The 121,896-nt window shown below is 43.1% G+C and overlaps 3 protein-coding genes and 1 long non-coding RNA gene across 4 annotated transcripts in view; 1 reads left to right on the top strand and 3 right to left on the bottom strand.

Moving 5' to 3' along the window:
* Window positions 1–1,238: 1,238 nt before the first annotated feature.
* pde1ca (phosphodiesterase 1C, calmodulin-dependent a) lies at window positions 1,239–34,055 on the top strand (the record flags this gene model as incomplete). Its single annotated transcript, XM_079497441.1, has 16 exons — window positions 1,239–1,323; window positions 6,224–6,274; window positions 7,288–7,456; window positions 20,477–20,590; window positions 21,186–21,371; window positions 22,164–22,230; window positions 22,356–22,472; window positions 24,146–24,286; window positions 24,754–24,854; window positions 27,535–27,663; window positions 27,952–28,053; window positions 28,821–28,941; window positions 29,492–29,573; window positions 31,132–31,252; window positions 32,717–32,892; window positions 33,850–34,055. 16 exons carry the CDS (start codon window positions 1,239–1,241, stop codon window positions 34,053–34,055), a joined length of 1,968 nt encoding a protein of 655 aa, XP_079353567.1.
* A 14,689-nt stretch (window positions 34,056–48,744) lies between these two features.
* Window positions 48,745–63,386, bottom strand: ppp1r17 (protein phosphatase 1 regulatory subunit 17). The gene is made up of 5 exons (XM_079504061.1): window positions 62,846–63,386; window positions 61,821–61,881; window positions 53,240–53,373; window positions 51,210–51,371; window positions 48,745–48,911 (listed from the first exon to the last, which is right to left on the bottom strand). The coding sequence occupies exons 1-5, from the start codon at window positions 63,021–63,023 to the stop codon at window positions 48,838–48,840; spliced, it is 609 nt and encodes a 202-aa protein (XP_079360187.1). The 5' UTR covers window positions 63,024–63,386; the 3' UTR covers window positions 48,745–48,837.
* A 10,069-nt stretch (window positions 63,387–73,455) lies between these two features.
* Window positions 73,456–100,456, bottom strand: LOC306921153 (solute carrier family 4 member 11-like). The gene is made up of 20 exons (XM_079498264.1): window positions 100,241–100,456; window positions 94,756–94,809; window positions 93,562–93,657; window positions 93,034–93,077; window positions 92,229–92,436; window positions 90,625–90,706; window positions 89,468–89,591; window positions 88,792–89,001; window positions 86,290–86,374; window positions 85,298–85,423; window positions 84,274–84,387; window positions 83,630–83,762; window positions 82,248–82,321; window positions 80,993–81,272; window positions 80,448–80,554; window positions 79,744–79,909; window positions 78,960–79,133; window positions 77,702–77,897; window positions 76,487–76,656; window positions 73,456–74,128 (listed from the first exon to the last, which is right to left on the bottom strand). Exons 1-20 carry the CDS (start codon window positions 100,275–100,277, stop codon window positions 74,062–74,064), a joined length of 2,547 nt encoding a protein of 848 aa, XP_079354390.1. The 5' UTR covers window positions 100,278–100,456; the 3' UTR covers window positions 73,456–74,061.
* An 18,965-nt stretch (window positions 100,457–119,421) lies between these two features.
* The window catches only part of LOC306924745, a 4,639-nt gene continuing 2,164 nt past the window's right edge, over window positions 119,422–121,896 (bottom strand). The window contains exons 2-3 of the long non-coding RNA XR_013790203.1: window positions 121,151–121,305; window positions 119,422–119,639 (exon numbers count right to left, since the gene is read on the bottom strand). This is a non-coding gene — a long non-coding RNA (uncharacterized lncRNA). The remainder of the gene's footprint in view (window positions 119,640–121,150; window positions 121,306–121,896) is intronic.

Genomic DNA, 121,896 nt, shown 5'->3' with positions numbered 1-121,896 from the left:
AAGTGCATGAATGGCCATGCACTTTTGAGTGTTTGTGCAAACACAAACATTGAATGCCATTGACAATGATCGGGCAGTTTTTTTTTTTTTTACCTATGAAAGGTATAGGCCTCGTCTGTGTTAACTAAAGCCTACCCAGACAATAGCGTCACGAGGCGTCTCTTCCGGGTTTTTAAACAGCTGGTGGATGGAAATGACGGCTTCAACTTGAAGCGTTGGTAAAAAAATCACACCCATGTGAACTGAGTGGTGTAAGGTCTTATATAGCCTGATCAGCTCTGATCTGACGTAATGAAATCACACCCGGATGTGATTTCACAACTGGCTTTTTTTGTGCAGAAAAAATGAGCATGGTTGCTACGGTCATCCAGTTCACCCGGGTGTGATTTAATTACGTCAGAAATTATTTTGAACATAGCAACCATGCTCATTTTTTCCTGCACACAAAAGCCAGTTGTAGGAGTGGTTTACACCACTCAAAAACAGATACGCTTTGCCTGTGAGCGTCATTTCCATCCATCAGCTGTTTAAAACCCCGGAAGAGACGCATCCTCTAGGCTGCATCTTGGCGCTTCTGGACGCGACTGTTTGGGCGCCCTAACGCGCTCTGGCGCGGTTATAGTAGCCTATACCTTAATGGCTTTTTTTAAATGACTGACCCGAATGGGAGGGACCCATGACATTGTTACCGAGATCCGAGTAGAGTGGTCATAAAAATAGACACACGAGGACGCTAAATTGGACCCGTGGTGGGAAAATAGCCCCAACAAGCTCATAAAGTCATGAGCTTGTCTGTAATTTGTTTTAGACTTGCTAATCTGAGGCAGGCAGGCAGGCAGGCAGGCAGGCAGGCAGACAGACAGACAGACAGACAGACAGACAGACAGACAGACAGACAGACAGACAGACAGACAGACAGACAGACAGACAGACAGACAGACAGACAGACAGACAGACAGACAGACAGGAGGGCGGGAGGGGGGCTCTCCATCTCTGCAGTAAGCACCTCTCCTGGGAGAGCAGCAAGTGCCAATCTCTGTTCTCTTGTTGACAGAAAGAGAGAGAGAGAGAGAGAGGGAGAGAGAGAGGGAGAGAGAGAGAGAGAGAGAGAGAGGGAGAGAGGGAGAGAGAGAGGGAGGGAGGGAGGGAGGGAGAGAGAGAGAGAGAGAGAGGGAGAGAGAGAGGGAGGGAGGGAGGGAGGGAGAGAGGAGTCTTGTTTTGTTTGTTAAAAGGCTAAAATGACAGAGCAAGCATCTAAAAAACAAGGACTTAAAAAGTGTCGGAGTGCCACTTTCTGCATCGATGGATTCAGCTTCACCATTGGTAAGAGGAGTGTGTGTGTGTGTGTGTGTGTGTGTGTGTGTGTGTGTGTGTGTGTGTGTGTGTGTGTGTGTGTGTGTGTGTGTGTGTGTGTGTTCTATTATATTAGAATATAGATTTATGCCTGATTTATAGCGTCGTACACAGAGAAAATGTCGATCTACAAGCTGACAACTCAAGATTGAAGATCAACTATTTTCCGGCTTTTGGCTTACAGTTAGAATTAAGTATAGCAGTGACGTGTGCGTTAGAGTGTGTCCGCGGCAAAACAGACATAAATCCCTGAGAACCAAATAGACTTCAACAATTGCGGCCTCGCCCTAAAGGGCGTGCACGCATCCACCTTGTTGACGGCAGACTGCTGGGCGAGCGCTGGTGCTTTGGCATGGATCAACATGGAATGAATTCTGTACTGGCCATATAAGGAGCATGTCTTGAGTGTACAGGGTTTGATGAGGTCAGATCAATATATGAAATGTCAGAACAGGTCAGCTACATATGGAGATCTAAGGGTGGTAGCGGGGACATTCTCTTGAGTGTACAGGGTTTGATGAGGGCCGGGCCTTAATTTTCGGGCCTGTTGAGAACTCTAGTTTTCGCCGGCTGCCGGGCGCGGCTGCACTAATAACTTTGGAGCAGGCCTGTTTAGAGTTTGAATGGACAGGTATCAGTCAAAAGGGAGACATCAAAGAGGAAGGATGGATGGGGAAGGATCAACATATGGAATGTCAGAACAGGTTCTGACATATCCAGATATGGAGATCTAAGGGTTTTGAGTCATACACTGACTGACTGCCCGTTTTCATAGTAAATGCAACCTGCGTCGCAATTAACGTTATTATATCATGGTGGCATTAAATCATGCAAAGTTCATGGGAAGACCAAAGACGTATGATATGCTCTATAATGTGTAGCCTACCGTTGGAACAATAGGCTATTGAACTGATGGCATGGCACCTGGCCATTGAACTGATGGCATGGCACCTGGCCATTGAACTGATGGCATGGCACCTGGCCATTGAACTGATGACATGGCACCTGGCCATTGAACTGATGGCATGGCACCTGGCCATTGAACTGATGGCATGGCCATTGAACTGATGGCATGGCACCTGGCCATTGAACTGATGGCATGGCACCTGGCCATTGAACTGATGACATGGCAACTGGCTGCCATAGTCAACAGAAAAACAATCTGCAATGTAATGGACCAATATCCAGTTTTGGTCCCAAAATAATATTTGGTGCTTTTATCACAAAATTAATGATTGCTGTGATATTTTCAGCTGCCCCACAGCCCACACCCCTCTTTTAGCAATTGACATGAACAGTTACCGCACGCACGCACGCACGCACACACGCAGTCACACACATGAGTGGGTGCATCCTTGGGTACCTTCTACAGTTGTCAATCATGTACAGTATACTGTAGGGAGACTATGCTTTCAGGCTCACATGGAAAAGCATGAATAATGCTGCATTCACATGGGATCAGGCAAGCGGTAGACGGCAAACCGGAAGTAATTTTTTTAGTGGACGGGAGCAGAACTGTAAACGGAACAGGGCGGCACAACAGCCCGGCAGTCAGAACCGGCGACGGTAGCGGCAGACGGCATCAAAAAATATTTAATCTTTTTACCGTTCCGTGCCGTCCAGCAGGTTTTGCCGTCACCGCTTGCCTGATTCCATGTGAATGCAGCATGAAAGCTCCCCGATTATTACTTTTATTTTGTTGTGATATTTTATATTGAAACATAAAAGAAGAGTTTGTCATTTATTGTTGTACTTTAATATATTTTGATGAAAAGCATTTTTTGTTATATTTGGAAAAATATACCCAACGTTGGTGATGGTGTGATATTCAACGTTATAGTGTTCTAGGCCTATGGGGTATTTCTGGGGCGTCTTTAGCTCAACGGAAGGCAACATGGAGTCAACGGGAGGCGATGGCGACGCGTGATTGCATTGGCAAGCTTTCCCCGAGATTCCTTGCAAAGCATAGCGGACGCAAAACGGAAGAACGGAAAGGGGCCAATCAGAGGTGCGTGCCTTCAAGATTCCGCTTGACTTCCTCCTCCCGTTGCAGACAGGTCGCTCCAACAAACTGCAGCGGCCAATGAGGCATCTATATATTTTTATTATGTGTGTGTACCCCATAGCGATGACTTGATTGGCTGAGCACAAAAAGTGAGGACTGAAAATTGAGGACGCCAATTGTGATTGGCCGGAATGTGATGATGTGTGATGATAAGAGCACACCTCACTTCACACGGGTGTGATTTTTCAAAGAAAGAACGAAAGAAAGAAAGAAAGAAAGAAAGAAAGAAAGAAAGAAAGAAAGAAAAAAAGAAAGAAAGAAAGAAAGAAAGAGACACACATTAGAAGAACAATGTCAGTCAAGGGATGTGTGTTTTCACCCTAACATGGTTAAAATGGAGTTTGAAAGTACAATGGGTTTATATAGGAAGGGTCTGATAATATCAAATATCTAAATACTGCATCAAGACTTGATTCTGAACTTAAAAACTGTCTGGGGTGCACACAACAGCCTGAGTAGACAAACGATCCATTCAATGCAGGCGTATACTCTCAATGGAAATGAAAAACATTAAATAATAATAATAATAATAATAATAATAATAATAATAATAATAATAATAATAATAATAATAATAATAATAATAATAATATAAAAAAGAAATTAATTAATAAATTGCTTTCTCGCTCTCCAAAAACACGCTCCACGCTGACCTTGTCAAAACGGAGGGCGAAAGGATTGGGCAGAGTGCCAAGTTCTGCGCTGAGTGGCACTTATATGAGCTCTCTCTCTCTCTCTGTGTGTGTGTGTGTGTGTGTGTGTGTGTGTGTGTGTGTGTGTGTGTGTGTGTGTGTGTGTGTGTGTCACTGTGGGATGCCTTCTGGCATAATCAGTATCGTTCTGATTGGAGGATCGGGGTGCAGGGGGACCAATCAAAGTTGTTTTGTGAGGTGAGGATGTGTGCAGTCTAATGCCTTTTTCCTTTGTGAATGAATAACCTACTTCATGCAAGAACGGGACTACTTTTGTGTGACAAAATGTATAACACAAATTGCTGTGAGGATATTTTATTTTATTTCTTTGCTTTTTTTTATGTGAAAAGTGGTTAAGAGTGTCAGTGTGTGTGTGTGTGTGTGTGTGTGTGTGTGTGTGTGTGTGTGTGTGTGTGTGTGTGTGTGTGTGTGTGTGTGTGTGAGTGTGTGTGTGTGTGTGTGTGTGTGTGTGTGTGTGTGTGTGTGTGTGTGTGAGAGAGAGAGAGAGAGAGAGAGAGAGAGAGAGAGTGTAATTGCGGGGGGGGGGGGGGGGGGAGCTGCTTGATCATAGTCACCATGGGGACCGTTAGGGACATATGTGACATCATTCTGTGTGTGTGTGTGTGTGTGTGTGTGTGTGTGTGTGTGTGTGTGTGTGTGTGTGTGTGTGTGTGTGTGTGTGTGTGTGTGTGTGTGTGCGTGCGTGTGTGTGCATGTGTGCTTGCGTGCATGCGTGCGTGTGAGTGCGTGTGTCTATACGCGTGTGCATGTGTGTGTTTTCCAGCCTGTTGCTATTGGTACCCGAGCAGTCTGTGGAGACCTCATTACACACACACTAGGGGTCAGGGATTTTCCTGGCAGTGAGAGTGTATAGGCAACCGAGGGTTAATCAGCATTGTTGTGTTTTGGTGTTGAGGTGCTTGTGGGCAAACAATAAACATGCAGGTGTGTGTGTGTGTGTGTGTGTGTGTGTGTGTGTGTGTGTGTGTGTGTGTGTGTGTGTGTGTGTGTGTGTGTGTGTGTGTGTGTGTGTGTGTGTGTGTGTGTGTGTGTGTGACAGACAGACAGACAGACAGACAGACAGACAGACAGACAGACAGACAGACAGACAGACAGACAGACAGACAGACAGACCGTCTTTCCTGTTCTTCTGACATTGATACAGTACAGAATTAATTTCATATGTTGATCACGCCAAAGTGCCAGTGTTCGTGTGCGTGCAGCCGTGCAAGGGCGAGGTCGCTTCTCGCCCTCAGGACGTCTTACTGGTATTTCCTGTATTTTATTTAGTTCATTATGTTCAAATTCAGTGTTGACGTGTGTGTGTGACAGATGTGCAGGGGCCATTTAGCAAAATACGGAACACAATGTGTCACATATTGCTTCAATACGTAGTCTCGCGTAGCCAGACAACTATTCCAGTCTGGAACTACACCTCCCGAAATCCAAATAATGAAGCTGCTATTCACGAAAATATTTAAAATATATTTTTTTTAATTTCCTTTTCTGCTGAGCAATAAGCTATATATGCTTAGATGTTTTCTATTTATATTAGGATGAATTTGCGCGACTGTAAAGACGAAACGGAAGTGGGGAGAATGCTCCATTTCCGCTTTGTATTTTACTCATGATAGCTTTTCCATTGCTCCAGACTGTATATGACGGTAGCATTTTGGAAATTGCGAGAGGCAACAGTCTGGCAACGCGAGACTATTCAATACGGGACGCATCATTTTCAAATAAAGGGCGATTCCGTATTTCATGGGACGGGTGATAACCCTTAACCTGACTCCGCCAGATGGGGCAGCAGAGCGTACACTCAGCAGCAGCTAGAAGCTAGAAGCTGCTGCTAGAAGCTGCTAGAAGCTGCTGCTAGAAGCTAGAAGCTGCTGCTGATTGGCCAGGACGTTTTGTGGCCGGGCATCAAGTCTGCCTGAGAGTTCCCAGATGGGAGCAGGAGGGGGGAACCCAGTGTACTCTCTGCTGCCCCATCTGGCGGAGTCAGGTTAGATAACCCTAGCAATAGGTGCAACAACTTGTAGATCTGTAAATGTTTTAACCTTTTCAGGCATTAACCTCTACTCGCTGGTTGTTTATCGTTCTCTGTCTGCAGTTGCCAATGAGGCTGGTGAGAGGAATCGACGGACGCGGTCTCGCTTCACACGTAAGTTTGAACACCATCATTTCTGTCAGGCAGAAACCTCCCATCTCCATATTTGAACTTTTTTGTCTTTTCTCCATAAATTAACACCCTACTTGATCATAGGCTATCGATACAGCATACATGGACAACTGGTGGCCCGGGGGCCACTCACACTCATTTAATGTGGCCCGCAGGTTAATATCGGAATATAATATTGATAATATTGTTAAATTCCAAACATGCAAGCATGACCTGCTTTATTACTTCAGTTTATTAGTAGCTGAATGACTCATTTTAAAATGTATTGTCTTTTCTTTTAAGTCCACTATATTTGTATTTTAGTTCAGAAAGTAAACATTGAAATTAAATTAAAATAATTACTTTTCCAATTCAAAAATACCAAATATAATTCAGGACTCCAGTTCAAATATAACAAAGAATACATACTGTGGAAAAAAAGAAAAGTGAAAAAAGTACAGTACTTATTTGCTGTCCACTGCTTGGTCAAAGCATTAACCCTTCCTTAGTGTGAGGAGAGAGCCCATTGTAGCAAAGCACATCACTTAAGTAAATGCACTGCCATGTACAGGTATGCTGATCATACTGTATAGGTACCGGTAACATGCAATAGAGCTGAGTTCAAATGATTACTAGGGGGCAGATTACCGAGTTGAAACTATATGTGCATGTACAGTAACTCTCAGAGATTGCATTACAGTCAGGATTTATTTAAGTGACCAAGACCGAAGGGACTTCTTGGTCCTTTTTCTTTGATCAAAATGCACGGAAATTTCTACACGTGAACTTTGGACCTATACAGACAAAAAAACTGGGGGCATGATTCAGGCTAACTGTCATATGTTATATTGTCATATTGTCATGTTTCATATTGTCATATTGTCATGTTTCATATTGTCATATTGTCATGTTCAACGACGTTGACAATAAGGAAAAACCGCGTGGGTCGCCAGCAATACGTTTAAAGACTGAATTAAGGCCCCTCCTTTCATTCACATGCACCATTTTATGTGCAGGCTCTCAGTCCCAGAATGCACTGTGGAACGCCATCACAGTGGGCGTGGCCATGAAGGACGGAGACAATCAGCGAGGCATCCTGATCGACCAGCGCAGCCCCGAGGACATCCTGACCGACCCACTGCCTGGCCTAGACATGCCCGACGCCATGGAGAAGACTGCTAACAGGTCTGATACTGTCTGATGATTGATTGATTGATTGATTATACTACAATATTTTATATTTTTGTATGGAGGGACAGACAGTAGGCTGACAGGAAATGGGGAGAGAGATGGGGGGAAGACATGCAGTAAGGGCCGTCGGGATCGGGAGTCGAACCCGCGGCACACTGCCAGACTGGATTACCAGCCAAGGTGCCTGAACCATTGAGCCATGGCCCAGGACATTATACTACAGTTGTTGGCTGTTTTGTTTATGTGCGCCGCACCCTCATGTACATAACATATCCTTAATCCTGCTCAGTGGTTTGATCCGTTTGGGAAACCTCCGCTTGGTGAGTGGCATTTAGTTTTCACTCAACGCAACCGCAGAAAGATTGATTCATACTAAGACATGTAACGATTCACTCAACTCACAATATGATTCCAATCACGATATTAGGTACACAATATGATTATGAAAAAGGGGTTTTTGTCCAACCAAAAAACAGCAACCATGGGTGCAAAGAGGGGAACAACCACGGGCGGGACTTAAAGGGTCAATTGGCTTCCTTGATGCATTAACGAGCGTCAATGAGCTTCAGTTGGTCACTCCAGATCACTCCAAACCTACAGATGAGTGAATAGCTAGGTCAATGAAGGCATAATTTTTTTGGTGGGGGTGGGGGGGGTCGTGGGGGGGTTGTATTTATGTGATGGACTTTTAACCATGTCACTCATCCATTATTTCCACATCACTGACATGGACGCACGCACGCACGCACGCACGCCCGCACGCACGCACGCACGCACGCACGCACGCACGCACGCACGCACGCACGCACGCACGCACGCACGCACACACACACACAGGAACCAATTGAGTTGCATGGTCATTCATTTAATGAGACTGATTATATGCAGAATGTCAGGATTTGATCTAAAAACGGAGGGAGGGGAAAGGGGGACCTAATTATCATTAAGGGAACGTGTGTGTGTGTGTAACTGTGTGTGTGCGTGCGTGTGTGCGTGCGTGTTTGCACGCCATGACCTCTAGTTTGTATAAATAGAGGAGGATGCTGATTGGACATGCACGTTAAATGTCCATCAAGGCTCTTGACACAACATATTTCATGCTCTGCTGCCAGCGGTCTATCTCCATTACAGTAACGCAGTGGTTCCCAGCGGTCTATCTCCATTACAGTAACGCAGTGGTTCCCAGCGGTCTATCTCCATTACAGTAACGCAGTGGTTCCCAGCGGTCTATCTCCATTACAGTAACACAGTGGTTCTCAGCGGTCTATCTCCATTACAGTAACGCAGTGGTTCTCAGCGGTCTATCTCCATTACAGTAACGCAGTGGTTCCCAGCGGTCTATCTCCATTACAGTAACGCAGTGGTTCCCAGCGGTCTATCTCCATTACAGTAACACAGTGGTTCCCAGCGGTCTATCTCCATTACAGTAACGCAGTGGTTCTCAGCGGTCTTTCTCCATTACAGTAACGCAGTGGTTCCCAGCGGTCTATCTCCATTACAGTAACGCAGTGGTTCCCAGCGGTCTATCTCCATTACAGTAACACAGTGGTTCCCAGCGGTCTATCTCCATTACAGTAACACAGTGGTTCCCAGCGGTCTATCTCCATTACAGTAACGCAGTGGTTCCCAGCGGTCTATCTCCATTACAGTAACGCAGTGGTTCCCAGCGGTCTATCTCCATTACAGTAACGCAGTGGTTCCCAGCGGTCTATCTCCATTACAGTAACACAGTGGTTCCCAGCGGTCTTTCTCCATTACAGTAACGCAGTGGTTCCCAGCGGTCTATCTCCATTACAGTAACGCAGTGGTTCCCAGCGGTCTATCTCCATTACAGTAACACAGTGGTTCCCAGCGGTCTATCTCCATTACAGTAACACAGTGGTTCCCAGCGGTCTATCTCCATTACAGTAACGCAGTGGTTCCCAGCGGTCTTTCTCCATTACAGTAACGCAGTGGTTCCCAGCGGTCTATCTCCATTACAGTAACGCAGTGGTTCCCAGCGGTCTATCTCCATTACAGTAACGCAGTGGTTCCCAGCGGTCTATCTCCATTACAGTAACGCAGTGGTTCCCAGCGGTCTTTCTCCATTACAGTAACGCAGTGGTTCCCAGCGGTCTATCTCCATTACAGTAACACAGTGGTTCCCAGCGGTCTATCTCCATTACAGTAACGCAGTGGTTCCCAGCGGTCTATCTCCATTACAGTAACACAGTGGTTCCCAGCGGTCTATCTCCATTACAGTAACACAGTGGTTCTCAGCGGTCTATCTCCATTACAGTAACGCAGTGGTTCCCAGCGGTCTATCTCCATTACAGTAACGCAGTGGTTCCCAGCGGTCTATCTCCATTACAGTAACACAGTGGTTCCCAGCGGTCTATCTCCATTACAGTAACACAGTGGTTCTCAGCGGTCTATCTCCATTACAGTAACGCAGTGGTTCCCAGCGGTCTATCTCCATTACAGTAACGCAGTGGTTCCCAGCGGTCTATCTCCATTACAGTAACGCAGTGGTTCCCAGCGGTCTTTCTCCATTACAGTAACGCAGTGGTTCCCAGCGGTCTATCTCCATTACAGTAACGCAGTGGTTCCCAGCGGTCTATCTCCATTACAGTAACGCAGTGGTTCCCAGCGGTCTATCTCCATTACAGTAACGCAGTGGTTCCCAGCGGTCTATCTCCATTACAGTAACGCAGTGGTTCCCAGCGGTCTATCTCCATTACAGTAACGCAGTGGTTCCCAGCGGTCTATCTCCATTACAGTAACACAGTGGTTCCCAGCGGTCTATCTCCATTACAGTAACGCAGTGGTTCCCAGCGGTCTATCTCCATTACAGTAACGCAGTGGTTCCCAGCGGTCTATCTCCATTACAGTAACACAGTGGTTCCCAGCGGTCTATCTCCATTACAGTAACGCAGTGGTTCTCAGCGGTCTTTCTCCATTACAGTAACGCAGTGGTTCCCAGCGGTCTATCTCCATTACAGTAACGCAGTGGTTCCCAGCGGTCTATCTCCATTACAGTAACACAGTGGTTCCCAGCGGTCTATCTCCATTACAGTAACACAGTGGTTCCCAGCGGTCTATCTCCATTACAGTAACACAGTGGTTCCCAGCGGTCTATCTCCATTACAGTAACACAGTGGTTCCCAGCGGTCTATCTCCATTACAGTAACGCAGTGGTTCCCAGCGGTCTATCTCCATTACAGTAACGCAGTGGTTCCCAGCGGTCTATCTCCATTACAGTAACGCAGTGGTTCCCAGCGGTCTATCTCCATTACAGTAACGCAGTGGTTCCCAGCGGTCTTTCTCCATTACAGTAACGCAGTGGTTCCCAGCGGTCTATCTCCATTACAGTAACGCAGTGGTTCCCAGCGGTCTATCTCCATTACAGTAACGCAGTGGTTCCCAGCGGTCTTTCTCCATTACAGTAACGCAGTGGTTCCCAGCGGTCTATCTCCATTACAGTAACGCAGTGGTTCCCAGCGGTCTATCTCCATTACAGTAACGCAGTGGTTCCCAGCGGTCTATCTCCATTACAGTAACGCAGTGGTTCCCAGCGGTCTATCTCCATTACAGTAACGCAGTGGTTCCCAGCGGTCTATCTCCATTACAGTAACGCAGTGGTTCCCAGCGGTCTTTCTCCATTACAGTAACGCAGTGGTTCCCAGCGGTCTATCTCCATTACAGTAACGCAGTGGTTCCCAAACTGTTGTCATATCAGGGACCCCCAAATTCACACTAATTAGCCTGCCCCATTTGAAAAGATATGCCAGGGACAGATACAACTCTCTCCTTGTGAGAGTTCCAGGGGGTCCCCAGCTAAATGACAGTTTTGAACCAAAATGGACCCTTATGGGTCTGTAACTCTGAGAGTGTATACACATTTGTACACTCTCAGAGTGAAATTAACATTGATTTTACAATATAAATTGGGGGTCCCAGGGATAGAAATGCCATTAAATGGGGATGTGTAGACTAATGCATGTCAAACTGGGGGTCCTTCAAATTAAACAGGTTGAGAATCTTCTCTTATAGGGGGTCCCTGGCATATCTTTTCAAATGGGGGGTCTGTGGGCCAATTAGTGTCAATTTGGGGGTCCTTGACATGGAAAGGTTTGGGAACCCATTGCCTTAGATCCCAGTAATCACAGCGAGACCCATTTGCGAGCTTGCAGATCTGCTATTTTCAGCTATTAAATGTTTATTTTTGTCGGGGAAAAACCATTGTGCGGCAGAGCATGAAGCCAAGCACGAGAGGGGAACGTCTCATGCAGCTTCACCCAGCAGAAGGCTGTAAAAGTAAAAGGATAGATCTAACAGACCTTCGCCTCTCATTTATTATTGAAATTGTAATTGATGAACTGGCCTTGGTGTGTGTGTTGTGTGTGCGTGTGTGTGTGTGTGTGTGTGTGTGTGTGTGTGTGTGTGTGTGTGTGTGTGTGTGTGTGTGTGTGAGCGTGTTTGTCTAGATTTCTCTCTGGGTGGAAAGGGACCCTCTCTGTGGAGGGCTTCTCTGGTCATCCGTTGAAAGCAGGCCCTGTGCGGTGCAGACAGGTGACAGTGGTGTCACTTACACATCATTCATGGTCTTGACTGTGTCCAACCAGCCGATAAAGATGCATTTACCAGCGAGACTCTCTGCTCTCCTCTGCTAAATGCATGGAAAACATGCATGGCTGCATGACGTGCATGTACATGTCATCACAATAGCTTTAATGGCTTGCTAATTTTATAAGTGAAATGTTTATTTTTAATACAATTGTTTTTTTTTGTTTGTTAAAATAATTATTGTTAACATGAATCATCTTGCATTGTGTTCCACTGTTCTTGGAATTGAGAGTATGCACATGCCGACATGCGTCACTTTTCCACCGGGACACACCCCCTCATCTAGACTAGTATTATTAGTACTGTACATTTGGAGGCCATCGATATTGTCCTTTTCTTTTTGCTGAGGTTTGCGTGATCTGCGCAAAAGGACAGTTAACCCATTTTGGGCGGGAACCCCTTTTGGTGTTTTAAACTATGTTATAATTTAGCTATTGAAAAATAGCAGATCTACAAGCTCATAGCGCGCCACCGAGTGGCGCGCTATGAGCTTGTAGGTCTGCTATTTTTGAAAAATCGTGAAAATATTTATTTCAGAAAACTGGAGGATTTAGAAGGATTTTTAAAAATGTTGAGGTCAGGCCTAAATGGGTCAAATGATAAGGGACAATATCGGTGGCACCCAACTGTATGTTCCGCATTGTTCAATAAAAAAACATTTCAACCCATGTGGCCATTTTCTCAGAATGCATCTAGTACGCCCAAAAATCTACAAGCTCACAGCGCGTCGCGTTGTTCAATTGGTTTATAATCAGAGTCAGATTATCCTTATCTTTATTGCATACATGTGTCAAGTTGCACAAGCACCACCGAGATCGGAGATATTTCCCTCTCCATCTCCCTCTGTGTTACTTACAAAACATTGTTTATATACGCCTGCAATGATGCAGGTTGCAGGAGTTCCGAAAGGCAGCGCAGAAGTGCATTAATGACGATAAAGAACACCCTCGAGTGAAATATTGCAACTAACAGTTACCCTTCAAACTAAGATAATCGCAAAAAATATATATATATCGTATTTTTTTAATTACAGATCATGTGACCACAAATGTCCCAAGAAACTCACTAGCCTAGCCACCCAGTCTCCAGCGCTCTGGGAGAACAGAGCAGGCTGATTTCTTTGTTTTGATTAGGTGTTCCATACTGTCGTTTAAGCACATGCTGTTTCAACCAATCAGATTGCATGCTTCCTCGAAACGACCCGTTGTAATGCAGAATAGTGACTGCTTAAATGTGCCTGATTTGCACTGAGGGAATGTGTGCGTGTGTGAGAGCTTGTAGCGAATGAGAGTGAAGGGAGTTGACGTGCATGGTGAGACAGCTGATTTAAATGAGCAGAATTAATTACTGCTAGAGAATGAATGAAGGGTATTCCCGGGAAATATATAATAAACCTTCTGACTTCCATGTCTCAATGAACTATCGCTGCGCTGGATTTAATTTTCTAAATTGTGTTATTTGTCGAGCTGCAACAAGGATCTGTGCCATGTGATCTGGAAAGCCATGACGCCCAACACCCCACTCTTTATCCCAGTTGGGAGAGCTCTGCGCTCTCCCCCACATGAGTCCACCCCCCAGCTATTGATGCGCTGATGACACTATGCCGTGTGTATGTATAACTCATGTCTTGTTTGTTTGGCCAAAAGCCATGGAACTTGTTTACACATGTGCCTTGATGTGCCCTCAGATATTCCACCATTTTGAGCTGTTTGCTATTCGCATTTCTAGCCTAACCGTGCGGTTGGTATTTACAAAACTTAAGCAAAACGGTAGGTAGAGGGGTCAAGAAGGCCAAGCAATGATATTCACAAACATTGGCAAATTAGCAAATGATCACATTGAGTAGTAGGTGGAGCTTGGAGGATCCCTCTTCTCTCTCTCCCTATTCTACCTCTTCTACCTCTTCTCCCTCTTCTCCCTCTTCTCTCTCTCTCTCTCTCTCTCTCTCAGTGCTCAGTCTCAAACACGGCAGGTCATCCATCGCTCATCAGGAGACAGGAAAGGCGGTGGTCGGAGCCCCCACTCCTTACAGAAAGAACCGGAGGAAAACTCCTATAGTGGCTCTGTTTGACACACGCACACACACGCACGCATACGCACAAACGCACAGCACGCACGCACGCACGCACACACACACACACACATACACACACACACACACACACACACACACACACACACACACACACACGGACGGACCGTGGGAGGACCAGAGTTTCCAGGAGGAGCTGCTCCATCTGCCCGTGTAATGGACACCGGATAGCAGGCTTGAGGAAGTGCAGGAGTGGGACAGTTTATTTTCTCCTGTGGACAGACGGACGGACAGACAGACGGACAGACAGGGGCCCCCAGCCCCAACGGTGGCTCCTCAGAGGGGCGCCCCTAGCGGCCAGCTGTGTACGTGCAATGTCGTTGTGTCTGGTTGACATCTTTGACATGAATTCATCGCCCACCAAGGAAATAGAGGAGTTTGAGAACAACTCGCTGAAATACCTGCAACCGGACCAGATAGAGAAGATATGGCTGAGACTCAGAGGGCTGTGAGTATAATTGTAGTATTTAATATAGTTAGGCTATTTGATGATTGGTTGGTTTTTAAATAATAAATAGCAGTGCTGCAGTACACAACTACTTTTGACTCAAAGTATACTCACTACTTACTGGTCAAATACTCAACTGCAAGTGAAAGTTGCTCATGACGTTGTACTTGAGGTAAAGCAGTGGTTCCCAAGTAAAAATAAGAAAAGGCCGCACACACGTAGCCACGATGCTGTATATTTATTGAAAAGAAACCAACGTTTCGACCTTTCGGGCTTCTTCAGGGAATGCAGTGGTTCCCAAACATTTTCATGTCAAGGACCACCAAATTGACACTAATTAGCCTGTGGACCCCCATTTGAAAAGATATGCCAGGGACCCCCATAAGAGAAGATTTTTACGACTCTAGCAGGGATTCTCAACCCGTTTAATTTCAAGGACCCCCAGTTTGACATGCATTAGTCTACGGACCTCCATTTAATGGCATTTCTATCTCTGAGATCCCAATTTATATTGTAAAATCAATGTTCATTTTAACTCTGAGAGTGTACAGATGGAACCAAATGGACCCTTATGGTTCCATTTGGTTCCATTTGTACACTCTCTCTTTTTCTACCATCAATTAACATTTCTATTTTAATGCATTTCATTTAATGCATTGCATTTTATGTCAATGCATTGCTTTGTAGAATTTGTGATTTTTTTTTAACATTACAAAGATTATCAATCAATCAATCAATCAATCAATCAATCAATCAAATGGTACTGAAATAGCAGATGCACAATGCAGCACACCGTGACACATTGTGAGCTTGTATATTGGTAAGTGTGTTTTGTAATTTGTAAAGTAACACAGTTTTCAAATTGTAGTGTACTTAGTAGAAATGGAAATCAAGTAAAGTAAATGTACCTCAGAATTGTACTCATGTTCGCGATGACAAAAGTCGGGCGTTAATTGTCATACAAGCGATCGTGATTAATGATTTAATTGTATTTTTGGCATTTCACATTGTACATGAATGGAAATGTGTTTGCATTGTATGACCAAATAACTTAAATATAAAAGTAAATTACTGACATATTTAACAATATGCATTGTATGACCAAATAACTTAAATATAAAAGTAAATTACTGACATATTTAACAATGTTAAAATAGCGGAAAGAGCTGATCTACACGTAAGCTTGTAGATCTGCTATTTATGCTATTTTTGGAAAATGTTTGACAATGTATGAACATTTTTCAAAATGATTGTGCAAAAACAATTGCGATGCTATTTATCAAATAATAAATATACTATATATAGATCAGAGGCTATTTGATCTCCCTGCTCTTCCTCAAATAGCTGCATCCCACCGAGGCACACAGCTGTGCTCATTTGACCCTCCCACCCTCACGCGGTTGCTGAGGGCCTGCAGGGCACCGCAGAGGGCAACGTTTTCATCATGCTATGAAATAGTGTTGACTTCGTCGACTAAAACTATGACAACATTTTTCGTCGACTAACATTTTTCACTGACAATAGCTAAATAAAAACCAAGCTACGATGACTAAAAACCAAGACTAAATCTATTCATAATTCTGTCAACAAATACAATCTAGACTAAAATGTTCGGGAGAGACTAGTGGAAAAATGCTTGATTGCATGCTGAAAATGGCAGATCTACAAGCTCATGATGCGAGCTAAAGTGTTGAGTGTTAAAATTATGTTGTTTTTTTTTGTAATGTTTTTTTTTATGGCTTTCGCCTTTATTTTATATTTTTTATGGAGGGACAGACAGTAGGCTGACAGGAAATGGGGAGAGAGATGGGGGGAAGACATTAGCCAGGCTAGGGAAGACATGCAGTAAAGGCCGTCGGGATCGGGAGTCAAACCCGCGGCACACTGCCAGACTGGATTACCAGCCAAGGTGCCTGGACCACTGAGCCATGGCCCAGGCCTAAAATTATGTTTTTATGTGGCCACATTAAGTATACCTGATTTTCACTTTAGCACCACCCACCTGAACTTAAGCCTCGCCCACAGCTGTTGTTGGGGAACAGATTAGGGGAGGGGTTAGGGTTATGATGTCACTAATGTATTTCGGTTGGGCTTTTTGACTCAAAGGCTTTCATCTTTCAGGAAGAAATCAAAATGACACAGGGAAGACATATTTGAATATTTTAACCACACCTGGGGGTCGATTATTAGCTCCATAGACACATACAAAACAGATCCTGGCACTCCATCTTTAATGGTTAATTCAAGTTTATTACAGGTGTATTCCAGCTTCTTAAAGGTGTATACATGCAGTGGCCCCATGGCTACATAAGGCCTATAAACAATGTGTAATCCCTCTTCTGTCTTCCACAGGAGGAAATACAAGAAGACATCTCAAAGGTAGGACCTCCTGGACTTCTAACCCATTTCTATTATTATTATTTTTTTACTGTAGCTCTGTATGTCAATGATGGCTCTTCCTTGGTATTTCAGAATTAATTTCATGGGGGCAGTGATTGATTGGCTGCAGTAGTGATACAGCAGCATAATAGACATCAGTGTCATCTGCAACAACTCCCAACACGCTTTCCCTCCTCAGTTGCTGCATACAGTAGATAGCCCATGCCACAATAGGCCTATATCTCACAGCATTTCCCCACCCCCTTTTGGGTATTTTCACAAGCCACAAACTACCGTTTTGTAAAGGTAAGGTTTATTCTCCTTATTTGAGTTGTTATACCATTGTGTTTTCTTCATATTATTATCGGTCTTTGACATTTTAACATTAGGAAATGTACTTAGATTCTCCAGAGAAAAAAGGTGTAAATGCCTAATGTTAAATGACACCACTATCTACCGGAAGTGGGCGTGGAAAGGGGGCTGTGAGATAGGCCTATTATGTCATCTGCCTTCACATGAGTGGTCTTTAGTTCCTGTCTGGATATAATGATGCCACCTGCTGATATGATATCTCAGTGGGAGTATGGTCCTGGCCAGTAACAACAAGTTTGCTCTGGTATTGTGGCTTTAGTTACAAGAGCTTCTATTAGGATTTGAATAAGTTGCTTCTCATTCTCTGGGACAGTTGGAACACCCTATACTATAGCCACCAGTGCCTGTAACGTTGCAAACTGAGCACTTGGCGCTAAAGTCAATGTACCTATCAAACGCAATATAAACATCTAAAATTCTCATTTTTTTGTTGTATTACTGCTTGAAAGACTCCACTGACTGAAGACTGAGTTTTCATTTAACTGATGTTGCTCTTCAAATCCATTGTGTATGACATCACCATACAGTTTGCTTCCTTTGATTATTCTGGCTATACTGATGCTTCTGAAATGGCCTTCTGTTTTGCAGGCATATAGCTCCCCAAAGAATCAGGTCTTCTCCATATCTGCATTCAATTTGATGGTATATGCTGCTGCATTGTCTGAAGGAAGCCAAATCAAAAATAAGTTTTACTCTTATGTACCTACATGTACACAAGATGTAACAATGTAACAATAAAGTACAACCTTGGACCTTGAATTATGTTCGACTCAAAAATGTTTGTTTGACTCTTCTTTGTGACTATCTTTGTTGACTATCCGCAACTGTTACATAACCAACATGTTTGCGAAATATGAAGTTAGGTATTTACTTGCGTAAGCAGAGCGCGCAAGTACTGTGGTCGGCTGGATCAAAAGTGGTATGCATGGTATGCGTGATATAAATCATCCATGGACGTGGTCGTATGCTGATTCCTGGGCTCGAATTTAAGCTGGTTTCCACGTTCCATTGATAAATTAGGGCCAGAGAGAGAGAGACAGAGAGACAGAGAGAGACACAGAGAGAGAGGATGACAGACCTTCACCGGTAATGGGGAGATTAGCAGCCACCAGGCCTCCATTCTGTTCCACTTCCTCTCTTATGGGGTTCCACAGGCAAGCATACGCACGCACGCACACACACACGCACGCAGCACACACGTGCGCAGCATACACACACACACACACACACACACACTGTACACACAATTTGGACAGCAAAAAATATTTGTAGTACATTTTGCCATTTTCATCCGTCAGATCCTTGTGTTAAGAGATCAATGTGTGAATGGATGTGGTGAGTGTCCGGTGATTTTACGTTTAGCAGGTGGACGTGTTGGTGGTGCTTCTATTGTGTGGAGCGGAGTGGAGCCTCCCCACAAATCCAACATGTAGTAACTATACAGAAAACACTAAATAACTGACTAAATAAAGTGGGTTTAAAAGTGCTTCAACTGGTCAGACAAAAGAGACATCGGCATAGAAGTGATATTATACTAATTGTATCTGTTCTTGAGGTAATTTACAAAGGCTAATTTGAACTTTGGGAAATAAGTCCAAAAACATAGTTAATATCTCAAGTACAGTAGATGAGATGTCATTGTCACTGATAAACTGTACATCGGCCTTGCAGTTTATTATGAGAACAGGGTGTGTGTGTCATCAGGTAAAGAATGGAGATTCAGTCAGCCTTCCGGGAATGGTGTGGTTCATAAAAAAGTGACATTTAGTTACATTGTCGTCCTGATTCATTGTGCACCTTGTACACGACAAGACAAGACAAGACAAGACAAGACAAGACAAGACAAGACAAGACAACACAAGACAAGACTGATACTGTGTGTGTGATGTGGCCTGCCCTGGTCACTTGTTTTACTTGTTTTCGTAGACCTGGTTGTTTCTTTCTCTCGCTAAATCTTGCACCACTGGTGAATGGCTAGGGCGTTCAGGTAGCTGACAGGAGAGATGGGACATCGAGTGAGAGGAAGAACCACACTGACTGCCTAAGACATACATTTACGTCCTATCAAATCCAAGGCTCCTGTACCAGACGTCCTATGGTCTCTATAGTTAACCGTTTGCTACAGTAGTTTGCGTTTGCTGTGCATTCCGTTCGGCTCAGTGCAGTGAGCTCTCTGTCCATCGTTTGGGTTGTCTGGCTGCCCAGGCTGTTCCACTGGTTGTGCTACTCTGTAATCCTGGCAGCAGGTAGCGTGGTCTCCAAGAAGATCTATACTCCTGGACCTGAGCCGTTTCTGGTGGGCAGAGTGTTCATGGAGTGAGTGCCGATTTTCATTGTTAGCCTGCTATACCATGCTGGGCAGGCATATTCTGCGGTGGAAAAGCACAAGGCTCGTGCCATTGTACGGAGTGTACTTAGGTGAGTTCCCCACTTGGTTATTTGTCACAGAAGACTGTTGCTGGTGGTTACCTTCGCTCTCGTCTTCTGGATGTGTTCCTTGTAACTGAGGTCTAAGGTAGCCTCGGTCCCAGGCTCACTTAACTGCGAAAAAGAAGAGCCTGGTCACAACCTAAGGCAGAGAAGCTATCGAAAGGCGGGACTTCCGCCGTGTAACCCCCCCCCGGAAGTTAACGTTGTGTTCCCGAAAATGTATTCCCGCTGAAATGATCATTGGGTGGGGACTAGTAAACACAGCCGCACCGCGTGACGTAGTTATCTTACACGCAACACTTCCGCCACTTCCGCTGATAGTCTTTTCAGCGTAGGTCTTGGCCAGGGTGGGTCTAAGGTTACTCACAGGATAGACCGGGTGCTGGTAGTTTTCAAGCTTCAATCCGCCCCCAGGTTACGTTGAGCTCCCATTTAGCCTCCCTGTTTTTCAGATGGAAGCTGCAGATTTGAGTCTTCCCAGGGTTTGCACGCATGTGGTTTTACTGACATACTGTATATGAGAGTCCTTGTTCCAAGGTTGACTCAACTTCTGGGAAGGTATGCTGCCGCGTTGCCAAAACACTGCCTGGCTGCAGCGTGTTGTTCCGGTGGAACCATCTGCCTTTTAGAGATGTTAGCTATAGCAGAAACTATCTAACTATGTGCACGGACGTTGTCGTGCTTTCAGGTTGAGATGTCTGGTCAAGCAACTGGAGAGAGGAGAGGCGTCGGTGGTGGACCTGAAGAAGAATCTGGAATATGCCGCCTCTGTCCTGGAGTCTGTCTACATCGAAGAAACAAGGTAAACAGTTTATTGTGAGCCACACTATTAATTCACCCTTTGTCAACCTTCTGATTGGTCCCCCGACTGACTAACCAGCAGGCTCTTTCTGCCTTGTTCCGCCCTGTTTCCGCCTTGTTTATGTTGAATTCGCTGAAACATAATTTTTGGAAAAAACTAAAAACAAACATGATATGCCGTGCAGTCACCGTGCTGCACCTGTGATGTTCCTTTTTACTGACACCAAGTTTAAAGTAAGAATTGAACGCACAGAATATCAATATGAAGCAACTGAAAAACATGTTATTTCAATGGTAGTGGATGGAGAGAGAGGATTTTTGTCCAACCACGAAACTGCAACCAATGGGTGCGAAGAGGGGCACAACCACGGGCGAGACTTGACAAAGGGTGAATTGTATAGGCCTATTACATACTGTAGGTGCCCTTCACCCTTCTAATACAACCCCTTCAGGCAGGCCATCCACAGTGACACCATGTGGACTGGTGTGAAACAGTACTGCATGCATACAATACTGTGTAACACAATACAGTATACAATAGGTCTAGGACACAGCAGATACTGTTTCCACCACTGGTCTCCTCCCCTGCTCTGCAGGCGCCAGGCGGACACGGAGGACGAGCTGAGTGAACTGCGGTCGGACTCGGTGCCGTCGGAGGTCAGGGATTGGCTGGCGTCCACGTTCACCAGACAGATGGGGCTGATTCTGAGACGCGGCGGCCAGGACAAGCCGCGCTTCCGCAGCATCGTCCACGCCGTGCAGGCGGGCATCTTCGTCGAGAGGTGTGTGGGTGAAAAAAAAACACGTGTGTCTTCCAAAATGTCTTCTAAATCCAACATTTTATTTTTATTCAACGTTTTTAACACTTTAAAAAATGGCCCAAAATAGCAGATCTACAAGCTCTTTGTCATCTTCGTGGTGTGGGTGCGTGATTGGGTGAATTTGTCAGATTTGTTCTTCCAAAATGCCTTCTAAATCTCCTTTCTTCTTAAACCTAGAACTGTGAAGAACCTTTGTGCAAAGTCCTTATGAAATATTAAAGAAAAGTACCTCAAGTTGCCATGCATTGCTGTACCTCAACATATTTTGATGAGAAATATTTTTATGGAATAAACTATGGGTAAAATATACCCGTGTTTAGTGATGGCGTGACAAAAAAACTATGTTTATGCACCATTTACTACATTGATCGACGTGCTGAACCAACGTTATTTAATTTCCATTCCATACGAAGAAGGTTAAAAAGAGGCTCAAGTGTGTGCCAGACCCGCCCGGTCAGTTTGACGGACGTGTCCTGGCCCATGTACGTCAGTGTGTCGTTGACATGTCGTTAACCCATTTTGGGCGGGAACCCCTTTTGGTGTTAGCATTATGTTATGCTTTAGCTATTGAAAAATAGCAGATCTACAAGCTCATAGCGCGCCACCGAGTGGCGCGCTACGAGCTTGTAGGTCTGCTATTTTTGAAAAATCGTGAAAATATTTATTTCAGAAAACTGGAGGATTTAGAAGAAGTTTTTTAAATTTCGAGGTCAGGCGTAAATGGATGAATGTGTCGTTGACATGTTGTCACAGGATGTACAGACGCACGTCCAACATGGTGGGACTCAGCTACCCCCCCGATGTCATCACCGTGCTCAAGGTATTATTGCACACCACACTCTAGAAGCACTGCTTCTCAAACATTTTCATGTCCAGGACCCTATGCTAATAATCTGTGTGTGTGCGTGTGTGTGTGCGTGTGTGTGTGTGTCTTCCCTCCTATAGGACGTGGACGCATGGTCTTTTGACGTCTTCGCGCTGAACGACGCCAGTGGAGACCACGCCCTCAAATTCATCTTCTATGAGCTGCTGACCAGATATGACCTCATCAATCGCTTCAAGGTGCGCCCGCCAATTGCACAGTTACCGTGGCCAACAACACGATTGAGATTGACGGTGTCATTGAAGTACTCCAACTACGCTTCAGACTCTTAAAATGCCACATTTGTTGACCAATTTGCAACATCAATATTCTGGAGGAAACATCAGCCCAGAATAGCAGATCCACAAACTCTTGTACTGTAGATGTGCAGAATTGTTTTTGGTGAAGAAACTACTGTACACAGGAAAGAAAAGCGGTCCCCAATTGTCAGAGCCCACTCAGCTCCATTGTATGATGAAGGAACATTAAAGGACCACTTTTCAACATCTCTTCATATAATTGGTCCTAATGTTCATGATAAAACACCACAATTTTTTCCTACTCAGTCTGTGTCTCATAGGAGGGCTTTGGGCAGTTCGGACACCCGTCCACCAGTGACATCATCATTAGGCAGATTTTTAACAAGATTTGTTTTAAAATATATTTAGATTTTTATTATCGTGAGAACGATGGCTTCAACTTTTGCATTGCAACTTTTCAGGAAAAGACAGCCTGCAGTTTCTATTAGCTTGGATTCACCATCGATGATGTCACTGGTGGACGGGTTTCTGAACTGCCCACAGCCTTCCTATGAGACACAGACTGAGTAGAAAAAAATGGTGCCATGTTATCATGAACATTAGTTGGGGTCAATAATAGGAAGAGAAGTTGAAAAGTGGTGAAGTGGTCCTTTAAAATCTCTGCGATAGGCCTATGATCATTCCAATAAACAACAATGGGGAGGGGGGAGTGACAATCGAAGAACTTACCTATTACCTAAAATAATAATAACAAATTGTCAGCTAGTATAATTAATATATAATTATATAGTATTTGCGACCAAAGGTTCAAGTTAACTATGGAATCGTGCATTTCCCGTCAGGGATATATGGAGATCCCTGATGTCATCAATATTGGCCAGCAACTGTACATCTGACCTCAAACCTCAAACCATCAATCTCCATAAATGGAGCTGACCTGTTCTGACATTCCATATGTTGATCCTTTCCCATCCATCCTTCCTCTTCGATGTCTCCCTTTTGACTGATACCTGTCCATTTAAACTCTAGACGGGCCTGCCCCAAAGTTATTTGTGCAGCCATGCCCGGCAGCCAGCGAAAACTAGAGTTCTCAACAGGCATGAAAATTAAGATCTTACCCCCATGCCAAAGCACCAGCGCTCGCCCAGCAGTCTGCTGTCACCCAGGTGAATGCGTGCACGCGATCTCAAGGTCGCTTCTCGCCCTCAGGCGTCTTACTGGTATAGTTATCTGTGAGTCAAACTAAATATAATGCCTCAACTCCTAAAATGTGTGTGTGGCCGTGTGTGTGTGTCTGAGCGAGGGAGGCGTCAGTGCTTAGGGGTGGGCGATATGGAAAAATATAAAATATAAAAAACGATTATTTTTTTCATGCGTTTTTTAGGGTTATTGTTCAAGTTACTTAACAGCACAACAACACAGACTAAAGGAAAAATGAGTAACTGAACATTTAGACCAAAATACTTGGCTAACGAAAACCGTCGTTCTACAAAAGTACAAATCAAGGTATAGAAATGCAAATCATAGAAGGTGCATTCACCGTGTCACGAATATCTCTGAATATCTCTGAATATCGTATCGCCCGCCCCTAATTTAATTTGTGCTCGCTCCAGATCCCCATCTCTGCGTTGGTGTCGTTCGTGGAGGCGCTGGAGGTGGGCTACAGCAAGCACAAGAACCCCTACCACAACCTGACGCATGCCGCTGACGTCACGCAGACTGTGCACTACCTGCTGCTGAAGACTGGCATGGTGGTAAGAAGCAGGGACGTGCACACATAGACATCAGAGGTGGGGGCTTCAGCCCCTGCTCTTTTACCGGTCTGTAGAACAACTGCCCTCTCCAGACCACGAATGCAGCATTTACTACGGTGGAAGAAATGCCGCTCCTCTTCATGCCATACCGGCGGAAGGAATGCAGCATTCAGGAGAATTGCTTTTTCCCCCGAAGTCTCCTGAACTTGAACGCAGCATTTTGGGTTGAACAAATTTGTTTTCTAAATTCACGTCGCACGCCCGCATCTCTCCAGTAGATAAAGAGTGCTGGGTTGCGCCCCGAAAATAGCAGATCATAGCAGAACATAGCAGCATTTTTGTCCAAAAGTGCCCTCTTATGGGATTTCAGCCCCCTGCCTCGCTAACATTCTCTGCACGTCCCTGGTAAGAAGAGCAGTGGTGGGAAAAAAAAGTGCTCACATGTTTTCTCTCTCTCTCTCTCTCAGCACTGGATGACAGAGATAGAGATACTGGCCATGTTTTTTGCGGCAGCCGTCCATGACTTTGAGCACACAGGCACCACCAACAACTTCCACATTCAGACCAGGTATACCATCCTCTGAGTTATACAGACGGGACCATTATGACAATGTAATGTTGATTTTTGAAAACTCATAAAATGCCATGACGAATTCACCTCTTTCCAATCTTCATATAATTGATGCTCACTAATGTTCATGCCAAAAACATTTTGTTCCTATTTGGTCTCATAGGAGGGCTGTGAACACTTCAGAAACCCGCCTACCAGTGACATAATCATTAGGGAGGAGATTTAAAAATTCGTATTTAGATTTTCATTAATGTATTTGGCTTCCATTATATAGTATGCTAACTTTCCAGGAATACAAAGCTTGCAGTTTCTATTGTCTCAGACAGTCAGTGGGGAAGATGGCTGATGAGATGTTGGCGACACTAGGAGGCAACTATTACATGGTTTAATTAGTCTTTCGGCCCTATACCCAGGTCGGACGACCGGTTTGCACATCAGGAGCGCTGTGGGACTCCTAATATACTGTACTTACCCTTGAATTATTTTTGAAACCTGCTGACACTTTTGGAGTTAGCAGGTCAGATTTGACCCGTGATTAATTAACTCAACCCAAAATACCCAAAAGATTATTATTGTTTTATCCCGACTTGTTACTGTATGTATTCATATCCATGTAAACATTATTAAAAAAAATGGTTTAGGGTTTTCAATTAAAATCGTTTTCAATTATAAAAATGTTATGAGGAAGGAGGAGAGACCCGCACACTGCCACTTGCTGGTTCAAGAACTTTATTTAAAGAGTCATAATGCAACGTTTCGGCCTTTCGGCCTTCTTCAGGCATGAAGAAGGCCGAAAGGCCGAAACTGTATTGGGCTGTATTGACGGTAATAGAATGCCACCTATATAGGGGATAATGCTGGCTCCCTGCTGTCATTTCAAATGGCCAGCAGGAGGCGCTGAAAGTGTTAATAGCACTTGCAAATTGAGGACAAGTTTCTCTCTCAAACATGTAAACTTTGAATATTGACAATTGGGGCGAAATTGAGCCACACTTCTCTGCTGAGTCCACTTGATCCCATGACATAAGCCAAATTCCAATACCGCAACTTTCACACTCGCTCACTCCCCTCGCGTCCTCCACTCGCTCCTCGGCTCCGCCCCCAGCGAGGAGGAGTGGAGGAGGAGAGGATTCAATGCGAGGACAGAGTGGTGGAGTGGATTTGCCTCTAGAATCGGAATGTACTCCGCTGTCATTTCAAAGCGACGGCACATTCCGCGATCACTTATGACGTGAATCAATTCAATTCAATTCAAAGGGCTTTATTGGCATGGGAAAACATACGTTTACATTGCCAAAGCAAAAGTGGTGGAACAATACAGTGTCACACAGCTGGATCACTGGAACTCTGAACCCAGAGCCATACAGTCTACAGAATAGACAATTCATTTTTGTGCATGTAACCGAGGCCAATGTGTATGTATTGGTAACATGTGCAACAAGGCTATTTATTCCTGAAATAGTGAATAAGCCAGGATGCGCACACTTTTATATTATATGATTGTGAATGTGAAGGGAATTCCTGACCTGCCCGCAGCCCGCGTTCCTTTTTGCTCGTATAAATACCCCCCCCCCCCTCCCCTCCTCGGACAGTCCCTCCTCCGACAGTCTTTGCAAATAACGGACACTATAACAGGAATTATTATAGGTAGTCTCTCTGACTTACATATTCAGTTCAGTCCACATATAAATAAATACATATTTGTCACCGTCATTCATAGCAGTCTGTGCATTCAGGCATGCACAGAGAGAAATTAACTATAGCTTTTGAGGTGCGCACAATATAGCCTACTTTTATTATGCTTATATCACACAACGCAATAAAGCCAGTGGCTTGTTGTGGTCCTTTCACTTTCACATAGGCTATACATAGGCTACTGTATCATTCTGAAGCTCTGCTCTATTAATTCAGCGAAAATGTGTCTCTTCAACAAACAGCAAAGCTTTTTAGTTTAATGTGTGTGCGTGCATGTGTGTGTTGGGTCAGCGACAGCGTCTCATCAGCCGCAGCGGCCGGCAGCTAGTGGTCGTGGATGGGGGGGGGGGGGTGCATAGTATCGGGTTTCAAGCAGTGTTTTCTGTGCCACATGTGGAGGAGGCGGACTTATGTCACTGGAGAAGGAAAAAAACATGTACACGTGATGCGGAAATCCGCAGCGAGGAGACAACATACCCCACCGAGCCTGCACCTGATGTACACTCGCTCTATGCGGTCTCGGAGAGCCCACTCGGCTCCTCCACTCGACTCCACTCTCCTCCTCGATGGAGCACTTTAACAATCGGAACGTTAACCATTTCCGGGTCAAGCTGGAATGACCCCGAGTGATCGAGTGGGAGTGAGCGAGTGGCCGAGATTTTGGGTATTGGAATTTGGCTATAGACTTTGGCTGCCATATGAGGTTATATTCAAAAGCCATGTTTTGGGCATGAGTCAGTTTCTTGGTCTGACCCAAGGTTTCTGAGGTGATAAAAGGCTATTTTGGGGACATTGCTAATTACGGGGCCATGGATAACACGTGTCAATGATGATGATTTCAGTTTTATATTGGCTTAATTTAAGGTAGCCTAATTGCTGTTCACGCACCGCTCGATGGTGGAAAGGCAGTTTTAGCAGAAGATGAAGTGAGTACTTCCACCCGCAGGCGGTTTATGGTGTAAAACTTGTCATTGTTTTCCAGGTCGGACACGGCCATCTTGTACAACGACCGCGCCGTGCTGGAGAACCACCACATCAGCGCTGCATACCGCCTGCTGCAGGATGATGACGACATGAACATCTTCTCCAACCTGCCCAAGGACGACTGGAGGTAAGAGGGATGGCGCTATAAGAGGGTGTTCTGGAAAATTTGGGGCAGTGGTCTCATGTTTTGGAATTGGCATCCAGGGAGTGTGTGTGTGTGTGTGAGAGACAAAAAGGATAGATCAAGAGGACTAATCTATCAGAATGATAGAGCACTATTCTAAAATTGAGTTCTGTCAGAGTGGCGGACTGGAGGATTTATGAACTCTCTCTCTCTCTCTCTCTCTCTCTCTCTCTCTCTCTCTCTCTCTCTCTCTCTCTCTCTCTCTCTCTCTCTCTCTCTCATATCCTACAGAGAGCTTCGAGCTCTGGTAGTAGAGATGGTCTTGGCCACAGACATGTCTTGTCACTTCCAGCAGATCAAAGCTATGAAGAACTTCCTCCAGCAGCCTGAGGCGTGAGTATCCTGCTCACCTTTTGGGTGAATGTGTTTGGTCCGACGTACTAACAGTCCTATACAGTCATGAGTCCGTCACCCTACCCAAAGCCCAACCCTAAACCTCACAGGAAGTCACGTGTTAGTTTTAACCTGCCACGGGTTGGTTTTAACCTGCCGCCCAAGTCGGGAGCCACGGGTGAGTTTTAATCCGCAGCACGGGACATAACCGGCAGTGCTGGTCGATGTTGTTGAACTAATCCTAATAATAATACATACAATTAATATAACGCTATTCAAGGTACCCAAAGTCCCTTTACAAAACAATATAATAAAAACAGTATTATTAAAAAAATAAACTAGATAAAAAAGTTAAAAAGGTTAAAAGCTATAGGTAGAAGTAAATGTACCATATACAATGTCTAAAATAATTAACTATTTACTGCTGTTATAAAGAAAACAAAAGTAAGCTCGTCTCAGCGTCCTCTCAGCGTCCTCATTGACAATAAAAGTACATTGTGAAAGTACATTTTCGAGCTCTGCTTCTACAAACAGCAGCAGCAATTAATGCCTGTATGCCTAACAAACGTATGCACCGATACCAACAGTCAGACACACCATGAGTCAGACACCCTCCCCAAATTTGTAACCAGCAGCACGGGTGATTTGTAACCCGCAGCATGGGTGATTTGTAACCCGCAACACAGGTGATTTTTAACCTGCAGCACAGGTGATTTGTAACCCGCAGCACTTGTGATTTGCACCCCGCTGGTCACTGTGTCCTCCAGGATCGACAAGCCCAAGGCGTTGTCTCTGCTCCTGCACACCGCAGATATCAGCCACCCTGCCAAACACTGGGACCTGCACCAGCGATGGACAACCTCACTGCTGGAGGAGTTCTTCAGACAGGTATGCACGGGACCTCACAGCTGGAGGAGTTCTTTACAATTTACAAAACACAATTTAGGCATTTAGCAGACGCTCTTAAATCCAGATTCCAGAGCGACTTACAGTAAAGCAGGAACAATACATGGAAATAGTCATCAAAGAATCATAAGCAAGCTTAAAGAGCCTAATATCTGTCTAAGATTATCTGTGTAGTTTCATGTAATGCAAGACTACAGTGATTAGTAGGCCTAATGCCATCATCTGGGCGGGTGAGTCGTCAGTTGTGTAACTTTCCCAACGTTATATTAAGCTGTGTAAAATAACAGCTAAGCAGCGCGTGCGTGTGATTGCATAATCACGTTTTTCTGGACGATATACCTATCCTGCAGCACGACGTACACTGGATGGGAGGGATTTTCCAGCATGGAGTTGTCCCTGATCCTCCTCTCCGCGAATGATGGCAGCCTGTCCACCATACAGAGGCCAACAACACAGCTGGCCTCCTTCATGCTCTTATTGAGCTTGTTCATCTCTAGTTTGATCTGATCTGCTGTTGTTTTGTGATCTCTAGGGAGACAAAGAGGCGGAACTTGGCTTACCCTTCTCTCCACTGTGTGACCGCAACTCTACCATGGTGGCCCAGTCCCAGATCGGTAAGTCTACCATGGTGGCCCAGTCCCAGATCGGTAAGTCTATACGATGGTGACCCAGTCCCAGATCGGTAAGTCTACCATGGTGACCCAGTCCCAGATCGGTAAGTCTACCATGGTGACCCAGTCCCAGATCGGTAAGTCTATACGATGGTGACCCAGTCCCAGATCGGTAAGTCTATACGATGGTGACCCAGTCCCAGATCGGTAAGTCTACCATGGTGACCCAGTCCCAGATCGGTAAGTCTACCATGGTGACCCAGTCCCAGATCGGTAAGTCTATACGATGGTGACCCAGTCCCAGATCGGTAAGTCTACCATGGTGGCCCAGTCCCAGATCGGTAAGTCTACCATGGTGACCCAGTCCCAGATCGGTAAGTCTACCATGGTGACCCAGTCCCAGATCGGTAAGTCTACCATGGTGACCCAGTCCCAGATCGGTAAGTCTACCATGGTGACCCAGTCCCAGATCGGTAAGTCTACCATGGTGACCCAGTCCCAGATCGGTAAGTCGATGGTGACCCAGTCCCAGATCGGTAAGTCGATGGTGACCCAGTCCCAGATCGGTAAGTCTATACGATGGTGACCCAGTCCCAGATCGGTAAGTCTATACGATGGTGACCCAGTCCCAGATCGGTAAGTCTACCATGTTGACCCAGTCCCAGATCGGTAAGTCTACCATGGTGACCCAGTCCCAGATCGGTAAGTCTACCATGGTGACCCAGTCCCAGATCGGTAAGTCTACCATGGTGACCCAGTCCCAGATCGGTAAGTCTACCATGGTGACCCAGTCCCAGATCGGTAAGTCTACCATGGTGACCCAGTCCCAGATCGGTAAGTCTACCATGGTGACCCAATCCCAGATCGGTAAGTCGATGGTGACCCAGTCCCAGATCGGTAAGTCGATGGTGACCCAGTCCCAGATCGGTAAGTCTATACGATGGTGACCCAGTCCCAGATCGGTAAGTCTATACGATGGTGACCCAGTCCCAGATCGGTAAGTCTACCATGGTGACCCAGTCCCAGATCGGTAAGTCTATACGATGGTGACCCAGTCCCAGATCGGTAAGTCTACCATGGTGACCCAGTCCCAGATCGGTAAGTCTACCATGGTGACCCAGTCCCAGATCGGTAAGTCGATGGTGACCCAGTCCCAGATCGGTAAGTCTACCATGGTGACCCAGTCCCAGATCGGTAAGTCTACCATGGTGGCCCAGTCCCAGATCGGTAAGTCTACCATGGTGACCCAGTCCCAGATCGGTAAGTCTACCATGGTGACCCAGTCTCAGAACGATAAGCAGTAGTGGACAGTAGTAGCAATTTACTTAAGTACTGTACATTTACATATTTTTAAACACACACGCGCATGTGCGCGCACATGTTGGCGCACACACACTTTTTTATCTGTCTTGTCATTATGAGTCACAGACTGAGGGACTGCAGCCAAATGGCAATGGATTCCTGGTGTGTGAGACAGTGTTTCTCTGTGTGTGTGTTTATCTGTGTGTGTGTGTGTGTGTGCGCGTGCATGCGTGCGTGCGTGCGTGTGTTTGTTCCGCAGGGTTCATTGACTTCATTGTAGAGCCCACCTTCAGCGTTCTGACAGACATGACGGAGAAGATGGTCGCGCCTCTCATTGACGAGGCCGATCCATCTGGGCTGACTGTCCTCAGACGCTCCAGGTGACTTACAATTAACCTAAACACTAACCACTGGTGTACAGTAACTAAGTACATTTACTTAACCCATTTAGGTCTGACATCGAAATTTAAAAAATGTCTTCTAAATCCTCCAGTTTTCTGATATACCTATGTTTCTGTATCAGTGGTGCTCAATATTTCATGTCAAGGACCCCAAAAAATACATGTAATATGCCCCCCCCCCCCCCCCCCCCATCTGAAAATATGTTGTTCCATGGACCCCCAGAAGCAAAGGTTTAAGTTAAAATGTTCACTCTGTAATAATATATATTCAATAGACGCTATAGACACCCACTATAGCGCGGCACTTTGTGCCGCGCTATAGTGGGTGTCTTGAGTGTACAGGGTTTGACGGGGGCCCAGGTAAGGCCGGCCTTAATTTGCGGGCGTGTTGAGAACTCTAGTTTTCGCCGTCTACCGGGGGTGGCTGCAGCAATAGAGTTTGAATGGACACTGGTATCAGTCAAAAGGGAGACATCGAAGAGGAACAGGTCAGCCAGACAGTGGCCTTGTGGTTAGAGTGTCCGCCCTGAAACTGGGAGGTCGGGGTTTGATCCCCGGCCGGGTCATACCAATGCCTCCCTGCTTGGCACTCAGCATCAAAGGGTTGGATTGGGGGTCAAATCTACTAATCAAATGATTCCCGAGCGCGGCACACGCTGCAGCTCACCGCTCCTTGGCTGTGGCTCAACCGCTCCAAGAGATGGGTCAAATGCGGAGAACAAATTTCACTGCGGTAACGTGTGTGACAAATCGTATGACTTTGACTTTGCTCCATATCTAAGGGTTTGAGGTCAGATGTAGAATTGCTGGCCAGCTCCTATATGCAGATCTAGGTGACGATCCAGTCTTCTCCATGTATGGCTATCCAGGGTTTGATGAGGTCAGTGCCGTGATATTCATATATGGAGACGGCCATATATGGAGCGTGTCACAATGCATGAGGGACTGACGGCCATATGGTGGCGTGACGTGTCATGAGGGGTGAGGGACTGGCGGCCATATATGGTGGCGTGACATGTCACGAGGCGTGAGGGACTATTAGGTTCCCGGAAGTATTTTCTCTATGGAGAATAACGTTGGGTTTGAGGGAGTGCCGGTGTCGAGTCGGTCGGACCCACGGTTGTCCAGAACCGGCCCAAAAAGGCCTCTCTGCCCAGGGTCCATATATGGAGCTGGCCTGTTCTGACATCATAGACTGCATCTGCATAGACTCCATATTTGGGCATGCCAGACAAAAAACTCCATATATGGGCATAAAAGGGACACAGACATAATTTCTCAGTGGGGCATGCATTTCCAACTTGCATCGTTCCAAGTAGGCCAGTGCCCCACGGGCACTGCTGTATAGAGGCCCCACGGGCACCGCTCTAGTACATTTAAATTGAACAAAATGGCACTTTCATTGACTGCTGGTCTGTGTTTGTGTGTGCGTGTGTGAAGCAGTTTGAACAGCGACAGTGGTACCAGCGAGGGGAAGGGTTCCAGCGTTAAGAGCCAGGCGGGGTCGGACTCGGAGGTCAGCAGTGGTCTCCACACGGTGGACTTCAAAAGTTTCAAGAGCACCTGGGCAGACGAGGTGCACCACAACCGAGACAGATGGAAGACCCAGGCTGACAAAGGTCATCTAAAGCTCTAGCATACTTTTCTTTGCTGTTGTTGAATAAAATCCACTTTTCAACCTTTGGTCCTCACTAATATTCATTATAAAATAGCACAATTTTTTTCCAACTCGGTTCGGTCTGTGGGCAGTTCAGAAACCCGTCTTCCAGTGATATTTTTTAACGATGCGTCACAATGCGTCGCGATTTGTGAGCTTGTAGATCTGTACGGGGCATGGTGGCACAGTCGGTAGTGCTGTCGCCTCACAGCTAGAAGGTCCTGGGTTTGATTTGTGCTGGGAACGCTGTGGGCACTGGGGGCATGCTCTCTCCTCCGCGTCATCAGTGCCCATACCCGAGGCGGGGTTGGCGAAAGGGCCTTTCTGTGTGGAGTTTGCATGTTCTCCCCGTGTCCCCTAGGGGTAGGTACCCTTACAAAAAACATGCAGTAATACTGGTCTCTAAACTACCTCCCCCTGGCCACCCAGGGCGCCTGATGGAGGGGAAAGGAACTGGTCGGAATAACGTGTTCCCCTTCCAAACGCTACGGCCGGTCGGGGGAACTCTCCCCTGTCAGGTGAAAAGAAGCAGCTTGGACTCCTCATGCATATAAGGAAGCATGAGGTCAGTCTGCTGCCCCCCAGGTTGGTAGAGGAAGTGTAGCGCCCAGGATTACATTAGATAATTGACACTGGGTGAAAAAATGGGTTGCAAAATTGTGGGATGAAAATAATAATAATAATAATAATTATTATTATTATATATATATATACTGTACATTTGAAAATTGGACATTCTGCACAGTGAGTACTTTCGGTACATTGAGTACATTTTGATGTCAATACTTTTGTACTTTTACGCAAGTACATTTTGAATTCCAGACATGTACTTGTCATAGAGTAGTTCCACACTGCAGTATTGATACTTTTGCTTAAGTAAAAACAACCGAGTACTTTTTTTTTCTCCACCACTGACCAGACCTAGAGGAGAAAACCAAGAGTGAGACGGCAGCCAATCAGGTCAGTCAGGATGAGGACAGGCGGGACGACAGAGAGACTGCTGCATCCAGCGACCAATCAGAGGACAAGGAAGAGAAGACAGGACCGCAAGAGACACAGGAGGAGGAGGAGGAGGAGGAGCAGGAGGAGGAGAGGCGGGGGCAGGTAGGGGGCGCTAAGGAGTAGGGCCATGGTATAAAGCAAAATAAAATCTCAAGACTGAAAATTTAATGATGATGTTTTAGGCCGACCAGCTGAAGAAATCACTGGCTGACTTGGCTGGCTTGAGCTGGCTTTTATGACATTTCTGAGACCATTTCTGGAAGATGCTTAATTCTAAACTTGTATTCTATTGCTAGTTTGATCATTTCAAATACTCTTTCATCTTAAAATAATTTCAGTCAGGACAACTCATGAATGGATGTGTAGGGATTATTAGGCAAGATTATGATGTCAATTAGCCAGAAATCAAATGCAACCCCGACTCGCCAGCGAATCGAATACACATTTAATTCCTATCTACTTGCATCTCATTAACGTCCAATTGAAGACGTGAGTCACTTAGCCTGTCAATATGCACATAGTTTCCACTCGGAATGAAGCGATTTGAAACTATGTACAAACTGTGTATCTTATCATAAAAACGTCTATCTGAAGACGTGAGTTACGAATACCTGGTATGAATAAATACTGTGTTACAGTTCCCCCAATATAAAACAAATCAAATACACACAGACGGAATCAAAGAATAGTCCAGAGATTTGTTTAGATTGTACCAGCAAAATGAGATATTTATTATATCGAAATACTGTTACAAAATGCTTGCACCTGGTTGTGTGCAATCATTCATTCAAAAATAATACCACATAGCAAATGAACGAGCGCGTCAACAGGTATTTAGTGGAGACATGAGCTTCAGCTAAATAAACTGTTGTGCATTGAAAATATATATTTTGCCAGGCCGGTGTGAGTCCTACCTTTGATAACTCGCGCGGTGAAGCGGAGTTAGTCAATGGTAGTACACAATTAAATTCGATCTGGTCAAAATGATATTACAATTATAGCTTCGTTCTGTTTAAAACACGTAGCAAAGAATATGGATAGTATAGTTTTAGGAAGAAGAAAGAGGAAAGAGGAAAGAGGTTCTCGCGAGGAGGGCTCTATGGTTGGCGTCACTTTTAAGATTTAAATGACAAAACTACGTCAAAAGGGTAGCTAATCCTATCATTAGTTCTGAACACTATTTTGTATTAAAAGAATGTCGTTCTGGGAGCTTGAATGTTATCAAATACATCCTTGACCAACCTTTGTGATGATGGAACCTCAGCGGCGCTCGGAAACTGGATACCAGGGTTAAGTTGACAAAATTAGTTTCCAGCGCGGCACGCGAGTGTAACTTTACTCGTCCTTCTTTGGTTAAAGTATAAAGTATAGAAAAGTCGATCAAATCGTTTCATATGGAAACCCACAAGTGGTTAGCAAAACGGGACTCGCTCTAAGTCCTGATGTACGTGGTTTCCGTGGCGGTGCAGTTCTAAGAGCCCACCGGCTGAGGCAGCCGGCGTCTCGGGGAGAAGAAGCACCAAAATGAGCAACGTGTCTTGGATAAACACACGTTATATTGAAAAGGGGTCTCAAACTAAATTAGGCGTTTTTCTTTGTCTAACTCCAAAACCAGTTTTAACCAGTTTTAGTTGGAGTCAACAGAATTGTTTATACAGCTTTTACGGCCCACAGGAAGAGGGAAAGACGCTGTCCTGTGCGCCTATCACTCTCTCTCCTTATCGCTGGCCTAATCGCTAAGGAATCTTCTCTTTCAGATGTGTGCGCACACACACACACACACACACACACACACACACACACGTGCGCACCAACGCACACACATTTCCTCTCATTTGACGGACATGTTCACTCTGGTCTCAACGCAGTGGTTAGAACATAGGTAGAACAAAGAGGAGAAACAGTAATAATAACATTTGAGGACAGGTGTCCTACACATTCATTTATAGCGTTGCGTGGGTGTTTGCAGCCCAGAAAGGCAGTGTGTATGCGTGTTGTAATCCAATTCCACGCAGATCTGTTTGCGTGTTGATTTGTGAGTCTGTTTCTTGGTTGAACGGTTTCTTGCGTGCCAGCCCATCTCCTGCTTTAAGCACTAAAAAAGGCAAAAGGGGTCGCTGGGAGGTTGAGGCGTCCTGGTTGCTTAGTCAGTGTAAACATCAAACTGGTGTGTGTGTGGTGAACCAGTGATTTAGTGCCAAGAGGGATGTCACCCTCCCCCTGTTGGTTTTGGTCCTCTAAATTATACTCACTCAAGAGGAACCGGTTTGGGGGGGGGTGTTGCATTGGTTCAACTTGCATAATTGTCAATTACAAACCCTCCCAATGTCAGGCTACATATCCCCTCTCTAGGATAAATGAAGAGACAACGTTCGTGGACCTTCGTTTGGCCTAGTTACATATCCTGACCTCCATTCGGGACAAGATGTCAATTTGAGGCCAATGGGGTGTCTGTCTTGCCCATAGGGCCCCTTTTTCGACAGTGGGGTCGCGTTCCCCTGTAGTGGTGTCAATGTTCGTAGCACTCCCTTGGATGCCCAGGATAGCACCTGTGACACAGGGGAAAGGTAGGAAAGGCAGTGTCTGTACGGTCGTTTCAGGTAGGTGTAGAGTTCTGCTGGGTGCAGAGTAGATTCCATGAGAGAGTGCACAGGCGACAGTGTCTGAATGTCATTCAGGCTTCCCCGAGCACGACATACGCTCCCAGGGGAAACAACACAATGTCAATTCATTCAAAACACTGTCATTCAGGTGGATGCCAGGTTCCGCTAGTCACGGAGCAGCATCCATGAGAGAGAGAAACAGGAGACAGTGTCTGAAGGTCATTCAGGCTTCCCCGAGCACGACATACGCTCCCAGGGGAAACAAAACAATGTCAATTCATTCAAAACACTGTCATTCAGCTGGGTGTAATGCCCTCCAGGCATGGCGTAGCATTCATGTGGGGAAGAAAGAGCGGACAGGAGACAGTGTCTGTAGTGTCATCCAGGCGGATGCAAGGTTCCGCTAGGCGCGGGGTAACATCCATGTGAGGGAGAGAGAGGCAGGAGGCAGTGTCTGTAATGTCATTCAGGTGGGTGTAAGGCTTCCCCGAGCACGACCATACGCTCCCAGGGGAAACACAACAATGTCAAAACATGTCATTGCTGGCAGGTCAAAGTGTTATTGACCACATCATGCACCCAAAACGACATGGTTTCTCCTAAGTCATTTTACACTGAGCTCTCTACTCCTATTGATAAAGTTGTACTGGTCTAACCAAGGTGATAGAGAAGAGAAAAGTGGAACAAGGGCCAGAGTAGAAGAGAGGAAATAATACTTTCGTTTGTTAAAATAAAATTCAAACGATAACAGACTATAAGGAGCAAATGGCTCAACGTCTAGTGGAAATAATTATTTTGTCTGGTAAAAACAAACAAACGAAAAACTAAGGAGCAATGGCTCACACTCTAATGGTAGAAAACAAAACAGTAACTACATTTTGTGACCCCAGGTGGTTTAGCAGGCTAGTGCACCTACAGGTTTGAATTCATTCCGCTAGCGAGGTTGATGTTTGATCATGTCTCACACCGAGTCAGGAAACGGAACAAAAGGTCAACCCTCTATCTTAGGAAGCATTATTCTGCACAGGCACTTTGAGGTCGTTTTTATAATAATAAAACAAGAAAATGTAAACAAAAATTACTAATGGTGTGTGTGTTACACATACCAAGTGATCATCCCGTTTCGGTAGGGGAGGAGGTTTCTTACTGTTTCACGGGAAACAGGGTCCTATGTTGCTTAAACTATTTAGGCGAGAAACTCAATAGGCTAGGCACAACACAGCTAAGAGTTCTACAATGTAGAGCAGCCAACAAGGCGTGCCTGCCGGTGAGTTCTCTCGCCTTGGTTTTGGTCTCAGAGTCTGTCAGTTCGGTGATTGTCTGGGGCGTGTGTAATTTGATTTGGTTTCGGTGTACCCATTTTGTCACTGGCTTGCCTTGGCCTTTCCATTTGGGGAGGGACCTATTGTTCATCCCCTCTTGGTGAGCAAAAGTGGAACACCGAACCAAACCCCTTACTTGGAGCTGGTCCTGCGAGGGCCTTTTGCCATAGTGGGCTTTCTTGACCTCCATGCTCTTTGCCAAGTTCTTCTGAGAAGATCTGGCAAATGGTCCAATCCAATCTATCTGCAGATCTGCCCATGGGAACATAATTCCCCTCTCTTGTAAGGGTGTTCTCGGGGTTGGACTTGAAGGTTGGAACTGACAGCACGTCAAACAACCTTTCACATAATGAACCACGTCTTGGTACATTTTGGGCCAATAGGCCATCTGGCACAACTCATCGCAGGTTGCCTCGACACCTCGGTGTACAGCAGTTGGGGAGTTGTGGCCGAAGCTTAATAGTACCCCCCTGTGGTGCTGGGGTATAACTAGACGCGGAGAAGTATATGAATCAACAGCATACACCAACAGACCATTGCTCAGTGACATGTAGTCGCTTGACACCAGTAGTTGTGTTAAATACTCTGTTGAGTCCCTGTCTGTGTCAGGGATAGGTGTTGGTGTGTCCCCAGCAAGGAGCGCCATCATGTGGGCTAGGGCTGGGTCAGCCGCCTGTAATGACACTAGATCAAAGTCTCTTTTCACAGGGGCCGTCGTCCCATCAGGGGACCGTTGGTCCCGCTGCAGTAACGCAGGGATTTTGCCAATGACCGGAATGGTCAGGCTGGAATCATAGAAGTCAGTGCTTATCAACAAACCCAAGTCTGTTCCTTCGCACAAAGTGACGTCGGTATCCAACCGGTTGATCACCGATGGGTCTGTAGACCTTCCTTCCACATCCAAAATGGGTGTGCCTTGGAAAGTCAGACTTTGCCGTAACTGGGCATCTCTCCCCCCTAAAGGAGGAGTCCCCGGTGGGGAATTAGTGCCCTGTAAGCAAGTTATTTCCAGCTGTGCCTCCACGAGGTCACTGTTGGTCTGTTGAAACTGGGTAAACTGCGCCTTGAGGTCGGCGATCTCTTGTTTAGCCCTATTCAACTTACTATCTGTGGTGGCTAGCTTGGTGACAATATCAGTCAAGCGAGCCTGTGTCTCTCGTAACTCAAGTTCATCTGTCAAGTCTTTTATCTGCTGCTGAGACCTGGCAATTGCCTCCACGTTAGCTTTGACTGCTAAGCAATCAAGCTCATGTAACCGGACTAAGTTTGCCAATACATGCCCAGTTAATTTCTCGCGTTCTGCCTCAGTGTAAAGTCTTGATTCAGCATGAGCACTAGCTAAAGTTTGGAGATTTGAAAGGACTGTGTCTGCATCTATTTGACCGACGTTAGGAATGTCAGAGTCTGTCAGACTAAGCATCTTTCTTATAGCTACGCAACAATCCATGTTCCCTGTTCGTGTAGCTGGCTAACAGCACAGTATGCTTCTAAGCCGCAACAACTCTGTCAACAGACAGCGGTAGGAAACAATGCAACAACCACGCTCCCTCGCTGCCTCTCAGGCAAAAACAGCACTGTGGTCCTCAATTTGGTTTGAGGACAATTGTGCACAAGTGAAAAGGCTATATCGTTTGTGTTATTATTCCTGCCCCTAACCCCCCTTTTTATTAACACCCTTAGTTCCTTTTGCAAGGAAGAAAGGGAGTAAATAAAAATTAAAAAGGGAATAAACACAACAAAAAAAAATCTTTTGAATTAAAAATCACAAACTGTAAATGTCCAAAATTAAAATAATTAATTAAACCCAATCAGTCAATTGCCTGATCAATCAAACCTCAAAGGTTTGATCAACCACACATCCAACCAAACGGAAATAACCAATTAAACCAGCAAGCCAATTGCCTGGTCGATCAAAACCTCAAAAGGTTGTTAGATCCACCACTCATTTAGCCAGAAGGTTATTTCGAGCCTTAAATTTTAAATGCCACCAAGGAATGACTGAATCTCTTGAAATTCACACTCCTAATGACAAAACGTTATTAATTAAGTAAACTCAACAATTTAATTGCCTGGTCAATTAAAACATCAACCACACACTTAAACAGAGTTTATTTTAAAAATCCCAGCGTCCAACGAGAGATCGGAATGAATCATTACAATAATTAAGTCAATCCCCATCTCAAAAGTGGAACTGGAATCTTCAAAACAAACCCATTTGAGCATAACGGGCCAATGAATCGACTGAAATCCTGAAAGATTTTAAAACGATCAGTCAACCAAAGTCCACCTTAAAAATTTAAAGTCAAATGATAATGCCTGAAATAAGCTAGGGCAGGGGTGTGATTAAAACGAATAACAAAAGACCTGTATCCCTTAAACAAAGCAAGCTTGATTTTGCACAGAACAAAGGCTATGCAAATTTAAAGAATGCTCCAATTTTGTCCAAGGCACAGGCCGTAAATAGCAGAAACGTTTCACTTATGCACCACAAAATCAATTATCCACAACCGAATTTGCCTGAAATGAGCGTAAAAGAGGGTTTACGATTACCACAACACCACGCTATATGTTTACAAACACAAGCAAACAACGCAAAATGTCCCCACAGCAGTGAGGCAATTAATGAGCTACCAGTATATGCGAACTTAATGAGTGTACTTTGACACGCAAAATAAGTCCCCACCAAGTGCAAAGATTAAGAGGTGTTAATCTTCGTCAAGTAGCAAAAACACGACCATGCATGTGCCCTCTTACAGCTCACATAGTGAAGCTAATGTTATGACACGTGTGACACCAGCGACGGCCACTAGATGGGGCGGCACGCCTTACTTGTATCACAACAACGTGTCAGTAGGCTGGACACCAAGTGTCACGGCCTGAGACCCCCACCTCTCAGGGCGGAGTTTCAGACGGGGGAAATCAAGATGGCGATTTTGCAATCTGGCTGGAAGCAGCGTCCCACAAGTACAGCGGAAACGCCCCACGTCACCAATTTCCAAAATGGCGACCTCGCAAAGTCGCAAAACACAATGGCCAGAGTCCCCCGAACATTAGATGGTTTCACACTGTCTTTTGACCAACGTCACACCAAGTATAACGCTGCTTGAACCGTATGGGCCCCGTAAAAGCAATCAAGCCAACGACCAGACAGTCCACTAGATTTATTTCACTCCTGATTTAATGACCGGACACCTCAAAACGACGCACTATGGGGACACCTAAGTCTAAATTCATACTAAACCTTTTAAAATGGTTTTTCTGTAATCCCGTGAGCCGCTATGGGTTCTAGACAATTTCCAGGCTCCAAATTAGCAATAGGCATTACACAATGACACTATACGAATTAAATCGATCTGCTAAATGGCAAAATAGATTCGTTGCTGAACTATTCACGAGCAGCTTACGCTCGGAGCAATTGGCAACAGGGCGCTAGGAAATAAAATCTGTTAAAAACGATAGCCCTTGGTTTATTAATTTCGCTCCTTATATTAAACACCACAAGCCTCTGCAGAAAGCTGCGGATAAATTGGGAGGGTATTCGAACGTAATGTTGTAGGTTCCAGCCACGGTCACAGCGTGAGACGCGGATCAAACCATTTACTCTAAAAAAGAAACAACCTCGATTCCAATTACATGTACATTAATTTCTCTCACATCGAAGGGTCTTATATAACACAGTAAACCAGTTCCGTTAACGGGACACCATTATGTAGGGATTATTAGGCAAGATTATGATGTCAATTAGCCAGAAATCAAATGCAACCCCGACTCGCCAGCGAATCGAATACACATTTAATTCCTATCTACTTGCATCTCATTAACGTCCAATTGAAGACGTGAGTCACTTAGCCTGTCAATATGCACATAGTTTCCACTCGGAATGAAGCGATTTGAAACTATGTACAAACTGTGTATCTTATCATAAAAACGTCTATCTGAAGACGTGAGTTACGAATACCTGGTATGAATAAATACTGTGTTACAGTTCCCCCAATATAAAACAAATCAAATACACACAGACGGAATCAAAGAATAGTCCAGAGATTTGTTTAGATTGTACCAGCAAAATGAGATATTTATTATATCGAAATACTGTTACAAAATGCTTGCACCTGGTTGTGTGCAATCATTCATTCAAAAATAATACCACATAGCAAATGAACGAGCGCGTCAACAGGTATTTAGTGGAGACATGAGCTTCAGCTAAATAAACTGTTGTGCATTGAAAATATATATTTTGCCAGGCCGGTGTGAGTCCTACCTTTGATAACTCGCGCGGTGAAGCGGAGTTAGTCAATGGTAGTACACAATTAAATTCGATCTGGTCAAAATGATATTACAATTATAGCTTCGTTCTGTTTAAAACACGTAGCAAAGAATATGGATAGTATAGTTTTAGGAAGAAGAAAGAGGAAAGAGGAAAGAGGTTCTCGCGAGGAGGGCTCTATGGTTGGCGTCACTTTTAAGATTTAAATGACAAAACTACGTCAAAAGGGTAGCTAATCCTATCATTAGTTCTGAACACTATTTTGTATTAAAAGAATGTCGTTCTGGGAGCTTGAATGTTATCAAATACATCCTTGACCAACCTTTGTGATGATGGAACCTCAGCGGCGCTCGGAAACTGGATACCAGGGTTAAGTTGACAAAATTAGTTTCCAGCGCGGCACGCGAGTGTAACTTTACTCGTCCTTCTTTGGTTAAAGTATAAAGTATAGAAAAGTCGATCAAATCGTTTCATATGGAAACCCACAAGTGGTTAGCAAAACGGGACTCGCTCTAAGTCCTGATGTACGTGGTTTCCGTGGCGGTGCAGTTCTAAGAGCCCACCGGCTGAGGCAGCCGGCGTCTCGGGGAGAAGAAGCACCAAAATGAGCAACGTGTCTTGGATAAACACACGTTATATTGAAAAGGGGTCTCAAACTAAATTAGGCGTTTTTCTTTGTCTAACTCCAAAACCAGTTTTAACCAGTTTTAGTTGGAGTCAACAGAATTGTTTATACAGCTTTTACGGCCCACAGGAAGAGGGAAAGACGCTGTCCTGTGCGCCTATCACTCTCTCTCCTTATCGCTGGCCTAATCGCTAAGGAATCTTCTCTTTCAGATGTGTGCGCACACACACACACACACACACACACACACACACACACGTGCGCACCAACGCACACACATTTCCTCTCATTTGACGGACATGTTCACTCTGGTCTCAACGCAGTGGTTAGAACATAGGTAGAACAAAGAGGAGAAACAGTAATAATAACATTTGAGGACAGGTGTCCTACACATTCATTTATAGCGTTGCGTGGGTGTTTGCAGCCCAGAAAGGCAGTGTGTATGCGTGTTGTAATCCAATTCCACGCAGATCTGTTTGCGTGTTGATTTGTGAGTCTGTTTCTTGGTTGAACGGTTTCTTGCGTGCCAGCCCATCTCCTGCTTTAAGCACTTAAAAAGGCAAAAGGGGTCGCTGGGAGGTTGAGGCGTCCTGGTTGCTTAGTCAGTGTAAACATCAAACTGGTGTGTGTGTGGTGAACCAGTGATTTAGTGCCAAGAGGGATGTCACCCTCCCCCTGTTGGTTTTGGTCCTCTAAATTATACTCACTCAAGAGGAACCGGTTTGGGGGGGGGTGTTGCATTGGTTCAACTTGCATAATTGTCAATTACAAACCCTCCCAATGTCAGGCTACAGATGGAATATATATTGAATATAAAATGAGCAATATATTTATTATGGTTTGGCGATGAATTGGATCTGCTTTTTAGGTACTCAGATCAAACGCATCAGTCCCAACCATAGGGACTCTGAATCCCCCGTACCTAAACAGCAGATCCAAAACGCAACTGCACTGAGTTTCCTGACCGAACTTGACCTGCGCATGTCTGACAGGCGCAACGCTCATTAATGACGGAAAATAGCCAATCTACAAATCTACAACACAATCTACAACAGCCGATCTACAAGCTTTAATCCATGAGTAGGGCTACAACTATCCATTCATTTCGTAGCCATTACTCTTACGGGTATTTCGGCGGTCGTGGTGAAAATAACAAAGCTTCCACCATTGGAATTGCATCACGGAACGTACACAAATTGTCGACAAATGTATTGATTGATTTATCGACTAATAGATGCATTGATTATTTTTTGACAAACCAACATTCAGCAACAATGTTTTATGGTTGCACAGCGATGTCACGCAAAAACGTGAAAAAGAAAAAGCTGATCAGCTATTGTCACTGTATTTTCACAAATCTAAAAGGTCATTGTCACGAGCTTTGCAATTTTAAATTGTGGGGGGGGGGGGCGGGGGCTGAGGGTACTGACATGCCCACAGAGTAAATTATATGTATGAAATTATTGATTATCCTTTTATTTTGTATAATCAATTGCATTGTTTCGTATAACTGTCAAGGAGCACCCGGAGGAGCCCGCGCAACAAGAAGGAGAGGAGGAGCCCATAGCGGCCCCTGGGGGCCCCGAACACAACGGACACGGAGGGCCTCAGGAACCAGCAGGCAATCAGACCAGCTCACAGCACAAACAGCATGATCACAATGGTATGGTGTCCTAAAGTAGAACTGTGTGTGTGTGTGTGTGTATACATTTTTCGCCTTAGTATTAGTTGACGCTATAGCTTAAGTTTGATGAATGCGTCGTTCAACACTCGTCACGCAAAGCTTACATTTATCTTAACCCCTTTGAACCCTTACATTAAGTATAGAGTCCCTAGTATCGGGGCTCTAGTGACGTTCCTGTTTTCGTACATTATCTTCGCTGAAAATAGCTGAGAACGTGTCGCAACGCATCGTGCTTTGAGCTTGTGGATTGTATACACACACACACACGCACGCACGCACCCACACACACACACACACACACACACACAGAAAGAGTATGTTAATTTACACACACACACACACACACGAGTATGTTAATTGTTCCATAATAACCTGAAACTTACTTACCTACTTCCTCCTGCCGTCTGTTTCCAGGCAACGCCGAAGCCGGCGACCTGATCCGCTTCCACAAAAGACCCAGCTACTGCGTCAACTCCTACCGCCCCCTACTGTCCAAACTGGGAGAGGTTCATCCCAGGGGCCTCATTGATGCCAGGGGCCCCATTGATGCCAGGGGCCCCATTGATGCCAGGGGCCCCATTGATGCCAGGGGCAAAGCCAGGAGACTGCAGACCATCTCCTTGCGCCGGGGGAAGTGAACCCATATGCCTGGACAGTGTCCTCGTGTCAGGAATGTGACAGTAGTTGATTACTTCACTAAGACAAACATTCCCAGAAAATAGCAGATCGACAAGCTCAAAGCACGATGCTTGACGACATGTTGTGCGTTTGTAGATCAGCTATTTTCAGCAAAGATAATGTAGAGCGAAAACAGGAAGGTCACTAGAGCCCCGATAGGGACTTTATGGGTTCAAAGGGGTTACGATAATTGTAAGCTTTGCGTGACGAGTGTTGAACGACGCATTCATCAAACTTAAGCTATAGCGCACACAGCTTGTTTTCCATCGTATACCTGCAGTGATGCATAATATGACGTCAACTAATACTAAGACGAAAGATGTTCGTCGACCACCATTTTTTCACTGACTAAAACTAAATGGAAACTAAATGAAAACTAAGCTATATGATTACTAAAACTAAGACTACATAATGTTGACCAACAAATTGAAGAGATCCAGTATTCAGTATACAAGAGATCCAGTCATTTTACACTTGGTTGCATGCTGAAAATAGCAGATCTATAACCTCGCGTCAGCAAGCTTTCCACCTTGGAGGAAAGCCTGGTCTGTGTTCCAAAATCCCTGTGTGAACCAGTCTGGAGCGGATGGTAATTTACATCATGTTGAAGACTTGTAGTCACTGATTTGTAGTCATCAGGCAGGAAACCATATAAGTACCCATTCATAATACTGATTCCGCCTTGTGGTTTCCTGCCAGATGACTACAAATCATTGACTACAAAATTATGAAAGTTACCATCCGCTCCCGACCGGATCATAGACACGAAATGGAATATGCTGCCCAGGCTATAGATCTACAAGCTCACAACGTGTCATGCTGCGACGCGTTGTGAGCTTGTAGATCTGCTATTTTCAGCAAGTGTAAAAGCATCCATTACAACAGCATCGTAAAGGCCCGCCAAAATATTTAGTCGACTAAATGAACTGTAGATTTAGTCGACTAAAATCTTATATTTAGTCGACTAAAACTAGACTAACACTAAAGCATTACAGATGACTACAATAATGACTAAAACTAAATTAAGCTTTATTCCAATGACTATACGAAAATCAGAATTTGCTGCCAAAATCAACACTGTATTACAGGCATCTAAACATATTGTTACTGTATGGTAGATCCAATGAAGCTATAGTCGCAAGTTCTTGTTAATACTTTTCATTGGTTCAATATTCATTAAAACCACACACTTTTACTATACCTTCACTCTAATTACATTTGTTTCAATAGCAAAGATAGTACAGTAGATCCACAAGCTCACAACACGTTTGTTACTTTTGAGTGACACTGTAGTATGATGTTGCAATACATACATTTAGTGTGCGTGCGTGCGTGCATGCGCATGTGTGCGCGCGTGCATGTGTGGGTCTGTATTGCACGGGAAAATGTGACAATGGGTTGGCAGCCAAGTGTCACGCTCATAGTGCAACGTCTCGTTTTAGGCAACGGTGCGTTATCTATAGGTCATGTCAAGGACCCCCAAATTGACACTAATTAGCCTGTGGACCCCCATTTGAAAAGATATATATGGAGATCTAAGGGTTTGAGGTCAGATGTAGAGTTTCTGGCCAATATTGATGTCGAGGGATCTCCATATTCCCATATATGGGCTTATTGATGTCACGTGATGTCACAGTCAGGCATGCCTGGGGTGACCAACCAACCAACCAACTGACTGATTGACTGACGGTCTGACGGGAAATGCACAATTTCATAGTAAATGCGACCTGCAGTCGCAATAATAAAGACGTCAGACTACAACCTTACTAGTACTACACCTCAAACTAAGCTGGAAAATGACTACATTTTAACCGCAATGTCCGCAAAATACTTTTAACCGCAAAAGACTGTCATCTCCTGTACTGTTCCAATGTCATGATGAGCACACACCATTGGCTTTTGTTAAATAGGCTACATAACGTTTTACAACAATACATCAACTGACAGAATCCATGATAAACATGACATATGCACTCTATATAATTATGTTATCTGTTCATAATAATATATACACTAGGCTATATCATGTATACGTTTCGTACTAATGAAGGCAATAAAAAGCATATTACATTCATTCAAAGCTTCATTAATGGGAAAATTGCCGTAATCATTGCTTAATATTAATAACACAATATACATAGGCCTACAGTACGAAACCCCCCAACAGTTTAAAAAAAAAGGCATGGGCAAGTCAATGAAGTGTGTATTGATTGATTGATTGATTGAAGAATTTATTAACAGTTTGCAGAATTACAGTACATTTCAAGCACAAACTCAATACAAAGGCAGTTAACTGTGAGTGGACGACCCAATTAAGCATTACACTTGTTTCCAATAGGGTCCACCATGTTCAAATCATCAAAACATTTAGAGACGTACAAATAGACACTTCTATAGACAGAACAGGAATTCATCATAAAGGAGGTAAAAAGGGAAAAGAAACATACAGTGAGGGGGGAAAAAAAGGGGTGGGCGGTGGGGGGGATTCACGTTCAGCTCCGTTAATTTGTTTGTTTTCCTTGGAGGAGCTGCGTTGGGTCCCCAAGTCGGCTCCGTGGCCGTACCTTGTATAAAAACATTTTATTGAAATTGTATTCCCGATGACAACTAAGACCCTCAAAGCTTTTGGTCCTCATGGCTGGCCTGGGACATGTCTGGAAGAGAGAAAACAATTAAGGCACAACATATTCACAGATGTACAGTGAGGGGTTTTTATTTTAATTATACATGTTGTTGTCATAAGAAGTGAAAAGAACAGTTTACTTGTAACAGAGTATTTCTCCATAAATGTAAAAAGATCGTAGCTACAAGCTAACTAGACAGAGCTGCTGTTACCTGGCTTATTGTGCGCCTTCTGCTTATCTTCTCTCGGGAGTTTGCTCATATCTCGATCACAGTTTAGAACATGTTAAGTATGGCATAAATACTAACAGGTGTAGATAGTAGGCATATATGTAAATATCGATAGCAGTAGCGTTGCCTATCAGGGGTCATACCTATGTTCCCTCAGCCCCATGTTCCCTCAACCAAGTGTTATTATTAATTAATAATTAACATCGTGTACCACGTGTGTGTGTGTGTTCGCAACGTGGCGATGGGACAAGTTGTGCGTGCGTGCATACATGCATGCAGTGCCGGATTTATAGGAGTTCGTTTTGTCCGATCATTTTTTGGGGGAGCGCCAAAATCACCCTAAAAAAACTAAATCTACAATAACTAAACACAAATCTCACTTGAATGGCCTGGGCCGTGGCTCAGCGGTTCAGGCACCTTGGCTGGTAATCCAGTCTGGCAGTGTGCCGCGGGTTCGACTCCCGATCCCGACAGCCTTTACTGCGTGTCACCCCCCCCCCCCCATCTCTCTCCCCATTTCCTGTCAGCCTACTGTCTATCCCCCCCTCGTCCTTAGCCCAGTGGTAAATCTGGCCCTGTATCCCTGTGTAGGTGTGCGCGTGTGTTTTAGACCGCAACACGTGCGTGGGTGTTAGCTTGGCTGCTCTTACCTTATTTACTGCCATATCATATAAATTACGGTAATGGGTCGCACACACCAAGACTGCATTTCAGTAATTTATTCTTGCATTTTGGACAGGAGACAAACGTTTTGGCTATCCAGCCTTCATCAGTGTGGCTGGATAGCCGAAACGTTTGTCTCCTGTCCTCGGGTACAGTACAGTAGTAAATCAACAATTCAACACATTTATTGGAAACAAAGAAGAGCTGTGTTCAGTTCTTGTCGTCGACCTTCTCTTCATGTTCGTGGTGTATCATCTGCTCGTCTGCTTTCAGCTCTCTCACTCCTGAAATCAAGCACAGACCGGCGGAACAAAAGTATTGGCTTCAAAATATACTCATGTAAAAAAATTAAAAAAAAATGTTATGCAGAATGTCACATTTCACACATTTCTTGAAACATTAAAATAAAAATGAAAAGATGAAAATCTTTCGAAAATAGTGATCTACAAGCTCACAAAGCGTCCTGAAACTGAATTATTCAAAATTGTACAAAAGTAACAAAGTGTGGGCATCAATTGTGCGTCAATTAAGCTCCTGGCAGCCATCTTGCACGCCATCTTGAAACTGATGCCTTTCCATAACGTATATTGTATTTTTCTAGATTCAGTATGTTAATTAGCATGCCCAATAGGCCTACTATACCAGAATCCATTGAAAACCCTTTTCTAAACATTTATTTGTGTTTCTTTTCCAGTGTTTTTGTCGACCCATGATGTGCCCAGGATGTAAACAAAGACTGTATGGAGGGGTGGACAATCATCTTTTCTTTCACCCGGAAAATACATTTTGTAAACGCGATCATCCGTTCTTTAGTTATGGGCTGTTTAATAGCTTGCTTCGACCGCAATCTGGGAAAAAATCTAATTCTAATTCTAAATCTGATAACATGGAGACGGACAGAGTAAAACAAACTTGGATTAGAGATTAAGCCAGGATTTAACAGATATCCTGTCTTAATATATCCTGGATTAGCGATTAACTGGTTTCAGGAAAGATGGTTAATCTTGCCAGATTAATTTAACCAGTTAAACTGGATATGTTGAGGCTTAATTGGGTTTCATGAAAGCAATGCCACACTAGTTACCATGGAAACTAATGCTGTGGATTTAGCCTAGCCTGGCTATTAAACCAGACTAATATCACTCTCGCCGGCAGACAATTTGCTGATTCACGTATGGCTTATTAGCCAGGCTAGACTTAGCCTGCTCCGGACCAGGCTAACAGCCAGGTTTAACCTAATCCTGATGTCTTTACTGTTCATTAAGCAGTCAAGCTGATCACAAACCAATGATTTTTTTCACACTTTCACGCACTTTTTTTCCCCCCATAAAAACGGGTTTATGTTGCCTTATTTTTATCGGACATAATAAGCATTATATACAAAATCAAAGAACCAAAATATATAGATCATCATCATCATGACAACTTGTGAGCTTGTAGATCAGCTACTTTTGGTGATTGTATTGTGATTATATTATATTATATTATATTATATTATATTATATTATATTATATTATATTATATTATATATTATATTATTTTTATTTTTTTGTGAATAAAATACAATATATTACCATTACTCATTGTAACATTTCACCCACTATTGAACCCATGACCCACGGTTCACCAGTCTGGCCCCTCAGAGGAGGGAGTTATGGCCAAATATCACGATGCTACAATATCATTATGCTTACAATATTAAGAATTGTGTTACATTTATTATGACGATTTCATTATTACGTTTTAAGTTAAGAGTAGTGGTAAAATGTAGACTATATTTTTGGGGTCCATCTGTACACTCTCAGCGTTACAGACCCATAAGGGTCCATTTGGTTCCAAACTATCATTTAGCTGGGGACCCCCTGGAACTCCCTCAAGGACCCCTGGAGGTCCCCGGACTCCACTTTGGGAACCACTGATATATACAGTATATAAAATAACATTGCATGTAATGATCTATCCCTCAACAGACATGTGTTTCAACGGTTTGCTGAGATGGGGTGTTGGTGGTTATGACGTTATCTCCACAGTTGAAAAGGGCATAATGAGAGGCCCAGCAAGACAAGGGAATTATTGACCGTCTATTGGTAGTATAGCATTCGCTGCCCGCTGGCCCCACCCCTCCTTTCTCTGTAAATATACCTTTTGATACTACCGATTATTGCATTGTATTGCACAGTATAATCTCTTATGCTGATGAATTGAGTAGGAATTGTGTTTGGTCTGACAGTCCAGGCATTAGTCCGACGCCCTATACCCAAAACCCAAACCCTAAACCTAACCTCACAGGAAGCCTATAGTTTTAACTTGCCACAGGTTAGTTTTAACCTGGCACGCATGTCGGGCGAGCCACGGGTGAGTATTAACCTGCCACATGTTAGTTGTAACCAGCCCACGCATGTCGGGAGCGACGGTATCCTTGTAGATGCGTTTTTTCCGAAAGAAACGGCAGAAAAACGATGCTAAAAATCAGAAAAACGCAGCAGTGTGCAGACACCTTTAGTATGTCTAACCATTACCAATGTATGTATGCACCCCAGTGGACCAATCAATAAATCAATCAATCAATCAATGGTCTCACCTGGTATATGTGGAGGGTATTGGAGGATGGGCGTGTCTTTCCTGCGAGGTTTCTTCAGCTCGTCGGCTGGGTCGTGGTCGTTGTGGCGCAGGCCCGCCTCCTGCTCCTCCTCCATGCCGTGCTTCATCTCCTCCACCTCCATCCTCGTCGATACCTCCTGGTCTATCACAGGAATTCAAGTACTGTACTCAACACATTGAGTCCTGAGACCAGATTCTACCAAATCCTGACAGTTTTCTGAAAAACTAAAATCGGCGGGGACCCTCATCTGAAAATATGTTGTTCCAGGGACCCCCCCGGAAGCAAAGATGTGAGTTAAAGACGTTCGCTGTGAAAGAATATATATTCAAAGATTTGCACACATTTTCACGATTTTTCAAAAATAGCAGATCTACAAGCTCGTAGGCGTAGCACAGCACTCTGGTGACATATACGTCCTCAGGGCAAAATGGGTTAACACATTGACTGCCATGGACGTACAGTAGATCTTTGTCAACTAAAATCCAACGCTTGACTTGTCACGGACGTAGATCTACGTTACCAACCATTAACCAATCAATAGTATTGGTATAGTAGCAAAGCAGATGACGTTGTTGTCAATGTTGCTAACCAAACAGACACGGCCAACAAGCGCTACTAACATGTAAACAAACACAGTAAAATATGTTGGATGATGATGTTTCTAAAACCTAAGTTGTTCCAGTCCGTCCGTCCGTCAACATATGGAATTAATTCTGTACTGGCCACATATGAAGCGTGTCTTGAGTGTATACAGGGTTTGATGTGGTCAGATGATACTATATAAACCCTATAGATAAACCAGCTAAATAGATGAACCTAGTATCTTATAACACACTGTCTGTCTGTGTCTTTCATCCCCATGTCCTGCCTCCAGGGCTCCACCGTGCGACCTATTAGGTCGCATATGCGACTTAATTTATTAAGGGTGATACTTAAAATTTAACGAGGTCGCACCGGTGATACTTGGAAAGGCGAGAGAAAAAAAAAAAAAACGATCCGTTTTTTTTTTTTTTCTTTTTACCCCGTCTCAACACTGAGGCACGGGCGCCGGGCGTCTATGTTAGTAGTGCGATAATAAAGTATTACTTTCTTTTGGCTCAATCGAATCCCCTCTCTCTCTCTCTCTCTCTCTCTCTCTCTCTCTCTCTCTCTCGGTCTCTCCCGCTCTGCCTGCCTGCTAGTGCCTAGCTAGTAGCTTGCATGCATGTGAGTGACGTCACGTGCCTGCGCATGTGAGTCACGTGATGAAGTACAAGCGTACAAGCGGCGCGCTCACTGAACTCCGAAAAAGAAAACATACAAAGATGCAGACATGAAACGCGGCTCAATAGTTGATTTTTTCAAGAAAAGAAATGTGTCAGAGGAGACAAATGAGGGTTAGGAGACCAAGAAGGTGGAGAGGAAGTTGTGGAACCGGCGATAATCTCATATTCTGAGAGTGAAGAGGACAGTGACAGGTTGGCCAAAGAGACTGAGGAGGGGGGAAAGAAAAAAAGTACTCTTTTCAGCAACAATGGCTGGCACAGTTTTAAAAAGAGAAGGCAGTTAAATACATTGTCATGATATGATCTAAAAACAACATAGGCCTACTGTTATGTTTTGCTTTTATTTTTTTATAAGAAGATGACCTATGTTGTCAAACTGCTGCTCTTGCAGAGAAACCTACAGTTCAGATTAAAATATTTTGCAAATATCAAGTTTGCAAATATCAAGTTTGTGTCATTGTCAGTCTTTACATCAAGGCAAAACTATGGTATGGAAATTAACAATTAACTATCAGCATGATAAGGTCTTAAAGGTCATGTATTAATACCACGCTATACAAAGAAAAAGATGGTGCTACCTAATTTCTGGTGGTGCTACCAAATGAAAAGGTAGGTGGCACCAGTGCTACCTGTGAAAAAATGAGTGTGGAGCCCTGCCTGCCTCTAATCTTAGCCTCATCTCACTCCCTCTCGCACTCCCTCACTCCCTCTCGCACGCACGCACGCACGCACACGTGTACTCACAGTGTGTGCTGTCCTGTGTTATCAGTGTGTGTTCACCGCTGAGCTCCGATCTCACACAGCCACTCGTCATGTCTGGGAGGGGTGGGGGTTGGTCCTCGCCTAGGGGGTCGGGGACCTCCTTGACCTCTGTCCAACTGATCAAATAACACGCACACATGCACGCGCACACACGTACACAAAGAAAGAAAGAAAGATCTTATCTCCATTATTATTGTATTTTTCCACCGTAAATTACTTCGTCATACTACAATGTCACACAAAAGTAGCAAAAATACTCAGAAACGTGTCTCGAGCTTGTAGATCAGCCATTTGAGTTTTGTAGCATATGAGGTTTCCCCAGTGGTGAAAAGTAACTAAGTATGTTTACTTACCTATATTTTTTAGGTATTTTTAATTGCAGTATTGATACTTCTACCTAAGTAAGAAATTTGAGTATACTTTTTTCCCCACCACTGGGGTTTCCACTGCCGACAGCAACCATATCACATAACCCAGCAGCATGGAGAGACGGCCCACCTGCATGAATAATTCATGAGCGGGGGGGGGGGGGGGGGGGGGCAGACCCTCTCAGTCTGTCAATAACAGACTGAGATGGTCTTTGTGTGTGGAGACTATAGAGTCTTTGTTTGCAAGTGGAACTTTACGTCACCGCTGTGAAATCCAAAAGACGCCGCTCACTCCCTGCATGTATGCCAACGATGGACAGAGTATTACTCGACCCCTGTAGTAGGCAAAATATTAATACTCCTGATCCAAATATTATATATATATATATATCCAAATACTCATATCAGCTGCCAGTGAAAGTTTGCCGTGTCCAAACATAGACTTGAGTTAAAGTAGCCTACTGGATATACAGTATATATATATATTCTATCAAGTATTACAAAAGTGTAGCAGATTTTTTTAACGCTGTAAAAACAAAGTATTCAAACCATTGTTGTATTGATGGACCCCAACAACACAAATCTGAAACGTGAAAAACATATGAAGAAGAAGAAGAAGAAGAAGAAGAAGAAGAAGAAGAAGAAGAAGAAGAAGAAGAAGAAGAAGAAGAAGAAGAAGAAGAAGAAGAAGAAGAAGAAGAAGAAAATAAATAAAAGGTGACAAAGCCAAAAGAGTTAGAGCTCACCTCAACAGTGTGGACAGACAGTAGACAGCTGGACAGACAGCAGCTGGACAGACAGTAGACAGCTGGACAGACAGACAGACAGACAGACAGTAGACAGCAACACAACCACATCAAAGCCTGACTCCCTCTTATATGCACCACAGAGGCGGAGCTTGTTGTCATGCCGACAAGGTCCCATCATCCCACCCTCCCTCCGTCACTGGTGGAAAGTGTACATTTCTTCAGCAGATTTTGATTTAGTCTTAGTCTTTTTTTACTCCTTTTTTAAAGATATTTTTTTGTGGCTGTCGCCTTTATTTTTTTATAGAGGGACAGAGGCTGACAGGAAATGGGGAGAGAGATGGGGGGTGACACACAGTAAATGCCGTCGGGATTGCAAGTGGAACCCGCGGCACACTGCCAGACTGGATTACCAGCCACGGTGCCCATGATGACTACGCCAGCTGCCCTGGGCCTGCATGTCTTAATGCAATGTTAATTTTGCCAGAAAACATATGTCTTAGTCAAAAAATGAACACTGGTTCTCAAAGTGATTTTGGGGAGGTCGCCAGATGATTCGCTTAATGTGGAACATATATAGTTTTCTCTCTCAACACAACAGTAAACAAACCAACATACAGTAGTGTATACAGGGTATCTATTCTGCACATTTCTAAAAATGACAATTCAGGACTTTTAACTTCCAATAACTTTAAAATAAAAAGACAAAGGACCATTAAGGTGGTTGCACACCGGCCGCGTTTTTCGGAAAACCGATGGAGAAACGCTGTAAAAATCCGAATTTGCATCCGATTCGTGCCCGGTGTGTGGCGACCTTTAGGCTACTGTATCAAAAGTAACCAACAAACTATACTTAAAGATGTGGTCAAAAATTGGCCGAATGATCAAACATGACCTAAGATCAAGGCAAACATTTAGAAAATAGCTCTTTTACTTTACTTGAGTAGGCTATTTCCATTTTGCAGTACTTTTCATTAATTATGTAAACTCACTTCAACGTTTCCTTTTGTACGGTAATTTTGAGGACAATATCTTTGCACTTTTACACAAGTGTCAAATATGTCGTGACATCCCCTCCCTTCCCCCGCACAGGTCTTGCATATCAATAGGGCACTTGTGAGGATGATGAGGTCTTATTGATCTATTTTAGAACACAGAGAGTGGAGAGGCAGGAGTGGAGATGCAGTGGTGCAGGAAGAAGGAAGCAACGTTTAAAAGCAAGAAATATGGTGCCCAATGTTTCGAGGGAAGGAAGGAAGGAAGGAGTGGTAGCCTACTGTGGTTTGAAATGAGCTGACGCTCCACTGAGAATTATTTAAGCTGTCGTGTCCTGGTGGTCAAATCTGGTACTGCAACACTTCCGCGTAAAACTCTACTGCGCAAAACTTCCATCTTCTGAAACCGCCCCCTAGCCTCGGTCCTGATATTTTTCTGATCAATCACAACACTTGTTTCAAAATCCCACAACTTCCGCCCAAAAAAAATGATAGCGTCTACAGCGTAGGTCTTGCCCAGCACGCCCGCCCCCTGCTATTCATTTCGATAGAAGTTGCTCAGTGGTGTTGTGAAGCACCCGGAAGAACTCTCTACTTCCGCAAAAATGCGGAAGTGCAAACAACAACCCTCAAAGAGATTCATTCTATCAATGTTAAACCCCAGCTGCATGGGGTTTCCTCGTCATAAATGCACGGGTCCACCTGCAGTCCCCACTCTGACCAGTAGGGCTGAGTGCTTCAACGTTGGAGAGCCTCCCTGGGAGCTTGGTGCAACCGCTCGTTGCTCTAATCTTCCGCGTATGGGCGCAGAAAATGAAGAAGTAGAGTGAACTTCCGCTGCTTCATGCACTAGGTGAGCACAAGGGGGCAGGCAGGCTTTCCAACGTTGAAGCTCTCCTCCCTAGTGGTAGGAGGAGGGACTACAGGCGGACCCGTGGATTCATGACCGGGAAACCCCGTGCAGCTGGGCTTTAACATTGAGCGCTCGGTTGCACTTCCGCATTTGACCACCAAAATTTGGTGGTCAAATGCGGAAGTAGACGTTCTCAGACGGTACTTCCGGCAGTCTTCCGGGTGCTTCAAAACGCCACTGAGCAACTTCCACTGACATGAATAGCTGGGGGGGCGGAGCTTCGCGCCAGTTCAGTCTCTATTATATATATATATATATATATACTCTATGGGTGAGCAACTTCCTTGAAATGGATAGGTGGGGGTGGGGCCGTCCGTTCTCTATTTATTGTATAACTCTATTAGTAAGGGCATTTTATCAGGTATTTGACCAATCTGGGAACTAAATCGTTACCAAGAAATTTCTTCACCAATGTGTTTCTAAAGGTGTCTAATAACATATACTAAAAGTTTGAAATTCAACTCCCGTGGGAAATTTGAGTTATTAGCATAATATGTGACCATACCCATAACATCCTATATAAGGCAAAAAAGTAGCATGTGACATATGAAACTAGGGGGTTTTCATGATTCTGAATCCATTCCAAGCATTAGTTTTGCACAAAAACACTCCTTGGGCTAAATTAGGCCATATCCACTTGACCAAATGTGCTGACCTCATCACGTTTGTGAGGCCGTTTTCCTCCCAAGGAGTGTTTTGTGCAAAACTAATGCTTGGAATGGATTCAGAATCATGAAAACCCCCTAGTTTCATATGTCACATGCTACTTAAAGAATGATGAAATTTGGACTTTGCCTTATATAGGATGTTATGGGTATGGTCACATATTATGCTAATAACTCAAATTTCCCACGGGAGTTGAATTTCAAACTTTTAGTATATGTTATTAGACACCTTTAGAAACACATTAGTGAAGACATTTCTTGGTAACGATTTAGTTCCCAGATTTCTCTTACTATATGGCATATGTATGTGTATTTATTTGTATTTGTTTTGTCTATAATATTACCTGTGTTACCAAAGAGCACGGGTCTACCCATCTTCTTTTTTTTTTTAATAAAAAAATATTTCTCCGGGGGGGGGGCACCCCAAAGGTCCTATTTTGAAGGAATCCCGGGAATGATTGTGTTAACATCCTATGGCAGGCAAATAATTCAAACTTTCCTTTAAGTAGCATGTGACATGTTAAACTAGGGGTTTTTCATGATTCTGGATCCATTCCAAGCATTAGTTTTGCACAAAATACACTCTTTGGGCTAAATGCAGCCATAGTCACTTGCCCAAATGTGCCCAAAATGTGCTGACCTCATCACATTTGTCATGACGTCTATGGCCGTTTTTAGCCCAAGGAGTGTATTTTGTGCAAAACTAATGCTTGGAATGGATTCAGAATCATGAAACCCACCTAGTTTGACATGTCACATGCTACTTAAAGCAAAAGGAAAGTTTGACATTTGTGCCTGCCATAGGATGTTAATGGTAGGGTCACAAGAAACCCCTGAAAGTGGATTCATGAATATATGTATATAGACAATATTTTAGGCCAATAAAAAAAGACTATACCAAATTTCCCACCCGTCTAATGGGAAATTTACTTAAGCCCATTATATATATATATATATATATATATATATATATTCTATCAAGTATTGCAAAAGTGTAGCAGATTTCTTTTTAACGCTGTAAAAACAAAGTATCCAAACCACTGTTGTATTGATGGTCACCAACATGTGTTTTTATAATCACACTCAGGTCTAAAATCTAAATGGGTTAAGTAGGAGAATAAATAAATAATAATCTGAGTACTTTTTCCACCACTGAATGAATGTTTCTTTTCTATGGTTCAGCTACTGTTGCTATTAACCTCAAAGCCACAAGGCTTTGATGTATGTGTGTGTGTGTGTGCGCATGCACGCACGCGTGCGGTGTGTGTGTGCGCGCGCACACGTGCGTGCGTGTGTGAGTACGTGCGTGTCTTGTTAGAGACAGTGGGTTCTGCTTCAAGTGTACTTCATTGTACTCACACTGCAGGCTAATTATACAAATAAAACACTTATGAACAGTGATGTAAGTGTGAGCCAGTGGAAATTTAGATGTGTTGTGGTTATGTGATTTTGTGCTATTTTTCTGTGTTTTATATTTTGCATGTTTTTGTTGTGGTCATTTTTTTAGGAGAAGAGACCATGCCTCTCCCCTCCCCCTGTTTATAATAGAGCTATATGGTGGAAAAGGTCCCTATAGCTTCAAGTACCTCGGGGTGCACATTTCAGAGGACTTAAAGTGGACCACAAACAACTCAAACATCTTAAAAAAGGCTCACCGGTGCCTCCGTTTCATCAGGAGGCTGAGACAAGCTAGCCTCAATGCCTCAGTGCTGGAGGCATTCTACAGGTGTGTGGTGGAGAGTACTCTCACAATCTCCATTACACACCTGGTATGGGAACTGCTCTGCTGCTGACAAGAAGGTGTTGCAGAGGGTGCCTGCACATCCTCTTTGCTTTTGGTGCACAATTGCAGATTTGCACATTGAGAGAAGGCTAGTATTTCAAAGTTATTTGGTTTTGTTGTTTATTTTGGATAAGTTGTTTATTTTGAGGATTAAGTTTAGTTAGTTTATTTGGGATTTTATTAGAGTTTACTACAAGTAAGACGCGCGAACACGGGAAGCGAACGCAGCTCGTAAATTGCAAAAACAACAATTAGAATAAATTACGTAATTTTGTAAGGTTTTTTTTAAGTTCTCTTTTTTTGTGTTTAAGTTAAGTTTTTTTTAAGTTTCTTTCCTTTTAAAGTTTTTCCTTTTTAAGTTTTTTTTTTAAGTTAATTTTTTTTTTAAGTTAAGTTAAGTTTTGTGTGTGTGTGTGTGTGTGTGTGTGTGTGCGTGAGTGTGTGTGTTTTTCTTTCCTTTTAAAGTTTTTCCCTTTTAAGTTTTTTTTTTAAGTTAAGTTTTTTTGTAAGTTAAGTTTTTTGTGTGTGTGTGTGTGTGTGTGTGTGTGTGTGTGTGTGCGTGCGTGCATGTGTGTGTGTGTGTGTGTTTGTGTGTGATACAGCTGCGCCCTCTGGTGGTTGGCGGGTGGTGTTACAGCGGGACAGACACACAGACATGATCTGCTGGGTGTCATAGTAAATGCTCACTGCGTTCGCAACAATTGTATTTTATAGTGGCCATTTTAGAGGAAGTTCCTTCCCGGTTCTAAGATGCGATCAAAGCGCCCCATCCATTATACTACCCAAGCCTCCTGTTGTGGTACAAACATGACGACAGTGTTCATGGGCTGAGAGGAAGCACATCTCTGTTGGGCTGCTGTTCCCTCAAACCTGCAGGGCACGGCCCGCTGTGAATGCTTCAGAAGAAGTGACCCGCTGGTTCGACAACGCCCGCAGCATGTTTGTTAATTTTTATTTATTTTTAATATGTAGTAATTATGTTGTTACAGTAGTTCCAGTTTGTTCTGTCCTGTCGCCTCCGCCGTGCGTGCCCAGATTAATCGTCTTCATATGATTAATCACACGGTAATAGCCTATAGCTGACTCACTGATGAGTCACGATGAGTCAGTTATATCCATAGGCCTACATGGAGTTTTACGTTCGCATTATCTCAGCACTATATGTCTCTTTCGGCTCCATATATGGTGCTCTAGAATCAGATCAACCACAACCAAATATGGAGTTTGTGATGTTTGAGACCCATATAGGTTAGTTAGGGACTGGTCGTTATTTAAACTAGGCTGGTGCCCGGCTGTAGAGCACTGAGTCGGTAACGATGGAAGTTGGAGATCCATGCCCCACCCGACTATGCAATACGATGGAAGTTGGAGATCCATGCCCCACCCGACTATGCAATACCTGTTGTAGGCCAGCTCCATATATGAAGATATTAGGGGTGATCAGGTCCAGAGCCCGGGCAGAGGCCTTTTGTGGCGGCTCTGGACAACCGTGGGTCTGACCTACTCAACACCGGGCACTGCACTCCCTGTGGGGATGTGGAACACGTGTCGAATTTGAAGTCGGTGGGGCGAAAGGTTCTCGAGTTGCGTGGATTACAGACGTACTGTACCAGCACGTACACACACACACACAGAGACTCGAGATAACGAGTGCTTCCAAACTCTGACACTTAGAAAAATAATCATCTGCAAGGAATTTCTTGACAGGAAGTAGCTCATAACATGTCTACGGTGGATACTTATCAAACAAACACTTTGCAGATAGTAAGACGATAATTCAAGCTTTTCGTTTGGTGAGTTTGTTATTTAATACAATTGAATAGGACTTTTCTGTTTGGATGAATGGGCTGTCTATGGGAAGTTGCACCTATGTACCTTGCTGGCATTGTCAACGCCAGCAAGGTACATAGGTGCAACTTCCCATAGACAGCCCATAAAAACACTGATACAACAGTTTGGCTTATTCTAAATGTTGGATGAATTTACATATTTATGAGCAAATCAACCATTTACAGAGCAAATAACTACAGGCAGACAAACGTATAGCTACAGTTTTATGCAGCATGATTAGGATAACACTAACAGGCTAACAAGCAATCTTCTACACTTTTTCCAAAGCTATGTGGTAATATAATGTATACTTTTAATGTAAACAGATACACCTGTAGATTGTGTTCACACCCAGGTGCTCAGTTTTCAACTGCCATGTTTTCCCCCCTACATTTTAAAGATGGGGAAGCATTGTCCCTCCCAAGTTTATACAATCTGTGCTTCTAAAGCATGTTGACGAGCGCAATTGGTTATTGCATAATATGCAATTTCAGTGACCATTTGTACAAATCTGTTAATTTGTCCATTTGTAACTCAAACTACAAATGTTCCAGATGGACCCATAAGGGGCTTTTTGGGTACATTTGTACACTTCCAGAGTTAAATTAAGACTGGGGATTACACTGTATGGGGTTTCCATGACTAGGGCCCAAAAGCTGCCATCCCATTAGCGTTTGGGAGTCCATGTCGTGTTGTGTAGGGTGGGCGGAAACTCAGGGCAGGCAGGGAGACTGACGGGCAGATCCTTCTCAAATGGACGACTTCAGTTCACACAGGCCTACGCCTCACTCAGCCCTACTGCACATTTCAGCAATCTCTGGCTTTAAAAAACCCGTAATAGACTATGTAAAGGATAGCCTAGTAGCCTAGCCTACGTATGACCATACCGTGCATTGACGTGAATACATCATTTACCAACTGGCGGGGCAGCAGAGAAGAAAAAAGGCATTAGTCATAAACAAAAAACAATGGTTTTTCAGGACACACGCAGTCATCATGGCGAGGGGGGAGGAGTGCATCACACAACCTTTGATTTGACCCCAAATTAAAGCATTCGTTAAAACGGGCTTTCATTTGGGCAAAAATAGAAATGGGTATACATCTACATAGAATACAAAATTGCCACAGCTAGCTCGCGTTTACCAAATGCAGAATTGCCACTTGACAAACACAATACTTGTAGAAAATGGCTGAAGGAAGAAAAAAAAATGTCGCCACCAGGAACCTGGAAGGAAGCCCCCCACGAGTAAACCCTGGACCTACCTCTGACGTTTAGGGACAGAGTGCTCCACTTCCAGAAGTTTTCCATTAAGTTCCACTTTACCTAGGAAAGGAAATAAAACGCATTTTTTAAAAGCGTTTAACTGCTACGAGACACGTTTGCTAGTAGCTAGTCCAACTATTTTGTATGCCATTGCACAAAAATATCTGAGCCATATACTAATATGCAAGAGTCGTCAAATAGTGTGTAGCCCATTACTAATCAAATCATGTAACACCAATGTAGCCTACACATCGCTGGATATTAATAAGACATCAAGCCCATTCGTAAAACTACATATGAGGTTAACTTAACTGTTAACGTGGACTGTTAAGAGATGTGATTGGTTTATTCACGTTGTGGTACATCTAACAAACCAAAACATACTTTAAAGACAGAAAGGTCTTGTAGTTGGCCTACATTTTACCAGCACAATTAAACCACCTGGTGTGTAATGTAAGCATGGGCGGACAGACTGGCTACACTGTGTGCTACAATGTAACAAGTTAGGCCACTTGAGGGGCCCTACACTTTGAAACCAGGACAAGCGGTAAGTTCAAAGGGAGTGCCTTTAAAAGTGATCTGTGGCTTATATTTTACGAATAGCACGCACTCCACAGGCCACTGGGCCAGCATGCTTTATGCGCCCTACTACTCTGAATGGCGTAAGCCACAATAAGAAGAAGCCTTGGCATGCATGATGCATATCCCCGTGATTGTGTGTGTGTGTGTGTGTGTGTGTGTGTGTGCTCGCTGCTCGTACATCCTGATCAACAGTACATTACACCGGACCGGGGGCCACAACATTTCAATCTACATGTATTTGTATCTGCGTCCACGGTGTCAAAGACCAAATAGAGGTTGTGGGAAAGAAATATCCGTTTGGTAACACCCCCACCCTACAAGACTACATGCATCTCTCTCATAGGGGCCTGAAGTAAAGCGATCTCCACAATTTGCAGCAGTGTGTGTGTGCGTCGTTCGTTCAAATACTTTATATATTTTTTTAAAGAATAAAGCATCTCACCTGAAAGAATATCAATGGCCTTGGCCTTCATTGCATTCTTGTCGCCTGGCCAATCCACGAACGCATAGCCAGTTTTGACAAGAAGACCCGTGTGCGGAATCTTCGGCTGCTCAAAGAGAGTTCCCAAGTCCTCCGTGGTCGTCTCGTCGCCTAGGTTGCCAATGTATATCTTATTCATGTTCAGCGCCGAAAGGGACACCCTTTTAAGCTGGGACAAATCGCTATTTACCCACTAGAATGTGCAGTGTTTGTTTGGAGTAGCTCGGATCGACTCCACCACACCGCCTCTGAGTACAAAACCAAGAAGAAGGTGGTGGAGACAGAGAGAGAGAGAGTGGGGGGGAGAAGAAAAAAATCCTCGGCTATTCCGGCTTTTTTGAATGAGCCACGTGTTCAAACTACAAATCAACCCCACACGTGAGGAGCCCAATTGTTCAATTAAGTGTTTGGGGGGGGATTGGGAAAAATTGCACGGGAATCTGGGGTGGGGACAGCAGAGCAGAGGGGAGTGGTGGAGAAAAGGAGTGGAACTTAAGAGTGGATTGGTGTTGGGGGGTGGGGACCTGGCTGCTAGCTATGTATGTGCGTAAAGGGATTCTGTGCTACAGGAGGCGCAATATCTTCACTTACACACCTCTTCCACCAGGGTCCGAAAGGCACTAAGAAGGGAACAGTTTAACCTGGATCTTGTGTAGTGCGCATGTGTGAACCACGTTGCCCCGGAAGTACTAATTGGACCTTTGGGGCCTTTGTCACTTTTTCATCATAAGTTCATAACACACCGTAGAGTTGGTCAGCGCGTGGTCATCGCCATAGATATAACCGATATATTATAATAACCCTATAATTATATGTCATAATTCTAGTATATCGGTAAAAACCGTCTCATAATGGAGGTAAAGACGTGGCAAATGGAGTCTGTACGGCTGAAGATAAATGAACACATGACGTCGGTGGGAGAGGAGATATTGTTTGTTTTGGACAAACAGCGTGGTGTTGACTTGTGTCCGCTGAAGCTTCATGTCAGACTGTTTGTGTCGGAGCGCCTCAGCAAGGCCGCGGACTTCTTGTGCAACCTCTTCCAGAGAGAGATGGAGACACTAGAAACTCTGCTGGAGAAACAAAACAAACTGCTGGACATTGATGTTGATATGGACTTCGGTCTACACACTGCAGGTATGTGTGTTACAGTGTTGCACACACTACACCTAGCCCCTTTCGGACCCTCGGTTACCTTTTCTGAATTTTGGATGGGTTTTCCACTCTCCATAGGAATGATAGGACGCAGCTTTACCACTGTCTGTTCACGCAGACCCGCATGGTCGCTTGAGTGTTGATGAGATGTTTCAAAGATGCATAAAGTTGCAGTAGGAGACCGCGGAAACGTGTGCAAAGTGGCGTTAATCGCCGTTAAAATATTTTTAATCTATTTTTGAAGTTTTGGCTTCTCTGAAATTCTCTCTTCCTCACTTGGGAAGTGAGAGAAACCAGACACTTTGTTGACAGGACTGCCCTACACACAGACAGACAGTATTTAAGTTGAGGTGCTACTGCTAATGTTCCTACTAGTAGGCATTTGGAACATGTGTGTAGTGGCACTCCATCTAAAGTGCCTTGCAGAATCGAACGCAATCGACGCAAGAAGACATACGCAACGGAGGGTGAGAGAAATTTCTCCCCTTGCGTCACGTCAGTTACGTGATCCGTCTCGCCCGGACGGATCCCAACGCAAGCAGTTGCGTCGAGGACAGCAAAAGACCCCTGGGAAGCACAGAGCAGCAGAGCTGCTTCAGAGCAAGAAGGCTTTTCCTCCTCTGCTCGACCCCTCTTATATAAATATGTCGGGGATGATTTTTTTGACCCAATCCAGCCCTGGTGTTAAGACGAGAACTCAGCGGAATTACAGCGGAGAACGGCTTGTGTACAAGTGCTGACAGTTGTGTATAATTTATCGTCTCCTAATCCTATGCTTCCAGTTGGTGACAATTACCGTAGTTTAATCTGCCCCGTAACATATTTACAGTATAGGTAGCCTAAAGCAGTGTTTCCCAACCTTTTTTGTCCCAGGGCACACTTTTCATAGCCTAAAAATCTCGGGGCACACCTAGATATACGGGGGTGTGCATGTGTGTGTGTATATATATATATATATATATATATATATATATATATATATATATATATACATTTTCTTACATTTCTGTGGGTTTAACATTGTAAGTACAAATAAAAGCTGTGCATTCTTATGCACTTTCATAGTTTAACATTTTTATTATTTTTATTATTATTATTATACATAGTAACTATGGATTATAAACCAGTAGGCCTACACATAAAAGTAAAGTTGTGAAGCACAACAGGATTTAATTTCTTTCTGACCACATCATCTTGGTTTCTATTCCTTATTTATAACTTTAGTTAATGTTCTATTCAGATATTATTCAATGCATCCTGTCTAAGTCCAGCCTACTCAAACTATTATTATTATTATTATATCCGGAATCCCCCACGCACGCGCGCACACACACACACACACACACACACACGCGCGCAACAATCCTCTGTGGATATCTGATATGCATTGCAACGTTAGCTTGCTAGCCTAGCTATATTGTGTTTACTGTCGATAGCTTTAGCTAGTTAGCTTATCGCTAACATGATGACAGCAGCAACAAGTAGGATGTAATTGTATGCGGGCTTTATTGGCAACTTTAGCTCTCCGTGTACATCGGATTCTTTAGCTTACATAAAGAAATACGAGTGACCTTGGTTAAAGAAGTTAAGAACACAACAGGGGGACAGAACGACACAGTGAGTGTACTGTCTGTGTGAGCGGTGCGCTGCGCTCTGAGAGTCAGGAGGAGGACTCGGCCCCTCCCCTCCCTCAAGGCTCAGAAGGGTGGGGGTTGTGCTCAATGTGCTGTTTGTGTGTGTGTGTGTATTGTTCCGTCGTTGACTCGTTGTTGTTGTCGCACGTCTAATTAGACGTGTGACAACAACGACGCAACAATTGGAATCCTGCAGCTTTCGGGGGAGGGTTAGTGTTATTTTCGGTCAAATCAGGCGGCACACCTGGACACATCAAACGGCACAGTAAAGTGCCGCGGCACACAGGTTGGGAAACACTGGCCTAAAGAGTACATGAAAGCCATTAAAAATAAAAATCCTATGGATAAAACTGACTATATACATCTCAACTCAACAAAAATAAACTGGCACGTACGTGTGTCGCTCCAGTTTGTTGTACAATCTAAAATCTGTCATAGCTGCCATCTAGTGGACGAAAGTTGATTGCACATTAGACCCACAATAAATACTCACCACAGCGACGCAACTCTACAATAGCAACGGGGTGACTCTGTATGGACCAAAAAACCTTGCATGTTTTGTGAGCGTTTGACTCACCCCGACGTAAGGCTCAAACGGACTCTGTCCAGGCCTTAATTCTTCCTGAAAATGTACCACTTGGTGGAGTAGACCTCATAAACACACAAAACAGTTGTTATGACAAGACACTACTTTTTAACTTTTCTGTTAATACAAGGTACAAGTTTCAAATATTTTATAGAGTCTCTTTGTATTTTTTCCTACACTTCTTGCACGTCCCTGTGTGTAAAGAAGAGGTTACACCTGAAGAGAAGTGTAGCTTCAGTCTGGTCCAGGAGGAACCACAACCTCCACAGATTAAAGAGGAACAAGAGGAGATACTTCAAAGGCCAGAAGAGGATGGTGGGTTGACATTACTAGCAGTGAAAAGTGAAGATGATGATGAAAACAGAGAGACAGAGCCTGTAGCCAGCACCTCAACTGAACACATGAAAACACAAGCTGATGTAGAGGACTGTGGAACATCACAACCAACTAGTGACAACCAGCTCCTCTCTTCGCACTGTTCTGAATCTGACACTGAAGACGGTGAAGATTGTGAGGAGACCAGTGAATGTCAGTCAACTTTAAACACACTGAAATCACACAAGACACAAAATGTGGGAGGACGGCACAAGCACAAGGATTTAAAATCATCAAAACAAACTCACTCTATGAGAAGTCACGTGGGGAAGAAATGTACAGAGTGTGGCAAAATGTTTAATCGAAAGGGAAGTCTAAAAACACACATGATGACTCATAAAGGCAAAATGCTATTTTCTTGTACAGTATGTGATAAAGGTTGTCGTGACACAAGTGATCTAAAAAAACACATGATCACCCATACAGGCGAAAGGCCATTTTCTTGTACAGAGTGTGGCAAAATGTTTAATCGAAAGGATCATCTAAAATCACACATGATGACTCATACAGGTGAAAAGCCCCATTTGTGTACAGTTTGTGGTAAAGGCTTTGTTAACACAAGTTGTCTAAAAACACACATGATAACTCATACAGACAAAAAGCCCTATTTGTGTACAGTTTGTGGTAAAGGCTTTGTTTACACAAGTAATCTAAAACACCACATGATGACTCATACAGGCGAAAGGCCATTTAATTGTGCAGTTTGTGGTAAAGGCTGTGTTACGACAAGTCATCTAACAAATCACATGATGACTCATACAGGCGAAAAGCCCTATTTGTGTACAGTTTGTGGTAAAGGCTTTGTTTACACAAGTCATCTAAAAACACACATGATGACTCATACAGGTGAAAAGCCCTATACTTGCACAGTTTGTGGTAAAGACACTGTTAGCACAAGTCATCTAAAAAGACACATGATGACTCACACAGGGGAAAAGCCCTTTTCTTGTACAGTTTGTGGTAAAAGCTTTGCTGAAACGGGTGGTCTAAAAAGACACATGAGGACTCATACAGGGTGAAAGCCTTTAGTTTAAGTTAGTCACACAGACACATATATGTGGTCTGTGTCTTATGGCAATGACAAAGATCGTGATCCCCCTCCCCCCCTGTTTTTGCAGCTCATTTCTCGAAACTATATGATCCTCGGGTACAAAAGGTGTGTTTTGGGTGGATTAAACAACAATCGAAGCACCCGTTGCATAGCAATAATTCACTTCCTGACTCTCGGCTTCCGAGTGATGCGCCTTTCAAACTAAGTCTTGCCTGTTAATAGACTGGACGGCGGTCCTGGAGTACCTATTTCAGACACCAGATGGGGGTGTTGGCAGTCAATGAGTTAAGTGGTTGGTTTTCACTTTAGCACCACTCTATTAAAGTCATGTTAATTCTATACACATACAAAACAGGAAAAGGTTACTCCACTGCACTACATCATTATTTTGTGCATTGATATTCATGCAATAAGCATAAGGGTTTGTGTAGAATGTAGATATTCACTGTGTGTTGACATACGTGTTTGGATTGTTAAATAATCGTAGTATAGATGCCAGTCAGATGAGAGTTGAGTTAATATTCTACAGTCTTGTGTCTTTGAGGTGTTTTTCTGAACTCAAAGAAACCCTAATGTTTTTGTTTGCTTGGTTTAATAAAGGTCATCTATGTGTGCTTTATCATTGCCGTTATCAATGTGTTGTATTTACCTATTTAGGCCTTGTATTAGTATTTTATTGGTATATAGCCATTAGCGGCGCAAAGGTGTGTTCAACCGTAACACAGTTTTATAAAGAACGTGATGCAATATATAATATATATTTCCCCTCAAATATCTTAGTTTTACCAACATTGTTCTTGCTCTTGTGAAATAGTTTTTTATGATTATTTATTGAAATGATGAGAATCGCTTCATGCGCAGCCACTCTGACGGGTGGCATCTCCCTTAGAGATGGAGTGAGATGATCAGTCACACTAGAGAGACTCGGTGTAGAGTCGCTGCTTCTTTGCCTGTAAAGGAGCCAGCTTAGGTGGTTCGGGCATCTGGTTAGGATGCCTCGAGCGTCTCCCAAGGGAGGTCCTCGATGCACGTCCCACTGGAAGGAGACCCCGGGGCAGTCCAAGGATGAGATGGAGGGATTACATCGACTCACTGGCCTTGGAATGTCTAGGGATCCCCCAGGAGGAAGTTACTAATGTTGCTCTGGAGAGGGAAGTCTGGAGCTCTCTGGTGGAGCTGTTTACCCTGCGACGCGACTACGGATAAGTGGTTGAAAATGGATCGATGGATGGCTTCATTTACAGATTACTTATAGAGCACCGAAGTCCTGACGTCACTCGCTCATGCCCTGGTTCACAGAAGTAATTTCTCTATGGAGAATAACATGGGGTCCTCTTAAAATCGTCTCATATAAGCTGTATCGTTTACGACAGTCAGTCAGTCATATTTGATATACAGTCTGTTTCTAGAGAAAATTTAACTAATTCAGCAGCAGTACTATTAGCGTTTTCTCACATTCAGTTGATTCTTCATATCCATATGAGTGAAACGGCTGGGATGACATGTTTATTTTTCAAACACCGTTCTTATATGAGGCGATCTAAAATGCCCCTATGGGGATTACAATGCAAATAAAAAAGTACATGAACCTGTGGATTTGCGCCCTCTACCGATATTGACATCAGACTTCGGTGCTCTATTAAAAGACAATTTATGTTGAGAGACACTTCCTCATTTCCTGGTCTGTAGAGGGGAATTCAGAGCAGTGGTGACCACGGGAATCGTGTGATATTGCGATTATGCAACAGTTACCCTATAGAGCACCGAAGTCCTGACGTCACTGCCCTCTACTGTCAGTAGAGGGCGTCAGTCCACAGGTTCATGTAATTTTTATTTGCATTGTAATCTCCATAGGGGGATTTTAGATCGCCTCATATAAGAACTGTGTTTGAAAAATAAACCGATCACCCCGGCCTTTTCACTCATATGGATATGAAGCATCGACTGAAGGTGGAAATGTACAAATATACCCAAAGAGTAACAAAATAAGCGTTAGAAACGAGTCAAACAACCCAGAGACTACATTTCCGGGTAGGGGGGGTGGCTGTATCTGCCCGTCGCACAACAGAAACTGAATGTCAATTACGTTTATTTTTATTTTATTAATATTTAATGTTTCGTGGTTAGTACGAGTCGAGTCACCACCAGCTGAGCTTACGTCAACGAGGAATCTCAGGAAGGAACGCAATGTGTTGACAGCTGGGCGTGACGTATATTAGCAGCGACATTGCCTTCATATGTAGTTTCAAGGCTTTTGCGGCCACATTAATTCAATTTTCTCCAGAAACTGGCTGTATCAAATATGAATTGACATCATTAACAACGCACAGCCACTCCCCTGACAGAAAGGTCGGTTTATTTTTCAAACACAGTTCTAATATGAAGCGACCTAAAATCGCCCTATGGAGATTTCAATGCAAATAAAAAAATACATGAACCTGTGTGTTGGTGCCCTCTACTGAAAGTGACGTCGGTGCTCTATACGTCAACTCAATTTCATTGTAACTAAGATATTCAATAGAAAATCATAATTTTTAAATGCCAGGCCCAGGCTTGGCCAATAGATTGACGGGAGGGGGGTGGAGCCAAGTTTTTGAAATTGAATTTTACTATTTTAAAATGGTTCAAATAGCTGATCTACAAGCTCACAACGTGTCGATACAGAAGACAGAAACAAGTAAGATCACCAATGCACATAGGAGCTAGGCCATATACAGGGACAGCTGCGAAGACCTGGTTGGCACACTGCTCTGGGCAGCGCACCCCCGGCCCCCGCGCCTCCCAGTTCTTCTGCCCCTTTTTCCATACGGTTGTCACGTTTTCCTTTTACTTTATACCTACCAGCCTTAGTGCTTTTCTGGTTTTATCCTCATAGCAGTTTTTGTATTGACCTATTTACAAATGTCAATCAAGCTTGTTTGTTAAATGTAGGCTATATAATTGTACATATGCGGTGGACTATATTAATGTCTGTAGTTATTAATGCCTGTAGTTATATGTACATAGCCTACTTTATCCGCGGGAGTGGTGGCGCTATAACAGGCCAATGTGAAAAGGGTGGGATATATCCCTCAGCCTAGTAGGAACGTCTGTGAAAGATTTCACGTAAATTGCACGCTGTGTTCATGATTTGAGGCTTTTAGTTCAAAACGGGCCAATCCTGTAAACTTTGAAAGCCAATGTTAGCCAATCAGGATGGAATATGAAATATCGGACAGATCTGTGTTGAGCACATGACTAGAGATACTGTGTAACGATTTGCAGGTTTTTTGGACAAAATATAGAGGAGTAATATCAAAGTGTTTTACAAAAGTCGGCCTCCTGGTGGCGCTATAACAGGCCAATGTGAAAAGGGTGGGATATATTCCTCAGCCTAGTAGGAACGTCTGTGAAAGATTTCACCTAAATTGCACGCTGCATTCATGATTTGAGGCTTTTTGTTCAAAAGGGCCAATCCTGTTAACTTTGAAAGCCAATGTTAGCCAATCAGGATGGAATATGAAATATCGGACAGATCTGTGTTGAGCACATGACTATAGAGATACTGTGTAATGATTTGCTGGATTTTTGGACAAGATATGGAGGAGTAATATCCAAAAATGTCTTATCAATACAAAAGTCGGCCTCCTGGTGGCGCTTTAACAGGCCGTTCTGGAAAATTTGGGGCAGAGGTTCATCGTTGGCATCTAGGGAGTGTGTGTGCAAAGTTTGGCATCGACCGGGTTAACTTACAATATACACCTACATTTTAAAATGTAAACTACATTCCTTCTTTTAGCTGTGAGGATCACTGCTGTCCATTCCACGTCTTACCGCCATTTACATGCAACAGCGACAGCTGGACTCATGTACCTATGTCTGAATGAAAGGGGGAGGGTCATGTACATTGTGCCGCGGGGTCACTAGTCTTTCTCCATTTAAGCCGATCAAATGTAAAAATCAAATGCTGTCGATCATTTTTCTGACCTCTTTGGACCTCCCCTTCCGGGTCATCACGACTGCAAACATGTGCAAAAGGATTTCACTTACTTTAATGATCACCTCCTCAAGATGCAGGAAAAAAATACAATAAAGCTCTTTAGATTTTCCTCTAGTGATTTTAATTTAGTCGTCAACCTTTTTTAATCATCTATATGGCCAAATAAATAGGACATTCAATCCCTATAAAAACCTAATTTGTAGGCTACACAACACTTCAAATTCCTTAAGAACAATGGGCCTCATGCGCCAATAAGTTCCTAACTTTTCCTCTTACATTCCTTCCTAAGTGAATTCCTAAGAGAAGTCCAGTCAGATTCATGATCATAGGTAGACGCCACACATATCCTAATTAACATCCTAATTACCATTGGGAACCGCCCCACCAATCCCATATAAGGCATTGGGAAGTCACTTTCCTACTTGTGTTCACCCAAGTGGGTGTGGTTTTGCATGACTCCATGGCCTTGCCTGCAGTCACACCTGTGTGTGATTGCAGCACACAGAAATCACAGGACCTCACACATAGAAATAAAGTTGAGTGAAGTCAAGAATACCTAAACTAAAGTCTAAATATGGTGGAACACCAGACTCCAATAATACTGTGGAGGTACTGAAGTGATTATTTCAATATTTTCAATAATCATGAATGTATTTCATTATTTATCTCACAATAGTCAACTTGGGGGGGGGGGGGGGGATGATGGTGGGTGCATGGGGTGGGGGTTATGTGGTGGGTATGGTGCGTTGGGTTGGGTTGTGAACTCTAAAACAGTGGTTCTCAAACATTTTCATGTCTAGGACCCCCAAATTGACATGCATTCTGCAGACCCCCATATGAAAATATTTTCTGCTAGGGAAATGTTTTGAAGATTTATCAAAAGGTTTCGAAAATAGCCGATCTACAAGCTCAAAATGGGCAGTAATGGGACGCGTTTGTGAGCTTGTAGATTGGCTATTTTCAAAGTATAAAATGGGATTAAAGTGGTAAATGTTCCATATTTTGCTGTGGACTGCCTGGAACTTCCTCAAGGACCCCTTGAGGTCCTCAGACCAAACTTTGAGCATCATGCAGATGGCGCTGTTTTTCCTTTATGTTTTCAGATTGCACTTAAGAACGAAAAAGGCACCCTAAGAGTGCTCCACAGTGTGCGTAGATTCTGTTCTTACCTACGAACAAATCACAGCTAAGAAAAGATTGAGGGATCCCAAAACCTTCTTAAAAACTTCCTAAGTGGGTCTAAGAACAAATTTCCTCTTAAGAACTTCTTAAGAACGGTTGGCGCATGAGGCCCAATGGACCTGGGTTTGTGATGGAACAATTAACCGTTTGCTGGTTACACCCCGGCACATCACATTACTAAACCCTGTCCCAAACTGTACGCAGAATTAAGCCACATAGTCGGAATGGCTAAAACCTAACCCCAATGCCACTCCGTCCCCGTTTGCTGTGCCGTGTTTCGTATGTGACGTACGTGGTTTTAGTCGCCATACTAGGTCTCAGTAGTGTATACTATTTATGCAATTATATGTTTATAATATTAATATAAATAAAGACAAGTATTGCATTGGTTTTGCAAAAGAGACTCGGTCTCAATGTGTTTTACTGGTTAAATAAAGGTTAAATAAAAGTAAAATTGGTGGGGTTACTGAAGATATGGGTGTATGCTGCACCCATGGATGTATGCTGCACCCATGGATGTACACTCCACTTTCACGGGACTGAAACTACACATCCAAATGGATGCAGGAAAAAAACAAATAAATAAAACACAAACAAATAAAACACAATCACAAATGTTTTTAATTATTTGACAGGTTGAATTAATTTGAATATTCCAAATTCCAATTCAAAGTTATATACATTGTATTTGTACTGTGCCCCCAAAGTGTACATTTAAATAACTGTTTCTAGTTTGTGGTTGTAGGTCATATTGGTTGTTAAAATCTGTGAAATCACCTACAGTATTACAGTTATTGTAGTGTGTATTTTAATAATAGCTATTCTGTCATGTACTCTTGAAGCAAAATAATAAAACCTAAACCAAGTAGTCTTTGTTACAGAAAATGTCACAGTCTATAAACACCTATGCAAGGCCAAAGATGTTTTATCACAAAAGGTCAAAGAACCTGTTGGGGAAAGGACTGCAAACTGGATAAAACTGTTAAATACAGCATCACAGGTACATGTCAAATATAACGGAGAACGTGTAAATGCGTGTACATGTATGCATTTCATCATTGAGAAAGCGAATAAGGGGGTGAACTTTATCACCCATCCAAAGACATTGACCTGAATTATATGACACTAATATTTCTACAGTCATGTCAGTAACATAAGCAATTTGGTTCCCTTGGAATTGTTCAGGAGTCTTTTCACAGCACCACTTATGGGCATTTACTGGTGTTGGGAGTCCATAATGTCCAGATACTTGGCATCTATTAATCTTGGCAGCAAGCTTGTCCTGAAATGAAAAATCAAAAAGGTAAGCGGTGCCTTTGATGAATTTATTTCATTCAGCTATACAGTACATGATGAAGGAAATACTAAAGAAAAAACTACTAATAAAGGTTGTAACAGGATTCTGCTATAGCATGCGTGTGTCGAATACAAGAACGCTCGCGACTCGTCCCAAAATACGCTCGCCACCAGGTATTCCTAAAGTTGAATGATTGATTGAAAAATGTATTAACAGTTTGCAGAATTACAGTACATTTCAAGCACAAACTCGATACAAAGGCTGTTAACTGTGAGTGGACGACCCAATTAAGCATTACACTTGTTTCCAATAGGGTCCACAATGTTCAATTCATCAAAAACATTTAGAGACGTACAAATAGACACTTCTATATAGACAAAGGACAGAACAGGAATTCATCATAAAGGAGGTAAAAAGGGAAAAGAAACATATACAGTGAGGGAAAAAAAGGGGTGGGCGGTGGGTGGGATTCACGTTCAGCTCCGTTCATTTGTTTGTTTTCCTTGGAGGAGCTGCGTTGGGTCCCCAAGTCGGCTCCGTGGCCGTACCTTGAGTTGGCTGTGTGGCCGTGACCGTCTCTTGTGTTGTCCTTGTGTTGGGTTCCCAAGTCGGCTCCGTGGCCGTACCTTGAGTTGGCTGTGTGGCCGTGACCGTCTCTTGTGTTGTCCTTGCGTTGGGTCCCCAAGTCGGCTCAGTGGCCATACCTTGAGTTGGCTGTGTGGCCGCGACCGTCTCTTGTGTTGTCCTTGCGTCCGTGTTTGAGGGATTCCGATTTTACAGGGGCCAGTTTCGAATTGCAGCCGTCCGTAGGTGCCCTTTGAGAGCGGTTTTGAAGGAGTCAAGGGATTCGCATGTCTTAATGACTGTTGGTAGGGCGTTCCACATTTTGGTGGCATAGGAGCGAAAATAATTTAGTCCCTTGTTTGTGCCGAATCTGGGTTGTACATGGTTCGTTGCACTCCCTCTGGTGTTGTGGGTGTGGACTTCGTTAACATTAAGGAAGTATCTAGACAGGTACATGGGTATCTTGGTGGTGTATCGAATCTTGTGGACCAGACCCATTGCAAGATGCTGTACTCTGTCGTCGACCCTAAGCCATTCCAGCCTGTCGAAGTGGGCAGGGGTGAGGTGGGTTCGGGGGGCGAGGTCAAGTAGGAGCCTGACCAGTTTGTTTTGGGAAGTCTGGAGCCTGGTTTTAAGGGCCTTTGAGGTGCTGTGGTACCAGGAGGTGCATGCATAGTCAAAGAAACCCTGTACAAGGGCTCCTGTTAAGGTCTTCAAGGTTTTTTTGTCGACCAGTGAGGAGATCCTGTAAAGGAATCTTGTTCTATGGTTGACCTTTTTGATTACGTTGGTGGCCATTTTATCACCGGAAAGATTAGCCTCCAGGATGGAACCTAGGTAGGTAATTTCATCTTTACGTGTGATAACATTGTCACCCACTCTAACCAAGAAGCCATTTGCCTTGCTGAGATTACTATTAGAGCCAAAGAGAATGGATTCAGTTTTTCCCAGGTGTAAAGATAGTTTGTTATCAGCGAGCCAGGTGCAGATTCTACCGAGTTCAGAGCTTAGGGCCTTTTCAACCTGCAGTTTGTTCCTGTCCGAGACTAGCAGTGCCGAGTCATCTGCGAACAGGAACAAGTTGCAGTCACAAGCTGAAGTCATGTCGTTAACATATATTAGGAACAGTAAAGGCCCTAGTATGCTCCCTTGTGGAACGCCACAGCTCACTGGGAGGGGGGGGGGACATCTCAATTAAACTAGGCCTAACTAGGCGAAAACCGACTGCACGGTTCAGCCAGAACTGCTATTTTTGGCGGAAGGAGGAGAAGGAAAAGAAGAAGAAGAAAAAAAGACAAAAAAGACAAAAACAATAAGGGGCCGATGTCCTTGCTCCCTTAAAAACTATATTCACTTTCTGTGTGGAGTTTGCATGTTCTCCCCATGTCCCCTAGGGTAGGTACCCTCACAAAAAACATGCAGTAATCCTGGTCTCTAAACTGCCTCCCCCTGGCCAGCCAGGGCACCTGATGGAGGGGAAAGGAACTGGTTGGAATAACGTGTTCCTTCCACGTGCTACGTCCAACCAGGGAAACTCCCCCCTGTCAGGTGTAAAGGAGCAACTTGGACACTCAGGCATGAAGGAAGCATGAGTTCAAGTCCGTTGCTCTCCCCATGTCCCCCATATATGGGGACAAGGTTGGCGGAGGGTGTGTAGAGCCCAGGATCACATTAGATAATTGACACAGGGGTGAAAAATGGGTTACAAAATCGTGGGATAAAAATTATAAAAAAAAAATATATATATATATTCACTGCATACTGCAGATTGGGTCTCACCTGACGGGAACGAGCAGGATCATGAGCAAAGGGAAGACCATCTTCATGTAGGGTAGTGGATACATCCCAAAGGCACAGAGGACGATCAGCTGCACCATCTGCAGGGCTGTGAAGTAGTGCACCTTCCTCTGAGGAACCCGCCGGACGTAGTGGGTCGGAGGGTAGGAGGTCTGAGAGGAGATGGCGGTTTTAATTGTCACATTCCAAAAAGAACGAAAGTAGACCATTTACAATTAGCCGATAGACAATCTACAATGGCCGATCTACAAGCTCACACCACGTCACATTGCAACGCAACACGTTGTGAGCTTGTAGATCTGCTATTTTTTAAATAGGTTAAAGGCAATATAGACAACCTTTAAGCCAAATTTTAAAATGTACATATATATATATATATAATATATATATTACGCGATGCAATATATATTTCCCCTAAAATAACGTAGTTTTACCAACATTTTTCATATTAAATAGTATGTTTATGATTATTTATTAGCGCCTGGTCTTGGGGTGAAATCAGCAGCAGCCCTCACACAACGGTGGCTTACTGGCTAACCTCCCGCGGGGTGCATGTTTCTCGGACCTGCCCAGACCTCGCTCGCCAAGCAACGGCCAGCCAGAGGAGGTGGGGAAGGATCCGAGACGAGAGAGCGTTGGATCACCCGCTTCGAATGGTATCAACCGATAATAATAAAACAATCTCAGGGGCTTGTGACCACGGGTGACGGGACTCTTGTGAGATTATTGCGATTATGCTAGTTACCCTTAAAAACAGCACGTCAACTCAATGTCATTGTAACACAGATATTCGATAGAAATTTATAGTTTTTTAATGCCATATTTAGACATGAGCGCAAATATCCATTGCGTCCCTCCCAGCATCAACTACAACCTATAGCCTATTGGCTCGGCCAATAGAATGGCGGGGAGAGGGGGGTGGAGCCAGATTTGAATCTGTTTGGAAACATCCCACTCACTTCTGTGTACAAACACTGGAAGTTGTCTATATTAGCTTTAAGTTCTCTGTTGGTTTTATACGTATTAATCAAAGTAAAAGTACAAATAGCTTCTGACTAAGTAACAACTACCTTGGAACACTTTCCTTTTTTTCCAACATTTCCTGACAAACTGAAAGTCTGGTTCCCGCCACAACAGCGACAATATGACAAACGTGGACAGACAAAGTGAGAGACATTGGACAGTTGTCCTCCCCACCTGTTCCTTCATCAGGAGGAGCATGCGGTCCATCATCTGGTTGCCGTCCAGGGACGTGGCGGCGATGTAGAGGAAGAGGCCGTACAGGACGGGCTTGGGGATCCACTGGAGCGGGAGGGGAAGCATGAACACCGAGAGGCCGATGAAGATGTTGGCCGCTAAGGCCGTCAGGCGGGTCTCGTTTACGCTGACAATTCTGTGGGCAGAGCAAATAGAACTTAAGTGAACTAGGGGTTGTAACAGTTAATCAAACTAATCGATTGAATCGATTTATTTAAAAAAAAGAATCACACTCGTGTGACGTGAGACAGACAGACAGACAGACAGACAGACAGACAGACAGACAGACAGACAGACAGACAGACAAAGCTGTGCATAGGAGCGGCTGCACAGCTTTGCGAGTTCCACTGATCCATGATATCAACCTGATATGGGCATAAAAGGGGTTGGAACAGTACTCTGGAATACTTTAACAATTTACTTCGTTCCTGAGCGGGCCTGTAGTGTCATAAATTACATAAATGTCATAAATGACCTTAGATCTACTGCCCCAGCGATCAGCCATGCCCAAATATGGAGTTCCACATCGACATCATCAATATGATGGGAATCACTATGACATCAAACATTCTCCGACAGAACGCGCCCTTCGGTCCTCACAAAGTGTAGATGTGTTGTTGTGTTGATTTCGTCAACTATGACAAAAAATGTTTGTCGACTGACTGACTTTTTTCACTGACAAAAACGAAATAAAAACAAAATATAAACTAAGACATGATGAGTAAAACTTTATGACTAAATATACTGACAAAAAACGAATTAAAACTAGACTAAAAGGGACTAGTGGAGAAGAGACCATTTTATGTTTGGTTGCGATCGGGTGTGAAAATGGCCGATCTACACAACGGCGAGCTTGGTATTTTCAGCTCTAAAATCAGCCCATTAAAGACGGCATTAAGGCCCGCCAACACTAAAACATTTCAGGTGACTAAAATATAAAACTAAACGATGTTTTATTCAAAAGACTATGAGTAAAACTAAATAAAAAATTGCTGTAAAAAGTCACACCCGTGCGAATTAGGGCCGCTCTTATCATCATACATCATCTCATTCTGGCCAATCACAATTTGCGTCCTCACTTTTCCATCTTCACTTTTGTCTTCAATGTTTGTCTTTACTCAAACCTGGAAAGTTGGGCATAGGAGGGGCTAGTGGCGAAGCACCCCTCAAAAAGCAACACTGACATGTGTGTACTCACTCTGTGTAGACGTGTCCATTCTCCACGCGCTGCTCGGTCTTGGCCAGCTGACGCGCGTGCAGGGACGAGTGTGGGAAGGCAGCGTGCATCCACGGCAGGCCCAGACACGACATGAGGATGTTGATGAAGCCCGTCAGCAACAAGTCCCAGTGGAACGATGTGCCTTTGAGCAACCTGTTGGCAGTGGTGGGAAAAGTACTCAATTGTTTTACTTAAGTAAAAGTATCAATACAGCAATATATGGAAACACTTTGTTACAAGTAAAAGTCCTGAATTCAAAATTTACTTGAGTAAAAGTACAACAGTATTGACATCAAAATGTACTTAAAGGGATATTTCACTTTAGTCAGGCTTATGTGAACACCCCGGACAGTTTTTAAGTTGCTCGACTCAGTATTTAGATATTTGATATTCCCCGCCCCCTTCCTATACAAACCCATTGTAACTCCATTTGAACTATTATAGATTCATCGAAAATACCCTACTTTCTTTCTGTTGACTGATATTGTCCTTCTAATACGTGAGAGGGGGTGTAGTCTTTCATTTACTGTTTTCATTTATTTGTAATAATTCTTTTGGAGAATAACCTCCTCCAGCGCCGCTCAAAAATAAAATCTAAAATAATGTATAAATTAAATTCGGGCCAACGGTGCCGGAGATTATCTAAGAATAGCCAATCTGCAAGCTCACACGTGAGGCCTAGCTTGTAGTCGCTTATTTTGGGCTTACTTTCATAGACCTGGTTGCTTATTTCTCTCGCAAAATCTGCCAAAACACTGCTTACTTGTGTTCTGGTACGTGTGTGAGCGAGATGACGATGTTCTGGTCGATGAAGATGAGCAGTGCCAGAAGGAAGCCCAGGCCCGCGGCACTCAAGGTTTGCATACCCGTCAGCTTGTCGAATGGAGCGAAGTTGAACACCGGGCCGTTGTGGACGTTGAATACAGGAACTAATGGGGAAACGAGACGTTACAGTAGACCTACATTTTACACCAGTGGTTGGCAAACATTTTCATGACAACGACCCCCAAATTGATGTGAATATTTGGCCGTGGACTCCCCCTATCGGAAATGTATTTTCTGCCAGGGACCCCCAGCAGATTAAGGTTGCGTTAAAAAATACAGAATTATTTAAAAAAATGTACCCATAGAATTCTAAAATGTTAATTAATAGCAGAAATATCTGCTATCATTTTAACCACTTTAGCCATATTTTATATTATATATTATTCATATTCAAAAATAGCAGATATACAAGCTCATATTACATCATCCGTGCTGCACTATCGATGTAGCTTGTAGATCTGCTATTTTGGGGGATATCGTGAAAGTTTGTGCAAATCTATGCATGCATGCAAAGCGAACATATTTGGTGGTCTTTGACATGAAAACGTTTGAGAACCACTGATACAGCAACATAAGTAACTGTTAGGATTTAGAAGCCATTTTTTTAAAATCAGCCTCAGAGGAAAAATAATTGTTACTCACGCTGTATGTCAAGGAACAGGTAGGAGCCAATGAAAGAGCAGATCACCACAGAGGTGGGTAAGGCACAGTCAGACACAACCTCTCTGACCTTGGCATTCAGATACGGGCTGTGGGGACAAAGTGTCACATAGTATAATTAATGACACATGTATGATGACATATATTGCAATAAAGGTACAATACATTCCCAGATAAGTTTTCCTATCATATACTGCAAATGCAAAAATAATAAAATAAAATAAAAATAATAAGAAGAAAAAGAAAGTCACTGAACTGAACGTAAAAAATGAAAACTGGCAAAATCCCTCAACAGTGACATCTGCTGGCAAATTGTTATGTCATATATGGGATTTATGGACCTCACAGTCCACAGGACAATCAGAGCACTGGAAAATCAGAGCACTTGTTTGAGCCAGAAAACCCCAGACCACAGAAAATCTACTGAATGTTAAAGGGTTTTTTGTGTGCAATTGAGCTAAGAAAACTACCCCACGACCCCTTTAATAAATGAAGTGGAAGATGATTTGAATGAATCATTATCATACCTCCTCTTCATCTGGTAGAGAGCGTAGCCCAGCCACAGCGTCATCAGCATGAGCAGGAGGCAGAGGATGGGCCTCTCCCGGGTGCACAGCACCAGGGAGTCGGGCAGGAACACATGAGGCGGGTGTCCCTCCGTCAGTGGTCCTCCTCCTGACCCGTTCCGGGAGTGGAGGGTGGCCCCCGATGCGTTCTCTGCCTGCTGTAGAATCTCCTGGATCTGCAGGAGCACGGCGGTGCTGTTGGTGGTAGCCAGGATGGGCTCGTGGTAGAAATGCTCAAAGACTGTGGGAGCGAGGGAGGGAGAAAGGAAAGAAAGAAAGAAAGAGGGGTTGATGATGATTGATCGGAGGTTATACAGACTTTGCTGGTCTGGTCTTCTGTGACTTTACTGCTCATTGAATCACTTCAACTCTTCTACATCGTTGCTGTTGGGCAGAAACCAACTAGCCTGGCAGGGCCAGACTCACATCGTGGATTCACTGACGCTTCCTCCCTGCAAGCGTCAGTGAATCCACGATATGAGTCTGGCCCCCGAAACCAACTATGTCAATCTACGATATGAGTCTGGCCCCGAAACCAACTATCTCCATATTTTAACTTTTGAGGGGGGTCGATCTGCTACTTTTGCTGTTAATTTGAATCCTGAAACGTAACAGTGTTGGACATACTGTATGTGGTTTCCACTCGACAGAGACAATGCTTTGTTGGGTGTCAAATAGATTAGTTCAGTGGTTCCCAAACTTTATCATGTCAAGGACCCCCAAATTGACACTAATTAGCCCGCGGACGCCCATTTGAAAAGACATGCCAGAGACCCTCATAAGATACGCTTTTTCCGCTCTAGCAGTGATTCTCAACCCATTTAATTTCAATGGCCCCCAGTTTGGCATGCATTAGTCTACGGACCCCCCCATTTAATGACATTTTTATCTCTGGGACCCCAATTCATATTGTAAAATCAATGTTAATTTAACTCTGAGAGTGTACAAATGGAACCAAATGGACCTGTTAACTAGTATTAGTAACTACTAATAACTAGTAACTAAAGTTGTCAAATAAATGTAGTGGAGTAAAAGTAGCCTATATGGATCTGAGATGCGAGTACTTATTGTACTAAAAGTATTTGAACTTGGAAACACTCAAGTAAAGTACAAACATTCCAAAATTGTACTCGAGTACAGTACTTGAGTAAATGTACTTGGTTACTTTCCACCACAGCATGAACAGCATGCTGAGCGAAATGGCGGCTGCACTCACTCTTGACGGTGCCCTTCACCGCGTCCCCAATGAAAGCTATGGAGATGAACAGGGCGATGACTTCTTCCGTAGAGCTGCGACACACAGGGAAACAAAACAAAGCCAATGGTGAGACCAGTGCATTCTTATCAGTCTTATATGGGCAGACATAGCAGTGCATTCAAGGCAAAGACAGTGGGTGGTAGATAAGCTGGGTACATTCAACAACAACAAAAAGTAGTAATGTCTGAGAGAGAATAGTTAGTCAAAGCAGACTGGCCTCTGCCATCAGTGAGATGACTTCAGTGGAAGGCAGATTTGATTTGGTTCTGTTGAAAGTCCTTTGAAAGACCCCTTTTTGTGTTTTAAGCACGATGTTATAATTTAGCTGTTCGTGAAAATGTGGCGCAAACTTTTGAATATATATTCTTTAAGAGCGGACGTGGGGGGGAGGCCAAATTCAGATAAATCTGGGGGTCCTTGACATGACAAAGGTTGAGCACCACTGACATAGAAACATGTTTTTTTCAGATTTTTTTTTAATCCGCCTCAGGTCTAAATGGCTTAACAGTTACTTTAAGCATAGGACTTCTATCTGCCACACAGTAAGGGCTCATTAGACAAGCACTTAGAGAATCCATACATTTCTTGATACGCATGTGTAAATGTCAATACATACATAAATGGGAATACACTTGTTGGGAACATGTATGTCATGAAAGTCGTAACTTTTTTTTTGAGTTTTTTGAGACAGCGTGATTAGAGCACATAGTCTTCGGTAAACGCACGCAGACGCAAGCAGCACATACACACACACACACATTACACACAGTCACACACCGCACGTGACAAGCACGCACACACGCACGCTCGCACACACGCACGCACACACGCACCTCTGCCCCAAATTTTCCAGAACGGCTTGTTATAGCGCTACCAGGAGGCTGACTTTTGTGCATAAAATGTTCAACACATTTTTTTGATAACCTCACCTGCCCTGGTGGAGACATGTGCCCAGAGGGGCACTTTATCTAGTTTGTCTGTCATGTATTACCACATCTGTTGGGTTAAACATATGCATGCATGTCCCTAACCTTTCACCTCAAACAACCCTTTGTCAAGTCCCGAACATCTCAGGTGCAGTATAGTGACTGGTGTTTTATTTTTATTTATTTTTATTTTTTCCAAAAAATATTAATTTTTAGCAAATTCAAGCAAGTTAAAGCAACTAAACCATAAGGTGGAAGTGGAACCAGGGTGGAACCACGGCAGACCAAGGCTGAAAGAGCCTGCTGGTTAGTCAGTCAGTCAGGGACCAATCAGGCAGTGTTGGTAAAGGCCTATAATGCAGTAACGGTGGTTACTGCATTTCATATTTGAACTCCCGGACGTTATGGACTCACCGTTTAAAGAGTTTCATCACAAGGCTGACGTTGAACAAGCCTCCGAGAATAAGGAACAGGCTGTTCCACAGGCCAATGCAGGCGTAGAATGCAGGGAAGTCTAGGTCATAGTCATCACATATTCCCCGGATCACTGGAAAACATTCACGTGCATACACGCAGGCACACGCACACACACACACACACACACACACACACACACACACACACACACACACACACACACACACACACACACACACACACACACACACACACCAAGCTTAAAAACAAGTTTGTATTCTGTTTTCAAATTTATTATTTTTGTGTTGTTTTCAGAGTGGATTTGCTAGTTTAGTTTGGAAAAGCTTAGTTTTTGTTTATTTTTTATGTCCCATCTATTTGTACTTAGTTCATTAAATTAACATAACTATTACTAAATGCATTTGAAATTACATAAAAATGTTACTTTTCAGGATTCCAATTCAAAAATAGCAAAAATATTCAGGATTTCAATTCAAATATAGCAAAAATAGCTGATTAAACGTGTCGCAGCACGACACGTTTTGACCAGTTGCAACGTGGCCCTCTGGAGTGAGTGTGGAAATATAGTGGCCCCCTTCATCGTCAAAGTTGCCAACCCCCGCTGTAGGCTACATACATACCGCTTATGAAAATAGCCAGTGGTGCCGTAGTCAGTGGAATGACCAGTGGCGAGCCGGCAAACAGAACGTAGATGATTCCTCCAATGCTCTGGCCAACTATGGTCTTCTGGACATCTGTCAAAAACACACATTATTTTTAATTACTTAGTTTATAATGGCAAATTATTTTTTAGATTAAGTGAGTTTACCGCGTATCCAATGAGAACAATTCAACGTAGTCGTTAAGGAAGTATATTACACATTGACATTTTCAGCTACTTGTCGTATTGCCTATGTGGCCTTAAGGGTCCATTTGGTTCCATTTGAACACTCTCAGAGTTACAGGGGTCCTTGCAAATAAAACATTTGACAGTCACTAGTGCTCCTAATGTGCCAATAGTGTCATAATAAATAATTGCCATACTTATTCTGGAGAAAACCTGGAGATTGACGTTCAGTAAGTGGGTGTTATGATAAAAATTAGAACATTATAATGGTGTTTAAAACAGAAAATCAAACGTTTGCCACGGACAAGACCAAGTCTTTGCCACGGGCACATTTGTCTGTGTACGCAGGGGCGGCCTTAGGAATCTGGAGGCCCGTTTCATGACCAAATGAGGCCCCCATATATACCTGACATAATTATTCTGTTGATACAGGCGTATTGGCACATAGTTTTGACTGTTCAATATCACACGCAGCCATTACTCTCGACAATTACGCAGCAACAACACCTCTCCTCATCCTGTCGTCCCTTCACAATAAAGTGTCTCCCATTTACCTCCCAATGCTGCACATTTTACCCAGGTTATTAACAGGAAATATGTGTAACTTTAACATCGTGGGAGAGAGCAAGGCAGCGAGTGAGTGAGAGAGAGAGGACCCAAGGGTGGTGGGGGTTGAATGGCGTCTGGCGGTCAGTCGTAGCTCGGGGCCCCCCTGGGGTGGAGGCCCGGTTCAATTGAAACTGATTAAACATAGCAAAGGCCTCCTATGCGTATGCGTGTACGTGTACATGTTGGTGGCCCGTGTGCATGTACTGTACCTATCTCTCCTCGTGTGCTCTCGTCATTCAGAGAGCCAAAGGCAATAGCAGGCAGCAGAATGGCAATGTAGAGGAAGATGGCAGTGGTGGTGTACTTCAGAAGACACCGGTCCTTCCCTGTGATACCTGCGGACCAGACAGACAGACAGACAGACAGAATTTACAATTTAGGCATTTACCAGACGCTCTTAGCGATTTACAGTAAGCAAGAACAGAAAAACATGGTAATACATCAAATACATAAAAATAGTCATCATGAATCATGTAACGTAAGCTTAAGAACCATAGAGTGGAATACCTATCTAATGAAACTGTGTATACACTATAGAGTGTTTGTCTACATAAAGTGCTATTTAAGTTACATAAGTTGAGCCTTTGCATACGCCTGTAGGAGGTCGAGGCTAGGGCACACATACACGCACGCACGCACGCACGCACACACACACATCATCTTTACCCACTCAACGTCTGTACTGTAGCCTATCTCAAATGGAACCATTTATTTCATGGGACGTACCCCAATCTATTCTACACTGTGAAATGATCAGTGTTAATTAAAATGTAAGTTAAGTATACCCTCACAGGTCCATTTGGTTCCATTTGTACACTCTCAGAGTTACAGAACTCTCAGACTTACAGACCTGTAAGGGTCCATGTGGTTCCATTTTTACACTCTCAGAGTAACAGAACTCTCAGACTTACAGACCTGTAAGGGTCCATGTGGTTCCATTTTTACACTCTCAGAGTTACAGACCTGTAAGGGTCCATTTGGTTCCATTTGTACACTCTCAGAGTTACAGGTCCATTTGAGCCCCTGGTGGTCCCCAGACCGATGTTGAAAACCAAGTGTCTTAACCAAGCCAAAACAGTATTGGCATGCAATAGTATTGGCAATAGTAGCTGGATTTAACTTTTAAATGAAAAACAAAGTTTGCTGAAGGAAGCAAAGGATAAAATGTTCATAGTGATGTTCAGAGCCAGCGTTTCCCTACCGTCTGTGTAGTCGGAGGGGTAGAGAGGGAGTCTGCGACGGAGGTCGTCATAGACACCTTTGCCGACTTTGAAGAAATCCTTAATCTGTGAAGAACAAGACTTTACTGTCAGCGGAGGTCAGAGAGCAGTGATGATGCACAGTAGTAGAAAGTAACTAAGAGCATTTACTCAAGTACTTTACTTTTTAGGCCTGTGTCGAAGAAAAAAAAACGTTCGCTCTGAAAGAATATATATTCAAAGATTTGTGCCGCATTTTTACGATTTTTCAAAAATAGCAGACCTACAAGTTCATAGCGCGCCACTCGGTGGCGCGCTATGAGCTTGTAGATCTGCTATTTTTCAATAGCTAAAGTATAACATAATGCTTAGTTAAAACACCAAAAGGGGTTCCCTCCTAAAATGGGTTAATAGTGTTGTGGTACTCCACATTTTCATTTACTCGGTCACGTCTCGGGCTCGCCCATAACTTGACTCGGTCTTGACTCGGTCTCGGACTAAGGGACTCGGCACTCTTCCCCCACCAAGTCCACTTGAGTCACGAGTCACGACGATGCAATGAAATAATTGTATTATACCAACATTATGAGGAGCCCATTCACATTATGGAATGGGTTTTATATACAGTTGTTGGTTTGACATAAACAAAGACAGCTATAATTGAAAGTTCAGCTTCAATCTGTTATAAATTGTGGTCAGTAATAAAAGTGCTGTATAAAAGTGCATGCTGTGGTGTGTCTCTGGGCAATGTGTTAGCTGCTCCCTAAGCCCCTACTCAGCATGCACACACACACACACACACACACACACACACACACACACACACACACACACACACACACACACACACATACACACACACACACACACACACACACACTGTGTAATGAAATACGACAGTGGTGGAACGAGTACTCTGATTTGATATTAACTTAAATCAGTCATCCCAAGGACAACCATAATGGGCTTGTTTTCTTTTTCTTTTCTTTCAAAAAAATGTTTTGAGGTGTTTCCATTCAGGAATTTAGCCTTAATGCGCAAAACCATGGCTTAATGGAAACGTGACTATAGACCTTTCTCTTCTGCCCACACTGCTTGGGGAATGGGGATACATTCTGCTGCCAGACAACCAAACCTGGCAGACATTTCAATGTGCCGCCCAGCTGCTCTGCATTCTTCAACAGACGGTTGATAGAGTGTGGAAAACAGGATCAAATAATGAGTTTTCTTTTTAACTACTATTTTTTCCCCCTTCTTCTTCTTTTACTGGGCCACATCTTTAAATGACTAGATGGAGGAGTAAAATACGAGGGTGGTCTCTCCACATGTGCAGAGAGACGTAAATGCCCGTTTTTACAAGTAGCCATGCATGGCTGGTGTATAATACCCAGCTTCCCTGTTGCTATATTAACTGTACGCTACAGTCAGTTGGTTCCTGGTTGGTAGCATGATTGCACTGAACCATTCTACAACATAGCTGAGAAGTGGGTTACGCACATCCAGTTCTTCGCTGCTGCCAGACAGAGTAACAATTCAAAAGAATACAAGTAGTACGCACAGCAGCATGGCCTCTCCCCAAAGTAGGGTGTTCATTTATGGAAATAACACAAGAAGATAAAATATGGAGAATACAGTAAGCGGTTTCTGCCCGGAAGCACTGATATAGTGATCAGTGTTGTGCAGACCAGTGTTGATTTCGTCGACTAAAACTATGACGAAAAATGTTCGTCGACTACCTTTTCACTGAGGAAAACTGAATAACAACAATAACAACTAAGCTATGATGACAATTCGTCCACAAATACAAACTAGAAAATATTAGAGAGGGACTAGAGATCCAGTAGAACTAAAAGACAAGTCATTATTTGCATCACAAGAACATTCTATACTCACGAGTCACACCGCATCGCAGAGTGACGCAATGTGAGCTTGTAGTCATAGCACTTTATAGTACACATGTATAATATATTATATAGTATAGTATGTATAGTTTACATAGATACTCCACTGTTACGTTCTTAGTTTACGCATGATTCATGATAACTACTTTTTATACATGTGATGTATGCCATGCTTTTTGTTTTTGCTTAATGTAAGTCGCTCTGGATTAAGAGCGTCTGCTAAATGCCTAAATTGTAAATTGTAAATTGTAGATCTGTTATTTTCAGAATGCAACCAAGTGTAAAATATGCCATTACACCATCAAGGCCCGCCGAATCACTTTTGTTGACTAAAACTAGACTTAACACTAAAACATTTCAGATGACCAACACTAAAAATTTAAGTTTTATTCTGGACTGGACTTCCACACGCTACAGTACGTCCAACTGGGGAAACTCCCCCCTGTCAGGTGAAGAAGCGGCTTGGAGTCCTCATGCATTGAAGGAAGCATGAGGTCAGTCCGTTGCTCTCCCCAGGTTGGCATTAGATAATTGACACTGGGTGAAACAGTGGATTACAAAATCATGGAATAAAAATGAAAGAAAATAAAATGCAACACTAACCTGTAGGGCTTTGCCTTTGCGCGGGTCAGTGTCGTCCACCTCCTCCGCGACAGGGTGCTCGCTGGGCATGGAGAGCTGCTGCCGCTGGTAGACCAGCTCCTGCACAAACTCCTCCTGGCTCCTGCACTCCAGGAGCTTCTGCCTGAAGGAGATGTCCGAGAACATGGTGGCAAACGTCCTGCCCAGCTCAATGGCCGTTTTGGTGCTTTTCTGGAAGAAAATAAATATGTATTATTCTATGAAAGTTATCATCTAGTTTAGTATCTCAAGCTATAGACAACAATATTCAAATGTTAATGTCTGTAACTATACGCCTCCTGAAAGCAGTTAACGAAATTATAGGCCGATCTTACATATCGTCTAATGCAGTGGTTCTCAAAGTGAAAACTTTAGTTACTTTTAGATTTTTTATTATTATACAAAACATACATGAAGCACTTCATGTATGTTTTGCCATTTGAAAATAGCCGATCTACTTTATACAGTTGAAAACTTGTGAAATTGGACATTCTGCATGCACATTTTTGATACTACTAATACTAATTACTCAAGTCAATTTTGAATTCCGGACTTCTTTTACTTAGTATTTCTACATTGTGGTATTGATGTTTTGACTTAAGTAAAACTAATTAGTACTTTTTTCCCACCACTGTGGGAAATGGACATTATTTATTACCGTTCTGGGAGGGGCCATGATGAGGATGACGTAGCGCGCTTCACAGCAGTTCTGTCCCCAGTTCTGGGGTCTCTCCAGACGGGCGATGCAGACATGGCGACGCTGGAGGGTCCTCACAGTGGAGCTGATTGATTGATTGAATGAATAGTGAAGACTTTATTAGTCAGATATGCAAACAGCAAAAGGGCCTTTCTGTGTGGAGTCCACATGTTCTTCCCGACATGTTCCCTAGGGTAGGTACCCTCGCAAAAAAAACATGCAGTAACTGCCTCCCCACTGGCCAGCCGGGGCGCCCCCCCACCCACCCCAGTCAGGTGAAAAGAAGTGGCTTGGACTCCTCAAGCATAGAAGGAAACATGAGGTCAGTCCGTTGCTCTCCCCAGGTTGGCAGAGGAAGTGTATAGCGCCCAGGATTACATTAGATAATTGACACTGGGTGAAAAAACATTGGGCCAATGTACAAAGGAGAAAACGGGTGGCAGTGAATGATGCCTACTTTGACTGAGCACGCACGCACGCACACACGCACGCACAGACAGACAGACAGACTCACAGGGCTCCACCAGGCTGTATTCACGCTGCCTTTATCTGTGTGTACACGATGTTGTCCCCTAGTCTCTGCCTTGTTGTTGCCCTACATGGCTGTGTAAGTGAGAGCATTCAAACGGTGTTATCACTGTTTACATACAGTATACTGTGTAGATTAATATTCATTATTTTAAATATATCAGTCAATTTATATAAATGCAATCAATTTGGGGGGGGGAAACTGAAACGTTGACCTTTTCTTTTCTCTCCTTTTTTTTAAAAGAACACAAATAGCAGAACTACAAGCTTACAATGCATCGCATCATGCTGTGTTGTGAGATTGTAGATTTTTGTATGACACTGTTGTCCAATGAAGTATTTATAATTTGGTGCGTTGTACAGACAACTTGAATATTTGATTAATCAAAAAGGAAAATAATCAATAGTTACAGCCCCTTGTTACCTATGTAATTTTTGGTTCAGCGAGCAACTTTCCCTTTATGCAGCAAGCTGGTCAAAGGATGAGTTCAAATAGGTTCGGGATTTGTAGTGAGCCCGCCCTACAGTTATTTCACTGGCCCGGGGCGCAGTCAAAGCTTTTCATTAAAAACCAAAACCTTTGTACTCACAGTATACATAGCCAGGACTGCTGGTAGTGGATGCCGGTGGATGTAGAGGTTATACCCTGAATGGTCTCTGACAGAAGTTGCACTGTGGGAGCATTAACACAACAAAATGTCAGAAAGGGTCATATGTGCTCCTCTGAGCACAGATATGTGCCAGGCTGGTTTGCCTACCAAGGGCTGTGGGGGCTGCAGCCGTTAGGACAATAGATATAATATATATATATATATATATATATATATATATATATATATATATATTAGTGATGCACCGAATATTCGGCCGCAGAAAATATTTGGCAGAAAATGGCTAAAAATGCATTTTCGGCCTGTTCGGTTTCAGCCCGAATAGGTAGAAAATATATCACGAATAGTGTATGCAATTAATGCATTCAAATCATCATTGGCCTCTGCAGTTCGTTGGAGCCATGTGTCTCCAGCGTTAGGCGGAAGCTATGCTGCGTCGCTGCCACTCAAGTGACTACTGGCCAATCACAGCACGTCTTTTTCGGGACTTATCAATGAAATCCAAATTTATTTTAACTTTATTGGCATGGCCTCTGATTGGCTATACCGAACGTCCCCTTCCGTTACGCACACGGAAGCTTGGCAAGCTTCCGCTGATGCTTCCGCAAAAGCTTGCCTCAATGTTGCCTACTCCCGAGATGCACACGCCATAGACTTTTTACGTCTATGGTTAGGACATGACTTTGTATGACGGCTGGTGCAACTTTTTTTCTGGCACCCCCTGTGTGTCAGAAGTGAAAGTGCATGTGAAGTGCGCTGTATATATTAGAACGCAACAGATTTTGCACAAAAAAGGCTCTGCCCACAATTACGCTATCACTAGTATTATCCAAATGATCCAAACCAAAACACTGAAAGTGGTTAATCTAGTATTCTGCTTCCTATTTAGCACTAGCGTAACAGCGTTTGTGCCCTGAGCTGGCCGGAGCTCGGCTCTGACAGGGGTGCATAACTTTGGTCCGACGTCCTAACAGTTCGACAATAGTCAGACACCCTAACCTAACCCTATGCGCACACGGAAGCCACGGGTGAGTCTTAACCGGCCACATTTGTGTCTTAACCCATAGACATATATAAAGGCTAGATGGCTCAAGACGGAGTCTCTGACGTAGTTCACCCGGCGGCCATCTTGCTGAGGGTCTACAGTACAGTATGTTCTATGGCAGCTCAAACAACTAACTAACATAACTCGCCCAAATCTTGACAGATTTACAAACGGGTTGGTTTATTACAAACTATCAACGTGGATATGATCCAGGGCACATTTGCTTAATGTTATTTTTTATATGAACGTCATATAAAAGCATATAAGTATGCGGACGTCTCTGCCGTTTATAACAAACCAAACCGTTTGAAAATTGAGCAAGTTATGGTTATTTAAAAAGTACATGCCCCATAGAGTACATGCTGCCCCTCGGTAAGATGGCCGCCACGTAGCTCTCCATTGGCCAGCAGTGCGGGTGAGCCAGCTACCACCACGTAGGTGTCTTAACTGACCATGTATGTCGGAGTCTCGAAGCCACGGGTGAGTCTTAACCGGCCACGTATGTTGGCCTATTGGTACGTAGGACTAACTGACTAACCGTTCAGCTCCTTCCCACCGGAGTCGGTGAAGAGCGAGTCCATGACCTCGTCCACGTCACAGTCCTCCGCCACGCTGGCGAGCATGCGCCTTAACACGGCGTCCAGGGTGCCGGCCTTCTCGTCCAGCACGATGCTGGCCTTGGCCAGGAAGCCGTCCAGGTCCCGGTGGGCCCGCACCTCCTCCAGGAAGTTCACTGGCTTCACATACTATATAAGGGAGGGAGAGAGAGAGAGAGAGAGAGAGAGAGAGAGAGAGAGAGAGGGAGGATCAGTGGAGGAAGCATAACAGTTGGATGTCGTTTCGGCAGAAAACTCATATCTCCGTATTTTTACAATTTGTAATTAATTAAGTTAACATCCTACTTTATGATACTACAGCGTCACACGGAAGCATCAAAAGGAGCAGAACCACAAGTAACAGTTTTGAACAATATCAACGTTTTTGAATTATTTGAATCATATCTAGTTCCGCGATTCTCAAACTCTACATGTAAAGTGCCTTGAGACAACTTGCTGTGATTTGACATTTTAATACAACATTTTATTTAATTTAAATAGCCTATGTATCTGTTTCACAATGAAAACTTATTTTCTTTTGAAAGGTTGAAAAAAATGAATGTTGTACATCGTTCTTTTATCACTGTTATATTATCATTATCATTCAAATATTAAGTGTTTGGCCAATTATTCGGGGACCACTTGCTATACCCTCGTGGCCCACCAGTCGGTCCCAACCGCCCACAAATTGGGATTAACTGGTCTAGTTCTACAACAACAGGCATCACAAAATAATAATAATCTTACTTTTCTGGTTGTGTTTAAAAGCCCATAATCAGGGCTGTCCGGATCTGAGGATGAAACACATAAAAAGTGGACATAATAAGCATTGTGAAATGAAGGTTGTTTTTAACCATATGAACCATATCCCTGCATGTCATAAAAGGTGAATATTCTGAAAAAATAGGCAAACATTTGTGAAAATAGCCAATCTACAAGCTCATAATTGTGCCGCAATGCCGTTGTATTTGTTGTTTATTTTTGCTGTATCATTGTTGCTCTCTTGTCGTGATGTATAGCACTTTGGTCACTTTAAATGTGCTTTATAAATACAATTTGAGTTGACTTGAGTTCAGTTGAGTTGTGTGCTTGTAGATCTGTTTTCGGCAAATGCGGAGGGTGGAAACGCACGCACGCACGCACGCACGCACGCACGCACGCACGCACGCACGCACGCACGCACGCACGCACGCACGCACGCACGCACGCACGCACGCACGCACGCACGCACGCACACACACACACACACACACACACACACACACACACACACACCTGTGGTGTGGGTCTGGTTGTTGAATATGAGGTCCTTGGTGGAGACCGGCGAAGTTTTGCCCTCCTCGTGGTTCTCCTGCTCGCCATCACGCAGTTCTGGAATCACACACAATAATGTAACAAACACACTGTTGAAACACACCATGACACGCCCAAAGTGTGGTCGGGGACCCCCCGGGGGTCCTTGAGGGGCTTGAGTTAATATGGCGTCAAAATCTGTTAAATAAACCGTGCTAAATAATGTGCACACAGGTGACCCATTTCACAGGCTACTAGGCTAGTGAGCATATAGTGTTGAGTGAATGTATGGGCGAATAACAATGTAAGTGATCTATGAGGTGGTGGTGAATAGATCATGGGGAAGGATTGGAGAGCCACGGTTCGCTAGGGTTAATTTCAGGATCCAGCAAAAAACTATTTTGTTCATGAAGGGGAACATTTCTTGTCTCCTCAAAACATTCTAGCAGACATATTTCTGTTCTATACGATGAAGGAATTTACGAGGGGCTGATATTGTTATATTGCCGCTTGTCTGGTTTAAGGGGTATATTTTTTATTGGGCCTGATAGTATCGTCCTCCCATCTGACCCCCCCCCCCCCCCTCCCTCCTTTGTTGCTGTGTCCTGGTCAACAGATGGTGGAGTGGTGGAAGGGCAGAATTAATACTACTTATTTATTGCAGACATTGATAATCTAGTCGATATTGCATCTTAACCTTAATATTATTATTATTATTATTGTTAGTGCTGCAGCCCCCCCACCACAACCATTATCCTGATGCTGTAACTCTCAGGGAAAGGTCGAGCTGTTTAAATTCTTTTTGAAAAAGCCGGCTTCATTATACGGCTGGGTGTTAATCGGCGATCGCTATAATAATAATAATAATCGACTAAGACATTGGTAGTCAACTCAATGGATTAATAGTCGACTCTTCGACTAATCAAGGTCAGGCCTACACTACAGTGCACACACATTTAACCCTAACAACTGACTGCATTAGTAAGATGCATTACAGCTACACACCCATTTAACCCTATAACAACTGACTGCATTAGTAAGATGCATTACAGCTACACACCCATTTAACACTATAACAACTGACTGCATTAGTAAGATGCATTACAGCTACACATACACACCCATTTAACCCTATAACAACTGACTGCATTAGTAAGATGCATTACAGCTACACACCCATTTCCTGGAAGACATATCCATTCTTGGACCTCCCCGTTGTTGCCGGAACCCCTGTGGAGACAGAGACAGAAAGATTATGAAGACCTGATGGTTTTATCATACAGTATGAAATATCAACTCAAATCATTCCGTACTGTTCCAACGTTTTGTCAACTCTTTATTTGCAACAGTAATTATTTTTTACTCCTGAGTGGATTGTCTGATGCTTGTTTTGGGAATCCCTAGCTGTATTGGCATCATTATCATAGGCCTATACAACTCAGATCCAGTGGTTGGAAGGAAAAGGAAAAAAGACTCCATTTGTAATCAATAGGCTACTGCAATGTAGAATGTAAAAGTGGAGAAGAAATGGCATCTTTCGATCTTTTGAAATTGCATATCTCCAGTCCATAGACTTGGCTGGCAAAAAGAATACATCAAAAATGCTCTAAACAAACATTAACCCATTTAGGCCTGACGTCAAAATAAAAAAAAAAGTCTTCTGAAAGAATATATATTCAAAGATTTGTGCCGCATTTTCACGATTTTTCGAAAATAGCAGACCTACAAGCTCGTAGCGCGCCACTCGGTGGCGCGCTATGAGCTTGTAGATCTGCTATTTTTCAATAGCTAAAGTATAACATAATGCTTAGTTAAAACACCAAAAGGTACAGAATGGGTTAAAGTCCATAGACTTGGCTGGCCCATGACGTCATTTCGGAAAGCCATGCATTGGACTATAGCGCCCCTCAAAAATACTGAATTGATTATTTCATTTAAATTTATGTTTTTGGTTTTTAATAATTAATTAAATTGACGCAGCACATCAATTTAAATGCTGGACCACCCTTATACACATAATGGTACAGGCTATGAAGTTGAACCTTTATGGGTTTCCATTTTATGTTTGTTGTTCACAGTTTAAGTGCACAACCCAGATTGGCTGGGCCTCTGCTCTGTGAAACTAGACCCCCTGCATACATACGGGCGCAGGTCTGACCCCAGAGCTTCTGGTTTCAGCGCTGGCCTTTAACCCGTTTTATTTAGGACCGAGGCTGATTCTAAAAAGGCCTTCTGAATCCTGACTTAAGTTTTATGAAAAACGTCAAATATTTATCCCCCCCAAAAAGGGGTTCCTGTCCTAAAGCAAACATGCCTCAGTCATACTGTCGCTCATGATCCTCAGTTTGACATGCATTAGGCCACACCCACGGATCCCTATTTATTGTTTGTAACCCCCGAGACCCCAATAAACACTGTACAATCCTTAGTGATAATTTAACTCTGATCGTGTACAAATGGAACCAAATGGACACATTTGTACACTCTCAGAGTTACAGTTGCTATTTTTGGGGCGTAGTAATATGGACACAAAATACATAGTTCTGTGTGATAGAGGGGTAAAAAATGAACGAAAGTTGCACTATAGAAATAGGTCAACAATACAAATGACGCTAGTTTTGTGAATTCATTTACTTTTAATGCGTGGCCCCCTGTGCCCCCCGCAAAATGACCAGAACTACTTAATATTTCACCAAAACCAGAGCTGAACTGCCACCACGGGACTCTGGCAATCAATTAATACAGTTGCAACCACTATATTAATGGCAAGTATTTCATACAGCTTGCCTTAAGTTAAAGAAATTCTGAACTATCCCTAAGAGTTAATTTGTAGTGGCTGGCTGACAAATAGACTACACAACAAATCCCAGGCACACATTATGGCAGACATTACACACTGATGCTATCCAGCAGTTAAAATAATGTATGTTTCAATGGGATAGGTGGGCAGCACTACCTATTTTACATCTGGTCACCTCAATGTAAAATTGGCAAGTATTTGTGATTAGAACATGCTTAAAAATTTGACAATTAAGGTGTAATATTTCTACAGTTGCTACAAAATGCTGTAAAGCTTGTATATCCAGTCATTGTGGGGCATCAACAAGAAGTTGAAGGGTGAAATTCAATCTGATAATGATGTGCCATGCATGTTCACATGACTTAAAGGGATATTTACTTCTTTTCTTCTCTCTTTTTGGACTAAATAGCAAACTTTACCCAGTGCCCAGTGCCTACCTTAGTATCCTGTATCCGTTTCAACTATGTGAAGCCCAAACTCCGCCCATTTCTCTTTCCCTCTATAGCCTTGGATCTACGCTGTGCATGCAGGCCTGTAGCATGTGACCACATTCTATTTCCGTGAGAAACATTCTTCATGCTGTCCAGGAAACTGGGGGGAGGGGGGGATGCGTCTTGTATGCTGTCTAGAAATTTCATGAACATTGAAAATGTTAATCCTTTATGCTGACAAACTGAACAGAACCCAAGAATTGGACCTCTGGGGGGGGGGGGGGGGGAGCTTACAAGTGACTGGAGCATGTTCAGTTACAACAAAAATATGTGACTCCAGCGGTGTGTGATGTTTGTGTATGTGGTCAGGTATCTGTGAGACACTCACTGCCCCAGCTGTAGGGGTGAGATTTGTTTTGCCAAAAGGTACAGTGTTTGGCTCCATGGGCTCCGGCACTGGACGTTATCTCAAAGCAGATTAGACAGAATATTCCCATGCCTACATCAACCCATTAAAGACCTGAGGCCGATTCCAAACCCTAAACAGTTTTCTGAAATAGCGTATGTTGCTATTCAGTGGTTAAAAATTATACAAGCCTAATTTGGCCGCCGAGTCGCCGACCCGCATCTCAAAACATTTTGTTCCAGTTACTAAATTGTTTGCGTTACTTCAAGACAAAATTAGCAGATCTACAGTTGAAACGCTGTAATAACTAACTGTAGTAACTATGCTTCTTCTCAAATGTTTTACTTAAGTAAAGGTATACTGCAATTTAAAAACAGAAAACACTGTTACAGGGAAAGGTCCCGTAATCGAAATTCACTTGAGTAAAAAGGTACAAAAGTACTGGCATACAAATTTAATGTAACAAAAGTACAAGTATTCATCATGCAGAATGTCCGTTTCACAAGGTATCATAATTATACAATGTAGTAAAATCATTTGAAAAATAGCAGAGTCGCATTGCATTGTGAACTCGGCTATTTTCAAATAGCCAAAGTTTAAATAGGACCGAAGTGGTTACTGTATGTTTTGTTATAATAATCTAAATCTACAAAGCAACTAGTAACTAAAGTTTTCAAATAATTGTAGTGGAGTAAAAGTGCAATACATCAGTAAAGGTAAGTAGTTAAAATACCCCAACATTGTAGTAGTATAGTTACTTTCCACCACTGCTAAAACTTGAACTCTGTGCACATGCACTCCACTCGAACACGGTGTGGCTTTGCACAACAGCGGTGTTTGACCTCACAATGCACACACATGGTGCTACATCATCCATGCAGCGTAAACAGTAAGGAAGGAACTGCAGTTCATTCCACTTCAACACTTCACACACACACACCTCAAGGTGTGGCGTTATGGTCTAGCTGCAGGTGTTTGCATATCACCGCTGTCGGACGGTAACCTCCTATCTCCATATTTTGGTATTCCATATTCTGGTTTCGTTTTCATCTTTCAACACAATAATATCTATACTTGATCATACTACAGTGGCACACAAAAAGCTTCAAAAGTAGCAGATCCACAAGCTAAAAGCGTGGCGCGAAGAGATGCGTTTTTGAGCTTGTCGATTTGCTACTTTTGCTGCATGCTTCAATCCTGAAAAGTAACCGTTTTAAACATATGAGGGTTCCACCCGACAGAGACAATATAAAGATAAAGATAGAATCACTGGACCAAATGACAATTGCACAGACAAATGGGCACACAGTCTTCCTATACCTATTATCCACAGCTTACAATTTGAAGAGATTTATTTTTTACAATTAGACATGAAAGAACCCTGTCTCCATGACAGCTATGCTCTGTGACACAGGGAGATATAATTGCCTGTAATTGTCACTTCATTATGTGCTTTTTGTGTGGCTTAAAAACCTAAACGTTGCTGCCTCGCTAAGCCTATAAGTACTGTGGAGAAGAATATTTTCAGCGAATGTACTGTATAACAAAAAGAGCCTGTGTTCTAATCGATCCACTCTTAACCATTTTCACTTTCACTGTCAAAGTGACAAAAAGTAGAAGATCTACAAGCTCACAACATGTCAATTCGCGATAGATCGGTTAATTTGTCAACGTTTGCGAGTTTGCGTTATTGTACATTAATTTATGAAAAAGATGAAATATCAACATCAAATATCCAACAGCAACGATGTGTAAATCAGATGAGACAGGAAGAATCAACTAAATAAATGTTCTTCTTTTTCAAAATGTAAACAACATGACATTCTGATTCTCTAGTCTTCAACAGTTTGAGCTTAATAAATGCAGTCAAGGGGAGTGGAAAGATTAGGATATTGAACATTTTTCTAGTGGATAATCTTCTTAAACCTCAGCCTGAGAAAATGTAACCGGAGTGGTTTAACCCTTAAAGGTACTGAATAGTTATGTAGATAATGTCATGTCATTCTTGACTTCAGATGGTACGCTTTACAAAACATTTGGTGTATTCACAGATATAGGGTTAGAGTTATATGACTTCAAATTAGTTATTACAGTATAATTTAAAACTGTTGCCTCGAAGACAATTTATGAACGATTATAAAAAAAAAAGTACAAGCTCACAACACCCACCCCTATTCACAGCACTGAATATATTACCTGCATATTGGCAGGCACATGCTCATAATGTGCTGTGGATAGAGAAGCTATAACAGAAGTATAATTTATGCTATGTTTGTCAACACATTGTGTTTATTCTAATCTGTTCAGAACTTCAGATAACCTACCAGATGAGGTGTGTGAGGTTGGCTATAAAGGACACAATTACTTGTTTTAGTTGTTTAGTCAATTTAGTATGTTTCTGTGATTGATTTTGATGGACAGTTTATGGCAGAGTAAAAACAAACCTTCCAACCAGGCTAAAACATTAAGGATTATTTGCAGTTTGTGCATGCTCACATTTCCCATGTCAGACAACTGTATCATTTATAGGCGATCTGTAAATATTGACTGACTGACTCCCATTTCCTTTGCAACTTTCTAGCTTTCAATAAAGGCATCTTTCTCAGGTTGAATGGATACAAAACACCCAAGACTCCAACACCCAACGAGCGAGTTACAGTATATCCTTACAATACGGAGTGCAACAAAGCAGAGACATAACATTTAGCAGTACGATACAGTCAGTGCAGACCTTATTTCAATCAATCAAATCCTCTATAATACATTTTAAAACCAAAGCTATTCATAAATGTCACCTCATATATCACCGTCCACCAACACAGTGATTCAAAGTTATGATGAGCAGCGTTGCAGTGACAGAGTGAAACAGCATACTGTACATAGCATGATAATACCGGTATGAGCAGACTGCAGCTAGCCCCCCACATGTTTGTCATGTGGTGGGCTCATGTTGCATGCTGAATGAAAGGCGCCTCTCTCTGTCTCATATCCTCTCCACACCCATGTGAGTCAAATCTAACTTACCAGATGGCACGAAATGGAGGACCTGTTTGGCTTCCATGTTTACAAGTTGAGTTGAGACACACTTCCCCAATGAGGTCAGCCCATCATCATCATCATCATCATCAACATCCTAGGGAGAACTTCACTTCCCTAACACCTTGCCCACACTAGAAGTGCCTTCTGGAGGCACACACACGCAAGCAAGCACGCACGCACAGACACGCACAGACACACAGACACACACTGAAACTCACCCACACACACACTCTGAAACTCACCCACCCACTCACACAAACTGTGAGGTAAGAACTAAGAACACCTCCCCCGCCTCCTCTTCCAGCACATGGCTTCAGGGGGGAAGGGGGAGGGTTTGAGGGAGGGGGGAGGGAGACCATGCTGCTGGTTAAAGTGCTGTACATAAAGCCTATTACTTTAACCCCCTACATTTTGATGAAGGGGAATTTGTCTTTTGTTATATTAGAGTCAAGTATATTTACTCAGTTGACTACTATCGTTGTTCCTAGGGGAACTAGAATAGAGCTATACAATAATGAGCGTTGAGTATGACTGGACCAGAAAGTATATCGTTGCTCCCGGGCAGAAACATCTTATCTCGTGTGCGACCTGACCTGTTACCCTTATCTCCATACTTTCACTTTTTGTGTGTTTTCATGAATGAACGCTCTACCAACTTGATCATACAGTACTACAGCGCCACACAAAAGTATCAGCAGTAGCAGATCTGCAAGCTTGAATCGTGAAGCAAAGCTTACACGTTTTGAGCATGTAGATCTGATGCTTTTGCTGTGTTTTTTTTATCCTTAAAAGAACCAGTTTGGGACATATGAGGTTTCCACCTGACAGAGGTCAGGACATGAAAAACAAAATACAAAATAACCTGTGATCCCATGAAACCAATGCAGTTATTGTTTAGTCACGTCTCTTGTCAATACAGGCTATTTCATTGTTTTTTTTGTTTTGTTTTTATATATATATAAAAAACCCACAGAAAGATTTGACCTGGCAATGGCATCTAAATTTTGGGTTTTGGCAAAAGAAATCCAAAAGAAAAATATCCAAATTAGAAGATATCTTCTTTGTGACACAGTCATACGACATACAAGGCATTATGAAAAAACACAAATACATTATTGTCTCTGTCAAAACTTTTCAGCATTCAAATTCATAAAAAGTAGCAGATCTACAAGCTGAAAACATGCCGCTTCACGCCGCATTTCAAGCTTGTGTGGATCTGCTACTTGTGATGCAAAAAACATATGGAGATAAGAGGTTTCTCCCCGACAACGATATGGAAATACAAGGTTTGCCCCGACAGCAATGATATGTAATCTACTTGCTGTGCATTGTCCTTTTAACATCGTCTCTTGGGACTCATGTGTTATAGGGCTTGCTTTCCATCTGCCATGTGGGTGTGTGTACATTATATCATATGTCAATATGATATGACTCACCAAAGGTCACCATGACATTTTTTGGTCCATTTGTCATACATGGCGGTGGGAATGGATTCATTACAACCTGCTTCTCATATTCTAAGAGGGCAGGAATTCCCAACTGTAAACCGCTAAGTACCTCGTCTTCCCTGGGAGCCAAGACTGCAGTAGAGTCTTTGTGGTGGCGCAGATATATGATTGTGTCTGTGAGGGAAAACCCAAAGCTTCACTTCCTGAAAGTCCTTCCTGTCTGTGAGTCTAAAGTTTTGACTCACACAGGGGCCAAGGACATTTTGAATCACAGCAGCATCTCCTCTACTCTTCTCAGTCCTCAGTTTTCAGGTGAATGGTGAAACGTCTGGTACCTGTAGTGTATTCATGCTGTGTGAATGACAACGTAAATGAGGCCATCCATGGTTGGTGAAACTAAAGTATGCTAATTGCGAGCGACTAAGAATGGCTATAGTTCTCTCGCCACCATGGTGAAACGTAATGCTAATTCCTAGTGTGGAGGCCATGGCCCTATACTGGCTATTGTTCTCTGCGGCCTGCAATGAGCAGCGAGGGGGGTGGTGGGGGGTATCCGGGGACTATGTGGTGGTGGGCGGCATCTATGATACCATCTGTACACTCTGAGTTATGGGGGTCCTTGAAATTAAAAAGTCAAAGTGCAGTAACCAAGTTTTTGGACAAACACCGACCTATTTGTGTATCCCAACGCCATTTATCAGTTGTTGTTTTTATTTTTCAAAATGTGCCGTTCTTTGTGTCCGTCTCCCTGTTGATTCCATATTCTGAAATCCTCAGACACACACACACACACACACACACACACTCATGGTTATATTTTGAGAGTCTACAAGGCCATGTAAAACTTTATTACCTCTTTTTTATTGACATCAAAGGCAGACTGCAGAACAGCTAGTGCACTCTCAGTATTTTTAAACTTGCATTTTAATGGGCGGGTGGAGGCAAACATAGGGCCTAATAATAATAATAATAATAATAATAATAATAATAATAATAATAATAATAATAATAATAATAATAAGGTAGCTCAAAGTTGCTTTTCAAAACAAATAGAACAACTAGGCCTATATTGAGAAAATGAATACTTTAAAACGCTTTAAAATGGTATAAAAAGAAACCGAATTAGGTAGGGTAAGGAATACAAGTTTGAACAAGTGTTGCAACAAGAGATGGCGAGGGTGGGGGCAGCTTTGGAGGGAACTTTGCATCGGATCGGGGACCTGCAGACGGCAGGCCAGCACCAGATCAGGCGCTGTCTGGATTCAGTCTAGCTCTAGAATGGCTAGCTGTGATATCATGCATTTCACGAAGGCATAAACAATCCAAATACACAGTGTGTAAAATGTTCACTTTTCTTTCTTCAGTCTGTTTTTTCTTGGAAAATAACTGATAGCCTATAGGCCTACATCTATAGGGTTAGTGTTTCTCCTTGTGTGTTTAGTAAGAGATATCTTCCTTTGGTGGTGAGCACATGCAGGGATGCACACGGCACAGCTAGGGCACGCCATTGTATTGACACAGCAGGTGCGTGTTGTTATTAATTATCCCATAACAACCGCAACGCAGTGAACGCACACGTCAATTTAATGCGCCCGGTGTGCTTCCCAAACAAAGGAAGGAAGGACTATTTGTTCAGTCCAGCAGTCTTTTCGGTTTTGTATGGTTTGGTAGGAGAAGAAGTGCCCGTACAGGTGCACGGTGCATGCATGGCTCATGAAAAAGTGGAGATAGGCCTACTTAAACACACGATATTTATATGGCAGGGCCGCCACCACCACAACTTTGAATGCCGCAAGATGAGCCAGTGTCAGAGAGCCAGAGTGGGACATTGCGTGGACAAACCAGGGGATATTTTCTTCTCTACCAGGAGATGGCAGGCTTGTCCTGTTTTTCAAAGGCAGCGAGCATCGATTGAAACTGACCCACTGACCCACTATCTTCCGAGGAGAGGTTAACAACAACAGAAAATGTTCCGGTGAGTGACCATTGACCAATGCAATCATCAGCCAATCAGGAGAGAGAAGGTACCAATTTTTATCAGCTTAAAATGTATACAGCTCAAATGATATCTGCTCATTTATTTTGTGTCATCACGTCCATTTCACTTGTTTAATCTGTGTGTGCTAGTTCTCTCTCTCCTGATTGGAGAATATCACTATCCCAATCTGAGGAGGGCCGGAATTGATATGATTTTTTTATTTTGTTTTTTCACTCAAAAGTGACATTTATCGAGTTTTCCCCCACTGTATGAGGACAGAGCAAGTCAAGACCAACACCAGCATATTTCGTTTTAACACTATAATGGTCAGACCATGATCAATCAAGCAATTATGTTTTTAAAATGTAGTTTCAAGTTAAATGCAAGTAAATAGATTACTATAACAGAATTAAATTATTTGCTCTGAACTACACTGTATTTGACTAATTTAGGAAAAGGTCAGATTTGGGTATATGATAGAAGTACTACTACTTCCTTAGGGCTAGTCTAGTGCCTAGCGTTGGCTTAGTGTTGAAAGGGCACCCTCTGCTGGTATAATAGAGAATCACTACACTTCAATTGGCCCAATTGGCCTATATTTAGGCTACACAAGTACAATTTTGTGGTACTATTACTTTATTTTATCAGGGGTTGACATTAACTTTTTGAGACACTTGTCCTTCGGACAAGTACATTTCCCATGAACTTGTCTGAGCACAAAAGTCACTTGTCCGGAGCACGAGCAGTGTAGGCCTACATTTTAAATCGACTAACTGTAAGTTGGTTTTACTTGGTGAATACATGTTTGAATATTATGTGAATATTCTAAGTTTGCAAGATAATAGCCCTAGATTAGAATGTCTATGATCTGAACATATCAAAACTTTAGGAAGCACAAATGTATGGGGCACACAAAATAGGTTGTGTGATCAATTACCCAACACCAAATGCAACACACTTGTCAATTGTGTGCACCATAATGTTTGTACTTCCCAAACATCGACTGTTACCAACAAAGTTTTTATATTTTCACTTTTTCAGTCTAGCTTTTCCTCATGTAAAAGTGGTGATATTTTACATAACATATGTTTTCTGCCAGAACTTTCACATGTATATGAAACTAGAGGACAATATCTGACTCAAAGTCTTAGGAATTAATTACTGGGTGAGTATACACGCAGTGCTACAAGTTTACATGCTGACGTGGTCAGTCTGGTCTGATAGAACTGATATATGGCTGTGTATTTGGTATTTGGAATACATGAAATGTATGTAAGATTACAGACATTATAGGTCTATTAACAATATTGGAAAGGTGGTGATTAGGAAAGCCAGACAATAATGGCAGACATTATTGTTGGCTGGTATGAGCGTCACAGAAAAAGCGAAACCAAGAGTCACTTGTCCAACGGACATGTACAATTTTAATGCACTTGTCCGGGAAGATTTAATACTTGTTAGCGGACAAGCCTTAAGGGTCGATTCATACTCCTATTTCACCGCTGTTTCGGCGCTGTAGTGCCGAAATGATTTCGGCTCGTCAGAAACTTTCAGTAGCACCGAAGAGCCGACTTTAGGACGGTACCTGCCCCCCCCGAACCTCAAATGACGTCACATTGTAGGCTCTACAGAGCCGAACCGACTTTTATTCAGCTCTAAAAATAGGAGTATGAATCGGCCCTTAATGTCAAGCTCTGTTGAGTATGTAAAGTTTTCAATAGCCTACTTTATTATTAGTAAGAGAAATCTATGCAAATCTGGGAACTAAATCGTTACCAAGAAATGTCTTCACCAATGTGTTTCTAAAGTTGTCTAATAACATGTACTAAAAGTTTGAAATTCAACTCCCGTGGGAAATTGAGTTATTAGCATAATATGCCCATAACATCCTATATAAGGCAAAAAAGTCCAAATTTCATCATTCTTTAAGTAACATGTGACATATGAAACTAGGGTGTTTGCATGATTCTGAATCCATTCCAAGCATTAGTTTTGCACAAAAAACACTCCTTGGGAGGAAAACGGCCACACAAACGTGATGAGGTCAGCACATTTGGTCAACTGGATATGGCCTAATTTAGCCCAAGGAGTGTTTTTTGTGCAAAACTAATGCTTGGAATGGATTCAGAATCATGCAATCACCCTAGTTTCATATGTCACATGCTACTTAAAGAATGATGAAATTTGGACTTTTTTGCCTTATATAGGATGTTATGGGCATATTATGCATATTATGCTAATAACTCAATTTCCCACAGGAGTTGAATTTCAAACTTTTAGTACATGTTAGTAGACACCTTTAGAAACACATTGGTGAAGAAATTTCTTGGTAACGATTTAGTTCCCAGATTTGTCAAATACCTGATAAAATGCCCTTACTATATACTTCTCCCCCACAACTTGGAGGCAAATATGGTATTTTGTTTTGGTTTTTTTACTCCGCTACAATTATTTGAGGACTGTAGTTATTATAATATTATCTATCTATAAATGCACCACGCCTCGTTGTGTATGTAATGTATGTCTGTGTGTACGTCTGTAATCTACGTAACGTGAGCAACGGGAGTTCAAATTTGACACACGTTCCACACCACCACAGGGAGTGCAGTGCCGGGCCTTGAGTCGGTCAGATACACGGTTGTCCAGAACCACCGGTGGTCGCGAAAAAAAGTTATGGCCATTTTTGTATACCACACCATATAGACAACCAATATAAGGCAACATTTCATCATACTTTAAGTAGCATGTGACATGTCAATCCATTCCAAGCATTGGTTTTGCACGAAAAACACTCCTTGGCCTAAAAACGGCGATAGCCGCCATCATAAATGTGATGAGGTCAGCACATTTGAGCACATCTGGGCAAGTGGATATGGCCGAATTTAGGTGTTTTTCGTGAAAAACTAATGCTTGGAATGGATTCAGAATCATGAAAACCCCCTAGTTTGACATGTCGCATGCTACTTAAAGTATGATGACATTTTGCCTTATATTGGTTGTCTATGGTGGGGTATACAAAAATGGCCATAACTTTTTTTCCACGATATTTACGGCAGAGCAAACCTCTCATTCTGTGGACCTTAATGACCAAATAAATAAAAAAAATACAAATAAAAAGTATGTCATGACATCACAGGTCCTCTCAAAATTTGGACGGCTGGTAGGTGTTGCTAGTAGGTGTTGCGCTCCACCTCAGCAGCAATCTATCTCCCTGGTGTCTAGCACATTGAAAGTGATATAGGGATAGGTGCCCGTGCCCCCCACTCTCTGCTGATAACGGCAATAAGACCCTCTGACCTACTTTGCGGTCATAACTACAGCAGAAATGCAGTAGCTGAAAATATGTTACTGAATGAGAGCTATAAATGTGCAGCACGCACGGCTGAGCAGCTCATCTGCAGTCAATCATTACGTTTTGGGTACACTACACTTGCAAACATGTGTGATCATTAATCACATGGAAGAGCCTGAGCATGATAGACAGAGCTCTCACTTTGTGGAAAGATCTACACTCTACAGCAAGGGTTCCCAAACCTTTCAAACATCTTGGAATTGTAGGCATATTTTGTTTGACTCGGTTCCACAGATAAATATTGTGAAAATAGCAGATAGATCTATAAGCTCACGACCGCAATGTGAGATATTCTGAGCTTGCAGATCGGCTATTTTTACAATGTTTGCCTCTTTCTTATGTGGTATTTAAAAAGGTCTTAAAAGTCATTAGTCATGAAGTCACTTTAGAAATGTGCAGATACCCTGTGTAGAAATGTGCAGATACCCTGTGTACACTTATACTATGTTGTTTTGTTTACTATTTGAGTGGGAAAACAAGCACATATCATCTGGGGACCCCTTTAAAAATGCCAGTTTGGGAACCACTGATCTACAGCATTATTAACACGGTAAATGTAGTAAATGTTTTTCCTCATAACTGTAGCCAAATATTTTGTATACATGGCACTGTCTCACGACGAGGCAAAGCCTGATTGTTCATAGAAAAAGAAACAGCTGGTATAACATGCCGTGTTTTGACCAGTGTTGCCAGATGTGAGAGAAATAAGAAACCAGGTCTATGAAAACAAGCCCAAATCGGCCACATGAGCTCTGTAAACCTATATACATTGGCACATTTGAAAATGGCACATCTACAAGCTCACAATGCATCACGATGCTGCACGTTCTGTGCTCGCAGATAGTCTATTTCCAAAATAAATCAAAAATTTTTGAACACCAATCTTGTACGGGGGTCCTTGGCACAAACTAAACTATGATGGAAACACTGACCAGCTGCTTATCAAGTCAACACCCTGACCTCATTCTAAGTTTAAACACAAACTAAGTCATAGCTATAATTCTCCTGATCCAGGTCCAATTGCTTTCCAATCGCTCTGGATTAAGAGCGTCTGCTAAATGCCTAAATTGTAAATTGTAATTCACATATGACTCATGAGTCACCAGAACCCAAGGATGGGTGTTTTCGATGAATCTATCATGGTTAAAATGGAGTTCGAAGTTACAATGGGTTTGTATAGGAAGGGGGCGGGGCAGCTAAAGTTTGTGTGTGTGTGTCTCAAAATGCGGTACGGAATACATTCTGGGTTACCTTAGGGGTTTCCAAATGGACCCTTACAGGTCTGTAACAAAGGGAAACAAATGGACCCTAAGTTACGGTGGTCCTTGAAATGAAAAAGAAAAGTGAGAATCGCCATTCTACGCTAAAGAAATAATGCCTTTCAAATGTAATGCAATACAAAGCGTACTTTGGTTACAATTTCAATCTCTCTCTCTCTCTCTCTCTTACCTTCGGCAAAAGTATTCACTATGACCGCCGGCATCTCTCCCCGGGCCTCCTTCTCGGACCTCACCATGGTGCTGTGGTAGTGGTGGCTTTCCAAGATTGACGACCAGCACAATCAGAACCACAAAGACGGAATAGATTGACGAACCATGCATGCGCTGGACGGACGGATGGTCAGGATCCTGAGTACGGGTATAGTTCCTGGGGCAGTGTTGTGTTGTTCTATGAGTGCAGCATGAGTGATCCTTAGTCCACACTCGCACTCAGGCTGAGGCCGGCAGGTAAAGAGGACATGGTCTCCTCCATACCAATGAATAACACCTTAATGTCTCCTCCACCAATCAGATTGCAGACGGCTTTGTGTGCAAGAGGTTGGAATTTGTGAGGAGGTGGCGGGAAAGGCAGGGGGGGGGGGGGGGGGCTGGTGTTGGGGGGTAGTTGGAGGTGTGACGCAGTGGTGTAACTAAGTACATTTATGTAAGTACCGTACTTAAGTACAATTTTGAGGTATTTGTACTTTACTTGAGTATTTCCAATATTCTTTTACTTCTACTCCACTACATCTCACTCAGAGGCAAATATTGTACTCCACTACATTTATTTGAAAACTTTAGTTACTTTTTTTTTTTTAAACACATTTTATTCAAAGAGTATGACATCATAGTATGCAAGTTTCAAAGAAAGAAAATACAACTCTTTGTTTTTATATTTTCTCCCACAACTCCTTTCCCAATCCTCCCCACCCACCCACCATCTTTCCCCACGAGGCCAGACATACTAATAATAATAATAATATAATAATAATAATAATAATAAACTTTATTTGTATAGCACCTTTCATACATAAATGCAGCTCAAAGTGCTTCACAGGGCAGGACAAAAATAGAATACAATAAAACACAGTCAAGTAGTTAAAATGATAGAACAATGGCAAAGAACAAAATAAAAGTATAAAAACATAGAGAAAAAATAAATAAAAACACTACATGCAGCAAATCAGTCAGGACAGAGTAGGAACGCAGATATTAAAACTCAACTAAAAGCAAGAGTGAAGAGGTGAGTCTTGAGTTGAGATTTAAAAATGTCTACAAACAACATAAATTATATACAGGTATAAAACCAATAAGTTGAGTACATAACTAAGATACACACAACATATATACAGGTATAAAACCAATAGGTTGAGTACATAACTAAGATACAAAGAAAGGGATCACATGGTTAAGTTCACAGAAATAATTAATAAACAACTTGAAAGGGGGTGAAATAAGAGACAAAACTTTAGTTACTTTGATTATTATTACAAAACATACATTAAACACTTCAGCCCTGTAGATTTCGGCCATTTGAAATAGCCGATCTACAAGCTCACAATGTGTCGCAAAAGTTGTTCATACATTTGAAAACTTGAAATGGGACATTCTGCATAGTGAGTATACTTTCTACTGTTGGTACTTTAAGTACATTCTGATGCCACTACTTTTGTACTGAAGATGAACATTTTGAGTATTTTGCAGTAGTAGTTTGCAGTATTGATACTTTTACTTAAGCAAAAACTTGGAGTACTTTTTCCACCACTGGGGGTTGGAGGTGTGAGGAAGGTTTTAACCCATGCTGGGCACCTTTGATAAACATAGTGTATGTAGTAGCGCCTCCTCCTCTCTGAGCTGTGAGCTCCTTTGCTGTTATGCTAAACCAGGGGTTCCTAAACCGTGGTGTGTGCACCCCATGTGAAACCCTGATGGCCTCACACACACCACCATGACCTAGTATCTCTTGGTTACAGAGAAACATTTTGTTGCTGTGGGGAGGAAACATTTTTTGTGTTTTTTTTTTAATTTATTTACCCAGGTTATACTCTAAGAGGCACTCATGCCAGTGTCCTAATCATAGATGTATACTTGACAGAACTACGGTCATTTGTCCAATTAATCCATTCAACGAGAGATCCAGTCTGCACATGAATTTGTAGGTCAGGTTCCTCAACAGAGCCATGAAGGTGGTGAGACCCAGTGTACAAAAGAGCTCGCTTGCTCTAGTGCTCCTGGGTTTCTTTAACAGAATCCTGAGACAGTCATTGGCTACTTGCAGCCTGCGTAAGCTCTCCCTCTTATACTTCACCCACAGTGGGGCTGTATAGAGAGGGGTGCAGTAAGCTCTAAACAGGTTAATCTTTACATCAGTAGTACAGTGGTGAAATAAATTACGAACCAACATGTTGGCTTGTACATAGAGCATTCTCCTCTGTCTAGACATATCCTTGTCAACCTCTAGGCCCCTATGGTAAGGCTCACCTTTAACACAATTAAACGGAGCTTCATAATGCTGCCTCCAGAGGTCAGCGATGCCTACTGAATCAGCTACCGCTATTACATGGGAGCGCTGCTTTAGAAATATCTTCACTTTCACTTCACTTTCGTTGTCTGACTCTGGGTTTGAACTGTCTGATTCTGACATGTTGAAGTCACGCTAATTTTTAGATCTAGTTTGAAAGAATTGAAACAACTATTATTTTTCCTCTGACTTGTGACAGAGGGGTCAAAGTTGAACGAAAATTGGTCTATACTGGTAGATATAGGTCAACAATACGAATGACGCTAGTTTTGTAGATTGATTTAATTTTCCCCAAAACCAGAGCAGTTCTCCCAGCACAGGACTCGGCCAGTCAATTAATACCTTTGCAACAACGATATTTATGGTAAGCATTTCATACAGCTTTATGTCCAAAAATCCGAACTAACCCTTTAAGGGATTAAGCAGATAGTTGGCCATAGAGTGAGCACTCAGGGCCTGCTCTTGTTTGCTAATGTACCGTAATGCATATTTGTACTTGGCGTTATTTTTATTTTCAAGGACAGGTCCTTGTCTGGGCCTGCCAGCTATTACCCAGGCCTTATGGGCCTCATTGGCCTCTGCATGGTGGCTAGCTACAAATTTATTCCACCCTGGCTTGATGTTCTTGGCCTTCCTAGGGCGGGTGAATAAAGACCTGCTAGCACCATGAAGGGCTCTGACTTTAAATGTGGGGTCCCTATTTTTGGCATGAGCTTATATACGTGCATGTAAAATATTGTTACAAACTTACAAGAAATAGCAAATCAGCTATCATCATTGCATGAGAAATGGGGCATCATTGGTTAAACCAAGGCTTTTTCATTCAAGGGATATCACAAAATGGTAGCTATAGGGTTCAATTTGCTGGGTAATCCATGTCTCTATGCTTTTTGCATGCCACGGCACCGGATACTGGCTTGCATATCATCACTAACCAAAAAGGTCCATAATTTGGCCTGGGGTCATGTTGTGTCCCTAGTCTCTGGACCCTGCAGCTCTGGCCTGCACTACTGTTTAACTATGTGACGTAACCACTGTTGCAGAGCAACCAAGACAAGTTGTACATAATGTGGCCTTTTATTGGGCCCTAAGCTACAGGGTTTCACAATGGGTAAGCAGTCCTCGCTAAGCCATTCATGGTGCAAGTAATCCGTTGTGAACGTCTTTGGTCAACCATTTGAATTATCTGTCAGTCACGTGAAGAAACTGTTTGTGTTCAACATGCATTTGTGAATATCATTGTCTATGTCAGTAGTTCTCAACCTGTGGGTCGGGACCCCCAGAGGGGTGCATTTACACTGACATGTATTAAGTACTATTATTACATGGCTTGGTTGAATGCTTGATTCTGATTGGTCAATCGCTGAATTCAGCGGCCTGTTATTTCTGGATAATGACCGCTCTGCTCTATAACAGACTGCTGCCTAATCAAACCCTCGGAGCACCAGCCACGCGGCCGTGCCCCACTGATTTACTGCTGTTTCCAACATGACAGCCATGTAAACGCGCACACAATGTCATTTGCAGCTAAACATTGCTCTCAAAAATGTTTTTGAAAACATTTGAGCGAGAAAAGCAGTACCCGGGGAAAAAAAACTCACTTCCTTGTTTTCCGACAGTGCTTCAGCCCTGACGCAGCCAGCGCGACACTTGACTTAAGTCTTAAGGAATACTTTTTTTGTTGTGTTTTGGGTCAATTTATGAATTTGTTAGGTAGCCATGTAATTAGCGGGATAATATCTGGCTAGGTGGTCATTGTCGGGAGGTAATTCACTGACGGGGATCGAGTTTAACCACCGAGGCGAAGCCGACGTGGTTAATCACCCTGAACTTGTCAACGTGATGGTGGATGGGCCACAGGTGTGGTGTGTCACACTGCATATAAAATGGATTGGCTACACTGTGTGTGACGGTCTGAGGAAGAGCTTCGGCTCGAAACGTTACCATTTATGAAGTCAAGATATTTCTGGCAGCAGAAAATGGTGTGCAGACTTTTCTTATTCTTGAACTACCACTGTTAGGGTAGGTAGTCTAGGTACCCTCACACAAAAAACATGCAGTAATCCTGGTCTCTATACTGCGTCCCCCTGGCCAGCTGGGGGAAAGGAACTGGTTGGAATAACGTGTTCCTTCCACGCTCTAAGTCGAGGAACACGTTTGTCATTTGGACCAATATGACCTCTGACCTCACCCTTCCTCCGCTCACTCCACTGGCTCCCCATCTCATTCCGGACTGAATATAAAATTTCCCTGCTAACCCACGGCAACGCCCCCCCCCCCTACCTCAAGGAACTTGTCACCCTTCAATCCTCAACCCGCTCCCTCCGCTCCTCAAACACCAACCTCCTCAAACCCATAAAGACAAACCTACGCACCATGGGTGACCGGGCCTTCTGCTCGGTCGCCCCCGAACTGTGGAACGCTCTCCCCGCTCACCTGAGAGCCCCACAGTCGGTCGACACTTTTAAGAGAGGACTAAAAACTTTCCTTTTTGCCAAAGCATATTTATAGCCTTGCCCTTATGTTTTAGATGTTCCTGTTCTGTTTATTTTAATGGTGTGGTGTTTCTTCTGCTTTTGTTCATTTGCTGTAGCACTTTGAGATTCTGACGAATATAAAGTGCGTTATAAATAAAATCCATTACTGTGTACAGTATGCCCATGCACTCTTCTGTGCAGCCATAATACACGACACAGCGAAGGCCAAGGGCCCTGTTGCTTGGCTGCCTGCGGCAATTGGTCGCTGGCTGCAGCATTATTGTCAGTGAAGGCTGCTGAACGCTCTACTGAATGTAATGTTCTTTCTAGCATCTCAATTGAGAATGAACTAGAAAAAGTGCCCTTCTGGGCACAGGTCTCCACCAGGAGGATAGGACTGTGTGAGATGTTTGGCAAAATGTTTAGGATTAATATAAACATGTTTTTGAGGCATTTTGTTCCAAAAATGTGTTTTGCAAAAAGCAACCTGTTGGTGGTGCTATAACAGGCCAATGTGAAAAGGGTGGGATATATTCCTCAGCCTAGTAAGAAAATGTGTGAAAGATTTTACGTAAATTGCATGCTGCGTTCATGATTTGAGGCTTTTGTTCAAAACGGGCCAATCTTGCAAACTGTGAAAGCTAATTATAGCCAATTAGGATGGAATATGAAATATGGGACAGATCCGACTTGAGCACATGACCATAGAGATAGTGTGTAACGATTTGTGAGATTTTTGGACAGAATCTGGAGGAGTAATATAAAAAAATGTGTTTTACAAAAGTCGGCCTCCTGGTGGCGCTATAAAAGGCAGATGCGGAAAATGCAGGTCAAAGGTTTGTCCTTGGCCTCTAGGGAGTGTGCATGCAACGTTTCACGCAGATCGGTGCAGTTTTAGGTAAAAAATGTGAAAAGCTGCCTCATGGTGGCGCTATAACAGGCCGTTGTGGAAAATGTGGGGCAGAGGTTCATCGTTGGCATCCAGGGAGTGTGTGTGCAAAGTTTGGCATCGACCGGGTTAACGGTGCCGGAGATTAGCTGTACACAGACGGACGGAAGGAAGGACGGACGGACGGACACACACACACACGGACGGACGGACACACACACACACACGGACGGAGTGCAAAACATACTCTCTCCCCATGCCTTCGGCCTGGTGGAGACAATGACTGTCCCAGTTTTACAGAGTTTTATTTTTTTCCTTCCTGAGAGCAAAACTGCATTCGATTAGTCATGTGAATATACAGTATTTCACTCTTTTGTGCACCAGAGGACTGGAAAAGAGATGATTATCATTATCGTCGGGCGGAAACCTCATTTTGTCCAAAACTAAGGATTCAAACAAGCTCAAAACCCTTCACTTTGTGTCACGTTTCGAGCTTGAGGATGTCCTACTTTTGATGCTTTTGTTTTGTGTGACGCTGTAGTAGTCTCAAGTTGGGCATTATCTACTAATGTTGTGCTGTGTGCAAGACTCTTAACCCCTAATTCAGGGGTTCCAACTGTGGTGCTTGCACCCCTTGTGGTGCGTGACTATGGGGTGCGTGACATGGAAAGGGTAATCAGAAAAGGGTAATCGGCTAGGTCAGGAGGTAACTGCTACGGGTGCACGCCTGCACGGCAAAAAATGTTCCCATACCAACGGAAGCGTTGGTATGGGAACTGCTGCCCTAATTGTTCACAGTGCGCCATGGCGGCTCACTGATTGAATGCAGAGGACAATTTTCAAATAGTGTTGTTCAAGTTACTAGTTATAGTTCTAGTTACTAGTCTGAAAAAGTAACTAATTACTTTACTAGTTACTACATTATGAAAGTAACTAGTTACTTTACTTTTCTTTATATAAAAAAGATTTTCCAATTCAGACATTGTTTTAAAGGAAAACATATTCCCTAATGTCACTGGTCCAGTTGTGGTGTGTTTTAAGCTCTACTCTTAACACTTATGCCAATACAATATCCAGTCTAATGATATGGATATAATGCTGATGCCCTGCCCATGCACAGACAGGCCTAAAGTAATTGCCCTATGTTACCCTATGTTGACCAATCATCATCATTATGATGACGTTATGCCCTGTGGAAGCCATACTTTCTCTTTCTCATGTGGAATGTGTTTCACTCTGGGAGTGCACTCAGCGCACCATGTCATTTTACAATGACAGACTCCGCACTGGCAGGAGAAGGAGACGGTTCTTTTGGATTACGTGGGTAACTACTAACTCACCCATTGAAAACACAGTAACTATAATGGCGTTACTGAATGGGAAAATGTAAAGAGTTACATTACAAGTTACAGCAAAAAGTAGTTTCGTTATGTAAAGTAACTTAAAGGACCACTTCACCACGTTTCAACTTCTCTTCCTATAATTGGTCCTCACTAATGTTCATGATAAAATACCACCATTTTTTCCTACTCAGTCTGTGTCTCATAGGAGGGCTGTTAGTGGCAGTTCAGAAACCCGTCCACCAGTGACATCATCGATGGTGAATCCAAGCTAATAGAAACGGCAGGCTTTCTTTTCCTGAAAAGTTGCAATGCAAAAGTTGAAGCCATCGTTCTCACGATAATAAAAATCTAAATATATTTTAAAACAAATCTTGTTTAAAAAAAATCTGCGAAATGATGATGTCACTGGTGGACGGGTGTCCGAACTGCCCAAAGCCCTTCTATGAGACACAGACTGAGTACGAAAAAATGGTGGTGTTTTATCATGAACATTAGTGAGGACCAATTATATGAAGAGATGTTGAAAAGTGGTGAAGTGGTCCTTTAATGTAAGGGAGTTAGTTCCAACACTTCAGTAACCAAAAACACCCCAATTTCAAGGTTTCTGCTCTCATTGGTATGCCATCAATTCAATAATATAATACCAACATTGAGTGCAAGTGCAGTATTAATATGATCTTGGAAGCAAGGACGGCCGCACGTCGCGACTCCAATCTGTCTTAGTTTCTCTGAACATTATTACCGGGTGCGCGGTCCAGGAAAGTTAACTTTACAAGAAATTCTCTATGGAGAGAATACCAGCACTCACGGTCATTTGGTTTAAGGCACTTTTTATTATTTTATATTCGCACAGTATGCTGCAGAGCAGACAGCACAACGTACTCGTTTCGGTGTATATAGCCTTCGGCAGCGTTATACTATGCTGTCAACAACAGAAGTGTCACATTTTATAGTGTCCGTATAGGGTGCGACACCTTCCTCTGTCCGTGTTGATGCAAATAACATACAGCCAACAAGAACCCAAAAGTGCAGTCACAGTAAACAAATTCACATTATTATCTCTTTGAAAATCAATAATGCACTAAATGGCAATCTGAGTCCTTTAGACAATGTAAGAGTATAAATACTAAAGATTAAATGTGCAAAAATGGCAGCAGGTAGCCAAGTCCTTGGAGGGGGGGGGGGGGGGGTCAGGTATTATATTGCACATAGTAGAGAATGTAATGTTCTTTCCTTGATGAGAAGACAGGTTGAGCAACAAACCAAAACTAGCGAAACACTTGTTAACCAATAAAGAGCATGTCTTAGTGCCTCTCTTCTCAATGAGAATTCAATTCCACCCCTCTCTAAAAAGGTTGTCATTGCATCTACACATAAAAGACAAAGGTACGAATAATAGCCTGAACAATTAATACGTTCGGGACCTTGTCTCAATAAATACGAAATGGGAGGCAGTAACTCCATGTCTTCCTCTATAATCAGCATTACTTAAGTTAAAACTCAAAAATATTCAACCAGTGTGTGGACATTCTATTCAAAGTTCTCAAATGCTGTAGGCATACAGTGTTATGTTTCTGACACTCTTTTGTAAGTAGCCACAGTGTACTTTAGAAGAATTCTTTAAAAGATGGAAACTCAGGCAAATATTGAAGTTATTAAAAAAGATGCCTATCCATCATTGCCATAGGGGGAAAAAATGAAAAATAAAATAAAATAAATTCCCTACCTACTCAGCCCAAAAATGGCCAATCGGAGACAAAGTATTATTTTTGCATGGCCTAAGCTTGCCTTGGTGTGACTGTACTAAACAGGCATAGAGCCCCGCTCTCCGCTGGCCGCTGCGTGGCCCGCGCCGCGCTCATGGGACCGGACCTTAGTCTTTTTCAAAAAATATTAGTGGACCTTCAGCATTTCTAGTTGAGGACCCCTGGTCTATATACTCAAACTCATTATGAAAAACATGAATATAAATACATTTTACAACACCATATTAAAATCCATGCAGGATGCATGAACATTCTTCCAATGTCTTTATTTAAATCCATTGTAAGTGTACACAACTGTTCCCTATTTATGCAGGAAGTATACAACATAGTTGAGCAATATAGTATAGTATAATGGAAATATCTGGAAATATCTCCACAATTAGGCACGCGCGCACATGCACAAATGCTGAGTAAATATTGTGATGTCTGTGAAAGAGGAAAACAGCCTAATGAAAAAAAAAAGTCTTGAAATGTCATTTTAATCAATATATATGACAGCGGTTATGTATTCAGTTTATTTAGCCATAAAATCTTAGCTGGTTCAGGGCCTTAACGACTTAACCCCAGCATCCTTATTAGCGGAGCAGATTAATTACATAATCGTTCAATTTGTGATGCAAGCATTAATTTGGCACAAATACTCTGTAAGGGCCATGGAAAAGGGTGCTGGCCACAAAAACATCCAAGCCACCACCTAAGTGGAGCAGATAGTGATTAAAGCAATAAGCCACGAGAGGTCTCAGGTTACCGGGTATTTTACAATGGCTGGGAGGCGTAGGCAGACTAGATTGTCTGTCCTGATGAAGGTCGAATAGACCGAAACATTGAATAAAGAGCAACATTTTTGGCAAGTTTTCTGACAGTGTGCGGGACCCTTCTTTGTTTTTCAAAGATAACCTTTTTGAGTATGCTTTATTGCCCTACACACCTGTCAATAGCCTTGAGGTGTGCATCGGCCTTTTGCTAAAATGTTTGTATGAACCCCTGTTAGTGGCAAAAAAAAATACACACACACACACATACACACACACACATACACAGGGAGCTGCGCCTATAAGAAAGGTAGGCGGTCTCAAACCGGTCAAACGCTGTGCAGCATAAGCAGGAAGCGATAGAGTTACCACTCTGTGGAGTTATTCCCACAACAACAGCAGATAGAAAGAATATATTATAATTTCCGTGTGATTGAAGAAGAGATCTAGCGTTTGACCCGCCGTGCGAGTAAATGCTGAGGAATGCTCAGAATGGAGATTTTTGTTTTTGTTTTTTTTGTTTTTTTCAGTGATCAATGGATTATCATATTATGGTAAGAAAACGGCTTAGGCGGAAGTCGCCTTAAAGGGGCATTCCACTCATTTTCAACATTTTACTATGTCATTAATATACCTTAGAGCTGTTGTGTGGAAATAATAAAAAGTCCCCCCAGTCTGTGTTTCCTAGAACTAGAGGTCTGAACAAAATCATTAACATGGTGAATCACATCTTGATGATGTGTTTCACCATGTTAATGATTTTTTTCATAATTACAGTTCTCGGAAACACAGAATGGGGGGACTTTTTTATTATTTCCACACAACAGCTCTAAGGTATATTAATGACATAGTAAAATGTTGAAAATGGGTGGTTTTCCCCTTTAAGTTAAAGGTCAGGAGGAGATCAAGTTCTACCAGTTCTACCGTACCAAACAAACTCTTTTGTTTGGTAAGATGAGAAATCTTAGACCTTGCATAGTTGTGATGTGATGTCACGCATGACAAATGGAAACAGAAAGATAAGAGTCAAAACCATCATGCGTACCTGTACCTAGTTTTATGCAAGGGCTCCTAACTTTGATCAGAGGTCAATAAACTTCTAAGTGGAGATTGTGGACCCCCAGGCTGTGGATCAAGGGTTTCCACGGATTATGATTGTGGAGTGTTATTATAGTAATATGTTGTTGCTAAAAATGCATTTTCGGCCTATTTCTTTTGCCATAAATCAGGTAGCTTTAAGGTACGGCCATGACAGCAATGGTAGGAAAAAAGATATATAATATTAATCATATTCGGATATTCGGTTTTCGGCCAACTGTTTCCTATATTCGGTATTCGGTTTCGGCTAAGAATTTCCCTTTCGGTGCATCCCTATTTTTCCACGCAACGTGAGCTTGTCGACCGGCTATTTTCCGGTCAACCATATGTGGTTCTGGTCTCCGGGATTGTTACTGAGGGGATTGTTACAGTGTTGTACACTGTGGTTGAGTGAGTGGTGGTAAGGATGGTCTGTCTGCGGTTCTTCATCTCGCGGCCCATCTGGCACCAGGCAAGGCAGGGGCAGCAAGTGACAATTATGCAGTCATTACACATGTCACCCTGAGGAGACAGGCAGAAGGGAGAGTCACAGAGACATCACCATTTCACTTCATGTCATGTGTGCTCGTCAGTTGACACAGCCGGTTTGATTGATTGATTGAAATATTTATTAACAGTTTGCAGAATTACAGTACATTTCAAGCACAAACTCAATACAAAGGCTGTTAACTGTGAGTGGACGACCCAATTAAGCATTACACTTGTTTACAAGAGGGTCCACCATGTTCAATACATTTAGAGACGTACAAATAGACACCTATATAGACAAAGAACAGAACAGGAATTCATCATAATGGAGGTAAAAAGGGAAAATAAATATATACTGTGAGGGAAAAAGGGGGGGGTGGGGGGCGATTCTGATTTTACGGGGGCCAGTTTCGAATTGCAGCCATCCGTAGGTGCCCTTTTGAGAGCGGTTTTGAAGGAGTCAAGGGATTAGCATGTCTTAATGACTGTTGGTAGGGCGTTCCACATTTTGGTGGCATAGGAGCGAAAAGAATTTAGTCCCTTGTTTGTGCCGAATCTGGGTTGTACATGTTTCGTTGCACTCCCTCTGGTGTTGTGGGTGTGGACTTCGTTAACATTAAGGAAGTATCTAGACAGGTACATGGGTATCTTGGTGGTGTATCGAATCTTGTGGACCAGACCCATTGCAAGATGCTGTACTCTGTCGTCGACCCTAAGCCATTACATCACAGATAAATACACGGTATACAGTACATGTAACACGCTGAGGAAGGCTTTGACGCCGAAACGTGTCCGTGATTTGTCTGTTTGTGCGTGCTGCACAATGAAATAAATGTACCAGAAGGACTTCGGAGTGCTGGCTATTTCTCTATTTTACAGTGATTATTCGTGAGCCGTGCACCTGGTAAACTGCATTATTTAGACAGAGTGCTTGTTTTTTCTCTTCTACTGTATAAATGTAATTTGCATGGGCTCATTTTACACTTTCACACACTGAACACTTTGAATTTGACTGTGCACTTATGAATAGTTATGACGATAAATGTGATTATTTGACTGTGCACTTATGAATAGTTATGACGATAAATGTGATGAGTATTTGACTGTGCACTTATGAATAGTTATGACGATAAATGTGATTATTTGACTGCACTTATGAATAGTTATGACGATAAATGTGATTATTTGACTGTGCACTTACATTATGAATAGCCAGCTGCTCTGGGGCCACTAGGCCAGCGGGCGCCCCATGAATCGACAAATATTAACCATCAAATCTGTATTGGATGAAGTTTGATAAGACACCAAAATATGTAGGCCTACTTTTCGCCTAGGCATTGAATAAATAACCGCAATTGAATAAACCGCAAGCGGTAACATCGGTTTATTTTGAAAATGACATTGTCATTGCATTATGAGTCTATGACTTATGATGACAAAGAATGTGATAGGAACGAATGTCTCATATAATATTTGCTTGCCCTAGTTCTTCAGGCACAGGTGGCTCTGTAAAGTGCTATAAACCATCGCTGTGTGAGATTTACCTGTATGTGGTACCTCTCTCTCAAAGCAGTTCTCATGGCAAGAGAAGTGGCAGGGACAGCCCATAGCATGTCCACCAAAGGCATGCACAGACATTCTCCAAACTCTGAGTGATTCTGACAAGCCAAACACCATGGGCACCAGAAACCAAGACAGCCTGTCAGGGACACAGACAGAAAATGAAAATATTGTCAATGTCGGGTCTGAAACCTTGTATACAAAACCGTTACTTTTCAGGAAATCGAGAACCCGTGTTCAAGGTTCAATTGGTTGTCTTTATTTGTCTCCAGTCATCAGAAAAAAATAAATAAAAGAAAAACGCCAAGTAACACAGAACCTGGCACGCAGCTACGGGTGGGCCGCGGCCCACCCATATAGAGAGCTGGACCACCCATCGATTAAAAAAAAATGGCTTGGCTGAGTATGTTATCACTATTGAGCAGACTATGTATCACGGTGTCATCTGAAAACTTGATAACAAACTTCGGATGTGAGCTGACACAGTCGTCCGTATACAAAGTAAACAGAAAGGTGGAACAGTCATCCTTGGGGCACCCCTGTACTACAGAGGGTCTCCTCTGAGCGCTGCGCACTGAGTTAAATCTCACCCTCTGTGGTCTCCTAGAGAGAAAGGAAAATTACAATGTAATTATGAAGGGGTTCACATCTACCTGAGCGAATGTCTGGATGTATCGTATTAAAGGCCGAGCGGAAGTCAATAAAAAGTAATCTGGCATATGCTACCTTC

Source organism: Electrona antarctica, assembly GCF_951216825.1.
Source record: "Electrona antarctica genome assembly, chromosome: 1".
Lineage (NCBI taxonomy): Eukaryota > Metazoa > Chordata > Actinopteri > Myctophiformes > Myctophidae > Electrona > Electrona antarctica.
The sequence above is the reverse complement of the archived record's forward strand: the minus strand, read 5'-3'. Positions and strand labels throughout refer to the sequence as shown.

Coding starts and splice junctions, on each gene's coding strand:
- ppp1r17 (XM_079504061.1), bottom strand. CDS start 63,023: ATGAATAAGATATACATTGGCAACCTAGGCGACGAGACGACCACGGAG. Junction 51,372..53,239: donor AACACAGGACAGCACACACT/GTGAGTACACGT, acceptor TTCCTGTGATAG/ACCAGGAGGTATCGACGAGG. Junction 48,912..51,209: donor ATACCCTCCACATATACCAG/GTGAGACCATTG, acceptor GCTTGATTTCAG/GAGTGAGAGAGCTGAAAGCA.
- LOC306921153 (XM_079498264.1), bottom strand. CDS start 100,277: ATGGAAGCCAAACAGGTCCTCCATTTCGTGCCATCTG. Junction 89,592..90,624: donor CAGTCCTGGCTATGTATACT/GTGAGTACAAAG, acceptor TCAATCAATCAG/CTCCACTGTGAGGACCCTCC. Junction 89,002..89,467: donor TCATGGCCCCTCCCAGAACG/GTAATAAATAAT, acceptor ATTTTCTTCCAG/AAAAGCACCAAAACGGCCAT.